General features: G+C 38.0%; 1 protein-coding gene across 1 annotated transcript; it reads left to right on the top strand.

The window, feature by feature from the left end:
• The first annotated feature begins 43,650 nt into the window (after positions 1-43,650).
• On the top strand, positions 43,651-120,207 carry CSRNP3 (cysteine and serine rich nuclear protein 3). Its single transcript, XM_047082501.1, has 4 exons — positions 43,651-43,828; positions 101,744-102,003; positions 116,479-116,775; positions 119,146-120,207. Exons 1-4 carry the CDS (start codon positions 43,681-43,683, stop codon positions 120,205-120,207), a joined length of 1,767 nt encoding a protein of 588 aa, XP_046938457.1. The 5' UTR covers positions 43,651-43,680.
• Positions 120,208-144,179: the final 23,972 nt, after the last annotated feature.

Below are 144,179 nucleotides of genomic sequence, written 5' to 3'. Positions count from 1 at the left end.
CCTGTTCATGCTCTGTCTCTCTCTGTCTCAAAAATAAATAAACGTTAAAAAAATTTTTTTTTAAAAAGAAAGTTTAAGTCTCTAGGGGCACCTGGGTCACTCAGTTGAGCATCATGATGACTTTGGCTCAGGTCATGATCTCACAGTTCATGACAGCCTGTGTCAGGCTCTGTGCTGACAGCTCAGAGCTTGCAGCCTGCTTTGGATTCTGTGTCTCCCTCTCTTTCTGCCCCTCCCCTGCTTATGCTAGCTCTCTGTCTCTCTCCCAAAAATAAATAAGTGAACACTAAACAAAGAAAAAGAAAAAAATTACATCTCTAGTCCACTAATCCAAGTTAATAGCAATTGTTTGCTTATGAAACTAGGTGAATAGAGAACTTGACCTCTCTAACATAGATAGTGCTAGGGTTTAGTCAATTATTTGATTTCCTTAAGAAATACACCCTACTTACTTACTCAACCTTAATTAAAGCTTAAATGTGGTAGTTCTCAGTTACACATAACATTATTATTCTGAATGAGCTGTTACATTTTTCTTCTATGTTATTCCATTTAAATCTTCACAAAATTGCTGAAAGACACATCTCTTCACTAGCACTCAAATTGGGAAGAATCAAAGGGGTGGGGAGTGTGACACAATCTAGCATGACAACGAGATAGAGGCTACACATTAAAACCCCCTACAAGGCCACACAGGCTCTAGAGTACAATGAAGATTCATCATTATGGCCTCCTGAAGGAGGCCAGTTTTTCTGTAGTCCATATGGTACAGATGATGTATCTTTTCACATTTGTATTGATGTCTTCAGATAATCATCAAAATGACCTTGGAAATGTGCGGAGTAAAAAAATGATCAGCCCAGCCCATGGTTTTCCTGTAGTCTGTGGCTCCTCACTGAAGAATCCTAACATTTTAGAATGGGAAACATATCAAGTCTTTAGCAATTAAACTGTTATTACATGTAGAACCGTGAGCATTCTTAAGATCTGGCTCAATAACCTTAGCCTTGGCAAGGAATTCAACATGTAGTAAAATGATAAACATTCTTCCCAGACTATGCTGATCATTGTTCATGATTTGAGGGCAAAAACAAAGACATTAATAAAAAACCCACCAATCATTCAAACGTCACTGGCAACGCATGAACAAAAACAGAAAAGAGAAAGAAAGAAATGCATGCCAACTGAAAGAAGGCAAAATGTTACTTTGATATTATAGAATGTTATTATAAATAAGAGCCTATCTTGAAGAGCAATTTAATATATCAGTGAGCTTGTGGATGAATTATGATGTGGTCCTGTGGGACAAAGAAAATCAAGGGGAACAGAGTGGACAATTTATTTTGAATTGAGTGGGGATGGTATTAACAGCTCAATTAAGTGCCAACAGTTTAGAATTAGCTAAGAGCCATTGTCTTCCTGGGACAGATAAATTCTAGCCATTCTAACTTGCTTTATGTTTCACATAAATGTGAACTAAAATGTGCTTACATTGTTCCTGTTGACAACAGAACAAACCAAAAATGGCTTCATTTGCTGAGTACAAATGAAGATTCATCCATCCTCATTTTCTAGATCACTGTCAAGGCACACATTCTTTTAAGTTTCTCTATATACATTAATGTAGATACATTTTCACTGGAGAAACCTGGTCCAACCCATTCTGAATCGTCGCCATTCCTACCTGTCCTACTCTCTCCCTGTCCCCAGCACTCGTTCACTGACTGTCTTAGGACACCACCATCACTCTATAGGTAAAAAAGGTTTTCTCGTCAGTTGTTCTGCACTAGATTCGGGGCTCTGCCAAGAACAGCTGTTTGATAAAATGGGCAGTGGTCAGCTTTTCCTCAAACACAGGTTCTTTGCATTTTTGCTGTTATCACATAATCTTGCTATTTCCACCTCATCTCCTGAAAACAACTTATTTTCCTTTACCTCTCAAGTCACTCTTCCAGGTCTACTTTTCCTTACCATTTTCTGTCATTTGTTTTCAGAGCTAGAGAGCTTTTACAGGACCTTCCTGGGCTGCCATTCTTTGATTCCACATCTGCCTGAGCTTTAAACAGAATCCCAAGGACATTCCCACACGGAGTGTTAAAGCTATTGTTTCACACTTGCTAGATCAAGCTAATACCCCTCATCAGTCCATCTCCACTCAGAGCCTTAGGATAGACATACTGCTATGTGTTGTCCCCACCCAGTATAAACTCTGTAAAAGAATATTGAAACAGACATCTTCAAAGATCCCACCAAGAGAAAATGAAGTATCCTTCACACCTTATTTTCATAGTGCCTTAACATCTTAACGTAGTGCTTTAACGATTTCCCCAAACATCTTTTAGTCTCCTCCAGAATCGTGGAAACTCCTGCTGTTTGTCTGTCTGCCCCTCATCTTTTTCTTTCTCTGTGGTCCCTAAATACTAAATCACAAGAGGAAATGGAGAAATTACACATTAAAAATTCTCCTGTGTATCCAGCAATGGCAGAAGTCAGTTTCAAAAGCCCCTGCAGATCTTGATAATAACTATTTCTTTCTAATTCTAGCTGTTCATTGCTAAAATAGAAAGCTGGGAGCAGAACAAAATTGTATTTCCAGAGGAATCTAACTTGTAGCACTTCATAACAAAGTAAAAAATATGCTTACTAAAGTGCTGATTTATAAACTATGGCTATGTCATAAAGTACTGGGCTACCACTCTGGATCTGGTAGGAAAACAGGAATATTCAGAGAATTCCAAAAAGAACAGCTCAGAACTCCCTACAAGTTTAGGCTACAATGCCAACCTGTCTTCAAGTGAGCCAGATACACAGAGGGAAATCTTCAAGAGCACAGTAAGAGTCACTAAAAAATATGGAAATTCAATAAATACAAAAAAATGTGAAAAAGCAATCATGTTTATTTCTAATGAAGAGTCTAGCCTGTTAATTCTCATGGCATGATGACAAAAGAGAGCCCACATCCTTGGTTTATGAAGACTTTATGAAAAATACTGTCCTCTGAAGTATGGAAAAATCACTTTGCTGGGAAGGCCAGTGTTCTCACATAAAATTTCTGATCATTGGGCTTGCCCACATCTTTCATTTATAAGCATGTTGGGCAGGGTCACTCAAGGAAAATTTAATTAAAAGAGAAAAGGGCTATTAGTTTGCTGTAAGTGGGTAAATCATAATTACATGGACTTCCTTGTTAATTCAAGTATATTATATACTAAAATTGTCTCATCACAGGAATTTCACTTTGTGGTGCTCTCAAGCCCACCCCCTACTCCAGACCCCTGCAGCTGTCTTGATCAGTAATCTGGAGAGAAAACCAAACATCCATTGCAACACAAAGCTCATCCTGTCATTCAGTGTTAAGATGAGTCATGTTCTGGTATTGGCAGCGTAATTGTCAGCTATGGACACGGGAGGAGAGTAAAAGTGGGTACTTTTCACTATGGACTGGGTACTATGGACTGGGTACTCTGTTGGTCACTTTATTTATTTTTTAATGTTTATTTATTTGAGAGAGAGAGAGAAAGAGAGCACACACAAATGGGAGAGGGGCAAAGAGAGAGGGAGAGAGAGAATCCCAAGCAGGCCCCACACTGTCAGTGCAGAGCCCAACAATGTGGGGCTCGATCTCATGAACTGTGAGATTATGACCTGAGCTGAAATCAAGAGTTGAACGCTTACCCAGCTGAGCCACCCAGGTGCCCCCCTGTTAAGTCATTCTATATTCATATCTCCTTTAATCTGCAGTAACCTGAAAGGTACAAACTATCATTATCTTCCTACACAGTCATCCACAGGCCCTGTGTCACTCCTGCCTTCCCTGAGATTGTAGCACTTGTCTCTCACATCACACCTTCATAATTCTTGGTTATGTGAATATCCACCTAGATGATCTTTCCAGTAGTAGCTTTATGACTACCTTTTCCAGTAGTGTCATCTTTTACTTTCCTTCTGTGTACAAACCATACAACTTTTTATAACCAATAATCCCATTCCTTCCATGATCTCAATCTCAAGTAGCCCATTCTTCAACCACTAATTCCTATCTTTAGAGAAGCTCCTTACTTCTAGTGATCTGATTCTTGTAATTCTTCAGCCCTACTAAGACCTACCATGCATTGATCCCACCACCTTTCCACTCCTGTCTTCCTTTCCTCCTGAACTACAGTAGATTCCATGGTCCATCATTGTAACTCAACTCATTACCCTCAAGTCCCTTCGCCCACCTCTCTTGCTGGCATGACCCCAGTCCAAGTTCAATCTAACACTCTGCCGGTTTCATATTTATTTCCAGCTGAACATGACTAGAGAAAAAAATGAGCATGACTAGAAAAAAAAAGTGCAACTATTATGATTTATTCCTATTTAAATTCATAACTACTAATTTCACCTGAGCCTTGTTTGTAGCCACTAATCCTCTTATTTTCCAGGTCTATCTAGTCCCTACCTATCCAGATTCTCTCTTCTTCTTCTTCTTCTTTTTTTAAGGTTTATTTATTTTTGACAGAAAGAGAAAGACAGCAGGAGCAGGAGAGGGGCAGAGAGAGGAGAAGAATCCCAAGCAGGCACTCTGCTGTCAACACAGAGCCCAATGTAGGGCTCCATCCCACGAACCGTGAGATCATGACCTGAGCCAAAATCAAGAGTCAGATGCTTAACCAACTCAGCCACCGTACGGATTCTCTCTTCCTACGACAAAACGTTAATACCTCCCCCATGATCTTAAAGATCAGCTTATGATCTTGTTTTCTGTTTCACAGAAAAAATTGAAGCAGAAGAGAACTTTCATAGGTTCCCCCCCTACCATGGTTATCTCTACTTTCTATTTGTCAATTATGGATGACCTATTTATGTTTCTCTTCAAGAACAGAATTCTATTCTTAACTTAGCCACTAGATCTCATTCCTTATTGCTTACTGAAAGATATTTCTCTGTAGATACCCCTCTCTGATTTAATATATATATTATCAGTATCTTCTTCTACAATATCATCTCTATGAGCATATAAATAAAGTGAAAAGTCTCTTTTTCTTCTACATTTCCTTCTACCTACTGCCTCATTTCTATCCACCCACTTAGCAAAACTCTAATTTACACTTTTTGGTCAGGCATTGCCCCTACCACTTTATCAAAACTGCTTGTCAAGGTCACATTGCCCTCCATGTTTCTAAATCTAATTGTAAATTCTAAGTCTTTCATTTATTTTGCTCATCAGTAGCTTTTGAGAGAAGTGATCACTCCCTCCTGCACCTTGCCCTATTTTTTTTTTAATCTTCTTTATTTTGCTGCCAGGAAACCATACTTTCCTGGTTTCCTCTTACCAGCGTTGCTGGCTTTTGTCAGTTTCCTCTGCTGGTTCTTCCTCATTTCCTGATCACTAGACATTGAAGTGTGTGGGACTCAGTCCTCAGAATATGTCGTTTCTCTGTTTATAGTGTTTATAGTCTAGAGGCTTTAAATATTTGTTGAATGGAAAATTTTTATCTTTAGCTTAAAATCCTTCCATGACCTTTATCTCCGATAGATAGATAGATAGACCTACCCATTTGACAATTCCACCTGAATATATAATGGACATCTCAAAGTTAATTTGGCTGGACCTGAACTCCTGTTCTGCCCCATCCTTTGGAAAACTATTGCAGGCTTTCCCAGCACAAAGTGCTAACACCCTCCTTGAAACGATACAAGCAAGAATCCTTAGAGTCAAGGTGTCTCCTCTCTTTTCCCTCATTCAACATCCAGCAAATCCTTTTGACTCTACACTAAAATATATTCAGAATAAACCATCTTCACCTGATCCAAGCCACCACCATGCTTCATCCGGATAACAGCAGTGGTCTCCTAACTTGTCCATCCTTCAACCTTTACTCTGCTGCAGTATATTTTCAACACAGCAACCAGAGTCATCTTTAACCTTAATCAGGTCTTTCACTCCTCTGTTCAAGACCCTCCAGTGACTCTCTATTTCACACAGAGTGAAAATCAAAGTCTTAGAATGGGCTACAAATGATAGCACTGTCTCCTGCTGTTCTTATTCCCTGATCACCTTGCTCAAATCTCTGGTCTTATCCCCTCCACCTCCTCCCTCCCTTGCTTACTGTTCTCCAACATTTTGCTTCCATGTTACTCCTGGAGCATGCCAGAGCCTTTGCAGTTACTATTTCTTTCTGGTATTCTCTTCACCCCAACTATTCTCATGACTCACTTCCTCACTTCCTTCAGGTCTTTCCTCAAATATCACTTCTGAGTGAGGCTTTCTCTAATTGTTCCATTTAAAATTTGCCAACCACTTTCTACATTTCACTTTACTCCCCATCCCTTGTACACTTACCGCTATATAATATACTGTATATTTTATTTAGTCATTTTCTTTTTACTACTTACTTTCTTTGTCTCTTTTGTTACCTGCACTAATACAAGTGGGGCTTGAATTCACAAACCATGAGATCATGACCTGAGCCACAATCAGGAGTCGGATGCTTAACCAACTGAGTCACCCAGGCATTCCATATGTTGTTGGTTTGTTTGTTTTATTTTGTTTTGTTTTGAGAGATAGAGGGAGACAGAGAACCCTAAGCAGGCTCTACTCCCAGCAGGGAGCCCAATGTGGGGCTCAGTCCCACGACCATGAGATCATGACCTGAGCCTAAGTCAAGAGTCAGACACATAACTGACTGAGCCACCCAGGGACCCCCATAGTGTATGTTTAATAAGTATTTTTTTTCAAGAATGAATTCAGTTTCCAGTTTAAAGATGAGGCTTCAAAGTATAAGCTCAAAACCAAAGAGCAAGTACGCTTGCTCCTGGGATTGGAACCCAGGCAGTCTAACTCCCAGGGCTTGCCAAGTGTTCTTCACCTAGGCCTGATTACCAGATACTGGAGGAGAAGCTGGGGTGGTGATGACAAACCATACCTTGTTTACTCAATAATGGTGACGGTTACAGAAGAGAGAGGTTGTATTTCCAATACAATTTGGTAAGTGAAATGGAAACAATGAGGAAAGGTCTTAGACTAGTTTCACAAATTCAGAGGCTGAATCTTAATAGATGAGTGGGCATTATTAGGTAGATGAAGAAAAGAAGAGATATTTCAGGTGATAAGAATAGCACGTACAAAGACACGAGGTGTATAGTTGCATTTCTATGTTCAGTTACCTATTCCTAAGGGATAATAATTAACACACCCATACACACGCATGCACAGGTTTTGGTAGAAGATAAGACTGAGGCAGGAAGCAGAGTCCAGGTAATGGAGTCTTGGTGTCATGCTAAGAATCCTGACAGTGAGTCACTTAGGAGTTCATCAGGGGAGTTCTTTGATTACATTTGGTTTAGATTGCCCCCCTGGTGGCAGTGTGAAGGGGGGGACCAGTAACTAAACTAGTGAAATAGTCCTGTTCAGCAAAAAAGTCCTGACGTAGGACAGCAGCAATAGGGATGCTGCTGAAGAGGCAGAAGGATGATACATTTGGAGGGAAAGTCAGTTATTCTTAGTACCTAAATAAGTAGAACTAGGAGTGCGAGCAGGAAAGCATTGAGGATGATTCCAAGTTTCTTGACTTTAGCGGCAGGGGTGGTGTTACTGGGCTAAGACACAGGATGTAAGAGAAAGATGTCTGGTGGTAATGGTACAGGTTCATTGTTGGACACACTGCCTTTAAGACACCTGAGGAAAATCCAAGTGGTGAAATGAGTCTAACTATCCAGCGAGATGTCAAAATCAGAAATGTAGACATGAAGGTCACCTACATAAAAGCAGAAATCAAACCGTGAGAATGGGTCTGACTGTCAAGCCAAGAACAGGGTACAGGAAGCAGTGAGTCAGAAATGCTGGGGAATACTGCGTGGGAAGGATTGCAGGAGAGAGGGCTGGATGGAGGGGAACCTACCATGGCAGTCAAGAATCAAAAGTCAGATTGGTGGGGGGCACCTGGGTGGCTCAGTCAGTTAAGCATCTGACTTCGGCTCAAATCATGATCTCATCGTTCATGAGTTGGAGCCCTGCATCAGGTTTTCTGCTGTCAGTGAAGAACCTGCTTTGGATCCTCTGTCTCCTTCTCTCTGCCCCTCCCCTGATCTCTCTCTCTCTCTCTCTCACACACACACACACACACACACACACACACACACACGTCTCTCTCTCTCTCTCTCTCTCTCTCTCTATCTTTCACCCTCTCTCTCTCTCAAAAATAAAATAAACATAAAAATATTTTTTTAGGGGCACCTGGGTGGCTCAGTCGGTTGGTCGTCTGACTTTGTCTCAGGTCATGATCTCGCAGTCCGTGAGTTTGAGTCCCACGTAGGGCTCTGTGGCGGCAGCTTGGAGCCCGGAGCCTGCTTCAGATTCTGTGTCTCCCTCTCTCTCTCTCCTTCCCCTGCTCATACTCTCTCTCTCTCTCTCTCTCTCTCTCTCAAAAATAAATAAACATAAAAAAAACACCTCAAGTCAGAGAGGTGGCAGATAACTAGAGGAATTTAGTGCAAGTGGTGAAAATAGAGTATTTTTTAATGTTTATTTTTATATTGAGAAGTAGAGAGAGAGAGAGAGAGACACAGAATGTGAGTGGGGGAGGGGCAGAGAGAGAGGGAGACACAGAATCTGAAGCAGGCTCCAGGCTCTGAGCTGTCAGCACAGAGCCCAATGTGGGGCTTGAACTCACAAACGTGAGATCATGACATGAGCGGAAGTTAGAGGCTTAAGTGACTAAGCCACCCAGGTGCCCCGGAAATAGAGTATTTTTAAAAGGGGAAAAGATAAGGGGAAAGTTCTTCTAGAAAAGTCAGTTTTAAAGGAATGGTGGGAGCAGATGCCTTATTAACCACTAGATGAGAGATTTTAAATTAGAATAATTTTCAAAAATACTGGGTATAGAGAAGAGAGAAGTGGGGCAATATCAAGACAGCAGGGCAAGAAGAGTTTTGGGTTTTTCTTTGAATGAGATGAGAAGCCTATGATCTGGGCTGATATTTACACCAAGATTACCCACTAGTTTTTTATGGCTGGTCCCAGATCTGGATTGCTGGTTTGTCTATTCTGAGTGGTCAGAATCCAGAGTAGTCAGTGCCCAGAGTCCTGCTAAATATTTTTAATATTCTATTTTTAAATATTTTTAATATTCTCTCAGTTATAGGCTAAAGAGAAGAGAGTAGAAAAAAAGAATGGTGATCTGTTATAGCAGAGGTCAGCAAATTAAGGCTGAGAGCCAAATTTGGCCACTAGCTCTTTATATATGGCCCTCAAACAAAGAAGGGCTTTTTAGTGATTAAAAAAATAATGAGAAGAAGAACATTTCACAGCACATAACAATTTTATGAAATTCAGATTTTGATGTCCATATATAAAGTTTTATTGGAACACGGACGCATCCATTTGTTTGCATATTGTCTACAGCTGCTTTCCCATCACAACAACAGAGTTGAGTCATTGTGACAGCGACCATATGTCTGGCAAAAGCCTAAAATATTTACTATCTAGTCTATTACAGAGAAGACTTGTTGACTACTGATTTATAGTACAATTTCCGAGAAAAGAGAGGAAGTAGGGATCAAGGCACACATAGAGGTATTGGCCTCAAACAGGAGAAAAGATAACTTGATCCTAGGAAAGAGGGAAAGTGTGATAGAATTGTGCAAATATAAACAGGTTTGTAGCTATAGGAGAAAGAGGAGGGCGCCCCCCACCACATGCACCCACACACTCTAAGTTAAATGTTTTGGCTGCCATCGACCATGACATTCTGGAGGACAAAAACTGTGTCGTGTTCATCCGTCTCCCCCACGGCTTTCAGCACAGAGCCTTCCTTTCAGCCACTCTCACTAAATATTTAATTGAATCCCAGGTGAAACTCTATTATAAGCACATTCCTAGAAACCTCTGCCCTTAGGGCCTTGCATTTAATTCTCTTACTATCTGGGCCCACATTTATTAAAGTTTGATGTTATGTTTAGAGGTGTGAAGAGAATGGAAGCTGGCTTCTTATTTAGTTAATTTCCAGTTCGCTAAATGGAGGCAATATAGTCAGAGAGTTAATATTCTTATTAAAATTGTCCTGTTTTCCCCCTTTTTTTCAACCTGAAGAGTTCCATGTATCACTAAGGGGTTTTGAGAATAAAACTATACAAATAGTATTTATTAAGCTACTAATGGTCTTAAAAAAAAAAAAAAGAACTACAGGAGAGTTGAAAAGTTAAGGGAGAAAACTTATTACAGAGTAGAATATGTGGCAACCCTTATTTTATTTAGCCAGCACGCTGAGTTTTAAGAGTTTGAATTTTAACACCCTTGGCTATACACTACTCATTCAGTCTCACACCTGCTCATACAAATATATTGCCAGCCTGAACCTGAAAAGTACTTAAATTTGTAGTTGCTAATGAAGAGTTATCTGAAAACACAAAAGCAGTCCAGATGACCAACTTGAGGTTAAGTTTTATTATGACCTAAATATACATGTGCGTGCGTGCGTGCACACACACACACACACACACACATGCACACACGTTCACATGAATATACATATATTCACTCCAATCACCCAAACCACCAGATCTCTCTTGTTCACTTAAAAAATAACAGCATGACAGTGGTAATCATTGCAATATATAAATATATCAAACCAACACTCTTGTACACCTTAAACTTACACGATGTTATATGTCAATTACAACTTAATGGATTAATAACACCACATTAAAAAAATAACAGCATGTATGTGAAAGTCTCTGGTTTTGCCTATTAATCTATTGTGAATGCAGAAATTAATTTTTCAAGCACTCAGTTATCTAATGTTCTTTAGTCCCTTCAATAAATCTTTGCATCTCCAAAGGGAGTTATACATGTGGTGACCTATAATGCTATTCATCCTGCCATGATCGTCCTTATCATTAATCTTCTAGGAAGGCAGAAACTGCTGAAAGGAATACTCTGAAGTGACTGATGACAGCATTGTAGTGCTCAAAGACAGAAAATGTATCTATGCATGCAACCTAAGAGTAATGAGCGCATTTTCATACTCCCATACCACAGCCTGTGATCTACAAACTAACTCATCTATAGTATAACACCAACTTACAGGCATGCGATGTGTCAGAAGCTGTTAGGAGAGAGAATGAAGAAAATGTGTAAAGAAAAAGAAAGCAAAACATTTTGCCTGTTAGTTTATATGGGAATTGGAATACAGGAGTGTTAGTTTCTTCTTTCTAATTGCATTATTTTTCAAGATATGTGAACTTTTGCTTCTCTGCCACTTTCTTCAATAAATCACTCTGGTACCAGAAAAAATCAGTGCTTGGTCTGTGAAGGGGAGAGAAACAGCAATAAAAACACAGTCTGTCAACTGTTAGTTTCTACTGATAGAGGTGTACCATTAAGATCACTTGTTCTAAATAATATTAAACTCCTCATAGATAAAGGCCAGGAAAAACAGGAAATGGTCGTCAGTTGAACATGCTTTTTTCTAAGTATCTTATTTTAGGCTTTTTAGCTGAACAACATTTAAATGCATTAGACCCAGATAAATGCTGGAAAGCTGACTTTTTAAAAAAAAGGAACTAAACATAATTTATTAGTAGACTCTTCTTTGGAAAGTGTCCCAGAGTCATCCACGAGTAAATAAAAGGGATGTAAAATAGAACTGATAGTTGTACTAGTGAGGAAAATCAGGTTCTATTGCCACCATTTAGCTTTGACACAATAGAATTTAAGGGGATATAACTAAATTAAGATTTATGTAAGAACTAATAGGAATAATATTAAATTTGTGTTTTTAAGTCATCTTTCTACTGTCCTATTTGTCCTGTGTTATGGGACTACTCTGTATGTAAAAAATGAACAGACCAGTTTTTATTTATCCTTAATCTAAGGACTAAAGGTGACAGGTCCAATTATTTAGGAAGCTCACAAACCCTTTTATTATTTTACCTGGAAATTTCCCCCTTGTTAAATGGTGGAAGGAATGGAATTTTTTTCTGAAAATATTTTTTGAATAGTAATACCAAATTTAAATAGTATAGATATACTATTTCCAGAGACAGAGGAAATTGCTCAGTGACTGCTGTAAAGCCATTTTGAAAATAACCCATGGTCTTGAACCATGTAGTAAGAGTACTAGATAGTTACAGTCCCTTGTTAGCACCTCCTGAACCATACTTTTCATAAACACCTGTGAATGATGCTTATCTCTCCCTTTTCCTGTGTCCTCTTCTGTCATGTCACTCTATAGCCAAGCCGAGATTTATGCTATCTTTTCCCTCTACCCTTAAGCCATGTGGTTCTCACTGAGTGATTGTGACTGTGCTCCACTGCCTTCCCATCTCCGCTGACTGTCCACCAAACCAGCGGAAGCCTGACTGCAATATTGCCGCATTTACTACAAAACAGAGCTTGAGTTACTCAAGTCATTCTGTTTTTCACAGGAAAGAAAGCAATACAGTAATCAGGTGGTAAAGTACTGTCTAAAAGCAAAGTTCAAAATATTATGTATAATTTGACTAACTACTTGATCAGATATGAAATGCAGGTCTGTATGGTAAACCACATGTTGTCCCTTATGTACTTGGCTTGCAGATCTAGTCCCTTAGTGATCTGTCTTTAATCGCTAAACTGTTTCACTAGTGTTCATGATGTGGTTTGGTTCACTGTGGCTTAAACATTCAAGAGACCAAAAAGATGCCATTATGTGTGTGTGTGTGTGTGTGTGTGTGTGTGTGTGTATGGCTGTCCACTTTCACATAGTGTGTTTATGGCTAAGAAACATCCCTTTAAACACAATCCGTTCATCTAATATATATAAGGAAATACTTTAATTCCTTATATTAGTACTAAGGACTATCACTTGTCGAATACATTTCTGCAGTTAAATAATAAAAAGCCAGAGTACTTGAGTGAAAAAAAGCATTACTCTAAGCTAAGAAAATGGCCACTTGAAATATTTATGCCTTACTTTTCCTGTCAGTAAAAGGGGATAAAGTTACAAGTGATCTTTCTATTCTGCGTGGCTATTTAAGGACGAAAAAAACTGTTTAAAACATCTCAGGAGAAGATTCAAGTCCATAAAAAGGCTGAATAAATTCAAGTTAGGCAGCAAAAAACCCCTAAAAAGGCATATGAAATTGGACTTATAAAGAGAGAATGGTTGAGATCTTTCTTCTTCCTCTCCAAGAATAATTTCTTACTTTTCCAATTCAATAATAATTTTTCTGTTTGTTCTGTGTTCTTGATATTCTACAAAAAGCCATTTCAATTTTGGCAATATAGTCACTGAATCCAAAAATGGACTGTTCATTGGGATTTTATTTTCTCTGCAAATATTATAAAATTACATTTGCTCTCTCTTCTACAAATTTAATGCCAATGTTTATAAAATTGGTGCAATATAGGCCACATTAAAATCTCTTTTGTCCTGTGAAATTCTCCATAACTAAATTGAAATCTTACCATTTTCTACAGCACAGTACGTCCCTTGCCTGAAGAGGAAAGAATAGACAGCTGTGATAGACAAAAACTTAGTAAGGAATTTCTACTTTGTAAACCCTTTTTCTTTCTGGTCCATCTGTTGTAGGTTCGATGGGGGATAGGGAATTCTCATTATCAATCAATGTCTGAAGAAGTATTTCTTATGTTAATGACTATTGAAGTCCAGTGAAATTAATGCTGAATGAATATAAATTAAAAGCTCTTCTATATGTAATATTCACATATGGACATTTTAGTCTGTCTTATAGTTTTATTTAACACATGCCATCAATTGACAGAAAGACTCTGGACAGAAATAGTATTCTTAAAATGGCTTACGTTTGGCAGATGTGTTGATCCAAAATATGAAAATATTTGTGAAGGCCCATTAACAAAGCCGTAATATCTCTTGATGTCCACGTATCTGTACTCCAAAAGAAATCTACCTGACTTCAAAGAGACTATGTTAGGTAATTAAATGTGTGCAAAGTAAGTGTGAAGCACATCTTTTCATGTTTTAAGGAAAAAAGGAGAAGGGAGAAAAATTATTGGCAAAAGGAATAGTAATGATGATTGGCCTTTGAGAAAAAGGCTCAAGAAGTTTTATCAGTGGGAGAAATTTTTAACAAAGTTGAAAATGTGTTACCAGTTGTGGAATGGGCTACAAGAGGAGATAAAATGCAGGGTATCCTATCTGATCCAATTTTCCTAACTCTGTTGTACGGGGTGGGGGAGGAAAGGTGTGCAAGACCTCCAGCTTGTCATCTTTTTTTTTTTTTTAAGATAAGCTCCAAAAACACAAATTGCAAACTGATGTTAAACAATAATTCTGTCCTCTGAATAACAGCCTTCATGTTACCAGCACTATCAGACATTCTAAAGACAGCTTTCTAAAGGCCTGCATACACTTTATATTCTAAAAACAATTTCACAAAGACTTGTTCAACAACACTGAACATCTCTAACGTGAAAGGCTTGCAGTAGGCTCTACGGATATAAATAGGAGTATGACAGAGCCTTTAACTTTTAGATCCCAGCTTATTGGTATCTTTCTAGAATGCAAACAACATTAATAATAGTATGGTGTTATAAAATGTATAGGAGAGTAATAAACATGGAAGAGAGACAGAAAGGAACGGCCTCTTTCTCCACCATGTGCAAAGAATATGGAGGTAGGCTTAAAAGGATGGCACTTTTGAGCTGAGTCTCTAAGAGGGACTCAGAGTTCACCCGATGAAGGGAAGAGGAAAGTGTAAAATCCAGACTCTCCCATTTATAGCCAAAGATTTATTGATCAATACAGAATGAAAGTAGTCCCTCACATGGTTGCCTGGGAAACACTCTCAGTCTGTATTATGGCTGGTTCCTTCCAATGTACAATTAATAACTCTACCAAAATTCACTGACAATGTGTTTTAGGTTCAGATGTCTCAGTATCACTCGTCTCCGGGAGAGCAACAAAGCAGGAGTTCAGTTGCTTGACTTTCGCATTGCAGGCACTCTCCAAACATAAGGAAGGCTTAGTAGGAAGACACTAATATTTTCCCAATTCAGTGTTTCACTGAAGGCCTTCCGCTTTTTCTATTGCTAAATTTCTACTGGAACTACATAGTGCCCAGCTATAGATTTTTTTTTTAACTCTCAAAATCTTTCTCTATTTTAAATATGTATCACATCCCTCTAGCGCCCTTACTGTTTTTGTTAAAATATAATCTCTCTCGGGGTGCCTGGGTGGCTCAGTCAGTTAGGCGTCCAACTTCAGCTCAGGTCATGATCTCACAGCTCGTGAGTTCGAGCCCCGCGTCGGGCTCTGTGCTGACAGCTCGGAGCCTGGAGCCTGCTTCTGATTCTGTGTTCCCCTCTCTCTCTGCCCCTCCCCCACTCATACTCTGTCTCTCTCTGTCTCAGAAATAAACAAACATTAAAAAAAATTAAATATAATCTCTCTCCTCTGGGCAAGTAAAATAATTCACCATAATGTGGGGCTCAGCAGTTGAGTCAGAAGTAGGGTTACTCACCGACACTTTATTGCACCACCTGCAGTCACCCCTTGGGTCCATTGCCACTTAGAAAGAGAGTGGGAGTAGACAGGTGAACTTGCTGGTAGTGCCTCAGCAGTGAATTCAGAAAAACAACATATTGTGTGGTTGCTTAAAGAAAGTGTTGGGAAGATATTTGTTCTTCATTCAAAAGCAATCATGTCTTTAAGGGAACCTTGTAGTCAGGATGCCATCATGTGCCAAATTCAGCCTGAGGTTAGAATACGGAGACAGAGTTCAATTTCCCTGATATCTAAAAGCTTACACTTACAGCAGGTGAAATCATTTGAACAGTCTTCTTATTTTTAAATGTTTTTCTTATTATTAAATGAATTCTAGCACAATTAATTTCAGTATAATAACAATTGTAATAGTATTGAATTTTACATTGTATTATTAGCAACAGGGAGAAGAATAATTGTGAAATATTTAGAAAGTCAAAATTGAAAATCAGAATCACCTATTACCTAAAGCCCAAGAGAGAACTATTTTTATGATTTTGATTCTATTTTTCTAATTACTTTATGCTTGTATATTTAAAATATTGAGATCAACGTGTATGTATTGCTTTACAGTCATGCATACTCTTAAGACCTTTAATTCCTGAGGTACCTGAGTGGCTCAGTCAGTTGAGTGTTTGACTCTTGATTTCAGCTCAAGTCATAATCTCACGGTTTGTGAGTTCTAGCCCCTCATCGGGCTCTTCACACTGACCGTGCAGAGCCTGCTTGGGATTCTCTGTCTCTCCCTCTCTCTCTGCTCCTCTCCTGCTTGTGCTCTCTCTCGCTTTCTCAAAAGAAAGAAACTTAAAAAAAAAAGACGATTAATTCCTCTCTAGTCTTCTTTCATGCATATTAGTCATAATAATGTTTGTTAGTATTTCTGGTAAATTTTTTCATAAACTACTATTTTATAAACATTTTTGTTGTTTTTATACAGTCATAATGATTCTGATTTTAATGGCTGTCTCATATAACACTCTATTAATAATCATATATTAAGCATATTTAAATGATTTCAAGTTTTAATCATTCTAAGTGTGGTCTCTTGAAATATCTTTGTATTTAAAAGCCTTATTCTCTTTGTAGTGCATTAAACCATAAATTTATGGCTGCTACCTGTTTCCATAGTGGCCACAGAACATAGTAAATTAGAGTAATGGAGAAATGGAGTAACGTAGCCATCAGCTTCCTAGGTCAAAGAAACACTGTATAAATACAATGTATCAAACATATACAGACAAGGTTAAAGTCACCTCACTGTGAGCAGCAGGAAAACAGTAGCAATATGATGCTCAGGTTTTTTTCTCAGCCATCATAATTGCATGTTCCATAGATAACCATCAGTAATTAAAGAGGCAAAGATCCCAGTCATGCTATGGCCTCTGAAGAGTGGCAATTGCTGCAGTATCCATGGTTGTCAGCTAAAGTTATCAGGGATTCTAATATTCAAATAAAATGTGTCTACACTTTTCTCTATTCTTAATCCCACATGGTTTGCTATTCACATGAGAAACTCTTAGAATATCTAGGTAGAGTTTATTGAGACTGGGATCAAAACTTGTTTTTACTCGTTTATTTACAAGGCCAGTGGCTTTTTTTTCCTGCAACATGTTGATATTCGACACTAAAATAGGTGTGAAAAAAAAATGTCTGTCCTTTAGCCTGACCACCCAAATTAAATAGCACCACTTTCTAATACGAAGGAACATGTATGTACTAAGACCCCATATGTACACACCGATCATATATACCAGTATAATAAGAGTGTATAATTTTCTTCCCTCCACAGATAAAAATTAGAGCCAAACATGCTTGGATCATGGTTTCATGTACTCGTGCTCTTTGATAAAAATAGACATGAATAATGAATACTAAATAAGAAGCTGACTATATGAACAAGAAAGAAAATGCATGCCTCATTTCAAAGAAGCCAGTCACTAGCATTAATAGCAAGCCACGGGATTAAGCTCATTAAAACATTTGCCTAAAGGAGAAATCTAATTTATTTCTTGTATTTCTTCATGTTGTATGATTAATAGAAAGCATGGAGGTGGACTTTGTGATCTGGATCATGATTTTAATCTGTGCAGAACACTTTTTTATAGCTTTTTTATATACATGAGCACCACAATTAAGTTCAATCGTTGGTATTTCAGATTTGAAATTTTATTGTGGAAAAGTCACTCTTTGTTCTTTTTTAAACCTTTAATCAGGCCACTGAGAGAAATTCTATAGTCTTACAAGTTATCTGTGATGGAGGGAAATGTGTATCCGGGTAACAGATTTTGTCTGTGAGCAACTCTACCAGGCATTGAGCACAGAAGGGCCAAATTGGCATCTTTGTATCCTTAAAACCTTATACTCTTGGCCTGGTGTGTGGTAGGCCTTCCATGTTCACTATTAAATGGTTCCACATCTAAGCTTTTTCTGTTATTTCTAACTGTGGCTACTGGTGTCCTCATCCATGCTGTCTCCTAAATTAAAATTCCCAGATTCAGGGTTCTCCCTCACTTCCAGGCTAAATATCTGTTGATTTACTTCCTCAATAGCTTTCCTCTCAGTTCCCAGGGATGTAACTCAGAGCTTTGTAACTTTTTTCTGGGATATTTCAGCAGTCTCATTGGGTCTCCCCTCTTCTAGGCCCTCTCTCTAATTCATTCTCCAGTGTTACCTAATAAATCACAATCAAGCCACTTAAACCTCTCCTGTGAGTACAAACTGACTCCAAGATGAGTTCCAAATATCCCCGCATCCCAAATGCACAGTCCCATGAAGATCAAATAACCTTACCATTCTCACAATGAAATTTTCAGTTTCTTTCATACATGTATTAGTTATGCCTCAGAATCTACATATTCTAGCTCTTCTGCCTAGAATATACTTCTCCTTTTCCACAAAAGGACTCCTACTCGTCCCTTAAGATTTATTTCCCATGTCACCCCTTCTGTGCAGACCACATGACTACTACCTTAGGTAACATGTTCTCAGTGGAGCCCCACAGCATTAAAGCCATACTGCCTGGGTTTGCATACTGATCACCACATTGGCAAGTCACTTAGCCAGTCTCATCTCAGTTGTCTCATCTATGAAATTGAGATGTCTCAATAGAGATGGTAAAAGTGGAAATTTCATAGGCTTTTGCAATGGTTATATGAGTTAATTAATACGTATATAGTAAAGCACTTCAGTCTTAGTAAGTCTTGATAACTATTCGTTATTTTTATATAGTATTATTCACTCTCGTCTTGATGTTCTTATATATTCTTCATTTATAGAACTTATCCCATTATGCTATAACTCGTTATATCTGTTTCTACCTCTAGATGGAGAGCCACTTTGTATACTGTGACTTATTCATCTCTTTAACCTATCAGAGCAGTGAACCAAGTTCTGAGCAAATAGTACTCAGTGAATGTGAAATGAAAAAATGTATGAGTGAGTGAATGAGTGAATGAACAAATGAACAAACGAACACGGGTAAAAAATATGCCAAAGCTGTTTCTTAGACAAGCCAAAGTAGATTGAGTCTATTAACCAAGTATTTATAGACTTGCATTGATGAAATAAAATATAAGAAACTTTTCGGGGGGCCTTGACCCCCAAATAGCCCTTTTAGCTATGATGCAACCTTTTCATTGACTTGGAAAAGGCACTGATCCTATTAAATTATTCTTTTTTTCTTTTTTTACCCGCTCAGCTCATGTCTGATTTTTGCATATGCTGTTTGACTCCATATTTTTTGTCCCAGGTTAGACATCTAATTCAGCATAAGAAGAAATCATTGTAATTAACTTTGATGGTTACTAAGAAATAAATGTATTCTTTGTGTTCTCAGGGAGGAGGTTTGCTTCATTTACCCTTTTCTCTTGATAGATGCTCTTTTTTAATGCCTTTGTGGTGATAAAAAGACTGAAGGTTAGGGGGAAATCTGGATACTTTCTTCTCTGGGTCACTTTGCATAAAGACTTCTTTGCAGCTGTGTTCCAATGATTTATGTGCATATTGTATGTGCAGGAGCAGCAATTATAGAACTATTCCTACCATTTAACCTGCATCATTCTGAGTGGCCATTCACTGGCCACTTAACATCTGCTACTCTGGTAGTCTAATAGCCAGATAGAATGAAGATTCAAAAATATAGAACTCCCAACAGGCTTGTCTACTTTGATAGGTAATATGGTGTGTGTGTGTGTGTGTGTGTGTGTGTGCGCGCGCGCGTGTGCGTGTGGTGTTTTAGTTTACGTTATCCAAAATTACCTTTTTTTTTTTTTTATCTTTACAGAACTAGGACATCTTTATCTTTTCCTGACATTGTTTTCCTAACTTAGGAATCAGACAACAGGAAGAAATATAAGTGCTATCCTCTACGTACTTTATTTAGGGAAGGTCCTGTTTTTTCAGTCTTTTGCAGCCCCTCAAACACAACATTAATAATATTTGATATGAACAATTTCTTTTCAACATCTGAAAGTTGACAAACTGAGGCCAACAAGTTAAAATACCTATGAAATTACTAAATCTGCCTGACAAAACTAGTTTAATGCTCTCTACTTGTCATATATAATTGGTAACTGATTCATAGAAACATTGACTTTTAAAGCTAGAAAAGATCAGACTGGTTCATCCAATCAATTTTAAAGTCCTTCTTTCTTTTTGATGAATTCCTTTCTGCTCATCTCACCCAATCCCTTTAGTTCAGATGCTCATCATTTCTTCTATCTCCTCTTCATCAAGCTCCCTGTTGTGGCCTCAGGGCCCCATGGTCTAGCCACTCCCGAACTGTCAGAGTTGCCTTCTTTATCACTTTGACCATACCTCTCTTTTTATGCCTTGGTGACTTCTCAGCATCAATGTTGCAAAAATCTCCTCATTTCAAGCTTCAGAGCACTCCAAGAAAGATCATTAGATTTCCTTTTTCTCTTGCAACCTCCCGTCACTTGCCTGTCATCCAAATTTCTTCAGAGTTCCTCTCATAGTTAGTAAAGCTTTAGCTCTTGTTTCTGGGCTTTTCCCAAAGTACCCTTTTGCAAATGGGAATTCCTTTTCTCTTGGCCAGTTAAGCACTTTCTTTCCTATCAGTTCAGAAACCCCCTTCCTGCAGTACAATCTTCTCAGATATCTCCGTCTTTCTTTGCTTTGAACACTGCTTGAATGTTTTTGCTTCTCTTTTTCCACCCTCCCAAGTTGTATTTCCTTTTAATATACCCATTAACTGCATTCATTTTATTGAATGAAATTCATTGATTTCACTGAATATGTGTATCAGATTATAGTTTCGTGTACTTTTAGGTTTATTGTGTTGTCTCTGTCATCCACATCAATATGTTCCACTTAGTAATTGGCAAATAACTACCACAACACTTAGTGGCGTAAAACAGCAGCAATTTTATTGTATCATATGCATTCCACAGGACAAGAATTTGTGAAAAGCTCAGCTAAGTGATTCTTTTCCATATACTGGCAGCTAGGATCACTTTTTGGTGTCCAGTTGGTGGATGGATAGGTTTTGTTGGTCTAAGACTGCACGTTATACATGTGTCAGGTATCAGGAATGGCTAAATGCTGGGCTCAGTTGGGATTGTTGACCTATATGTGGCTTCACCATGGTGGTCTTATGGTAGTCAATCCTCTTATGTGGCAGTCAAGGCTCCTAGAGAGAGTGTTCCAAGAGGCTCAAGTATAAATGACAACAATTCTTAGGCACCTAACCTTGGACATTCCAAAACACCAATTTGGTAGCCTCTATTGTTTAAGCAAATGATTAAGACTAGCTTAGAATAAAGATGAGGGAAATTAGATTCAACCTCTTGATGAGAATTATAGCATAGACTTTGTAGCCTGTGTGTGTGTGTGTGTGTGTGTGTGCGTGTATTTGATAAATGGCTTTTAATTACAGTAATGATTTTCTGATTTTAGGAAACAATACTGAAAATACAGAAATTGTACTGATTGTACATAAAATGCATGCTAAGTGAATAAAATATTCAAACCTTAAAAAACATGTCTCTACTACCCTCCCATAACTTGGTCAGTAATTTATTTTATTTTTTTATTTATTTACTTATTTATTTATTAGCTAGAGAGACTACAATCTACTGGGGAACAGTGTATATTTCATTTTTTATATCCTTAACAACTGTTTCAAAGCTTGGTACATGGTAACCTCTCAATAAATGTTTGTTGAATTGAATTGAATTAGTCCTGGATTTTGAGGCTGACATGGATAACTTATTGACTTCTCTGACTTCTCTGAATGTGTTGTAAAAGAGGATGAAATGTAGCAAGAAAATCCAGCCTGATCAAGGATAAATCCAACAGAAGGTGCTGGTATATATGCCAATTAATACAGTTCCAGGAGAAACAGGTGATGGTATAAGTAACTCTCCTCTATCTTCCTCTGTGCAGTAGAATGTTCAAACGATCATCCATTTAGCATGAGCTGGATAGCACATATTTTGACTTACTTTGATAAGCTTTGGTTATTTTGTAGAAAAGCGGGGAGGGCAAACAAAATAATTCTATGATGCTTCTTTCTCATTATAGAAAAACCAAGCTTTTAAGAGTCAGTAGTAAGAATCAAAACGTCTTTTTTAATTCAGTTTTTAGCATAACAAAGCAAGTTAAAACATCTTTTGAATCTTGGATGGAATTTTCTTCTTTAAGTCGTGATCTTGTGTTTCTCTGCTAATTTCAAATTTTAAGAATTCTTGGCTGGTGAAACTGTCCTATAAGCAGAGGCACCATTGTTCATTGTGTAATGTGAGAATTCAAATGCTCTGCTGCAATTCTCTTGTTATGTTACAGACAAGAGAGTTCCAGAATTTTGATTGGAAATATGGGTATATTTTGTAATTTGTTTTCATCCTGAGACAATTTTATAAGTATTGTTTCATATCAGCTACTAAATTTATTTCTATTTTTTTTCTGCATGTATTAGAAAAAAAAATCACCTCGTGCTTCCAACAGTCCTGTTTGTCCCTGCTTTTTAACAGTCATTAAGATTTTACATCATCTTTTTTTCATTTTACTAATACTAGTTGACACTGCTTGGTTAAAACCAATTTAGAGAATTGAACTATAAAAATATTGCTATATATCTCCATGACATGCTTTCCAAAGACTCTTCTGTTCCTCTTTTGCACACTTAAAAACTAAAGCATAAGATGTTAGAATATTTCACCAAATGACCAACGTCATTTAAGGCAGTAGCAGACTTGGAAAGATAATTACTATTTCATGATCATTCTGTCCTTTTCTAGATCTTTCTAGCTCTGTTGTCTACCTTTAAAGATCATTTTTAATATTAATAGATTTAATAGGCTTTTACATTTAATGTATTAAGTTTATAGTCTTTCCATGGGAGACTCATTATTTTACTGGTATTTGTTTTAATTACTAGCTATTTCTATATTCCTTGTATTTATTTATTTATTTATTTATTTATTTATTTATTTATTTATTTTGCTTATTGTAAATTATTTCTTTACATACACTCAGACAAACTTCACATACATGTAGTTTTTATTTCCAATTTCACATCCCTTGCCCTCCCTCTCCCAAGATTTGGAAGTAATTTAGTTTTCTGCTGATTCTTTCCTTCCATTTGGCAACCATTTTATTTCACTGTTTTTGAAGTGATGCAGTAAAAGAAAAATGGCTGCCTTTTGTTTATTTCCTTGTACATTAACATGATGACATCATCAAAGATATTAGCTACAATGAATATATATTTAAATACCTAGAGGTACACTGTAATACAAGAACACTCTGTTTCCCTTTTTTTTTTTAATGCCCCAAGGTTTTGTAGCTTTAGCATAGATCTTGTGTGCAGAGGAAAAAATGAACATGAGCATTTTGGAACAAATGCATTAAAATGGTGGCATTTAAAACATATCTGAATATTTTTCAGTGTTAAGAAAAGCCCACCAAAAGGCATTTATTTAAGACCTAAAACATTCTAAATCAGTGCTAACCCAACAAAAAAATATTGTAAAGAATGATGTTAGGTCATTGTATTTAAGGACTAGACTATTTAGCTATACTTACTATTCTGGCTTAAAATTAGTTTTAAAGAATTCAGTTGACACAAAAAATTTTAAGTTATAATTGTTTCCAGAAAACAATTTCTTATTGGTGGAAGGCTTGAGCAGATACATACGTTTGTAATTTTTAAGATTACTGTTTTATTTACAAACACTTTTAAAATGTACCGTATGTCTAACTATACAGAAAATTTATTTTCTGGTCTTCATTTATGGTGCTTCTGACTTTTCCTTCTGTGCTCTTTGTTGCACTTTGCATGTATTTGTCATAAAATTTCAACTGAGATTAACAAGTGACAAGCTTTCAATTATCAATTCAATTTAGACAGATTATTAAAGAGATAAGAAATCAATTTTTTTCATCAAGTTCCAATAATTAAATAGCTCTTTCATTTGGAAATCCACAATCCATTTTCACATGTTAAGAAATAATTTTAGGTAATTATTTCATTATTTAAAAAACATTTTTAGAAAGGTGTTCTATATATGTGTATGTACATGTGTGTCTATATACATACACATATTTATGTTAATATATATTAATCGAATATCTATACAGCAGAAAATTCCTGTAAATATTGAGTAGTTAGCTCTGAAACTACTTGTTAACACTGAAATCAGATAAGGTAAACCATATGCTTTATTGAGGTTAGCTGTCTAAAATAAGTTACTGCGATTTTAAGAATTAATATGAACCACATGTCCTTTAGATCTTTAAATTGAAATCTTCATTGTTCTTTTAAGTCAGCTGTTCTAAGAATGTGTCATCTTTTGAGAAGATAAATTAATCACCTACTTCATTTATATACATCAATAACAGACTCACCCTCTTATCTACTTTATCAAAAGTAATTAGAATACTCTATTTTTATTCATATATAGTATCTATTAGTGATTGAGATTTTCATTGAGGACATTTTGGGGGAAACAGCCACTCATCCTTTTTGAAAATAACCACCTCCAAGAAAAGAAACACCAGCAACTGAAAGGTTAAAACAGACTGTCAAATCATTCAGTTGAGCAAGGCTCTTTAATAACATTTGTACAAAAGTACTTTCAGAAAGCAGAAGGTAGAAAACTGCTTTTTTCTAGTTCCTTTTCCTTAAATTATTATTCAGCCTCTTATTAAAATAAAACCTAGTTAACTTCTTTTGAATGCCTGCTCAAACGTTTTCCATAATAATAATAAAAAAAAATCTTGTGAAAGGATTTCCATAAGTCGGGCTGCATTAATGACTTAGAGCAGCTTCATAATCTGTTATTCCTTCCTCCTAGCAGACCTCAGCTGATAAAAATATCCATAGACACAGTGAAGTCAGTGGCATGCCTGGCTTTCTCAGACAAAACTCCCATGTGATCACATATAGGCAGCCTCAGTGAGGCTGATGCCGTGCAGCAAGCAGTAGGTAATGAGTCTTTGTGCAGAGTGAAGCTCTTGTCGCTGAACAATAAAGCATACGGTACCAGCAATAAAACACAGGGCTGGCAAATTTAAGAAGATTCCACTGAACCAGGAAGAACAGTGCCTTCGGTGATGCTGACACATATTATAAAATGATAATCAATTTATTTTGGATTCTAATGAATAAAGAGTGCAAGGACTAAGACTACATACAGCTATTTGAACAGGTCAGTGATTTTATAAATTACTCCCAACACTTCCTTGTGTTTGATTGGATTTAAATTAGGATGGGCTAATGCGTGTTTTCCCTTAAACAAAAACTTTGCAAGATATTTGCAGTGTGTAATATGAAGGATGCACTTGAATTGACCCAATGTGATTAAATCGTTGCTGTAGTCAGATGTGATAGAGAAATGTTCCTATGATTATAGTAAACTGAAAAGTTATTTATCCTATTTAAAAATTTATGGGTAAGAAAAAATGCATCCAATAATTTCTAATCTTCTATATATGCAGAAATAATATAAACCAGAGTACTACTAATAAATAGCTCAAATAAAAAGCTTCAAATTTATTTGTCCAGTGTTAAAAAAAATCCTGCACTGCAACAGTTTACATGTCTTATAAATTAATGATATATCATTCAGATTTTATGGATGTCTTTCTGTACACTGAAAGAGGAAGGTTTGGCATATTTAATTATTTAAATGAAAATTTTCTAAATAAGGAAATTTTGAAGTGTTAAGAATGCTACTACTAGAACAATGCATTTTATATTTAACTATAGTAATATATATTTATATTAATCTGTTGTGTGCCTTTTATTTTTCATTTTATATTTCTTTTGGTAGATGGAAAATACTTCATAAAACCTTTTATTTTCTAGATATTATTCACTCCCTAATGGACAAAAACAAATTAGCTTAATTTTCAAAAGAAGAATGGATTAATTTTGTGATGATGCATATTTCCATTTATTCACCATTTAGGAAAGAACATGTACCCTCATGTATATTTATAAAAATATGTACACACATGACCTTCTGTATCTAGAAAATAACCACTTCTTAGGCTTATGAGCAATAGAGAAGTTTATGTTTTAAAGAGAGAGATTGCTGTGTGTAGGCAGACAAGGGAAGAAATAACTCTAGCAAATAATAGCACAACACTGAACATCTTTGCCAAAGACAGACAAGCATTACTGCTACATGAATCCTTGAATTTAAACACATAGTTTAACTTTGCTCTACATTTTTACTGCTGTATTGTTTTAAAAGCATCTTGGGACCTAAATTCTTAACAATTAATTTCTTGGACACCACTTAGGATGATCGTCTTTAAGACACTAGGGCTCATGTTAACATTTTATAGAATTACTACAGTGACTTCATATATCTGTATAGTAACTAAAATATATTTATGCTTGTAAAATGCTGTTTAAACCACCACCACAACAACACAAAATACCCTATGTCCCTGATTATGCATGCGATATGTATGCCGATGGGGGAAAAAAATAGCTATGTTTCAAAAACAAGAGAAGTTAATGAAATTTTTAAATTGGTTTTCCACATGTATTTAAATGAAGTATTTGACTATTTGGGTTTCCTTGGTTACCATAGTTGCTGCTGACAGCTCCCTTTGGTGGGGTGGGGGAGAAAGCAGGACGCTAAAACAAAGAGTTAAAAACACTTATCCATTAATAGACACGGGGTCGGTGATGCTGGCAGCCCAGAGAAGTCCGTGCCCACTCCCCATCGCCTGTTCCGTCCCTCCGGTGATTCAGGTATTCTGGCGGAGCTGCAGTTCCACACTTCCTTACCCAGCATTCCGTTCCAGTTGCTGGAGGGCTGCCTGAGCCTTATGCAAATGAGACCAGCTCTGAGGCTTTGACTGCAGAAGCGAGGGGGCGGGGGGTGCAGAAGGGAGTTCAAAGGTCACGGGGCTGGTGGAAAGCTGGATCAGTTGGCCGAAAAAAAAAAAAATGCACTGGGCTTCTCTGCAGCAGTGTTTTGCAGCAGTTAAATGAAGTGTGCTTTATTTCTCAGAGTGAAGATGTTACAGCGTGTGTGCCGTAGTCCTTTAAAGTGCACGCAGGTACGGTGACAGATTTCGTGATGCGCCTAATTTTATTTCTATAAAAGACACTGAGGAGGACTGGCTATTTTAGTCATTGTGGAAATTGGCAGGGTGTTCTTGGTTTTCAGCTTCTCTTAACTAGTTTATGAAATCTTCTAGTGGTTTTTTTTTTTTTTTTCAATTTGAAACATGGGTGTTTTGTTCCAATGGAATAATTTCACATAAGGAAAAAATTGAATTGGGGATTCTAAATAATTGTTTTGTTTTGGAAAGTTTTTGATAGAGAGATATCTGGGCTGAAACATCTAGGTAAATAAATATCAGGACTTAAAACTTTTGCAGCATTTTCACGTTTTTCAAAAAATTGTATTTTAAATTAGAACTGGGTTCATAGCCTAAGATTCTTGTGAGGTATCTGTAATTAAATGATGGAATTCTTTGTTCATATCCCACAAAACGTCATAAGGACAGTTTTAATAAGTTGTATTTCATCTCATTATACAGAGGGTTTCAGTGTTAATCATCTTCATTCTATATTTTATTGCTAAGCACTGTATCAAAGAAAGAATTTCTTATTTAGGGGTTATAGTTTGGAAATGCTTCTTTCATTTTTCTAGTTATTACTCATTTTCTTTGGGACTTTTTAGACAACGCTATTTTGAACTCAGCATGTTCAACTTCCTATGACTTTGTCTTTCAGTTAAGTCTGGGTTGTAAAGTGATTCTTATAAATGTCATAGGCAGGACAAAAGTCTCCTTTTTCCATGCACTAAATATCACACTCTTGTAGAATGTGTGATTACATCATAGTAAAGTCTGACCTGTACCAAACAAATGTGTACTCACTTATATTGCTCATATTGCTTTTTTATTCCCAAAATGTATTTTTAAATAAACTTAATTAAAGCAGCATGATCAGACTATGTTTATCCACATCATTAAAAATTTTAAATGTATCAATTCGGCAGTTAAAATGTTGATAGGGAAAAATGTTATTCTAATTTGCATCAAGTGTGCATCTGTCTATATTACAGGTTGTATGTGTATGAAAATTTATGTTGGAAAGATGAAGAGACAAAATAATGTTTAGTCATGAAATTACTGCTTTATGCTTTTTTATTTGCATAAGATTTTAAAATGAATTCTATGAAGCTTACATACAAAGAGCTAATACATATTTAGATAAACTTAATTACTTTCTTTGCACTGAAAAGAGGGCGTTCATTTTATTATAATGATTAAGGCTTAGTAGTTTGGCAACAATATCTTTTATTTTAAAACAGAGAGTGGGGTGGGTAGAGGGTGGACCAGAACAGGAGGATAGCCATTTAAAACAGTAGAGGACACTTCAAATATTTATGAAGTCACCTTGTGTTAGTCATTTAAAGCCAGATTCCCACCCTTTATCACTTTGTGGGGACATTATGACATTTATCCTGGATCCTGACATTAATTTAGGAGATGGAATTCATGTCTTGTGTGAGTTTTTTAAAAATGCAAAAACTGCCATTTTCTTCTAAACTCCTTCTCTTTTGAAACTTTCAGTAATGACTGCAGCTAAAGGGGATATCTTTTAAATAATCACCTTCTTATGTCAAATGGAATATGCTGTCCTCTGGTACAAACAGCACATTTGTAGACTTTTGTTTTACACACACACGCGCGCACGCGCACGCACACACACACACACACACACACATATATGTATATATATAAAATTACATATTATGAAGTAGATATGTATAGATACATTTTACATATGTCACATATCACATCTATGATATATATTACCTAGTTATACAGCCAAATAAAATTTTTCTTGTGGTCAATCATATTTAATCCAACAATTTTGAAACAAAAATTTTTTATTTTCCTTTTACCTCACTCAGATCATGTCCATAATTTGTTATCTACTAACCTATGTGTGTTTAGACAGCGCACAGTGAGGAGGAAAGAACCCAGCTGAAGATTCATTTAGGCAGTCCGATACAGGTAACTTTTCAATGCAACCATTGCCAGTTAGCACATTCTGAATATAGAAATAAAAATGCTGTGGGCCAAAAAGGAGACCCTATGAAGGTTGGAGAAAACCTGGTAATAGATAAATGTGAAATAAAGAGAATTGTGCTTCCGTAAGCCACCAGAGAGCTATATATGTCCTGCAGCAAATTTATGGCTTTGAATATCCTGGATAATTTATGTCTCTATGCAAATTCAGTCAAAACTTTGAAGTCTTTTTTGCATTAGCTGGAACCACACTACTTCCATACAAATCTCAGCAGCATGTACACAGTAAGTTCATGGACTGGATATTTAAATATATATGGAAAAAATGTATTCATGTAAATACAGCTCAAATTGAATTTGTAAAGTGAAAGAGTAAATAGAGCGATGTAAAACCCAATCATTGGAGGATATGCAGTTGGTGTACTTGAAGAAGCGGTGTTATATCAAGTTTCAAAGGAATCTTTAATGATTTTTCAAAAATTAATTTCCTGCATTCTGATTACCAGTCTGTCTTTGTCATCACTCAAAACTAGAGACCATATTGTAAGCTTGGAAAAGATTTTAGGGCAAATATGCTTTACTCAGTCTAGCAGTATGGAACATAGTCTAAAATCTACAAATAACTGTTGTGATCTCAAAATCACATGTCTAGGTTTTAAGTTGTATTATCACCGTATATGTCCTTCTCCTGAACTTCCGGTGCCTGTAAAATAGAAACAAGAACAAAATGACTTATAACATATAGAAGGAGAATGCTCAAAATAAATGCGTATTCAAAACAATCACATTTCTTTCTATATTTTAACTGGCATTTCTTAGGAAACAATCAAAATGATTGCACTTTTAGTGACCTATTCTGGAATTTAAATAGAATTGTATTAATTTTACTGAAAAGTATAATAAGGTTGTGAAGTGATTTTAAAGACTTATTTTTATTCTATATTACTAGAAACATAGCAATGCTATAGTTACTTTGTCTAGAACAGTTGAGAAATAATCTGTCCTAAATAAACCAATTTTCCAAATAAGTGAAGTTTATAACTTTAATAGCCAGTTATCTTAAAAATAGTCATTGCTTTCATGGAAGCAAAATATAGTACATATCATTCTGCTTTGTTGAACAAAGTGGAAACCAGTTTAGATTTTCTTCATGGTATAAGAATCATTATTCCCTCATTATATTGGACTTTAAAACTGCTCCCCAACTATCCCCCAACACCAAATGGCATTGCCATCATATGCTTTTGGTATACAATTGTATATCCTTTTTATAAATTTTATATGCTTTTTATAATTTTACTCTTTTCCCATGTTACTACTTATTATTTTTTAATATAGTTAGTAATTGCTCTTTATCTGACAACAATTTAAAAATCAAGTTTATGAACTTGGTTTTACATTAAATCCTAAATCTTTTGGACTTTGGTGGGCAAAGAGAGGGAGATTAACATCACTCCGTACTTTTCCTATGTATTGAACTTCTGATACCTGTGCATACACAGTATAGTAAGTATAGGAACATAAAAAATAAATAACATTTATCTTAATTTTTCTTATCTTCAGGATATTGAAAATCATGTTTGAACTCCAGGTCTTGTTGCTACCATGAGAATCTGGCATGTTATACCATTAGCAAGAATTTGAAATACTTTGCCTAATAGGGAAATGAGGAATCTCCAACAGATATACCAAAGGAAACACACAGACCAATTTTTTTGTGTGGCATTTGACTAAAAATTGTTGTCCTATACCTATTCTTGCCAATTTTGGAGGTTATGGTCTATTTCATTCTCAGATCCTGGGGCTCTGAGATTCACCACCTCCCACCACCATGCTAGCTAGGAAGAGTTGCTACTTGAACAATCTTTTATCTCCATGCAAGCTTATGAATCCACGTATTGGTGCAGAAATGCGTTTAGTTGTGTGTGCGTGCGTGACACACATACTTTACATTTTCCCCAGTAACATACGAAAAAAGTTAACACAACTGAGCCATCAATCTTCATGTCTTTGAAAATTCACTAATACAATGTATATGTTAAGATAACAAGGAAGCTAGTACCATGCTCCCAGGCCAGGGTTCTTAGTTTACAAGTTTATTATAAAAAAAAACACTGCAGTGCTCTTGTGCTGTGACATCCTTTTACAGGAGAAGGAAAAACAGTTCTATTCAAGACAACTCATCAGGTTCTGACTGTAACAAAGAACAACTGTGGCTGAGACTTGAGGAGAAATCTTACAATTAAATGATATCCCTGAAAATAAACAATGATTTCAAAATGAACAAGTAGAAGTGAGACCTTGGTACTTATTTTTAAAAATGTTCATTAAGCTCCAATAGTTGCTGCTATCTTTATCTGTAGTCATGCTGAGTAAAGCTATAGCTAAATGGAAGTTCAAGTGGATTCACGAGGTATTAGTATTTACATCTTATTATCTGCAGTCTCTCAGAGAAAGCAAAATAACTACAAATAGCACTATGCTAGAAACTGGTTTCTTGACCGACAATGTTGGCACGCAAGACATTCATTCATTCTAAAGTGGCCACAGCTGTTGATGACAAGAAGCTTTGTATTTTTATATAGTATATCTTTCAGTCCATGTGAAACAAGTTTTTTTGAATGTTAACTATTCTCAGGCACTTTGGAGTTACTTATTTCGATTAGATCAATAGGTGTTCTCATACACTCTGAAGAGCTTTGATGATGTGAAGGAATGTTGGTTCCATAAACTTAGTGTCAAAAGATACCCTGTAAGAATAAGAACTAGTACAAAGTATTGGGGGAAAGCTTCATATTCTGGTCTTCTTTTGAAGAATACCATTAGTATTTCAAAGAACCTGAGAAGTACTTCAACAAACCTGGGTAATTTTGTTTAATATAATAATGCCTTATAAATTTAGGGCAATTTAGGAACAACTAAACAGCCAGGAAAATATTCTGTTGTTTTCTTGATAGGTAAATGCCTTTATTATATAGTTTCTTGGGTATGTGAGTTCAAAGTATGTCGTGGAATGCGAAGAAGCTGAACAGGATAGTGGTTGGGAAGTAAGGTTTAAATTCCAACCCTGTGTCACTTCCAGGACATGGTCTGTCAATTACAATCCATGTGGCCTTGGATATGACACTTGAAATCTGTAAGCCTCATCTTCATCTGCAACGTGGGATGATCATCTCTGTGGTTTTTATGGGAATGAAATTGCACAATGCATGCCCAGCACATAATAACATTATAAATGTTAGCTAATATTATGATTTTTCAACCCATAGGAATTGATTCCCTGGTGCCGATAAGACAAGTTCAGCTCAAACCTGTAGTTACAGAGACTCTTGGTGAAACATCTTAGATTTCAGCAGATGAGGGAAAGACGTGTTTTCCAAAAATAGAAACCCATGAGGAATTTATTGAAAGTCATACCTCCTTCGTACCTTCTTCTATTGAGATGTGGCAAGTAGAGAAGGCAGTCACCATAGCCATCAAAGTTCAAACTATATGTGGCTTCATAGATACCTTGAATTTTTCCAACTGGAAGCACAGTCTCCACAAAGATCCTCACATATGTTGTGACAGTATGTACTTTTATAAGCTCTCATTTTATATCCTTTATTGCTTTAAAAATTTTCATCAATGTGCCTTTGCTCTACTTTTTCCCATTCCCATGTTGACTTTATATGACCAAGGTATTAGTTATTCATCTCTGCTCCATCCAGAGTTCCTGTCTCATCCATAGACTATGAACTTTTCAATTATAGAGGGAGCCTGGCACACAGTAGATGCCCAAGAAATGTTTGCAGATCCAATGCTGTTTTCCAGCATAGTCTGATTCCAACTCATGTGGTAAAGATGCTATTTCTCTGAATCATGAAACAATCTCTGTGTCACAGATTTGCTGTTTTAAAGTTCCTCTGTATCATAATGATGTTTAGAAATACTATATTCTGACTCTTGATTTTGGCTCAGGTCATGATCTCCTGGTTTGTGAGATCAAGCTCCACATTGGGCTCTGTGCTGACAGTGTGGAGCTTGCTTGGGATTTTCTGTCTCACTGTCTCTCAGCCCCTCCCCAATCACGTGCACGCACGCGCACTTTTTCTCCTCTCTTTCTCACAAAAATAAATCTTAAAAAAAAGAAATACTGTGTCAACTGATATAGTCACAAGAATTTTTCAAAAGAAACTTAAAAAATATATCGACACTTTTTACTTAAAATTATTTTAATAGTTGGGGCAACCTGGTGGCTCAGTTGGTTGAGTGTCCAACTCTTGATTTCGGCTCAGGTCATGATCACAGGGTCGTGATATCGAGTCCCAAGTCAGGCTCCGCACTGAATGTGGAGTCTCGTTGGGATTCCCTCTGTCTCTCCATCTCCTCCTCCCTCTCTTTCTCTCTTGGACATGTGCATTCTCTCTTTAAAAAATAAAATTTAAATTTAAAAAAATTTAATTAAAAAAAGTTATTTTAATAGTAGCACACCCAGAAGTGCTTTTTGATAAATATACATTGATAACAAATGTTGGATAATTGATGGGAAGGAGTATCATGACTCTGCTTTTGTCAAACTTGTTTGAATGGTGAAACTTCTCTAAATAGTGAGTTTCCAAATTTTAGAAGATTGTATGAATTTGATGTGACTTATTTCCATTTTGAACCAGTTTTCATCTGTGCCAGTAGAACCTTCACTGAGACTTGAAAACCCAGGTATTTAATCTTACAGTCTATATTATTTTTACTAATTGCTCTATAATGCAGTGTGCGCTGGAGGCTGAATAACTCGTTCTCTACCTCAGGTAGTAAAATCTATATCTTGCCTTAAGGTGGTGATTCATTTTAAAGCATGTCCAAAGTACTTTTTTCCACTTATTCTAATTTTAAAAATCTCCTCTATTTTTTGCACAGTGTCTTTGGCAGGATCCCAGTGCTTAGATGGGTATGGTCTCAAAGCTTGGCCATATTTTACTCTGATGTCCACTTTAGAGTACTTTATGGGGAAAATGTTTTCAAAGTTCCTTTCCCTTTGGACTATTCTTATGATTCTTCTGGAAGAAAAGGATATCATATCCCTTAAATACCCTTTGATCTACACTCACTAGTCTACTTTATTATTTAATCAGAAGCTTTCTAAAAGACTGAAGAGAAACTTCTTAAGTGCTAAGGAGGAAAAAAAATGTTATCTCTCAGCGTTGCAGTAATAATTCTAAATTCTTCTAAGTATGTGAGGTCTTTTTTTCCCTGAATGCGTAAGTATTGCTATTCGCCAAAGGAATTAGGCTAAGTACTGTTCTTTAGCCTTAATAGCAAGCACATAAAATAAATTTTTTATTGGCACTTTTGTTAGAGTAAGAAAAATAGGCTTACAATGGGCACTTGATCAGTTTTCAACAGTTTTAAAAGCCTTATCATGTTCTTGGTTAGTTTTGTCTGCTCTTGCTAACTAAAAGAACATCCTGGAGGAAAGGACTTTTGGCTTCTAGTTCACATGTATTCTAGTATGCCATGTTGCCAAATACCAACTAATGAACAATGCTTAGGGTTAAGAGGGGTTAAAAACCAAGTTCTGTCTTTCTTATATGGATGGTAACTAATCTCAATGGCAGGTAACATGGAAAACTTCTTGGGGCCCCCCTGCCAGATAGAGTCATATGACCAAGCTTTTATGGCTTTTATGACCAGATAGTGGGGAATGCATTGCATTAGAGCCATTCTCACTAGTTATGTCTGCCCCTTATTTTGACAGAAGTGGAAATTGAGACCCAAGGAGGTAATCCTCTTACTTAAAATTAGGCCACTCGTTAGTAGCTCATCCAGGATTAGACTCCAAATTGATGGCCATTCATTTACTGAGCAAGCACTGGAGTACGTCTTCAATCCATGAGGAACCTTACAGTCAAGTGTGAGAAAATGGCAGGCAAGCCAGCAATTATGATAAAGAGTGATAAGCACTGGGAGCTGTGAAATACAGAGAGATCACTTAACCCAGTGGGGTGCTGGTCAGGGAATATTTTTAAGGGAAAGTTTGGGTGAGGTCTTTTGGGAAAATGATCTAGATTTCTGAAAGCTTGCTTTCTTTTGTTAAAATAACCTTGGAGGATTGGGAAAAAGATTACAGAGTATAGGTACAAAGAGCCTAGCCCATGGTCGGTGCTCACTAAAAGCTGACCAGTATTATAAATGGATCAAGGCACTCCAACTACCTTTTAGGAAAGACAGACACTGTTTTGGGGAGAGTGTACTGCAACCCAGAATCATCCACCAAGACACAGAGTTATAGAGGAGGTCAGTTTGGGGTAGTCGTTTTAGAGTAGTAGGTGGTAGCCAAGAAAACAGTGAAGGAACCCCTAAAATTGTTATGGAATGTCTCCCTGAGAGTAGAAGACACCAAAGAAGTTGGAAAGATCCCTGCTCTAGGAAGTGGATGACCCTGGTGGTAAAAGGAACAAGAGACAACAGATTCTTAAGCTTCTTTGATACTTTGAACTAATGTGTCCATAAGAAATCATTTCTCCAGGTTCTGAATATCCACCCAAGCTGAGGAAGTGGGATAAATCACCAGAGTGGAGGCTCTTGACCAGGGAGTCCATGGATAGATGGCATGCATTTGTACTTATTTGCCCTTTTTTCTGTGGAAAGCATTCATTTCTTTCATAAGATTCTCAAGCTGCAGATCAGCAAGCTGCAAAAATTTTGAGATCCAAAGCACATAAAGTAACTCAGACCTTTAACTCAAGGTCACAGGCAACTCTGGCACAAGGAACTCATACATAATTGGGGAACCCTGCAATCATTTCTCCAACAAAAATATTCATTAGACAGGAGTGCCCCCAGGGTTCTTGGCTTAAACAGGCACCTGGGCAAGAGGTGTATTTGGCCAACTTGCGCTTGTCACATTGGCAAGCCACCAGCAGCATTTTTCACATTGGTGGTGCCCCGTGGAAACACCTTGCAGGATTTTACCTTGCGAAATCCTTGCCAAATCCTTATCCTCTTGGAGGCGGATATGTCAGTTTCTTGCCAAATGGGTTAAAGCAGAAATGGCCCTAGTATTGTGGAAAAAGATATCCCCTCTTTTCTTTTTTAATAAGAGAAATGCATAAGCTTTCTGAGAACGTGTGGAGTGATGAGTGTTTAAAGGCATAGCATCTGATGCCAACTTCTTCAAATAATGATTATCTCATTTAGCAGAGACTTTAGTGTATAGTCTGTGCTTGATTAACAGAATAGTGTCAGGGCAGTAGTAATGTCAGTGTTAGGGCCAAACATAACAAATTACTCAAAATCATGGTTTAAAAAAATAATTGGGGATGAAAAGGATTTAATACAAACTAAGTTGATTAAAATTGTATCCCAATAGTTAGGAACACATCTGGATAATTAAAGATATTGCACCCAAGGATTCAAAATAACACAGTATGTTTTTTTTTTTTTTTAGCTAAGCTTTGCTTTCTTAAATATTGGAATAAGACCTATACGCCATCAATTGAGCAACTGTCCTCTTCATCCTCTATCTGGCCCAGTAACAATCTGGCTGATAAAGTGTGACATTGTGAATAATCTTGCTTTTGCCAGCTAGGCTTTTCCCACCTGCTATCACAGATGAGCCACACACCAGTATTTTCGTCAACCTGTTTGCAGTGCTGCTCAGCTCATCATTTGAATTTGGTGAAGCTACCAGAAGAAGCATCAAAATTGCTTTCCATTCTGAGTGAAAGTAAAGAAAAGTAAGCTTTTCTTTCCATGCAACTTAATCCTGACACTGGTGTTTCCTGGGCCTGAGGCCCACTGCTGATGGAAGCAAGCAGCCTCGTCTTATCAAAGTCCTTGGAGTAGAATTTTATCATAGTTTCTTAGCTTTTTGTGCTTGTTGGAAGAATTTGATGAGGTCATAAAATAAATTATTTTGTTCTTTAAGAAGTCATGGAGAGATGTCCTCCATGGCATGTAATGCAGGGGAATGTGATGTATGTCACGTCACCAAGGTGAAAGTGTCTTTGTTAATGACCCTTGCAGTTAAAGAGGACTCTCACTTTGCTTAACTACAAAACTAGCAAGGCAGCAATGCAAAGGACAAACCCAGGCCCCCACAAGAAAGTGAACAGAGGGGTTCCAGATGTATCCTTTTTTTCCTAAGGGAGTACCATGGAAGGCTTCTGGTCTCAGCAGTCTCCATGGAATAAAGAATTACCAGGTCAGATGAACCACGAACTCACAGCTCATCTTTTTTTTTTTCCACCAAGCCAGGGAGGAGATAGCATTTCACTAAAAAGATCTCCTCATTCTCATAGAAGGAGATTCTTGCCATGCCAGAATTACTTCCTTTTAAATTCACTTCTTCCCGCACCAGTGATAGGTCTGGCCTGCCCTTAATCTATTAACCAGTACTCACCCCCTCACCTTTCTTTAATTATTTGATAAACTCATGATTCACCCTAATTACCTTTCAGGTTTTATTTATTCAGTTTCATCTGTTTGGTAAAGGACAGGAATATTCAGGTAATGTAGCTCCAGGTGGTAGGTGGTATTTCTTTCTTTCTTCTTTTTTTTTTTTTTTAAGGCTTACACCCAATGTGGGACATGAACTCATGACCCTGAGATCAAGAGTTGCATGCTCTTCAACTCTTGACCTCTGCTCAGGTCATGATCTCACGCTTCATGGAAGCGAGCCCCACATTGGGCTCTGTGGCCTGTTTGGGATTCTTTGTCTCCCTCGTTCTGCCCCTCTCCTGCTTTCTCTCTCTCTCTCTCTCTCTCTCTCTCTTTCTCTCTCTCTCTCTTTCTCTCTCTCTCTCTGTCTCTCTCAAAATAAATAAATAAACTTTAAAGAAAAAAAAAAGAGCTGCATGCTCTACCTACAGAGCCATCCAGGTGCCCCAGTAGGTGGCATTTCGTATGTAGATGTTTTTGTTACATTCTAGTCATTCTTTCTCCTCCAGAACTGAGAACACCCCTTAGGGTTGTCAGAAGAAATTGTGGATACTCAATTAAATTTACATTTCAGATAAACTACAAATAATAAATACAAATATATCTTGAAGGTGATTTCATCTTTTATCTAAAATTCAAATTTAACTGGGTGTCCTAGATTTTTATTTGCTGAATCTGGCAACCCCAAAGTGGTTCTGCAAATCAGATAACTTGCTCCTCAGAATTTGGGATTGATGATATTCTTAAGGCATATTTTCTGTGGTAATTTCCTCACAGCACATAACAAAGCATTATGAAATAAGGACAGAATGAAAAAAGAAAACAGGGTTAAACATTAGGTGAATAGAAGTGGGATAGTAAGAACTCAACAAGTTACCTATGAAAGCTACGAAATTTTTACGTTGTCAGAAGAGAGTGATATGAACATAATTCCAGCAAATACCCAAAGTTAGCTTCAGTCATTCTTCCAAATGCATTAAAATGTACATTTTCGTCCAGCGTCTTGATTTGGCATTCTTAGTGAAGCTCTCCCACTTACTTCAGTCTACATCCTTCTGTCTTCTGATATTTTTCCAGAAATACATTAAACAAAAGAATTGCGCTTGTAACCATAGAACATCTAGTGTAGTTCATCAGTATTTGTGTGTGTGTGTGTGTGTGTGTGTGTGTGTAGAGATTTGAAAACATTTGTACTCTCTACTACTTTTTCATTAAATGTGCTCCAACACTTCTGAACAATGGTTATATCTAATAAAAAGTTGAGAGCAATAGTATATGTTAGTGAAGAATAGCAGAGATCCAAGATCACAAGATGCTTATTGGAGTTTTATAATGAAGTGGTTATTAATTTGGCAATAGAAAAGGCACGAAGGTGCAGAGAAAGGGGAAGCTGTCCAAGTGGTGAATTCATGGACTCTATTAATGAATGAAAAAATTAGGATAAATCAGTGTTAGACAAGAAGAAAATATTGGCTTTGAAGTACAATTGAACTTATTGAGGCCTCTGAGTAAGATTCTCTGGAGTAGTACCTAATTGGGTGGCTCTTTGGCTTCCGGCCATGTAGTTGAGTGATCAAAGGGCTGACCCCTCACCCAAGATGGGCGAAAACATTAGTCACTCCTTGGAACACTAAACTTGAACTGTGAGACATAGAGAGAAGTTGCTGGACTTAAACCTGGTAACAGTGGTGCTCTAGAAAAAAGATAAGGAATTTCTACAGTCATAACCTTAGAAGCTGTCCTTACTCCTGCATTCCTTTAATTTTGGATTTCAGCTCTATCTTAGATTGCATGAACTAGTTCAGTATTTTTCCAACAGATGTCTTTGTGCTTAAGTTAGCTAGAATTTGCTTTTGGGCTGCTTGCAAGAAAAAAAAATGTATGACGTTTTGAGGTCAATTTCATCTTTCATTTTGATTCTCATCCAATCAAAAATGCCAGATATTTTGTTAGTGAGGAAAGAGAGAGTGGTGAATGAGATGAACTTGATTTCTGCTTCATGGAGCTTTCAGTCTAGCAGAGAAAACAGACACTGATAAGTGATTAAAGTATAGAAATGGAAGGGTTCTATGCATTCATCAACAAATATTTATTGAGCATCTATAATATATAAGACACTGTTCTAAACCATTGGTACTCAGTAAAGAAAACAAAGATCCTTGCCCTTGTATCTTGTAGCAGGGGATGAAAGCGATAGATAATAAACATCGAAATATATAAATAAATAACATGGATTTAGAAGATGGTAATTGCTATGGGAAAAGAATTAAAAAGGGGATCAGAAGGAACAATATATCAAAAGGCCTGGAAGCCAGAGAGAAATGGCAGGTTGGAGAAACTGAAAGATTATTAGAGCTAAAATACTGGCAACAAGGCAATGGCTCAAAATGAAGATGAAGAGGTTAGGTAAAGTAGATTGTTAAGGACTTTATAAGCCATCTTGAGGATTTTGAACTCATCCTAAGGCAATCCAAAGCCACTTAAGAGTTTTAAGCTATAGACTCACATGATCAGATTTGCATTTTAGATTTATCATTCTGCCTGCAACCTGGAAAACACATCTAAAGCAAACAGTAGTGGATGGGAGAGAGTAATTAGGAGGCTCTTGTCCTAGTCCAAATGAGAAATGGTGATGCTCTTGACTAGCATATGTTTCATGAATTGGAAAACAGTAGCTGTGTTAAAATGGCTGTTATTGAGGCTTAGATTTTCAGCTTCTCACATTTAGAACAGATTAATGCCTGTCCAGATTTATCTTCTGTTCTTTGGGCTTTGATGCTATATAAAGCCAATTTGAAATGTTGACCACTTTTTCATTGGCTTCACATCCATGAAGTTTAATTATGCCTCATCTTTAGGAACAAAAATATGATAAGTGGATATTTAAGGAACTGTGGCAGCCGTAAGACAGGCATTCGTTGTACTCCCTATAGCATCTGTACCTAACTAGCCACATATTGTCCTCCTCAAATTCTGAATCAATACAGGACACAAGCAAACCAGGTATATACAACTTCTCTATTAACAGGGCCTTCCCTCTAAATTCTCATATTCTTCTCTTCCCCAGTGAGATAGTGTAGACGATGTAGAAGAAAACCACATGATCTTTTTACCACTCCACTGTTGGGTTTAAATGAAGGGTTACATTCCTTTAAGCGATGGGTCATTTGGCCTCATGATTTGTCATGACCTCTTATTACACTCACATAATATTTTTTAAAGGCAGTGCAACTAGACAAGTATTATGCTTGTTTGCTGCACAAGCAATCAGCACTTAACCAGTATCATATGTATATGTTAAGGTTATGCACTTCTGTAATAATTTGAATTTTTTTAAGTTTATTTCTTTATTTTGTGAGAGACAGGTGGGTGAGAGGCAGAGAGAGAGAATCTCAAGCAGGCTCCGCAATGCCAGCACAGAGCCTGAAGTTGGCCTCGAACTCATGACCTAGGGATTGTGACCTGAGCTAAAATCAAGAGCCGGACACTTAACTGACTGAGCCATCCGGGTGCCCCTGTAATTATTTGAATTTTTAATTTCTAGCTTATATACTAACCCCAACCTAAAGGGTCAGTTCCTTCTTTCCTTTGAGCTGGGTCTAGCTCAGGTTCTTTCAGCCTTAAAGATGTAGACAGAAATTGTATCTAACCTTCAACTCCATTGCTTGCCAGTCCCAAAATATAATAACAAAAAGAAAAAGAGACTTTTCAATTTCCTTGTCATCCTTCCAAAAAGTTCCCCTCTTCTTCTTGAGGAAGCAAACAAGGAAGAGTACCAAGTACCACTTTACCATATTGAAACATTGTTGTCTGTGGTGCAATTGAATGTCTTCGGTTCTTGAGAAATCTGCCTTTCCTAAGGAAGCTGGGAGCGGAGGGAACTTACGGATATGGTTTGTAACTGTTCCCATTGCACTATCTTATTATAAGAACGTACTTTTTAAACATGGGTTTCCATCTTATATTACTTTGTGTCTTGGAGGCTCTCCCTCATGAATTACTTTGCATCTTGTTTGAAGTGAACCATTTTAAAATTTATATCCTGTCCTACTTTTATTTCAAGAACTTTACTTAAAATATCTTTTGTTCTCTTGCCCTGCTCAGATCTGCAATATGCATGCACATTTTATGCATTTCACACTCTTTAAGATAGAGAAAATAATATGCTAATTTGAATAGTGGTAAAATCAGAGTCAGGATAGAGATTTTATTCTCAGAAGAGTGGACAGTGCAATATCTTCTTATGGCGTCTGTTCTCTCCATTGTTAATATAAGTCATGTAAAAGACGTGGTTTAGTAAAACAAGGCAGTAGAACATGAATTTGGGAGTACTCTCAATTTGATGGAGACGCATAGTGGTTGTTTGCTCCTTGTGGGCAGGGAACATGTTCTCCTCCCTTTTGTGTCACCTGCTCCACCCAAGGAGTCAACCATATACATACCAGTAACTCAACATGTACTCAGATGAATGGAAAATATTGAAATTAATGATAAATCCTTATGAGACATTTAATACTATATTTAATTTTACTAGAAAACACACAAAGATGGCCAAAGAAGAGATTTTGACTAGGTTTTTTTTTTTTTTTTAATTTTTTTTTTCAACGTTTATTTATTTTTGGGACAGAGAGAGACAGAGCATGAACGGGGGAGGGGCAGAGAGAGAGGGAGACACAGAATCGGAAACAGGCTCCAGGCTCTGAGCCATCAGCCCAGAGCCCGACGCGGGGCTCGAACTCACGGACCGCGAGATCGTGACCTGGCTGAAGTCGGACGCTTAACCGACTGCGCCACCCAGGCGCCCCTTGACTAGGTTTTAAGTACTGGGTTTTGTCACTCTCTAGGACTAGGAAGTGGACACCCCCAAGGAAGGGAGCTGCTGGAGAGCAGACTAGAAATTAGACAAGTGGTCCTCCGATATGAGTACACAGAGTGCCAGGCACTACCTCCTGGAAGTGTCTGATTCAGTAGATCTGAAGTGGGGCCAGTGGCCCTCCCCAGTGATGCTGATTCTGCTAATCCAAGTAACCCACTTTAAAAACTACAGAATTAGACTTTTCGAGAGAGCTGACTCAGCTGAGGGGACCTGGGCGTGCTGCCTTGCTGTGTGATCTTCACAGAGAAGGGGTGACTTCAGAGATGTCTGAGGGCAGTATCTAGAATAGTTTCAAGGGTCTTGCTTTCTCTTGATCAACAGGACTGATGGCTTCACCCTGGCAGAAAAAGGAGATAACGGTTTCACGAACTCAAATGAGACTTAAAATTAGCTGACGTAAATGAGATAGAAGTTGGAATGCATGGAATCAACTTAGTAATACTTTTAGCTAAGTTAACCTAATTTAGCAATGGAAGACCATGTACATACATATCTAAGCTAATTTATATATAGGTTATTCCCCGAAATATCCTTACACTGCAAGGAAAGTTTATGCTCTTTAGCTGACTGTGCATATGTCAAGGTAAATGGGGAAGGTGGAGAAAGGGCAGCCCAAGGAGAGAGGAAAGCCCATTCATCCTAGAGAAAGCATTTAGGAGAAACTACCCCCACCTTTCCCCCTGCCCACTAAAAGCTGTTTCCCAGGTAAATAGCCTTAGGAAGTTTCTGAAACAGTGGAAACAGCTTTGGTAACCAGGTATCATGGGAACACATTTCATCTAATTGCAGTATTGAAATGGAAACTACCTAAAATTTAGAACCAATTTCATATGCTTTGTTGTGTTCAGCTAATTAGGCTCTTGCATTTTAAAACTTGAGTATGAGGTTTTTACATACTTATCTGTGTTTCTTCTGGATGAATTTTATGTAAGGCAGTAATCATTTAAGACTTTGGGGGATATTGACACTTTTTTCATTACAGGATTTCATGGACTCAGGTAGATTTTCTCAATTTGCCAACAAAAAGGAATAGAGAAATTATATTAAAATAAGCTGTGTCTTTAAAAAAAGGTACATGTTGGTAACCAAATGGTCAATTGCTCGTATTTAATTTTAATTTTAATTTTTGTTAATTTGAATTTGTTAATTCAATTTTGTTAATTTTAATTTTAATTTTTGTTAATTTGAAAATATTTAAAAAAAACTGCTTAGTGATCCTTTCAAGGAAAGACTCAGCTCATGTATAAAAAAAAAAAAAACACACATAAAAATGACTCTGGAGACCTTGGCTACACATCTAGCGGTCAAATATTTCAATGCTTCATTGCTCCCGTTCCTGTTACAGGTACATGTGACAGCGCTGCAGCTATGAGTGGAATTTTAAAGAGGAAGTTTGAAGAAGTTGACGGCTCTTCACCCTGCTCCTCTGTGCGGGAATCAGATGATGAAGTTTCCAGCAGCGAGAGTGCTGACAGTGGGGACAGTGTCAATCCATCCACTTCTAATCATTTTCCCCGTGAGTACGGAAACCATACCTGAAGCTAATTGTCTGGCTCTGAAGTGAAAATAATTGTATCATCTTGGTCATTGTTTTGAACCTTTATTACTAGTTTTGTTTTGTCCTTGTAATTGATTTAAAAGCAAAACATGATTGAGTAAAAAAAGAAGCATTTTTGAGGTATCAGTAGATTCTTTTATTTGCATTGCTTTTGGGAGTGGATTATTTTGATAGTGTTAACCAACTGATTCAATGAAAAAATGGTATTTTTTTCAATGTTTTAAATGTTTGTTTATTTTTGAGAGAGAATGAGAGAGGGAGAGAGCAGGGGTGGGGCAGAGAGAGAGGGAGGCAGAGGATCTGCGCTGACAGCGCAGAGCCCAATGTGGGACTCAAACCCACGAACCCTGAGATCGTGACCTGAGCCGAGGACAGCCGCCTAACGGAGCCACCCAGGCGCCCGCAAAATTGTATTTCATTATTATTAATTTTAAAAGGGAGCACCCTACTGAGAATATTTGGGGAAAGACAAGTCCAGACACAGAAATTTATCCTCCCAAAGCTGAAATGATATTCGGGGGCGGGAAAAAATAGATGTATTTGGGAGTGGGAAGTCTAAGTTATAATGAGAAAGAACGTGCCACCCTGCAATAAGAGGCAAGAAGGGTACAAAACTCTCCCAAGTGTGTAAGTGCATGCGGTTTATACTTCTTTCTACTCATTCCTTTATTCTTTATCCCCAAGAATAATATTTAAAGCCCACAAAGAAAAAATAGAGATGTATGCCTTCTCATTGATTCCTCTTTCTGTCACACTGTGTGTTAGCCAAAGCAGGCTTCAGGTTCTGAGCTGTCAGCACAGAGCCCCATGCGGGGCTTGAACTCACGAGCTATGAGATCACGACCTGAGCCGAAGTTAGACACTTAACCGACAGAGACACTCAGGCTCAGAGCCCCCAGAAAATTCTTAATACAATCTGCAAGCTAAAAGAAACTGGCTAGTAATACCTAAATGATCTTCTTAAAGTTATTTTCCAACAGGAAGATTTTACTATATCATGATACCATGAGAGATAACTAGTCTTAGTTTTTCCATTTTTCAGTTAAGTGGCTGATTTTATTAATATGCAATCCTATAACATGGAATATAATTTGGAAATGTGAAAACCCAGAAAACCAAAAGAATAAACAATAATTTTAAAGGGAATAAAGATCTCAATAAAACTGTTGAGCATGAAACAAACTAAAATCAAAAGCATTCCTTTAAACAAGCAAAACTAATAGAAAATATAAAGAAAGGGCAATTATAATTATCACAACAAAAAAATCATAAAGTATTCAGGGACAAGGTAATTGTGTAATATAAATAATCTACAAATACATTTATATATGTCATGATGATATGAAATGAGCTTGTGTTTTTGATTTAAAAGAAGATACATGTGTACGTATTAGGTCTTAGTATTAACAGTGGTAATAGCATCATTAACATCATCCAGTAGAGTTTTGTGAAGATCAACAGAACAAGTGAGATAATACACATGAAAGAACTTTGTAAAATCTTATTACTAAGCACATTTTATATTGAAAATTATGATCATAGCTAATATTTATTGGGTATATAAATGCTTTAATAGCTTTGGAGCTATACAGCTCCAATGTAGGGATATACATTATCCCTACTCTTTCCATCCATTCTAGAAGTACCACTACCTTCAGTTTATAGAGGAAATATGTAAGGCTCAGAGAGGCTAAACATCTTGCCCAAGGTCACACAGGATTTGAGCCTAGATATATATGTGTGTATGTGTGTACCTCACTCCATAGTCTTCATTTTTTCCATTATCTCATACTGCCCTTTAATTATATAGTATTGGACATATCTTTAAAATATTGTTTATTGTGGGGCGCTTGGGTGGCTCAGTTGTTTGAGCATCTGACTCTTGACATCGGGACATTGGCTCAGGTCATGATCCTAGGGTTGTGGGATCGAACCCTAAGTCAAGCTCCATGCTGAGCATGAAGACTGCTTGAGATTCTCTCTCTCTCTTTTTCCCTTTTCCCTGCTCCCCTGCTTGCATGCACTCTCTTTCTATAAAATAAAGAATAAAAAATAAATGTTGTTTATTTTGAATTAGTAAAGAGGTAGGTTATGTTTCCAGATATAAAGATAAATAAAGTTATTAAAGCTTTCCATATTAATTTATAAATATTAGTATAGTCTCAAAAGCCTCAATTGGATTTTCTTAGAAGGTGATAGAATGATAAAAATCTATTTGGGAAAATAAGCTAATGAGAATAAAGGTATATTTTTAAAAAGACAGTATAAATGTTGAAAAGCCATTCCAGATATCAAATCATAGTAGAAAATTATTAATTTAACTTTTTTGTTACTGTGCTAGATCTAGGAAAGTATAGAAAGTCTCAGCATGTTATATATAAGAGTTTAATGTGTAAGAATACAGTTTTACAGGGGTGCCTGGGTGACTCAGTCAACTGAGTGTCCAACTCTTGATTTGGGCTCAGGTCATGATCTCTCACTGTGAGATTGAGACCCACGTCAGGTTCTATGCAGACAACACAGAGCCTGCTTGGGATTCTCCCTCTCCCTCTCTCTCTCTCCCTCCCCCCCATCTCAAAAGTATATGCTCTGTCTCTCTCAAAATAAGTAAAAACATTAAAAAAAAAAAAGAATAGAGCCTTATAGAGCAATGGGAAAGGGAAGAAGTATGTAATAAATGGTGATGGTGTTAGAGTTTGAAATAGAAGTAATTTAGATACACATCTCACAACACACGCCAAAATACATTACAGGTGGATTAAATAGATAAAAAAAAAATCAAATTTTGGGGATATTGTTTATTTGTCAGACATGGGATCATTACCCGAGTTTTGAAGTAACAAAAAAAGTCACATTGCAAAATACTGATATTAAATATATTATTTATTATATTTAATTAAAAAACACATATGAATCTTTTAGATAACCTCCAGAGGCAATCCACACAATAGGAAATATGAGTAGCAAAATTTTAAAGCATGTTACAATAGTAATAATAATGCAGATTAAAATAATACTAATGAGATTCTGTAAGTATGAAATCACAGAAATTTTATCTCCATGAGATTAGCACTCCTCTCCAGTAAAAACTGCTGATACCTAAGTGCTGGTGAGAGTCACTGTATAAATGTACATCATAGGTACATACATTGCTACTGATGGTAGTGAAATTTATTTATTTATTTATTTATTTATTTATTTGAATATATGAAATTTATTGTCAAATTGGTTTCCATACAATACCCAGTGCTCATCCCAAAAGATGCCCTCTTCAATACCCATCACCTCCCCTTCCCTCCCTCCCACCCCCCATCAACCCTCAGTTTGTTCTAAGTTTTTAAGAGTCTCTTATGCTTTGGCTCTCTCCCACTCTAACCTCTTTGTTTTTTGGGTTTTTTTTCCCTTCCCCTCCCCGATGGGTCTCTGTTAAGTTTCTCAGGATCCACATAAGAGTGAAAGCATATGGTATCTGTCTTTCTCTGTATGGCTTATTTCACTTAGTATCACACTCTCCAGTTCCATCCACGTTGCTACAAAGGGCCATATTTCATTCTTTCTCATTGCCACGTAGTACTCCATTGTGTATATAAACCACAATTTCTTTATCCATTCATCAGTTGATGGACATTTAGGCTCTTTCCATAATTTGGCTATTGTTGAGAGTGCTGCTATAAACATTGGGATACAAGTGCCGCTATGCATCTGTGCTCCTGTATCCCTTGGGTAAATTCCTAGCAGTGCTATTCCTGGGTCATAGGGTAGATCTATTTTTAATTTTTTGAGGAACCTCCACACTGTTTTCCAGAGTGGCTGCACCAGTTTGCATTCCCACCAACAGTGCAAGAGGGTTCCCGTTTCTCCACATCCTCTCCAGCATCTATAGTCTCCTGATTTGTTCATTTTGGCCTCTCTGACTGGTGTGAGGTGATATCTGAGTGTGGTTTTGATTTGTATTTCCTTGATGAGGAGCGATGTTGAGCATCTTTTCATGTGCCTGTTGGCCATCTGGTTGTCTGCTTTAGAGAAGTGTCTATTCATATTTTCTGCCCATTTTCTTCCCTGGATTATTTGTTTTTTGGGTGTGGAGTTTGGTGAGCTCTTTATAGATTTTGGATACCAGCCCTTTGTCCGATATATCATTTGCAAATATTTTTTCCCATTCCGTTGGTTGCCTTTTAGTTTTGTTGATTGTTTCCTTTGCTGTGCAGAAGCTTTTTATCTTGATGGTAGTGAAATTTAGAAAGCACTTGGGAAATATAAGAGCCATAATAATATTCATATCTATGAGTCTGTACTTCAGATAATTTACCTGAAGGGAGAAACATCAAAAATGAGGGGAAAACTACATCAATGAAAATGTTGGTGGTTAGTGGTAGTATCGAAAAATGGGAGTAGGAGGTAGGGAAGAGAAAAATAACATGTCTAAGAGCAGGGAAATGATCCATTAAATTATGGTGACTTACACAATTATTTTCATAATAGTTGTGAAGATCTTCTGACAGTATATAAAATGCTCATGAGATAAAATTAAGAAAAACATGGGTGCCTGAGTGGCTCAGTCTGTTAAGCATCTGACTTCAGCTCAGGTCATGATCTCACAGTTCGTGAGTAAGCCCCGCATCGGGTGAGCTCGAGCCTTGCTTCGGGTGAGCCCCACTTCTCTCTGTCTCTCTCTGCCTCTCGTGGGATTCTCTCTCTCTCTCTCTCCCTCCCTCTCTCTCTCTCTCTCTCTGCCCCTAGCTCACTTGAACCCTCTCTCAAGAAAGAAAGAGAGAAAGAAAGAAACCAGAACACAAAATTTTACTTCTATTGTCATAAAGGCAAGAAATGGTATGGCACCTTAGCACTGAAAATGATTTGATTTTTTGAGGTATTAAAAAGATGAATGAATTTTTGTATTTATTAATTTTCATTTCTGTTGATATTTTATGTCTCCCTCAACAAATAAATCTTAAACTTAACCTAAAATGATGACTGTCATTCAAATTGTGTTTATGTATGTGGACAGCAGATTGATTGAAATGGCGTGATCCGCTAAATCATCCAGTTTCTTCGCTAACTTGTAAAGGCTTTAATAAGTTATGTGTAATCGAAGTGATTTTTCTATTGAAGAAAATAGACATATTTTATGATGCCCAAAAACTTATCAAAATGTTTATTATCAGCTCATTGTTTATTATCAGTGGTGGCTGACAATGTGTTTGTTTACTAAATTGATGATTTAACTGTATTAAATGAAACCTGGCAGAGATTGTTCACAATTTTTAGAAATTTAATTGATTTAATTAAAAAAATGCCCTTGTCATTTAGTAGTCTGCTTAGTTTACCATATTTTTATTATGGAGAGGGAGAAGAATAGGAGGAAAAGCAAAGAATCAAGAGATAAAAATTCTGCCTAGAATATTTACTGTATGAAAGACCTGGGCATATTAACTAATGTGAAAGGGGTAGTTAAAAGGGTTTCTTGTTTCTAGAAATGTATTTCAGATTATTCACTAGTCCTAAAATTGATATGCAAATTTTTAAAATATGTTTTATTTCTTTTTTCATCTAGATTAAAATATGTACTTATCAGCAGTGGTCTTATCTGCATGTAAATCTGTGGATCTAAACTTTTAGGAATATTATTAGTGGTGAATCCTGTTTCTTTAATATATGTCTCTACTTTCAGAAAAAAACCTGTCTTAGAGTAAAGAATGATTTTTGATGACTATCAAATTTGTGTGGCATTAGGAAACCAAATTTAGTTTCACATTGAGATTTTTTGTAATGTGGTTATTTAAATCTCACCATCATGAGCTCATCTTTCAAATTAAAAATATCCCATGTACTCAGTACTTTGCAGGGATTAACATATTGTGTAACAACATTTTGTTATCATTACAAATACAGGCATTGATAAGATTGGTATGTGTCAGCAGCTATAGTAGTAAAAAATTCCATGCTATTCTAAGCTTTCTTAGATATTCAATTTGTAGCACATCACATTATAACAATAAAAGCTTCGAAATATAAATCAATAAGGAAATTAGGCCTCTTTTCATGGACTTCTGAGTTTTGCTAGGCAACTAGCATGCTTACCAGCGATCAACCAAGGTCACATCGTGTACTTCCCTTGAGATAGAAGCATCTGGATTCTGTATTGCTGTGGAACGCTTTGTTTCATCAAATCCCTGTGGCTCCATAGCCAATCAGCCTGTACTTGAGCACTGTTGAAAGGAAAGCTGCAGAGAAGCTAGGGAGGAATGATTTTTTTCCTGCCCTTTCAAGGTTCTTGGCACTTCACACGAGTAATGAGAAGCTATGTGATGAAACATCCTCCCGAAAGGAACACATTATTTTTCCCGAAACAGTGTTTCTACAAATACATGTACAGTATTTAGGAAGTGAAAATATCAAGAGGTAAAAGGATAGATCTTCTAAGCTACATATGAAAGCAGGTAGTAGACGTTTTACATAGGGTTGCGATTTTCTCATTTAAAAAACACTTTCACATTCTTGAGTTCATTTCTATCCAAGAATTGTTGTCTGATTAGAAGCTATTATTGTAACTATATTCTAAAAGTAGAAATCACCATTCAGAGATGTATTCCTAATTTACCCAAGGGCTGAGATTATAATCTGTTTCCCTCCCTCCCTCTTTCTTTTCTTACTTGTCTCCCTTTTCTCTCTGAATACACAGGACATACATATGCTACCGTGTGCACCCAAGTCAGCCTGTTTCTCCAGTGTCTCTTCCCTCCCACTGACTGCACATTTCTTAAAGAGGTGTGAGATGAAGAATCCACAGAAAACAGATTTTGACATGAAACTTTGTACTAGAAGTAACCTATTCTCTTAACCTAGCAGTTAAAATGCATTGAAAATTTAGTTTCAGTTTCAACAAATAGAGTATATCTTATGTTACAGGCTCTGAGTTAAGTGCTTTCAGACATGACAAAATAATAGACTACAAGTAGTAAATACAACTCACGATACAGGAGCAGATCATGTCTATCCAGCACTGTGGTTTACTTTGAGAACTTACTATCCCATAGATAAATGTAGCAATCTATCCCTGAATCTTTGATTTTTCAAACAATAGAGGAGTGTTCAGGCAGAAACCTAACACAGGTGTAACAAGGGAAGTCTTTGATTAAGCAGGAGGTAGGGTCACGTGACCCTCAAAATCTCCTGTCTACTCTGTGATAATATGATTCGAAGAACAAGGATCAAAATAGCATCTTAAGTTAGAGCTGAGACCAAGTAAGAAAAAATAAGCAGCATAGGTCAAGACACCTCTGCAAAGCTACTGTTAAAATAAGAGATCTCCAGACCCTCTGCATCCCCTTATGTTGAAGAAGAACCTTTTAGCATGCCCTTGGAAGATCAGACCTGAAACCAGTTGCAGATGTGCTTATACGAGGTCAGTGTCCCCATCCAAACACCAGACATAGAGCAGTTGAATCTGTAGGTATTTAGTTGGTTGGGGATATGACAGCTAAGTAGTTGGGAGAATTTGGAGTGTAGGAAGATAGATATGAGTTAGTGGTCCATTTAGAAAATATTCATAGGAATGCACTGTAAAGTCCAATTCCAATACAATGGAGTTGTTTTCAGATCATTTCATCTGAGAGATCCAGTGTGATGAATCAGAGATAGTTAACCATTGCTGCCTCCTCTGGCATTTAGACAATCCTTCAGGCTGAAATGTCTTCTCTGCCTCCCAATCTCTATGAAGTTCTATACCTGCTTTAATGTTCACATCAAATACTTCTTCCTCCGTGAAAACTTTACCACGTCTCTCATTTTACCCTGCTCTTTACTAAGTCTTTTGGTATTTCACCAACATTCAAAACTTTGGCAGTGGTTTTCTATCTTCTTTCCATCCCAGTATTTCCCCCCAAACCATGATGTCAGTAGGCATATGATGGCTCACTGAACCATTAGCCTCATATTTCCTTGACCACCTCTATTCTGAAGTCTTTATTTCTATTCTATTTATGTCCTTTACCTCCATTTCAGTCAGCTGTTTATGTCCACAGCCTCATCCAGAATATTGTTACAAATTAGAACAGCTCTACCACCAATCAAATTTCAGTGTTCCACACTCAGCCCACAACCCCTTTTCCTTCCATGTCCTTCCTCCCCAACTCCTTTTTTTTTTTACCTCATCCTCTTGTTTTCCCCAGTAAAGCACCCACCTCTTGTTTTTACATATCTTTCTACCCTTTACCATTTACTTCATTATTTGTTTTTTTTTGTTTTTTGTTTTTGTTTTTTTTTTTAATTTGGAGGCCAGGACTTTTAACCATTTTCCTCCCATATTCTTCACTCCATATTTCCTTTTTATTCAAATACATGAAAACTTATTTATTTATTTATTTTTAAAATTTTTAAGTGTTTATTTATGAGAGAGAGAGACAGAGTGAGAGCAGGGGAGAGGCAGAGAGAGAGAGAGAGAGAGAGGTAGACACAGAACCTGAAGCAGGCTCCAGGCTCTGAGCTGTCAGCACAGAACCCGACACGGGGTTCAAACCCAGAAACTTCAAGATCATGAACTGAGCTGAAGCCGGAAGGTTAACTGACTGAGCCACCCAGGTGCCCCCAAATATGTAAACTTTAAAGAAGTTTTAAAGAAAATGACAAACACTGTGTTTTCAGATTCAGCTGCTCATTATTGCCCTACTACCATCCTGCTCGGTGCCCCCAGTTTTCTCTCCCATTTCACAGCACTGAGTGTGTCAGACTGAAGTCACGCCACCTTCTCCCTCATACACAGCAGCTCCTTCTTGTCACTGAGGACCCTGCCTCCATATATATCCTTCTCCCTTCAAGCGGGGCACTCAAAATGAGTTTGGAAGGAATGAGTGTAAGCTCATCAAAGTCAGGAACAGGTCTCTGTACGCCTAACTTCCAGTAAGCACTTAATAAATATTTAGATAAATGGATGAATGAATAGACACTTATTAAGCATGTACTCTTTGCTATTCATTGCACTAGTCCTAGGAGCCAGAAATATAAAAGTAAATGAGACATGATTCAGCTTCTGTAGAAACTCATAGTCTAATAACACTAAAGCATGTCTCCAACACTGACTGTATTCTGTCTTACATTGTAGTTATTTGTACACACACCTTATCTTTTCTGGAGATTTACAGAGCTGAAACGTGTGTTCTTCTTAGGACTTATACTCGTGCAGGTACAATTACTGTTACATACTTGATAAATGACAGTTAGCTTTGTAAAGCGTTGTCTTGTTCTAGTACAACTAAACCATACAAACAAAAAAAGAATGCATTTATTGTAGGACTTTATAAGGGCATGGACATCGGTGGAAATACAGACAGATTTACAAGCTAACTGTGTAATTTATGATTTTGATGGGTATCATTGTGATATATCAGGATTCTGATATAACAGTTATTATGTCCAAATACATCTAATGGCGAGCTGTGTTTTAAATAGGGCCCCACTGTAATTCTGTATTCCCAGCATGTACCTTTCTGGTTTCATTTGCTTATATATAGCTTTCCTAGGCAGAAACATCGCTGTTTAATTGGATGCTGTGCAGCTATTTATGCAGTAGCTGTACAGCACACTTGAGGGAATCCAAGTTGCTTTCACCTTCACCATCCTTTGAATCAACTAAGCAAAAAAGGGATTACCAAGTCAGACCACTAACATTATATAAATACAGTTCATTTAGTTTGGTTTGGTTTGCTTTAAATTCAGCATCAGGACCTCAGGTTTAGCAATAATAAATGGTACCATTAAGCGTAGCTCTTTATTCCAACGTATTGAGAATTCTGGTTTTGTTTCCTTATTTGCTTTTCCTAGCACAGTCATGTGTTCTATAAACGTGTCTCAAATCTGTCCACTTACCTCCATTTGTGTTGACAGCCAAGGACATCTGTCTTTCATCTCTCTCCTGGACCCCTGCAGGAGCCCTCCAGCTGTTTTCTGCCTCCTCTCTTGTTGGGGCCTCAGTCTTATCTCTGTGCAGGAGTATATTGGATCTCCACTTTCCTTAAATCCTTAAGTTGCTTTCAGATGTACTCATTACTATGGCCTCCAAAACCCTGTACAGCTCCGTGATTGAGCCTTTGCCCTCCTCCCCGACCTCCCCTCTCCTTCTTCCCTCCATCTCAAAAATTCAGCCACATCAATCTTGACTCAGTTTTCTTTTTTTAAGTTTTTATTTAAATTCCTGTTAGTTAACATGCAGTGTAATATTAGTGTCAGGTGTAACATAACAAACCTTTCTTGCCCTAAGATCATGTCTGGAACAGTCTGTGCATGATTGATTGACTCTTTAGATTTCAGGTTCAGCTTAAATGCCAGCGCTTTTCTGGAACTGTCCCTGATCACTCATCCAACATATGCAGGCCCAAAGTCCTCATCTCTTAGAGATGTATGTGGACGTTTTACAGGAAAAATAATAGATATCTTGGAGTTACTTTCAAATAACGCAGCAAAAAGAGAAAGAAAGACAGAAAATGAGGCTGAAAAATATATATATTATTCTGTATTTTATAAAATTAAAAATTTACATAATGCATTTTAAAACTATTCAGCTTATCCTAAAACTTCTGTGGAAGGGTCAGGGCTAAAAAAATTTTGAAAAAGAATAAGGAAAAGGGAAGGCATGCTTACCATTACAGATTTCAATACTTCAAATGCTAAAATAGTTAAAACACATAAAATTAGCTCAGACAGACGACACATGGAATAAAAGAGAGCTTAGAAACAGACTCATATTTAATGGCAACTTGGTATGTGACAGAGGAGACTGAGTTGGAAAAGGAGGGACTGTTCTAATAATGACCTTTTAACAACTGGCCAGCCACATTAAAAAGATAAAATTAGGTCCCTACCTCATACCATACATGAAAATTAATTCCCAGTGAACTAAGTATGTAAATGTAAAAAAAAAAAAATCAGAACTATAAAACTTGAAGAAAAAATATAGGAAAATATCTTTATGTCAGATATGATGCAAAAAAGACAAAGCATAAGAAAATACATTTGGGTACATTAAACTTGTTTATATGATCAAATACAGCATCAAGAAAGTGAAAAGATGAGCTGCATACTAGAAAAAATATTTGCAATTAATTAACTGACAAGAAAATAGTATTTGAATATAAAAAGAACTCTTACAAAAATAAAGAGCCAATGTAATAAAAAAGTTATAGAATGTGAACAGATAATACACAGAGAAAAGGCTGATACAAATATGAACAGATGTTCAACTCTGTTAGTAAGTAGGGAAATTAAAATTGCAAAAAGACACCATTTCACATGTATCATATCATCAGATTGGCAAAATTTTAAATTTTAAAAAATATTTATTTATTTTTGAGACAGAGACAGTGTGAACAGGGGAGGGACAGAGAGAGGGAGACACAGAATCTGAAACAGGCTCCAGGCTCTGAGCTGTCAGCACGGAGCCCGATGCGGGGCTCAAACTCACGAACCATAAGATCATGACCTGAGCCGAAATCAGATGCTTAACCGACTGAAACACCCAGCAGCCCCAGATTGGCAAAATTTTAAAGTTTGACAACATCATGTATTGACAAACCTGTGCTGAAGCAGGAACCCTCATAATGCCACTGTGAGTGTCAGATGACTCAATTACCTAGAAAACCCAGTATTGAAAGTTAAAAGAAAGATTAACTGTGGGCCAGTATAGGATTGGATAACTGTAGTTTGCTCATGTGATGATAAAATGGATAACAGATTGAACTGAATAGTCAAGTTTACATGTATGCACTGTTGAGTGAAATACACAAATTGCAAAGCTCTATATGATACACGTATGTAATTAAAACACATCGAACGACACTGTATTTTATTGAAGTAAAAATATACATAGGAAAGGATGATACATGACATTGTGAAGATACCTGTAGAGATGAAGAGTAGAAGAATGGGTGGTGGGGGCTTACTGTACTTTCTCACTTTGCTTATATTGTAAAAGTAACAAGCTGAAGTCAATATGGTAAAATATTAACATCCATTAAATATGGATAGTAAATACATATTATTTTTGGAAGTTTGAAGTATTTTATAATTTTTAGCAAGTTTTACATATTTTTCACTTGAGATAAAAGTCCCTGGATTACCCCACTATTCTCTTCCCCTTTATTTTCTTTCTCAGTACCCTTTTTTTTTCCTCAGTATGTATCACAATTTGGATCTATTTTATAGTGGATTTGTATATACTTGTATGTTTTTGTATTTGTTTATATTTGGGAATCTGTTTTGTTTAACATTGTATTCCTTATAGAAAAAGGCAGAATGGGGGCACCTGAGTGGCTCAATTGGTTAAGTGTCCAACTTCAGCTCAGGTCATGATCTCAGGGTTTGTGAGTTTGAACCCCACATCAGGCTCTGTGCCCGGAACCTAGAGCCTGCTTTGGATTTTGTGTCTCCCTCTCTCTCTGCCCCTCCCCCATTCATGTTCTGTGTCTCTCTTAAAAATAAATAAACATTAAAAAAAAAAGGCAGAAGATCCCCTAGCACATTAAAAACTTCCAGGCCAAATTTGTTCATTAACTAGAACTAAATTTAATCTGTTCATTGAGATTCTTCATCTTGTCCACAATGATCGCCAAGTGATATTGCCAAATATTCTTCTGAAATCCTTTCATACACATTCAGTGCCCAAGTCCTAAAATGTAGGGAGCAGCATCTTCCCCAGATGTTGGGCTCTAGGATGCACAGTGATGTTTACAAAAATCACCATTGGAAACTGCTTCTTGCGCTTTTAACATTCACTGTAAACTGTTGCAGGATATACAGTACATCCCACAAGACCTTTCTTCCCACTATGGTGTTAAGGTAGAATATTGTCTCTTTAGTTGATCATCGGTGAAGTAGTTGCTTGTGTTTGGGAGCCATTGTGAAAGAGAAATATTTAAGTTTGCTATGATTTCTTTTCCCTAGTACTTCAGTTGAATTTGTGAAAATGGGACTGTATTGCAAATTTCTCCAGTGTGTTTTAAGTGGAAAAGCCACAATCAAGGAGCTATAAGATCTTCAGTGTAGTTTTAGTTCTATTACAAGTAACTCTGACTGTGGTTTAACCATTTAACCTGTTTCTTCATTTGGAAAATGTGAGAATAGATTGATATTCAAAGTATGGTAATTTGCATAAATTCCATCCAAATATAACATGCTACTGATAGTCCTCCTTGCTTGAGTTATTTATATTATATTTGAGGATATCTGTGTGTTTTCAGTGTTTATGCTTGTGTCCATTAGAATATATATATATATATATATATATACACATACATGCACACACATATACACAATAGAATATTCCATTTGGTGATTTTAGCTTGTAGTTTCCACATAAGGAAATGAAAGTCGTGAGTTATTTTAATCGGTTTTGTTTGGGGGTGTCTTGATTAAGTAGATAATATACTTAAAGTATAGTGTATTAAAACTACTTGTTGAACAGGCAGATTTTTGATTAATAATAATAGGACTGTTGGTTAAACGTCCAACTCTTGATTTCAGCTTAGGTCATGATTTCACAGTTTATGAGTTTGAGCCCTGTGTTGGGCTCTGTGCTGACAGTGCAGAGCCTGCTTGGGATTCTCTCTCTCTCTCTCTCTCTCTCTCTCTCTCTCTCTCTCCCCCCCACTTGCATAAGCACATGCTCATGTGCTCTCTCGCTCTCTCTCTCTCTCTCAAAATAAATAAATAAAACTTAAAAAACAACAATATAAGACTGAGTGAAAATAAATGATGATATTTAGAGTAAGATGTTGTAAATGTTGGTCTATTGACAGAGAAATATTGGAGAAATAAATAGAATATTCACATACCTAATGATTTTTAAAACTTATTTTCAAAGCTGTACTTAGCTGAAATGTATAAGTGCACACTTTGGAATGTCTCATTACTATAAAAGAATAATGTAACTGAAAATTTCTGAAGAAATTCACAAAAGGATGAAGCATTAGCAGCAATGATTTATCTGGAATATTTTTTAAATGCATAGTCATTTGATATCATGAAATGTTATTTATAACTGAATATCCACATTTGTCTCATTTATGTGCTAATTGTGTTTTAAAAATTGGTGAGGTCAACCTTACTTGTCAAGCATAAGGCAGTATATTTTGAGAGGAATTTCTGTCCTAAAATATCTTCTACCATATGACTGAAAATTTTGTCATTAATGTAATACCATTGGGATGACTATTAAATCTACATATATGTGGTCTATCTAGTAGTTTAAAATGTAATGTCTGGACTGAAACTGCCTAGATTCTCATCAAAGATTCTCTACTCAGAGGCAGGTAATGTATTATCTCTGATATTTGACTTCCTCATCTATAAATAGCAATAGAAAAAAATACTACCCTATTGTAAACTTGATGGTGACTGAAATGAGTGAATATAGGCAAATTGCTTTATACTGTACTTGATATTTAGTAAATGCCCAAAAGTATTAGCTATGGTGATGATGTTTCCAGTGAGGGACAACACAAATTTTATTAATAATTATTCTGGTAGGGCCGCCTGGCTGGTTCAGTTGGTAGAGCATGTGACTCTTGATCTTGGGGTTGTGAGTTCAAGCCCCCGTTGGGTATAGAGATTACTTAAAAATTTTTAAAAATCATAAAAAAAATAGTTATTCTGGAAGACTACCTGTAGAGAGAGTAGGTCTCCAGAGGAAAGAGACATATTACAGTTATGTTTTTGATAGAGTGGGAGAGAAGACTGGAAAGATCCAGATTACAGATGCAAATCCAAATATCTTCAGATCCAGTCAAGCCCTAGAACTCTGAGAAAGCAGCCAAGTGTATGACAATAGGGCATGGTGGACCTAGAGTATCCCTTCCTAAAAGGTTTTATATTTAATAATAGTAATAATAATAATAATAATAATAAACCTATCTAATCCAGTGAAATTCTTCTTAAAGTTACATTCAGTTTACTACCTGTTTGCTACCCCTCGTCCAGGTAGTGGAACATTATTCAAGTGACATGAGATTTTATCATAGCTGCTGCAGAAGGTAGAATTTTCAGAGTATACTCACCATTCTTGGCAGCATGAGTCTTAAAAAATTGTAAGAATTCAGAATAATAATCATAGCAGTAATAACTGGCATTTATTGAACTTTCTTTACACATTCCATGCTAGGAATTGCACTTACATTTTATGTGTGTTCTCTTAATTAGCACAACCTATGAAGCATCCGTCACTGATTTTAAGTAGGTACCCAGAATCACAAAGCTAATAAGCTTTTCATCTTTGCATCATTTTGACTCTGAATCCTGTAATTTATACTATTGTTTCCTATAATTAATGTTGAAAACAGCATTATCAATCTTTCTCATTCTTGCATCACTTTTCAGACTTCTGAAAACATCTCCTATCAGTTTGCATCTAATTCAGAAAATACAGTAAAGTCCTCTGCTAATTAATCAAATAGCACATAGATTCCATTTTAAATGAGAGAATCTCAATAAATAGTGCATGGGTTGAGCTCAAAGATAATACGCTGTATTTGCTTACTAACTCTTTCCTGCATACGGCTTTTTGCACTGGTATCATAAATCTTTGTATTCAAATGCCTTGGTTGATAGAGCTTTGTCCTCTTAGAATTTTCTGAAGTTGAACCACTTAGTTTCTGAGTGAAGGAGCATGGATGAAGAGGTGCTGACATTGTTATGACTGAGGGGGTAAGACAGGCCTTGTGGCACCTCCCAGCCAGGCCACTTTCCTGGGAAGTGCTTTGCAGCTGCAGAGGAGGGGATGTCTTGGCAGCCGCCTCCCCTTTGATTGACCACATCAGGTTTTAAAAACATCTATGGGCTCATTAGCATCAGCCATTTGCAGAGCTCTTCTGTAGACCATCCTAATGGAAACATGTGAGAGCTTTTATGAGTGTACTCCGGGGTAAGATTTATGGGAAATAGTCACAGCAAGTGTTCGATGTCTTTTGGACTTATCCTCCTAAACTCTGGGCACCATCGGAACATCAATAAAGCATGAGTTTTGCGTAAATATTAGGACAGAGAAATAAGTGTTGGCACAGGTATTTCTGGAAAATTTTCTATAACAGTTATCCAGGAGAATTTACTAGAAGAAACGAGTAGTAACTTGAGACTTAAAAGTCAAGTAGAGGGAAGAAAGGAAGGGGGGAGGAAGGGAGAGGGAGAGAAGATAATGTGGTCAATTGGATTGAAGATGTGTACTTATATACTCAGAAAACAGGATTAGGGAGGGGAAAGGGTACTCAACAGAAAGAGGATTGTGGGGGACGAGGGCTGTGCTTGCTGAAGCACACAGCATAGTTAGCAAGTACATGGCTGGTAAATAAACATATGCATTGTAATACCAATTGTTTCGTTCCAATTAGCATCTCTCAAAGTTTTCAGTTAAGACACCAAATCTGTTGCAAACTCCTAAGAAGGGTGGGTTTCTTTTCAAATGGTAAAAGAAATGTGAGGTTTAAAAAATATTTATTACTACACTTTACCTGCATTAACACATGTAATTGCCACAGCAATCCTAGGAAATGGGTATTATTATTTTTTAATTTTTTAATGTTTATTTTTGAGAGAGGGAGAGAGACACAGCGTGAGTGGGGGAGGGGCAGAGAGAGAGAGAGAGAGAGAGAGAGAGACTGAATCCAAAGCAGGCTCCAGGCTCCAAACTGTCAGCACAGAGCCCCATATGGGGTCGAACTCAGAACCTCGAGATTATGACGTGAGCCAAAGTCGGACAACTTTGCCACCCAGGTGCCCCTGAAATAGGTATTACTTTTAATCCTAATTTTACAGATGATAACATGGGAGTTCAGAGAAGGTTAGTGACTTTTCTAAGATCTTACTGTTAGTAAGGGGTGGAACCAGATTCAGACCATGGCCAGCTTCACTCTGGTGTTGGAACTCTTAAAAACACCTCCTTATGGAAGTCTCAAAGGACCTAGTCAATGAAAACTTTTAATCTCTGGTATGAAGTTCTTAATTGCTTTTAGAAATTTGTGGTTTAACGCTTGTAGAAACCTATGTGGGTGTGGTTTAATTTTCTAAGTATAAAATAAAATCATTCAAATTATTTAATTAAAAAGTCTTTGTGGTACAGCTTTTATGTGTTGCCTGAAAGTAAAAACTTCCATAATTTAACGTGTTTGCTCTTGCCTTTAACTCTTTATTTGTTCTTGCCTTTAACTCTTTTAGATAACAATCACCTCTATATTGTCTAGGAAATATTTGTAAAACCACAAGATGCTTTCCAAATTATTAAATGCTATTTGCATTTCTTAAAAACATTATTTTTGCTGTTATTCTTGGTAATCAATTAGTTCTCCAATTTTTCAAAGTTGTGTTTTGTATAGAGTAGCAAAATTAATTATCTTAGAATTTCTGAATGAAAGAACTATGCATATGTAAGGAAGAATAAGAGTACTATATGACCTGCATTCTTTTCTTCAAAGGTTTAAGGATATATACGTGAAAATATCAGTTATAACCATCAAAGCAATTTTTTTTTATTCCAAAAAGGTTATTTTACATAATCAAATAGCTTTTTTGCTTTTGTCGGTATGTATTTTGTACTTTGAGTCATTTCCATAAAAATTATATTAACATAAAATTATATTAATTTAATTTTTCAGCCATGGTACGGGTATTTGCACCATGGAAATTGGTGAACACCACACATCAGAATGATCAATTTATTGTTTTGTAGATTGTGTAGAATTAAGAAAGCAATGAGAAAAAATGTTAGTACAAATTAAAATTATGTCATTTTTATAGCTTTTGCACTGTACGTAGCATAAAGAGATGAAAACATATTCTTTAAAAAATTTTTTTTAATGTTTATTTATTTTTGAGAGAAAAAAAGAGTGCAAGCAGGGGAGGGGCAGAGAGAAGGGGAGACACAGACTCTAAAGCAGGCTCCAGGCTCTGAGCTGTCAGTACAGAGCCTGACATAGGGCTTGAACTCCTGAACTGTGAGATCATGACCTGAGCTGAAGTTGGACGTTTAACTGACCGAGCCACCCAGGTGTCCCCAAAATATTCTTCTAATAGTCAAAAATTATCTCACCTAGCAAAGAAGTCATTCATGTTATTAATGAATGAATTATTTTAATATGCCTTCAATGCTTTGTTTTCCTTTCACTCATTTACTTAAATGAAAATGTCAACCAATATTTATATCTAAACTACACATATCTGTCAATTGCCACAAGAGGTTGGTGATGGATACATAAATTAAGCAAAAATCAATTGACATTTGATTCCATGAGAACCAAAATATTAAATAGAATTATAATAAAGAATATTTATATTTTATTATTATTTGTGAATCATGAGCTATGCATTCTTTATGTAAGAAAAATTTATAATAAATATGTGCATTTTGTGGGGAGCCAGTTGATTTACTGGAATACCACTGGGTTCACTTTGATCATATGTGAACCCACGAGAATTTTTGTGTTTTTAAATTTTTCTGCACCTTTATTCTTTTGAATACTCTAGGTATATAATTTTGGTGTTTTTTAACTGATAAAATGATATTTTGTCAACTTTTATAAATATTAACTCATTAAAAATTCTTAAAACTATAAGAATTTGGGAGAAAAATAATTACATGCTATTCATTACAGTGAAATGAAAAAAAGAATTTGGGTGATAGTTCATAGATATTTTCCATTTAAGTATTTTTTTTTAATTCCAACTTCTCTTTTATGTTTCTGTTTCCAGGCCTCTTTTGCGATAAGCATTTGTCTGATTTGTGGTCAGTTAGCTCAGTTAGTTAGAATTTGAATGTTAATATCAAGCTTAATCCCAGACTGACCACTGGATCAGCTTCATTCTCTTCCACTGTGGAGGTTAAACCCTAATTATGATCAGATAGCTACAATGTCTATTCTTCAATACTATAGAAACTGGCTAGAGGATAAATAAGTAGATGAAAATGTATCAGAGTAACAGAAAAAAAACAGTACAAAATGTGTGGTGCTCCATGATCTTTGTATACAGACCACAGTCACAAAGGATATACCAACAAATATATTCCATCTATGACTTTTCAACACAGATGTGACTGGTCTTTTTGCTGTGCTGTCTTCCAGCAGTTGCTTGAAAAACTATGAGAGTCTTTTATTCTTTCTTGGAAATTGAAGTGTATTTTTTTAATATTAAATTTATTGTCAAATTGGTTTCCATACAATACCCAGTGCTCATCCCAACAGGTTGAAGTGTCTTATTTTATTAACATAGCTTTCATTGTCATGACCATTAGCTAACATTAACTAACACCCAAATGGTTCTGTCATTAATTGGACTCTATGAAATTCACAAAGTTAGGCACCTTTGCTATTGAGAAACAATAGCAGCAGGAAGACAGTATGAACCAAAACCAAATAAATTGCCATTTACACCGAGTATACCATTTTTATAATGGTGTACCTGAAATATTTGACATCCATTCACATCTTTCCCCTGTCCATACAGAGCAAATAATATATGTGGAAGGATTATGGAGTGCCAGAAATAACAGCCATCACAGGGATGTGAAATCCTCTGAGGTTAATTATAAAGGGGAAACAAATCTTGAGTTGGGCCTAAAGAATGATGTGGTAATGTATTACAAATTGGAAAAAGAAGTGTATAGCAGGATTATCCTTATGAATATTGTTATTTATATGGTGTGAGGTTGGGAGGCTATTCAAAAGTGCTATTACATGTTAGGAACGCATCCCTTGTCATTTAGACCCACTTTTCCCTTTCTTTCTTTTGGGATCGTTAACATTAGGGCGTTACAGTCACAAAGCTATCAATCACACCCAAGGTAGCAAGAGTGACTTTGTTTTTAATAGAAGGTGTATGGGGTCCCGGTAGTATTCTGTGTATCTGAATTATAGAAGAACTACAATAAAGTCAAGAAAAATAACAATAAAAAAAAACTAAAGCCAAATCTCTTCTAATTTATAATTTTACCTGAGATTGTTCCTAGGAGAATACAGAGTAGGTGAGAGATTTATTAGGAAAATCCCCTCTTTGATCTCCTAATTTTCTATTTATTGAGTTGTGAAATTAAAAATCCCATGATATCTTTTTCTTCTTATCTAAACTTCTTTTGATTCAAATTGTAATCTGAAGATTACCAGTATGGGATCACATTCACTCTTTTTTACTAACACAGTAATTTCATTACATTAGTAGTGACCCTAGCGAGCTAACAGTGCTTCTTGGTGAGTTGGGTTGTTGGTGGCTGCATGTGATCCCCCCACCCATATGGTACCTCAGAGCCGCTAGGAAAATCAAGAAAGCATCAGAAATATCAAGAGAACATACTAGAGAGAGAGAGAGAGAGGACACATTATCTTTTTAAATCAGTTATAAAGTTCTGCACTCGCAATGCGCAAAGCATCATCAAAAAGAAAAGAGTTGGAGGCTCAGAAATTCTTGCCTTATAGCCTAGAATTTATTTGTTGGCTTGTCCTACTATAGGTAATTTTGACCTAGGGTATTTCCCCACTAGCTCAATCTGATAAAGACACTGAATTGTTATACAACCACCTAAGTTAGGAGGATTCAGATTCCAAAGATAAAGAGTTTAAAGAGTTCTTTTAAACTTAATAGGGAAATCATTCATTTAATTATTAATTAGGCTAAACTTACTACTCTGGTTGGATGAAGAGCCTATAAGAGTAAGGATTGAAAATCAAAGAAAATTCTCAAATGAAAGGCATATATCTGAAGGGGGCACCCAAAGGAGATCCAAACTTTTTTCCTCTCCTATTTCTAGAAATTTTATACAGTTGACCCTTGAACAATATGAAGGTTAAGGGTTTGACCCCTTGTCAGTCAAAACTCACATGTAACTGTTGACTCCCCCAAAACTTAATTACTGATAGCCTACTGTTGACTGAAAGCTTTACTAATAACATATAGTTGATTAACATGTATTTTCTGTTATATATATTATATTCAGTATTATTACAATAAAATAAACTAGAGAAATAAGTTATTAAAACCATAAAAGAAAATATATTTAAAGCACTGTATTTATTTTTAAAAAATCAATGTGTAAGTGGACCTGTGCAGTTCCACTGTTGTTTAAGGGTCAACTGTAAATCACATAAGCAAAAATATTTTACTGCAAAAAATTTTTAAAAGTCAAAGGCACCTTTATGGTTAAAAATTACTAATAATATGGTTTTCTATAAATGTTACAGGATAAAGCATTTAAACAATTTATATTTGTACAGTTTTTCTTTTTGATCAATTTGATCCAGACAGAGTTTATGCCTATATAAACCTTCTAAAACTTATCTAAGGTATCTGATCATCTACTGTTCAAAAAAAGAAAAAAATGAAACATCTGTAAAGTGAATAAATATTTTTAATTTTGTAATTTTTTTTGGAAATCTATGCAGATGCTATTACATATAGTTAAATAAAACATTCAGTTACAATAATTACAAGTCCAAAGTGGCTTTTCTTTTCATGTATTTCTCTATTAAAAGAGAATGGGGCAATTGTGATTTTGATACTAAAAGGGAGCCTCAGTCTTGAAAAATTGAAAAACCACTGCTCTAGATATTAAAGCATGATTTATTCAGAAGTAAGGATATGTCCAATGGAGTTCATAAAGTAGACCATTCAACACTTACTAGTATCTCATAGATGTCTCTGTCACTTCCTATAAAATTACTTTGTTCAGATTAACATTACATAGATGTTTATTTTAAGAATCATCTAGGTTAATAAAGCAGAAAAGCTTTTAACTATTACCATAGAATTTGTGAAAAATTGTAAGCATGCCCTTGATAAATTGCAACTGATTTTCCTTCGTATTCTGTAATATAAGCCCATCATGGGTAGTGTGAGTATTGAAATCCCATAATTGCAGTGGCTGAAATCTCACATTTGGTTTTTATAAGGTGCATCCTCACTCAGCGGATGCTTCCATATTTTCATGGAAGGAACCTACCTGAAGGATACTGCAGGGGCTCCTGGGGGCTCAGTCGGTTAAGTATCCGGCTCTTGATTTTGGCTCAGGTCATGATCTCACGGTTCATTAGGTTGAGCCCCATATAAGGCTCTGCACTGACAGCACGGAGCCTGCTTGGGATTCTCTCTCTCCTTCCCTCTCTAACCCTCCCCCTCACATTCTCTCTCTCTCAAAATAAATAAATAAACTTTTTTTTTAAATGAAGGATATTACATTTTAATTCCTTTCTACAACTGAAATGTCAATACTGCCTATGGATTGAAGGGTCTCAAATTTTGTTTACCATACCCCATGTTTGTGTATGTGAGATAGGATTATATATGATAATAAACACATATTACTTATTATGATTAATATACTTAATATAATAAAATATTGTGTGTGTGTGTGTATATATATATATATATATATATATGTGCTCTTCTTCAAATTTACACTTATAAGAGGAATGGCCACCGCATAGTCACCTCGCTTTTCTTAACCTTATTTTAATTTCTTTCCTCATTGTAAAAGAACATAAAGGTAGGGTCACATTATGATACATCTTAGGCTGGAAATCAGAAGCCAAAGTAAAGAAATACTAGTTCTTGGTAAGCGGTCTTGGGTCACTATAGTCCTCCTGGGTGTTAGGCCAAGTCTTGTCCGACCACAGGTGTTCTTGGCAGCTTCTACTGCAGGCGTCCTACCAAAATATTATTTTTTGTGTCCTCCTTGCCTCCCTCAGTCCTGTTTTTGAAATACCCTTGATGCCAACTCCGGCTTTCTTGTCTGGCTTTTCATCTCACTGTCCTCCCAGCAGGCACCATCTTCTGCCGGTATCCTTCCATTTTATGAGAATGGAAGACACAAAGGGACAAAACATGGCCTGGCCCTTAAGGAACTCCTAGTTTCACTGATGGGAAAGGAAGTGCAAACAGTTTTCAGTAGAGCATAAAATGAGTCTGTGGAAATAAGGGCAAGTCTGTGAAGCAGCACTGAAGCAGAGTGTTACTGTTGAAAAGGGATATGGACCAAGAAGGTGTAACAGATGAGGGGATGTTTGACCCTATTGTCTCATTTAATTACAAATCGTATTATTTCTGTATGAATGTGAATTCAGTACAAGTTCTCATCATTGTCCCTCTCTGTCTTTTCTTGTTGAAAACAAATCATGGGGTGTGGGGTAGCGATGAACCATAGGGATTCTACCCTCAAAACCAAGAGCGCTACTTTTAGCTACTGTACAAACTGTATGTTAGCCAATTTGACAATAAATTATATTTTAAAAAAAAGAAGAAAAAAATTAATCTATCTTAAACGGTCTCTCTATATTTGCTCTACTTACCTGTGTGTGTACATACACACACACCTCACACACATTGTCTTGCTTCCCCTATTTTGGCCCCATCTATTCTTTGCTTTCCCACTTGATATTCTGACTTCCCACTTGATATTTCTATTTATGTGTGATATTGAATGTGTCTACAGATGAGAATGTTTATTTTGTCCATCAGAACCTTTGGCTCTACTACTTAGAGAATTTTCTTCAGATCATTGAACATGTTCCCCTACTCTTACAAATCCTAAAAGGAAGGCAGAACTTCCCTCTTTGTGCTGGTGTTTTATTCTCTTTTGAAATGTGTCCCCTTTTTTTTTTTTAATTTAAATTCAAGTTGTTTAACATATAGTATAGTATTAGTTTCAGGAGTAGAATTTAGTGATTCATCACTCACATATAACACACCCAGTGCTCATCCCAAAAGTGCCCTCCTTAATGCCCATCACCCATTTAGCCCATCCCCCCATCCACTTCCCCTCTAGCAACCCTCAGTTTGTCCTCTGTATTTAAGAGGCTCTTACGGTTTACCCCTCTTTCTGTTTTTATCTTATTTTATTTTTCCTTCCTTTCCCCTATGTTCATCTGGTTTTGTTTCTTTCTTTCCTTTCTAATAAACATCCTACTATATTTCTGCTGTATTTTCCACCTTAAAAAAATGACTTACGAAGTTACTGTGGCACTCAGAAAAGAGAATGTCTGTAATTGAATTTTAAAAGTTCTTCCTTGGGGCGCCTGGGTGGCGCAGTCGGTTAAGCGTCCGACTTCAGCCAGGTCACGATCTCGCAGTCTGTGAGTTCGAGCCCCGCGTCAGGCTCTGGGCTGATGGCTCAGAGCCTGGAGCCTGTTTCCGATTCTGTGTCTCCCTCTCTCTCTGCCCCTCCCCCATTCATGCTCTGTCTCTCTCTGTCCCAAAAATAAATAAAAACGTTGAAAAAAAAATTTAAAAAAAAAAAAAAAAAAAAGTTCTTCCTTGCAAATGACTACTTTAAATTCTAGCAGCCCATTTCCCTCCTTTTACGTGTGTATTTCTTCCACCATGTTATTGTCCAGCAAATCCTCCTTAATTCTTATTTGGCTTTAAAGATCTCTAGAGGGATTAGTTCTGGGTCTGTACTTTTTTTTGTAAGAGTCAAAATATGTACTTAAAAAAATAATATATTAAAGAGAGACCTATATTTAAATGGCTTTTTCTTTGGTATCTATGTATTATTTGTTTGGCTGCTGTAACAAAATTATAGTCATTTTAGCTACATTGTAGAATATAGCTTGTGCTCAAGCTTATTATGTCCCTTAAACAAAATGGAAGTTTATTTCTCTCAAAACATAAGGGTCTAATCATAGACAGCCTACTGCCATATGGCAGCTCCCTGGTTTTGGGCACTCAGGTTACTTCTATCCTATTGATTTACCATACTTAATGCACAGTTTCCATCTTGTGTTTAAGGTTGCTATTTGGTCACCTGCTACCATGTTCATTTTCCTGCCGGTGAGGAGAGGGTAAGGAAAAAGCTGGGGGAACAAACACTTCCTTTAGAACAAGACCCAGAAGTTACTCATGGATATGGGTCACAATCTAGTCACTTCATGACCCCACTTATGTGCCAGGGAAGCTGGGTGACTAGCTTAAAATGGTGTGACTAAAGAAGAAGTCAAGATATTAGAGAAAGACCTACCAGTGCCAGGGTATACTCGGACATTCTACTTTCTTCTCCAGCTCAGACCTCCTGTCTTTAAATCCATTGGTGTTCCACCTCCCTGAAGATCCCCATGCCTTTTGATATAATCAGGCCCTTTACTACCTTTACACTTATTGGTGCTTGGATGTGTTTCTACTGCAGAGACTTCAGCCCTCAGGTATTTTGAGGGTGTGCAGTCACTCATGGGCTCTTTCCCTCCCTCCTGAATTCCCACTTCTGACGCTTGGATTCCACTTCTAGATGGCTGTTGTCTTAAGTTTTTTGTCCCCTGCCATTACTTTTTCTGATGCCCTCCTCTTCCCTTTTAGAGCACTCTCAAGTGGGGTGACTCGTGTGTGTCTCCTTCTCTCCACAAAAGCAGCTGTCTCCTTGCCTGGCTTCTTCTGGCTCATCTTGCCCCAGTGGCTCAGGAAGTCTGTCAGCTTCATTTTTCTCTGGACTTTCCTCTTGCTGCCCCAGCCTGTACACACAGTAACAACAGAGTCCCAGCTACCCTGTCCTGTTAGTCCTGCTCACTTACTTTGTGTCTTCTTTCATCGTGGATCCTAACGAAGATCCAGGAAAACCATCTGGCATTTTTGTGGGGGAAAGAAGGACTGTAGTCCTTAATTTACATAATTTTAATAAAAGACTTTTTAATAGAGGAATCTTAATTTTATTTCAACTTTTTCATGTATATTCGGAAGCTAAAGGGTAAAATAATCTCTATCAAAACACAGGCCCAGGTTTGGATTCTGAATATGTACGCCCTACCCTGGTGCCATGGGGCCTCCTGGGGGAAGGAACAAAGGCCTCAGTGCCTGCTGTATAGAATCACCACAGAGGGCTTCCATTAGGCTGGCCCTTTTTTCTTACTAAAACCTTCTCCAAAGTCAGTCTTTTTTTTTTCCTTTGATGTGAGCTTACAATTTCCTCACTTTCAGGGATTTAAATTACTACAAATGTTCTGTGGGTTCATCCACTTTTTTCTCCTTGAATTTTTTCCTTTGAGGTGAAACACAAAAAATCAACATTTTGACAGTGTACAATTCAATATATATATTTCAAAGAATATTTTTTTTAATTAGGCTTGATTTTCTTCATTTACCATGAAGGATCACGAAATGTGTTTGATGACTATTTTTTTTTAATAAAAAATGTATACATTTGAAGTATATAATGATGACTAGGTCAAGCTAATTAACATTCATCTCCACGTTGTTATCGTTTGTGTGGGGTTGGGTGAGAGTGCCTGAAATCTACTCTCTTAGTAAATTTCCAGTTTATGATACAGTGTTATTGACTAGAATCATCATGCTGTCCATTAGCTCTCTGGACTTACTCATCCTACCTAAGTACAACTTTGTAAGTGTTCCTCCATTTAGAGGTACCATGGTATCTACAGAGTCTCTTGCTGGCCAACTACTCTCATCCATTGTTAAACTGGCACCTCATAAATTTCTGCCTAGATGTCCTTTCTCTTCACAAAAGCTGCCTAGGTTTTCTTCTCTTAACTAAGAAGCCTTCTGTTCATCCTACAGCCCCGAGGAAAGCCAAATATACTTTAGAAAGCCAAAGTTCTCACCTTTCCTTCCCCTGCCTCTCCATATTTCCTCCTTTTCCCTAACACCTCATTCCTTTATTTATTCTGTCCACTCCAGTGGTCTCACCTACCATTCACTAGGATTCTCTTAGGTGCCAGATGTTATACTTGTTAATCTCCACAACCCGGTGGGGGGAATATTCTCATTTTACAAAGAGGAAACAGGCAGAGAGCAGTTATGAAGTCTCAAGAAGGTGGGAAAACAAATAGTGGCTAAGCCAGGATCGAAATCCCATTGTGACTGTGAAGCCAACACTATGTTACACTGCCCTTCAGACACATTTGTCTGTTGTTTTTTTTAGTTTTCTTTTAAATGTTTTTATTTTTCAAGGAGAGAGAGAGAGAGAGAGAGAGAGAGCATGAGCAGGGGAGGAGCAGTGAGAGAGGGAGACAGAATCTGAAGCAGGCTCCAGGCTCTGAGCTGTCAGCACAGAGCCCGACACGGGGCTCGAAGTCATGAACTGTGAGATCATGACCTGAGCCAAAGCTGGACGTTCCACGGGCTGAGCCACCCAGGCGTCCCACATTTGTCTGTTTTTAGAGAGATCATGCAGAATAATTAAAACAATGTGACAGTCCAAAAGATCCGATTTCAAATCCTGACCCCATCATTTTGGTTGTATCCTAGGCAAATCATGAAACTTCTGAGTTCGTTTTCTCACCTGTAAAATGGGATCAGTGATCCATTCTTTCGTTCAATAAATATTTACTGAGCACCTCTTTCGTGCCAGCTACTGTTTTAGGCATTTAGAGTATGGCAGTGAATAAGACCAATGCTACTCCGTTCTCAAAGAACCAAGGTGTTAGTGGAGAGACATAATAAGTATATGTATCACGTAGTTTTAAGTTCTCTAAAGAAAAATAAGACAAGGAAAGAAAGGATAAGTAAAGGCTTCTCCAAGAAGGTGAAACTTGAGCAGAAATGCAAAGTAAGGGGGTAGCCGCATGGACATCTGGGATAAGAATATTCTAGGCAAAAGGAAAAGTGCAAAATCCTAAAGGCTGAATTTAATAGTAACTGACTCAAAAGCTTGTAACAATTAAGTGACTCCTCACAGTACATAGATTGGTATATTTCAGGCACATGAATGTCTTCTTTCTCCCTTCAAAGTTTCAATGTATTACTAACCCTTAATATTTCCTTGCCCAAAGCACATTTGAGAGCTGAACACATTTAAAAACCTATTGTTTTGGGGCTCTTGGGTGGCTCAGTTGGTTAAACATCTCTTGACTTGGCTCAGATCTCACAGTTTGTGAGATCCAGCCCCACATTGGGCTCTATGCTGATATCTCCTAGCCTGCTTGAGATTCTCTCTCCCTCTTTCTGTGCCCCTACCTGCTTGTTCTCTCTCTCTCTTTCTCTCTCTCTCAAAACAAATAAATAAAACATTAAAAAAAACCCTACTGTTTTGCCTCATTGCTATGACATGCAGGGTCTTTTACCACCCTTCAAACAAGTTAGCCCAAGGTGCCTGCTGCTGCCACTTATGTTCTGGCAACTTCCATCCTGCTGCTGTCTCTTCTTTATACCCAGTGGCCAAGTGGCTTCACCAGAGTGTGCACCATTCTCTCCCACAGGTAAATTTACTTATAATAGTCTCCAACCAAAGAAAATCCCCACTCCACACCCTCAATTCCATCCCGTTTCCCACCAATGCAATGAACAGATTCTTTTTCCCTTCTGTAGTTGCACTTCCTTCACCATCATGCAGCCTTGTCACTGGCCTCCTCCGTCCTTGTGAGATACATGTGTTTCTTTTTTTTTTTTTTTTTTTTTGTGGCTTTATGCTTTCATGCACTTTAGAGGAGGTTATTTCTTTAGGGCTTCCTTTGAACTCCTTCACCTCCTATCTCACTGTTCTCTTTTAGCTCCTGCTGGTTACCCCAGCTCTTCTGTTAATCAGTCTTCTTCGGGCCCAATATTCGATGGCACTGAGATCTTGAGGGAACCATTTAACTGGGTTTGATGTCCCCCCTTGATATTCTCCCTCTACTCCAGGCCTGAGAAGACCTTCACCTCTGATGCAAGCCCACCAATCTCCTCTCTTCAGCAGGTGCAATAATTTTCCTTGCATTTTCTTGATTTCCCCATTGTGTATATTGAGCTAGTTTGTTTTTCTTCCCATCACCTGAAATCCTTTGCCATTTCTCCTGCAAACCCTTTTGCACTAGCTGCTTTTCCCAGTATAGCCACAAGTAGTGTTCTTGAGTTCTGTTCTCTTTCATTCTGGCCCCTTGAAGTAGGCATAGCCTAGCCTTATTGAGAAGTGATTTGTGGCAATCTCTTTGAAATAGCTTTCTCTGCCTCCTTTTTTTAAAAAATATTTTTCTAATGTTAGTTTATTTTTGAGAGAGAGAGAGAGAGAGAGCGAGAGAGAGAGAGAGTGTTAGTGGGGGAGGGGCAGAGAGAGGGGTAGACACAGAATCCTACACAGGCTGCAGGCTCCAGGCTCTGAGCTGTCAGCACAGAACCCGACACGGGGCTCAAACTTATGAGCCATGAGATCATGACCTGAGCCAAAGTTGGCCGCTTAACTGATTGAACAACCCAGGTGCCCCTCTCTGCCTCCTTTAAAAATGAATGCACTGATATTCTCTTTGAAACCCCTCTTCTCCCTTCACATTGCAGTGATTATTGGAACCACACACAAACTTTGTTTTTGGTGCCCTCCTTTATTAGTTATAACTACTTTCCACCTAAAAGGAAACTTTCCAGGGGTGCCTGGGTGGCTCAGTCGGTTGAGCGTCCAACTTCGGCTCAGATCATGATCCCACTGTCTGCGAGTTCAAACCCCACATCGGGCTCTGTGCTGACAGCTCGGAGCCTAGAGCCTGTTTCAGATTCTTTCTCTCTCTCTGCCCTTCCCCCACTCGTGCTCTGTCTCTCTCTCTCTCTCTCTATCTCTCTCTCTCTCTGTGTCAAAAATAAATAAACATTAAAAAATTTTTTCCTGTAAGTAACACTTTCTTCCTCTTGTCACATGACCTTCCTTAGTTTTCACAAATATTGACCCTCCCATGAGTAAATGCAATTGAATACAGTATCTTTATTTGATCCTCACCACCCAGGGACATGGTCAGGGAATGATACTTGTTCCTCCTTGGATGCAAAACTACGATCTGAGAGGCTGTGAAATTCCACCCCCTCCCCATCAAGTACACAGCCAATAAACAGCTGCTACTTGGACCCCATCTTCTGTAGACCTGTCTCCACTGCCCTATTACACATGCCCCAGCAAATTGCACTAGAACCTGATGCCTTACAATGCTTGCTAAAGCCAACTAACTGAGTTACAGATCCTCTTGGAGCCATTGTTGAATTCCTAAATAATTCTCCTAAAGAGAATGGGTAGTTTTTAACCTCAGCCTATTCAATGGAATTGCTTCAAAATTTCCCGCAACTCTATTCTGGTATCATTTATTAGTGAGCCCTACCCTGGATCTCCTGGCGGTTACTCCCATTCTTGGGTAGTAGACTCGCATTACCAATCAGTCCAGGGGGCTATGCTCTAGATATGTCCCCACTCCCAACCACAAACGTACTCTTCTTTCAGACCTCCTTTATTCTTGAGACACCATTATATGCCCTTCACCCCCTACTCTACTTCTCTTGTCCTCTTGGCTTAGCAGTGTGCCACCACTTTTCAATGTCTTTCTGTACTTACTATCTCCTGATTCATGCATCTCATTCACACACATTAAGAAAGCTCCCATGATGTTCTCTTCAAAAAGCTATGAATTCCGGAGTGCACATGTGATCTCCGCATCTCTGTGAAGCGGCCAAAGCACCGCAGATATGTGACTTGTCCAAGGTCGTTGGGTGGCCTGTCAAGTCAGGAGAGAGGCTAGAATCAGATGCAGAGTGTCATGTTCTCCCTTTGGCATTCCTCATGAAATATTCAACCAAGTGACAAATGAAGATATCTCTGGATGTGTTTGTTTCAGATTAGTGAACAGTAAACTCCAGAACCATCAAATTACGGTTTGTGAAAACCTAAAGCAGCACCCCAGCATTAGTTGTATTCTACCACCCTCTTTTATCCCCCTTTAAAAGTTTTCATCTTTATTTATCTTCATTTTGCATTCTACCTTTCATTGATTTCCTCTTTTATCCCTGGATGCCCTGCCTGCAGCATTCAGCAAACCATTCCTTCTCTCAGATCTAGAGGACCCCAAGCTGATTTCCTGTGGTTCAGTTCTCAACCACTTAAAAGAAAGGTTGCAGCGTTTGCTTTTGTAGTCAGGTGAATTTGATTGTTTAAAACAAGCTCGCTTTCAAAGAATCTCAACAGACTCTACAAAAGCTTAATCATCGTTTCTGTATGTAGACTAAAATAAGACCTAGGGCACACCACCCAAGGGTGCCTATTCTTTGATATTTGAAGAAATAAAAAAAGCTCCTTTTTGTCTCCTTTTCTGCCTGAAAAATTAAATTCTACTATTCTTAGTGAACAATGCATTAATCCTAAAAGCATGCATATATATTTTGAATTGGTCTTTTCATTTTCTAAGACAGCATTTATAATTGTGATTCTTATTTCTTCTACACCTAAATCTGACTTCCTTCCTCCAACTGTTTATTCACCCTCCTTTATTGCCTTTCCCACCTTCTCCTTCATCATTTTGAAATCCACCATATTTTTTCCTGTCTGTTACCCCATCCCAACCCCCCAACCTCCACAGGGCATTAACTCTAGTGAGTGGTGGATACATTTTAGGTACCCATGAGAGCCTATCCTGGAACTTTACTCCTCCCAGCTGGACACCAATAACTCTCCAGCCTGGATCTCCAGGGTCTCTCATTGCATCTCCTTCTTTCCCAGATAACAGATGACAGACAAAATAGACATTTAATATTTACTCTGTACGTGAATATATCTCTCACTCATCGTGAACCTTAACACCATTTGAGGAAATGCTGACCTTGTATAGCTATCCATCATGGGGATTTTATCAGAAATCTTTTTTATTTCTTTTTATTTCTCATATCATAAAATTGCTTATATTCAACATGTTCAAAATCAGCCCTTCAGTTCTTCAGAGCTGGTGGAGCAAAGACCTTATTGCATGCATTCACTCAACAAACATTTATTAAAAGCCTACCCAGGGATATACAGAGATATATGAATGCCCCAGGGAGGCTAATTATTTGTTCAACATTTTCTTATTAGGGCCAGGGTTTTCAATTATTTGTGTACCTTTTTCATTATGTTCAAAATGAAAGATTTATTACCTGCACTAAACATTATGTAACATTATAACTTAATTGTAATTGCCTTGCTATTGCAATTTTCTGAACCAGATAACTTCTGAGGAGGCACATAAGAGGGTTTTAAATTTAAATGATAAAATAAATCACACGTTCCTGGTAAACAGCAGTTATGCCATGCATCTTGCACTTTCAGAATTTCAGTTTCCAGTGACTGCGACTTGAGGCACCTGACTCAGGCTGGGGGCAGTATCTGTGCAGGAACGTGATTCTGCCTGCCGTGCAAGGAGCGGCTGGTGCCCGTGCCATGTGTATCCTCAACAGAGATTAGTGATGCCAGTGAAGTCTTTTTATGTTCTCACTCGCGGGAGCTGTTAACTTTGGTGGGAACAAGACCAATTTATAAGTTGCTAGCATTCTGTGGAAATCCACTTTTACTGGCACATGTCTTTTATTTATTCCAGTGATATTTCTGTAACCCATGATGGATGGCCCCTCTAGAAGCCCTTTGCCACTGCCCAGCTATCCTGCCCTTAATGTATTAGGGATATGGAAGAAAAGCAAGAGGGACTCCATGCCCCAAAAGACCTCAGTCTAGCAGAAGAGGAAACAGATGAAGTACACAAATCAGTTATTAGACAACCAGAGTATGTCATTGTGTTTAAGTGATATTTTTAGAGAAATGAACTGTTTCATAAATTAAAGTTCAGTAAGACTACAATCCTTGCAAACCAAACCCATCCTGTCCTCATGCTTTATAAGTAAAGTTGTATTAGAATACAACTATGCTCATTCATGTACATATTGCATATTGTCTCTGGCTGGTCTTGCACTATAATGGCAGAGTTGAATAGTTACAAGAGACTGAAGGGCCCACAAAACCAAAATGTTTACTATCTGGCTCTTTACAGAATAAGTTTGTTAACACCTGCAATAAAATGTGTATGAACCTGTTTCAAAAGGATGAGTTCAACTACTATTGGCATTTAAAGTGTTGACTCAAGGGGCACCTGGGTGGCTCAGTCGGTTAAGTGTTTGACTTCAGTTCAGGTCATGATCTCTTGGTTCATGAGTTCAAGCCCCACACTGGGCTCTCAGCTGACAGCTCAGAGCCTGGAGCCTGCTTTGGATTCTGTGTCTCCCTCTCTCTCTCTGCCTCTCCCCAATTCACGCTCTCTCTCTCAAAAATAAATAAATATTAAAATTTTTTTTTTTAATTTAAAGCATTCACTCAAGACTTGTTTGTAGTATTTTCACAATTTCTGTGCTAAGTAGCCAGGCCCAGAAACAAAATGAAATATGACCATCATTGCACTAATGGTAATAGAAAACCATAAAACATTTAATGAGTGCTTAGAATACAGCGTAGGTATTCTGAATTTAGTGAAGAAATGTTCTTTTTTTATTTTCTTATCAATGTCACAAATCTGTCACCCTTTTAAGAAAAAAAAAGTAAAAGAAATCAAATGTTCTCTCTCCCTTCATGAACAGTCTATCCCTGCATTAGGACTTTAGAGCCTTACATCTACATTTTAAAAATCTATATCAGAGGCACCTGAGTGTCTTGGTTGGTTGAGCATCTGACTTTGACTCCTCAGGTCATGATCTCATAGTTCGTGAGTTTGAGCCCTGCATTGGGCTGTTGTCAGTGCAGAGCCCGCTTGGGATTCTCTATCCCCCCCACCCCTCTCTGCCTCTCTCTCTCTCTTTCTCTCTCTCTCTCTCAAAAATAAATAAAACATTTAAAAATAAAAATAATAAAACTCAAGAAATCTAAATCATTTTTTTTAAGTTTATTTATTTATTTTGTGTGAGAGAGAAAGAGAATGGAGGAACGGCAGAAAGAGAAGGAAAGAGAATCCCATGCAGGTTCCACAGTGCAGAGACTGAAGCAGGGCTTGAACTCACAAACCATGAGATCATGACCTGAGCCAAAATCAAGAGCTGGACACTTAACTGAGCCTCCCAGGCACCCCTAAATCATTTATAGTTTAATAAATTCTTCATCAGAATATCTCATTTTGATTCATAAAGAAAAGCCTTGGATTAAATGAATATTTTTTCCTGGAATATTTCCAACACATACAATTAGGACACACCCCATGATTCACCCACATCTTTATTTTGCTACTGTTTTTATCAGAACTTTGCATTCTCAGGATTGATTGAACAACAACTAAGCTAAGTGACTTACCAGCTGTCAATTTCCACTTCCTATCTGCAAAATCCTTTATCTCATTTGTAGGGCTGCACCAAGAATAAATGAGATAAAACTTGAAAAATGCTTTGCACTGTGGTAGACATGTGAAAAATGTTAGTGTCCTTCCCTTTTTTGATATATTTTGTAATATTTGAACATTTTTCTGTCATATTTAATGTTAATGTTCCTATCACCTTAAACTTAGGAAAAGGGCCACCTGAGTGAGCCAGATGCTGATTACTGTGGTTCAGCTTGTTTAATGTCTCTTAAAGCATTCATCCCAGTCAGTTAACCATCAAGTGACTTAAACCTAGGGATGCCCTACTTCAGAGGACCTATAATGCAATAGTATCCTTCAATGGAAGGCAGCCAGGACTGTCCTTTATTGTTTCCTTCTGTCATTTAAATCACCTGTAACTGTTGGAAAAGGAGTACTAACATCCTAGAGCCAGCAGATTCTGAGACTCTGTCTTTAAGAGAGAATGCAATGGCCTATCATAAAGCCTCAAATTCTGCCATTAATAATATTTTGATCTTACTATTTTTCTAGGATTTCTTATGAATCTGCATGGGAAATATTCAGTATTTTTAATTAAAAAAGAAAGAAAGAAAGAAAGCAATCCCTTCTGAGATTTGTAGCTCTCTCAGTCTTGCTTTATTCAACATTCACATGCCTTTGTTTTCCACATAATCACTTCAATCCCCTAGCTCACAAGCTTTCCAAGCCTCCCCACTGAGTACAGAATAAAATACCAGTCTCCTGGTAACAAGACTTAAATTTAAAACCAGACTGGCCTGTTCACCTATTTTCTCTTGAATACCCGGTCTTGTGTTTTACTCCTTTGTTCATTTCCTCAGTGCTGAGAATAATGCCTGACACATAGTAGGTACTCAGTAAATATCTGTTCATTTAACTAGTAACCAAAGTATAAACAGACCCTCTTCAGCAAACCACCCACCAAAGATAACAGTGGTAAGACTGACAAAGACCTCATCCCAGCAAAGCGTATATATTGATGGTCAAGATGGATAGTTGACAGATACATAACATCAAACAGGGATATGGACTGACAAAAAAGTAAAAAGAAGGAAAGGAAATGAATGAGTGGAAGGAATGGAGGAAAGGATGGGTAGACGGCTCTCCTCCCCAGGGAAGTTAAAGAAGGCCTCTGTGAGTAAAGACATAGATTTCATGAGGAAGTATGCTAGGTCTTGTGCTAGGTGCTGAGAACATAAAGGCTAGTGGAGCATACTCCTAGCTCACAACAGGAGCATGCTACCTGTTAGGTGACAATGATTGCATTCTAGGGTGTGGAAAGGTAACACAACCTGTGGACAAAAGCCATTCTAACACCTTTTATGGTTGCCTTGCTGTGCTTCTGTGTTCCTTATGGTAATCTCATCCAGAGCTGTGTCTTGTTCATCTTGGTTTGCCCCGAGTGCTTACAGTCCCCATGTGTTCTAGGCCCAGCAGGCTTTTGAATTCAGCCCCTGCATCCTGAAGAGAGCTGTCCAGGCACTTAAGCTGGAGCTGTGGGAGGAGCCGCCTGGAGGTACTGTCTCCGGGTTCTCAGCAGAGCGAGCTGACTGCTCTCCCCCTGTGAGTTACTATACACACCCAGAAGCCATGTGGCAGCACATGGGATCAGTGAGAGCTGCCAGAGCAGTGCGGCCAGGCGGGGCCCCTGGGGCGCCTGTGAAGTCATCCTCTTCTTTTCTGTTTGAAAGTCTCACTGTGATCATAGTGGAGAGGAGTGGGCAGAACCTGGAGAAACTCATTCTTTTCTCTTCGTGAATATCAAAAACGTACCCCAACGCCACACGGGACATCTTGGTTGACAAAAGCTTGCCTCTGTTTTCCTCCCAGGAAAAGAGGGAATTTTTAAGTGGAAACTTTAAATTCCAGAGTGTTCAGAAACTCGCTCTCAGAGGCACATTTGAGACTTTGCTCCCTGGGATAATCGGCTGCTTTAATAAGGGAGTTGGTGTTTGGTGAGGCAAAAAGAAAGAGAGCAAGTGAGAAAGGGCAAGTGAGTAATTTGTGCTCAGGTAAGAACATGGCATCATAGACTGTTCGTACACACAGGACAAATACCTATTTTAAATACCTAATCTTATTTGTATGTAATTTACACATGAGACAATATTGTCTTGTTTACACACAGTATCTTACCTAACTGTAAGACTAGTCTGCGCGGGTCTAGATTTTATGTTAGATGATGTAATCATCTAGGTGTTGTGGTCATGGCCCAGTGCAGCTAACCAGGATCGCAGACCAGAATTAACGTGATTCTGTAGAATCCTTCCTCCACCTCCCTGACACTGCTCTTCCTCACTCCATATCCATTCTGTTTTCCCTCCCAAATTGCTACCCTGAGAGCTACAAGTCACCTACTTCCATTAGGCAAAGCAGTTTCTCCCCCTACAGCTTCTGCTCCCAAACTCACATAGCCAAACACAACATGGCAAATAGCAGACTTAAGGGTAAAATAAAAAAAAAAAAACTTGTGTTTTGTTTTATTCTGTTTTCTGAATCTATGTAAACATATGATATTGTTTTAATAGAATTGCTGTTAACATGGAGAGAAACAATGTCTTCTGTTGGGTCAGGTGAACTTACTTGTTCTTATCAGCTGTGGCCAGTGACAAGCTCATATGTAAGCTGATTGACAATTTATGCAGAAGCCACCTAGGAATTGCTTCGGTTATAGGCACTTAATAGATATTTATTCAGTGAATGGCTAAATATGAATGCATACATGCATAATTGGATGCATAAATTGGAAGTGTAAAGGTGAGGAACTCTTTGAAAGTGTAAATAACATAGGAAGGTAATCTGTGTGTTTTTAGAGATCTGTGTATGAGGAAAATTATTCTAATTCATTTGATAAGACACGTGTCTTAAGATGCTTTCCCAGTAATGTTGATGTTTTTGTGTTATTCAAATACGTCTCTCCCATTAAGTTTTCATAACTAATAGCACTGATGTGCAAGACAGGCAGGTGACCACTATCATCATGTATAACCTTGGCTTCACTACAACCAAGTTAGCAAATCAACCAGATATACTTATCATAAATGGATATATCCCTGTAAGACATAAATATGTGATATCTGTATATGTAAATCACATGCCTAGTTAAATTCTAGGAAACTTAGACTCTGTGGCTATTTTCCCACCCATTCTCAAATTCCATCATGCTAATACTGCTACACTTTTACTAGTTTTTTAAAAAGTAGGACATTAGGGGCGTCTGGGTGGCGCAGTCGGTTAAGCGTCCGACTTCAGCCAGGTCACGATCTCGCGGTCCGTGAGTTCGAGCCCCGCGTGAGGCTCGGGGCTGATGGCTCAGAGCCTGGAGCCTGTTTCCGATTCTGTGTCTCCCTCTCTCTCTGCCCCTCCCCCGTTCATGCTCTGTCTCTCTCTGTCCCAAAAAAAATAAATAAACGTTGAAAAAAAATTTTTTTTAAAGTAGGACATTAAGCATTAGCTAACTCATTAGCCTAAAATGCTTTTGGCTTTTATCAGTGCTGGAGCAGAGCACACAGAGATATCGGTGGATAGGGACTGAGAGCAGTCACTGGGCAGTAGGGTTGACCCCCATGTAAGACAACTGGCAATCCTATTCACAATACCACAGGTATTATGGCATATTCAGTTCTGATCTAGGCAAATTTTCTGTTTGTTTGTTTGTTTTTTAATCGTTAGAGAAAATGTCTGATATGGTGGAAAGAAGTATGACAGAGAGTATTGCTGGATCAAAGAACTAGGCAGTTCACAAAGCTATGATTTTAGGATGATTTGATAAAGCTATAGCAGGAACTCATAAGATAGCTTGGAATTAAAGAACAAGACCAAGTGTTGAGTAGGAGGAAAGAGGTAAAAGAGACTAGGGCTCTTGGCTCTTGCCCTCTTCAAACTGTCTGGGTCTTTATATACACATTTGGCAGAAATGCCACTATCCGATCAATGTGAGTGTGCCTTGAGAAAAAGAACAGACTAATTAGTATACCTGGTATGGTAATGGTAATGGGGATGGAGCTAATAATGTATTTCCAGGCTCATTCTCATTGGCTCAGAATTACTACTTACAGTTGGTCATGATGCGACAGGCAAGGAATGACACACAATGGTTCATAACCATTATAGAGTGGTTTAGGCTCCTGAACACATTTATGGAATTCTGTATATCAGGACTTGTACCTATGTTTAATGAAATTTTGAAAATGGAAAACATATGGTCATAAGTGCTAGGGTATAAGATGCATCATTTTTAGTATTACCATTTCATGGATGTATTAAACAATTTCATTGTCTTATGTTCAGAAAGCTATAGAAGTGTTTCTCAAAATACAAAATGGAAAAAAAATTATCTGCTCTTTGTCATGTTAATTTTATAAAAGTTGGAAAATTAAAAACGATATAAAGAAGGAGATTTAAAAATACATGTATAGCACTGCAAAGGAAACAATCAACAAAACTAAAAGGCAACTGATGGAATGGGAAAAGATATTTGCAAATGGTATATTGGACAAAGGGCTAGTATCCAAAATCTATAAAGAACTCACCAAACTCCACACCCAAAAAACAAATAATCCAGTGAAGAAATGGGCAGAAAATATGAATAGACACTTCTCTAAAGAAGACATCCAGATGGCCAACAGGCACATGAAAAGATGCTCAATGTCACTCATCATCAGGGAAATATAAATCAAAACCACACTCAGATATCACCTCACGCCGGTCAGAGTGGCCAAAATGAACAAATCAGGAGACTATAGATGCTGGAGAGGATGTGGAGAAACGGGAACCCTCTTGCACTGTTGGTGGGAATGCAAACTGGTGCAGCCGCTCCAGAAAACAGTGTGGAGGTCCCTCAAAAAATTAAAAATAGATCTACCCTATGACCCAGCAATAGCACTGCTAAGAATTTACCCAAGGGATACAGGAGTGCTGATGCATAGGGGCACTTGTACCCCAATGTTTATAGCAGCACTTTCAACAATAGCCAAATTATGGAAAGAGCCTAAATGTCCATCAACTGATGAATGGATAAAGAAATTGTGGTTTATATACACAATGGAATACTACTTGACAATGAGAAAGAATGAAATCTGGCCTTTTGTAGCAATGTGGATGGAACTGGAGAGTGTATGCTAAGTGAAATAAGTCGTACAGAGAAAGACAGATACCATATGTTTTCACTCTTGTGTGGATCTTGAGAAACTTAACAGAAGACCATGGGGGAGGGGAAGGAAAAACAAAAAAGAGAGGGAGGGAGCCAAACCATAAGAGACTCTTAAAAACTGAGAGCAAACTGAGGGTTGATGGGGGGTGGGAGGGAGAGGAGGGTGGGTGATGGGTATTGAGGAGGGCACCTGTTGGGATGAGCACTGGGTGTTGTATGGAAACCAATTTGACAATAAATTTCATATTAAGAAAATAAAAATAAAAATAATGTATAATCCTATCACTCTGAAACAACCAGTATTGCATTTTGGTATACTGCCCTAATATTTCCTTTGTGTATTATATAGTGGCTACATATTGTTCAGCATTTTTTTCTAATCTATTTTTTTACTAGACATGATAGCAAGCATCGTCTAGTATTGTTAAAAAATATCTGCAAAATCTTATTACTTTTATTGGCTATAAAAATATGTCTTCATATAGATAGAGCCTCATCTTACTCAACCATTTCTACAATGTCAGGCATCTAGATGGTTTTCAGGTTGTCATTATTATTATAACTTAGTGATGGACATGCTTGGATATATATAATTTTCTAAAGCACTGATTATATCCTTTTTTTTTTTAATGTTTTATTTATTTTTGAGAGAGAGAGAGCATGAGCAGGGGAAGGGCAGAGAGAGAGAGAGGGAGACACAGAATCTGAAACAGGCTCCAGGCTCCGAGCTATCAGCACAGAGCCCGACATGGGGCTTGAACCCACAAATGGTGAGATCATGACCTGAGCCGAAGTCTGCCGCTTAACCAACTGAGCCACCCAGGCGCCCCAGCACTAATTATATCCTCTTTTTTAAAGGTTCCAGTATTTTTCCCCAATCTTCTTTTTTTTAATGTATATTTATTTTTGAGAGAGAGCATGAGTGAGCAGAGGAGGGACAGAGAAAGAGGAGGACAGAGGATCCCAAGCAGGCTCTGCACTGATAGCAGTGAGCCTGATGTGGGGCTTTAACCCACAAACCCTGAGATCATGACCTGAGCTGATGTCAGACGCTTAACTGACTGAGCCACCCAGGCACTCCAGTACTGATTATATCCTTAAGGCTTGTTCCTAGATTCAGAATTATTTGTATTCAAAAAAGATGAAGATTTTCTAAGGTTCTTAGCATACATTGAGAAATTGCTTTCTGAAAATGTTGTATAATGGTATAAAAAAGTACTCATCTCTTTGTACTATTACCACAATTTAACATGGTTATAATTTTGTATTATTTACTAATTAGATGGGAGAAACTTGAATGTTGTTATTGTTTTTATTTTTATTTTTTGATTATTAGTGTAGCTGAGCACTTTACATTTTTTAAGCACTTGGATATCATTTTATGTCACCTTTCTGTTTATTGACTTGACTCATCAATCAATCGTTAGAAAAATGGCTTATGAGGAGAGAAAAAGTACATACAGCTGATTCTTACTATTCATGGTACTTATGTTCTGTAAGTTTGCAGTGAACCCAAAATTACTAAATACTGAACCACTGCTCCTAGGAGGAATATAGGGTCAGGTTTCTGGGAGCTTCTGGTCATAATGTTTTCACCCACTGATCAATACATACTTTGTTTAGTGTATTTCTTTCTTGAAGGCACCTTATTTAATATATATTGCTGATTGATTAGCGTTATTATACTCATGCCGAAAGCGCTGTGACTCATGCTTGAACAAAGCTTATCTAACATAACACATCTGTTTTCTCAGTAAGACACATCACAACCTTCCCACACTTGAGAACACTAAGCAGCACATCAGTACTACACTTTGGGTCCATTTTAAAACAGCAAAATGACCAATAAAAGCCCAAAAGTGCAAATAATGTGACAGTAAACATACTGCATAAAGGATGCTTTTTATGCCAGGAGAGCTAAAACAAGAAGGCAGGTAGTCACTTTGTTTGGCCTCAGCTGGGAATGTGAGGCTAAATTTTTCACTGTTCTGGGCATGTCCGTGAATGACCAGGAAAGTGCTGCGAATATTGATCTGGGGGTTATTTAACAAATCAGTTTTAGCAGGTAGGCAAATGTACAAATATGGAGTCCATGAACAGTGAGGATTGCCTGTATCTTTAGATCTTAGTAGTCTGGCCACAAGTAAATGGTGACAAACATGGGGTGAGTAAAGAAATGAATGAATGGACTGATAAATATAAATCAATTCATTGTAAAGGGAACAAGTAAAAGGAAGTGTCCTTTAAATCCTGTAATTTTGAAATAAGGCAGGAATTGCTATACCCACAGCAAGGAAAGTGCAAAACGGAGACTGGGAAAGTCAACATGCTGACAACTGAGGAGAAATAGCCCACGGGGAAATGGAAAGGGCAGGAACATGAAAGCAGGTGAAGGCAGACAGAGACGAATATGAGTCTCACCAGCTTGTGACCTTGGTGAGAACCACTCCCAGCCTCCATTTTCTTCTCCACAAAATCAATATTAACATATCCTCCTCAGGCTAACTGTCTCTTAGGGGTACATGTTATCCCTTATTCACGGTTATAACCTTAGGATTTTCAAAAAGTCCCTATATGTGTATGTCAATTATCTATCAGATACATATGTTGGATACTCAATACCCAAAATGTACCAAAAATGAATGCAAGGACACCCCCCAAAAAAGTTGTTAAAGTCCAGAATGTTGTACATTTATTTATTTATTAAAAAAAATTTTTTTAATGTTTTTATTTATTTTTGAGACAAAGAGAGACAGAGCATGAGCAGGGGAGGGACAGAGAGAGAGGGAGACACAGAATCCAAAGCTCTGAGCTGTCAGCACAGTCTGACACGGGGCTCGAACTCACGGAGTGTGAGATCATGACCTGAGCCAAAGTCGGATGCTTAACCAACTGAGCCACCCAGGCGCCCCAGAATGTTGTACATTTAAAGTACAGAATAAAACATTTTTATTGTAAAGCCTCTTATTGTAAAGCCTTTCATGTGGGACTAGTCTCTGCCAATAAATAGTTTACACATATTGATCGTTCTGTTTCAGACACTCTACTGCTTTATATAAATGATTTATGTGAATTCAAATTATGTGAATGATTTATTGATTTCTTTATTTTTAATTAACAAACACTTATAGAGTACTATCCACCAAGCATTAACACTTTATAAATATTAATTTATAATTCTTGTAACAACACTGTGTAGTAGGTATTATTACTAAAACCATTTTAAAAAAATTTTTAACGTTTATTTATTATTGAGACAGAGAGAGACAGAGCATGAACAGGGGAGGGGCAGAGAGAGAAGGATACACAGAACTGGAAGCAGGCTCCAGGCTCTGAGCCATCAGCCCAGAGCCCGACGCGGGGCTCGAACTCACGGTCCGTGAGATCATGACCTGAGCTGAAGTCGGACGCTTAACCGACTGAGCCACCCAGGCACCCCCTAAAACCATTTTATAACATGAGGCATAGAAAGAGTAAATAACTTGTCCAAGGTCACACAACAAGTAAATGGCAGACCCAGGTTTGAACTAAATGCTTTGGCAGCAAAGTTCATGTTTATAAACTCAATTTCTTCACAATAGTCCTAGGAGATTCCAGACAAGGAGACAGGGGTTAAGCAACTGACCTAAAGTGGCAGTGAACCTACTGGTGTGTCTGATTCCAAAGCCTGTGTCTTTAGGATTTATGGCTCCAGGTCACTAGCACTCTGGTAATAAAACGACAGACGCTCACAATGGTTTACTGCTTATGCTGCTTCCAACTGCTTCTAAGGCATGGGCGACTTGCTTTCTCTTTTCCTGTTCTCTTAATAATGCAGCTAGATTTTCATTGCTATAATTCTAGATTTTTGTCTGGGTTCTGGGAGCAGGTGTTCATGAGATACAAGAAATAAGAATATTATTAGTCCATTCTAGAACTAAGAAAGGGAGGCAGTATATCGTCAAGATTAACAACTTGAGCTATGTATGGACTGACACCGTCTGCATTCAAATCAGGCTGCTCTGCTACCAGCTGTGGAGTTTTGGGAGCTGACTTCACCTCTCTGGACCTCAGTTTCATTTATAAAGTTGGTACAGTTCTACCCATTCAAACTGTGATTGCATTGATTTGAGGATTCAGTGAATTATTACTTACAAAGGAATGAGAAAAATGTTTGGCACATGACAAACATACAAATAAAATTTCACAGATAGATGCAATACTTTAAAAGTATCCACTTTTGTCTCTTAGACAGTTTCACCTCTTGTGCATTAGTAGTTTTCCAAACTTTTGTGGTCACACAGTTCTATCAGTTCAATTGACGTGTATACCAACATCCTTATTTTATGTATACATTATGAAAATTACATTGCTATAGTAATGAATTTCATGCAGTTTTAAACTAGACCGCAGATTCCCCAAGTCCTCTTTTATCTTTTCCCAGTACCCCTGAGCTGCCCTGGGGCACCCCTGGATTGCTGCACCTCCCCTCCCCAAAGAATTCTTTGTTCAAAGCCACCTACGGCCTCCTCCGGTCTTTCTCAATTCCAGTGACTTACTAAAGAAAAAAGGGTAGCTGTTGAGGAAATTAATTATATCCATTACCATCTGGGAATAATAGTAGTTCCTTAACTCTCCCAAGATTATTCACACACTCAAAAAACATCCTGTGTTATCCTTACTGAATCCTTCATCAAAGGCCGAAGTCTGGGGGCCAAGGCAGGGTCTGACTTCAATTGATTCTGCTTCTCACTTTTTCCAACTCGAAACTCCAGGTGCCCCTTTGGTGAGTGCACTGGTCTCTGGCGGGGTCAGTGATGACTATTTTGCTGGTGTTAGTCACTTAAATATTGGACTCAGAGGCAATGAAGACCGTATGTACATGAGAACAAGGTCCGAGGAACTGGTTAGTGGAGAATGCTAAGGACCAAGTTTTGGAATTTGAGTTTGTTCCAGATGATAAAACAAATAAATCATTGAGAAGTAATGCCCTGTAAAGGTAGAAGAGGTTGAATCCTGCCTTTATAAAATGCAGTATGCTCATGACTCTGTTCATTTATTTTTCTTCCATCCCAAGAAATACAAACTCTTAAAATGTAGAGGGAGAAGAAACCTCTTTATTTTTTCCTTCTTTATATAGTCCAAACCCAAGATTACATTGACTTTGGAAAAAAAAAAATACTTCTTGTAACAAATAGCCCATGTGTCACAAAAGTAGCAAAGAAAAGGACAACATAGATCCTTTGGGACTGCTATGCATCCAGGAGATAGCTAAGAATGTATATATTTCCCTACAAGCCACATAGGCGTGATAGTAACGTTGTAGCTGATACCACTCCTGGAAGCTGCCAAAATCCTTCTAAAGATCTTTGGACTGATTCTCTCCTTTGGCAAGAGGTTTGCAAAGGGAAGTATCTGTGAGCTATGAAGAGATCTAGAGGGAAAATGCTATACTTCATAAGAATCGAAATACCTCATTTAGCATTCTTTAGGAAAGTCTTTAGTTCATAGACACTTTGCAGGGAAGATTGTTTCTTGATGTGTTATACATATGCTTTCCCATACTAAGTGATAGTTACAATATACATGCCTGTGAAATGATCATCTCACAAGAATTACAGTGTTTAATAAGAGTAGAAGCCTATCAATAAGTCCCACTCATTCATTAAACAGCTTGGTGTTGAATATCTACTGTATGCCAGACCCTATTCCAGGTGTTTGAGATATATGAATAAGCAAAATAAATGCAAATTCTGTTCAGAGACACTCCTCCATAGGATTTTGCATTCCTACTTGTCTTTCTGAGGATGCCAAGAATGCACTGCTCTTTACATGGGCTATTTCTCAATGTTTGTAGGAAGCAACCTTGAGGGGTGGGGTTATGTCTCCTCCTGGGACAAAGAACAAGATTGCTTACTGAATGCTAAAAACCAGTGGGTTCCCAAGCTCAATAGGCCTTTGGTACAATGCAGACCTACTATGTGTGGCATTTCTGTGATCCCTGTGTATTGCTCCTGGGGACAACTTGGGGGACACAGAACACCAACAGAAACATGATGCTTATGTTGTTTGTTGTGCTGTGAACAGTAAAGTGTATTTCAGACCCAATAGTCTCGTGTCTTTTGTCCCCCATCTGTGAAACATCAACAGGATAACTTTTTAGCTTTCGGGTAAAATCAGTCCCACACATGAAAAATCTATACCCTCATTCCACTTCTGTTCTAGCGTGCCTGGCTTCAGTTCTGTCTTGCTCTTACATTTTAATAAAATTTTAGAATTCTTCTTGCTTATTTCTGCTCCTTGTCTCAGGAAGCCATCAACTGGGCCTTTTTTAGCTTTTGTCTCATCACCACTACCACCAAAAAGAGAAAAATTATCTGTCTTACAACATGCCAATATATTATAAAATTTCATAGGAATTTAATAAATCTTGAGCAACATGACTTTATTTTTATAGGACAGTCACTGCTCTAAGGCAAAGATGACAATTTAAATACTAAGAGATAGAATCATTTTGTAGATCTGTCACTGATGGACTGCTAAAGGCAGGAATTTCAGTCACATTTTTGCTGGAGGTCAATACTAATTAGTATTTTATCAGCAGGATTTCTCTTTCAAAATCATTTTATAATATTCAGGTAACTCTTCCCCCTACCAGCTACTTGCTTTTTAGAATTGGACTTACAAGCTCATTCTTGATGGATTGTTTAGAAGTTTATTATGATGCCAGGGTTGGTTTGTTAGGTTAGATCTTCTGATATGTAAAATATAGCATATTTCAAATGGTTTCTAATACAAAAGTTATGTGTACCCTCAAGTTATAAGGGCAATGTGTCCTCTTTGCAATACATAAATTTTTTCACTGAAAAGTACCCTGAGAAAATAAAGTGACTAGCAGGAAGGGAGGGAGGGAAGGAGGGAGGGAGGAAGGAAGGGAGGAAAAGAGGGAGGAATATGTATTGACCCTGAAGCTTCAGGGGAAAGCTGTTAAATGTCATCTTACCATTTAAAATTAAGGAAAATATATTTAAGAAATGTAAATACTTACTTAGCCTAGAGTTCAGTTATTCATCCATCTAATTTGTTAAACAAACACTTATCAACTAAGTCCTAGGTCTAGGTGCCCAGCTGTGTGTTGTGTACTGAGAGTTCCCCAGGGAGTAAGATATGGTCCTTGTATCCTAGATGCTAAGCTGGTAATGAAGTAGAAACCCACACTCATGGTATCAGTACCAAGGCAGGGATGACCTGGAGATGTGTAGACAGAGCACTCACCTCCTCAACCTCATTCTAGAGGGTCTATGAAAGGCTATCTGGAGTAGACATTTTTATTTTTCTTTTTTTTTTTTTTTTTAAATTTTTTTTTCAACGTTTATTTATTTTTGGGACAGAGAGAGACAGAGCATGAACGGGGGAGGGGCAGAGAGAGAGGGAGACACAGAATCGGAAACAGGCTCCAGGTTCTGAGCCATCAGCCCAGAGCCTGACGCGGGGCTCGAACTCACAGACCGCGAGATCGTGACCTGGCTGAAGTCGGACGCTTAACCGACTGCGCCACCCAGGCGCCCCCATTTTTATTTTTCTATTAGATATTGGGTAGTAATTCTATGTCAGACATTGTGCAGAATTCATAGTTTTAAAAAAAATGTTAAAACAATAAGGGCAATATTTAAAAAAGCATATTCTCAATCAAAAAATATGTACATTTATAGGGGTGCCTGGGTGGCTCAGTTGATTAAGTGTCCGACTCTTGGTTTTGGCTCAGGTTGTGATCTCCTGGTTTTGTGGTTTCGAGCCCCACGTCAGACTCTGCACTGACGGTATAGAACCTGCTTGGGATTCTCGGTCTCCCTCTCTCTCTGCCCCTCCCCCACTCATGCTGTCTCTGTCTCAAAAAATAAATAAATGAACTTTACAATTATTTTTAAAGGTACATTTATAGAAAAAATCATAGTTAAAAGTTTTTTGGGTTTTTTTGTTTTGTTTTGCTTTGTTTTTTGATATTTACCAGCCATCTCAAATCACTCACTGACTTTCAAGAAACAGAAGGCACCTCAGTAACCCCAGCTGCCTCCTCCCACTGCCTTCCCAACCTCATCTTTCATCCCAATTCTAAAGTCCTACATCTCTTTTTTGAACTTAGATTTCTGACATATGGAGCCAGTAATACAGCACTGATGAATTTCTTCCTTTTATGTTTCTCAATGATTTGGATTTCTATTTGAGATAAATATAGTAAAGGCTTTTTAGAGTAACATATATTTTTTTTAAATGCTTCCAGATTTTATCCTTCCTGGCAGAGGTCAAAGTTCAGTGTATAATCTTTGATCCAGTGTTGCTCTCCAGAATGACTGGATCTTAGAAAAGTTTTGTTGCTCTTATTTTTGACGGCTCTGTTTTGTTTTTTGTTATTGTTAAGTGATGTTCTGACCTGGATTACCATCATATATTAGGCTTTATAGGACTATATTATTTGACCAGATGAAATACTGTGTGGGAAAGTCACTGAGCAGGTGGAAAGTGCCGTTTAATTCTTCCAACAGGAGAGGCTCATGGTCGTTTTGAAAAAACGTAAAGAGCAGAGAAACAGGTTAGCAGAGCTAAAGAACAGTAAATGTCTCCTCTGTCATTGTGTGAGAATTTTACTCAAATGGCCTGCCTCATGCAGCTTTATTTTGCATTGAGATATTCCATGTCCCCAAAATATTTCTCCGATGGTGGTAATGAATTGCATTGCCCTCTCCGTTGTAAGAGTACGGGTATTCTGCAGAGCCATATGGTTCCCATTTATTTTAATGTGTCTCTGACATCAGGAGAATTGCTGAGACAGCAGAGGAAAGTGCTTACATCTTGGACTGCAGCCAGAACTACGATTATTTATGTGTAGTAACGAGTACCTTTTTTCCCAATAAGAAACAGTTTGGTCTTAAGATGGTATCCATGTTGAGATTTTAATGAAATGGGAGTGTAAATTTATATATTTTGGAAATGACTGTTACTTTAGTAGTAGTGAAATGTGTTTCTTAAGCATGAAGTTTTAGGGTTTAATTGCACGTATGAGAAATTAAGGAAACAAGCTGGGAAGTAGGCAGTCCTTATTTTCTCACTGATAATAAAGGAACATGCTTTTTATTTGGTTTAACAGCATCACCAAGATAGTACCCTGCATATGTAATGTTTTCCATCTGTGATTCTTAAGGCTTTTTACAAAGGTAATTATTCCTGGTAATATTCCTATGAGGGAGATAACATAATTCTGAAAATATTAATGGAACTGAGACGCTCATGGATATAATATGTACAATGGATTTTAGCAATTATTAGAATACATATTTTTAATTGATTACTTTATTTAAAAATTTTTTTCTTAAATATTATTTTCCAGGTCCAGGGACAGGATAATCATGTTTTCTGTAATTCATTAGTAACATAATATGCTTACAATAAAGAAATACTCTTTAAAAAGAAGACAAATGAATACCTGAGTAACAATATATGTTCCACATTCTCCATGTGTGAATGTTAACATTGACTCTGTAGAAATCTTCAAGATTCCTTGGAAAATGTTAATATTATCTAAAGAAAAGTACATAGGATGAAAAGAGAAAAGATTTAATTTGATGAAAATTCTATAAAAAATAGTTCTTACCAGTAATGTCAGATGACTAAATGAGTTTCTGGACCAGGGGGAAAAATATTCCCAATTTCCAATCTGCTTTGGGCAAAACTGAGCAGAATACAGGGCCTAGATTTAGCAAACACTTTCATATCCCATTGTGTTTCACATATGTTATGCGTGGATTTGAATTCATAAATTTTATTTAAGTGATGTACTCCATAACAACAAAGTTGAACCAGAAGAAAAACTGTTTGTCCAACAGAGAATTGAAACAACAAAATTCATGATATGAGTTACTGTAAATTTGAGGGATTAACTTGATGAAAAAGGAAAATTAGAATGAAAATCAGTCTATCACTCAGTGGTATTTTTTTTAATTTAATTTTATTTCTTTTAATTTACATCCAAATTAGCATGTAGTGCAGCAATGATTTCAGGAGTAGATTCCTTAGTGCCCCTTACCCATTTAGCCCATCCCCCTCCCACAACCCCTCCATTAACCCTGTTTGTTCTCCATATTTATGAGTCTCTTATGCTTTGTCCCCCTCCCTGTTTTTATATTATTTTCATTTCCCTTCCCTTATGTTCATCTGTTTTGTCTCTTAAAGTCCTCATATGAGTAAAGTCATATGATATTCGTCTTTCTCTGACTGACTAATTTCACTTAGCACAATACCCTCCAGTTCCACCGACGTAGTTGCAAATGGCAAGATTCATTCTTTTTGATTGTGTGTGTGTGTGTGTATATACACACATACATACCACATGTATGTATGTGGTATATATACATACCATATATATACTATATATATGTATATATGTGTATATATGTATATATACATACCATATATATACATACATACCACATGTATGTATGTGGTATATATACATACCACATCTTCTTTATCCACTCATCCATCGACGGACATTTGGGCTCTTTCCATACTTTGGCTATTGTTGATAGTGCTGCTATAAACAGGGGGGTGCATATGTCCCTTCGAAACAGCACACCTGTGGATATCCCATGGATAAATGCCAAGTAGTGCAATTCCTGGGTCATAGGGTAGTTCTATTTTTCGTTTTTTGAGGAACCTCCATACTGTTTTCCAGAGTGGCTGCACCAGCTTGCATTCCCCATTAAGTGGTATTATTTAATCTCTAGTTTAATCTAAATATGTTCTAATTTGGCAACTCACCATCCCCCATATCAGTCGTGCTTTCTGTTGATGGCTGGGGCACTCTGCAGTCATAGCACATTTGCAGTAGAATGTCAAATTAATGCAAGGGGGGGCGTTAAGTCAACTATATATTAAGATTATATATAAAAGAGGGGCACCTGGGTGGCTCAGTCGGTTAAGCCTCTGACTTCAGCTAGGTCATGGTCTCCCAGTTTGTGGGTTCAAGCCCCACATTGGGCTCTGTGCTGACAGGTTGGAGCCTGGAGCCTGCTTCAGATTTTGTGTGTGTCTCTCTCTCTACCCTCCTCTGCTTGTTCTCTCTCTCTTTCTCTCTCTCTCTCAAAAATAAATAGAACATAAAAAAAGATTATATATAAAAGAGAACATGATTTCTTTTTAAAATTTTTGACCCTTCAATTTTTCAATTTCAATTTTATAACTTTAAAGTATAGTATTTATTCCTTATATCCAACATATATTAGAACAAATGATTTCTTCCTTTTTTTTATTCAGAAGAATTAGGGGGAAAGCATAGGGGATATCTTTAATAAAATGGAAATGTGTGCATAAAAAATAGCTAGTTCTGAAAAATGATCACTCTTTGTTAGTTAATCATTTTAATTATCAATGACATCAAAGCTGGGAGGTCAAAGTTTATACCCAGACACAGTTTTCATATGCGGCATCCTAAATTCACATTAGAATCTTGGGTGGTAAATCTTACATTTTTTCTATGCTGAGAATTGCAAATGGATGATTATGCTGTTAAAGCACCTCTGTAATGTCAAAGCCAGCTTGCAGCGTCTCAGCAGCCTGGGTTGTAGCTGTCTGGAGAGGTTCAGGAGAAAGCTTGTCCCCTCTGTGCAGCTCTCTCGTTTGCTTGTGTGGACGTAGCTGACAGACTGAATGGACGACGACGTGACATGCATGTTCATGATCCAAAACAAAGCTTTAGTCATCCAGCCCCAAGGGTCATCTTTTTATATTATTTCTATTTTTGCTGATTTTTTTATTTGTTTAAATGCATATGCAGTATTTGGATAAATCTTGACAGAATACTTAACTTCTTACAGTCTTATATGAGAGGGTTTTTGGTTTTGTTTTGTTTTTGCAAACTGGTGACTTAAACAAAAGGGTGTCATCTTGAATTTTTTAACTTAGAAGCTGCAATTCACAAAAGACATTATTAGTCTCGAGGGCAATGCACTGCGAATATTTCCAACTTAATATTAGAATGGAAAATTTGTGCAGCTAAATGATTAAACTACCTAATCTTGCCTAAGAATTTTAAAGCTTTTCCTTCTCTACAGAAGGACTGAAATCAGAATGATGACTGATTTTTATGTATGTCTATCATATTTTATATGGTGTGGTCTCCTTGTCCCTTTATTAGCACATGGATTGTTTGGTTGGTTTGCGATGGGGAAGAGTGACATTTAGAGCCTAAGGAGAGAGATGTGCTATAATTTGAAAGGCATTTAGAGCTATCATCCACTCTGTAGGGAGCCAGATACAAACTTGGATTTGACATCACAAGCATCACTGTAAGTGGGAGCTATTTTTCCTTGATTTTTGTGTTTGAATGCTATTTCATAGTAAAAGGGCAGTAATAAAACGGGGAGGAAAAAAACCATGATTTGCTGTCTCTTTGGAGAATTCTGATATTTTCTTACATTTCCTGACTCTGTCTCAGTTCTGATTACTTCTTTGGAAATGCAAAGCACTTCAGTTCCAAAATATTGGGTGTATCCCAGTATTGTCTGTCCAGTGTTTGGGAGAGTCTCTCTATTTTGTTTATAACTGTGTGTGTGTGTGTGTGTGTGTGTGTGTGTTATATCCTTCAAAACTGAATATAAAATAACGTACTGAATATACAATAATGTAACACTGATTTGGCCGTAGATAATAGATCACTTTACATCCCATACTTGAGGTAATTTGGATTCTGTTCATGGTTGGAAAGAAAATATCCCCAATTAGTCTTTACTTTCATTTTGCCTCTCATTCACTCATGCCACACGGTATTTCCTTATTATCAATCTTTTGGAGTTTCTCCCACTTGAATGATTTACTACTGCCCTAAATACATTACTTGAGCAAAAAATTGAAAGATATGGGGCACCTGAGTGGCTCAGTCAGTTAAGGTCTGACTTCAGCTCAGGTCATGATCTCATGGTTCGTGGGTTCAAGCCCCTTTCAGGCTCTGTGCTGACAGCTCAGAACCTGGATGCTGCTTCAGATTCTGTGTCTCCCCCTCTCTCTGCCCCTCCCCTGCCCACTCTCTGTCTCTCTCTAAAATAAATAAACATTTTAAAAAGTTTTTTTTAATGATGAAAGATATGACTAAGGCAAGTATATTCAGAAAACTTGAGGATGTAACTTAAAAGAATAAAAGGGTAGAATTAGAAGAAGGAAGGATTGCTTTTAATAGCAAAACAGGCTTCACTTTCAAAGAAACTACTCCTATATTCCTTGGCTGTTGGATTCATTTTCACTCTTGTGGTTTAGGGTCTGAGAACATGTGGTTGACACCTGATCAAGAAAGGCCAACCTGGACAATCATGTCAAGCTGTAAAGTACAGGAGAATATGATCACAGAACATTTACAGAAGTCACTTGTAAAGGTTAAGGACATATTTTTTGTAATCTTAATAACTTTAACCATTGGAAATTGATTTAATATCTAAGCTATTAGGATAATTTTTTATATAAAATATTTCTGATGAGACCGGATTTTTCTGTTTGTAAGCTAGGTTTCATGACTTCATAACTGATTTGATCTTGATTTGTTCCTCAAGAGGTAAGAAGCAATATGCATACTTTCAGAATCCCTGATTAGTTTGCTGTGTATGTTTCTAAAAACAGGAGTTTTTCTTGCCCAGGACTTACCAGCTAAACAAGTTAATTTCAGTAATCTCATTTTGCTTAGACTAAATTCCCCCCAAATAAATGAAAAATAAACACAATATATAGACTTACAGATCATCTGGTATTTTCCTTCTGAGAATAGTGCATAGGAGAGAGAAGTATATTATTGAATTTAGACCCAAATGGTAGAATTAATATTTTTCACAGACTGGACCACAAACTCTCAACTTCTGTGTACTAAATTTAGTGCCAGAAAATATAATTCTGTTTATTGCTGTCTGCATTTCTGGCTATACCAGGGCTTTGCTGATAGTTGTTGACACTACAAAGAACAAGTGCCTTGTGAGGGTAACTAGTTTGCTGTTCAAACATTAGTTCCACGGGTGCCTGGGTGGCTCAGTCATTTAAGCATCCAACTTCAGCTCAGGTCATGATCTCGCAGTTGGTGAGTTCAGCCCTGTGTCGGGCTCTGCGCTGACAGCTCAGAGCCTGGAGCCTTCATCAGATTCTGTTGTCTCCCTCTTTCTCTGCCCCTCCCCTGCTCATACTCTGTCTCTCTCTGTCTCTCTCTCTCTCTCTCTCAAAAATAAATAAACATTTTAAAAAATTAACAAAAAACAAACAAACATTAGTTCCAGAGTGGCTGCCCAATAGTGGAATCAGTAGTCTAAGATCTGGTCTTCAATTTTTCAGGCCCAGACACGTGATGATTTCTTGCATGCATAGAAGGCAATCTCAGATGGAATAACACATCTAACCACATTCAGAAATGACTGACTTATAAATCTGAAACAAATTTGATTATTTTCAGCAAGAAATAAAATTAATGAGTCAACTAGATACTCTTGTTGATCTGAAGGTGTATTCCAATTTGTATGAACAGGTTCATTTATAAGTGTGGAAATGAAGCAAATTCAGTTGAATTTTCTTAGAGCTTAATTTGATTCAGTTGTGATACCTTGATATATTGATCAAAACTTATTAGTTTTGGCTTCCATTTTTAATGCACTCTGTTCATGGACTCTTTATATGATTTATGGTACAGATTATTTTATTTTACCTACTTACATTCTCATCCTGGAATTGTGAATTAGGCAATTCTCCAATTCTCTTCTCCATTCATTTCCAAAGCATTACTTTAGGAAAGATAGCTTCTGCAGATAGCTAACATCAGTCACTCTGTGCTGTTTATTCCTTTAGTTTACCAAGATCAATATCATCTCCATTATATGTGATCATTGTACAGTAACCAGCATACCCTGATGGGAACCATAGTGGTGTTCTCAGGAGCTGGGTCTTGTGCAGCACACAGAGTACTGTTGCATTTAGACGCTGAGCTTCAGGGTGGTAACTGTGAACAGGATAAAAGGAAACAAGTTTAAAGACACCAAAAAAATTAGTGTGTATGAAAATAGACTAATTATTTTTCAAAGCAGTAATGAAAGACACCTTCTCCCTTTTTTTATTCACTCTTGACCTCACAGTGGTAAAGTAAATTCTGGACTCTGTAGAGACACAAAGTAGAGTTCAGTCATTCTGCAAAGGGCACAAATTACTAGGTAGGCATATGAGGGAGGTTTCAGATTCCCTAAGGCAGATGTGCTGAGTGAATTTGGCCTGTTTGTCCCAGGCTTGAAGAACACACACTCTTTTTTTTATGACTTCATTTTGTGATGTTAGTCAAATTGGAGCCTGGAGGCAGGAGATAGCCCATAAAGGCCCATTCTAGTGCTCCAATTCAATCATCAGAAGAGAGACGTGGGTGGCTCCTATATCCAGGAAAGCTACATTTAAAATATCTCCCAGGAGGCTGATCTTATAGTATTTCAAAACCTTTCTTTTAAATATATCCATAGGCGTTTCGATCATTATTTTTACGGTGCTATTTATAATATGCAAATTCTAGAAAAAGGATAAGCACAGGTTTGAATTATAAACCCCCATGGATAGGAACTGACACCAATCCAATCCTAACACACTTTGACAATGTTAGCAAAGCCAAGAGCCCAGGTGAAGGGACTCTACAACCTGCCACTATTGTTATCCTGGAAGCCTTAGAAAATTGTCTTTTTGGAAAAAAGTAATCTGGCTTTTTAGGAAATGGTAGATTCATATCACAATAGATCCATCCAGAAGACTGGAGAATCCTTATAATCTAAAAGTCTAAATAAATGTTAAAAATGAAATTTGTCTAGACTACCATGAATTATATTTTAAAGATTAGTAATAAAATCACCAGAGATGTTTATAATAATTATTTTAAAGAGTTCATTAAGGGGCGCCTGGGTGGCGCAGTCGGTTAAGCGTCCGACTTCAGCCAGGTCACGATCTCGCGGTCCGTGAGTTCGAGCCCCGCGTCGGGCTCTGGGCTGATGGCTCAGAGCCTGGAGCCTGTTTCCGATTCTGTGTCTCCCTCTCTCTCTGCCCCTCCCCTGTTCATGCTCTGTCTCTCTCTGTCCCAAAAATAAATAAACGTTGAAAAAAAAAAATTAAAAAAAAAAAAAAGAGTTCATTAAAACCTTTTTTTTTTTAATCTGTAAATTCATGGCCTTGAAAGATAATGTCTCAGGGCATCATTTAATAATAACAAAAGTGAAAAAGGTTAAAGGCTATCACCCAAAACCAGAGGCTCTTGCCTGCTGTAAGGTGGTGACAGATGAGCCTGTCAGATAGGGTGGCAGATTACTAGTCAGGTTGCTGAATTTTTCTTTCTAGGGTAATCTTTTACATTTTGACAAATTCTTCCCTGTTTTGAGATGATTTAAACATACCGTTATGAAGCAGATCAGAGCTTCTAAATCAAAGTTGAAAATTGTCTCTGCTGGCAGGAGTACAAATATGTGCAGTGAACATGTACATACATAAATGGGAAAATTGTGTACACGTTTGAAAGTATTTGCTTTCTGGCGGTCTCCTGTGGAGAAGTAGAACAGTAGAGAAGAGGGGGAAGTTGGGAAGATGAAATTCTTGCCCAGATGTCATTATTTCTCTTACTCTATAAACTTCTCAGTCTGTTATTCTGTCTGAGTTTCTCATCACTGGAAATGGAAGTTCCGTGTGGGCAGGAATCACCATGTGGGTTTTTTTCACCAATATATCCAATCATCTGGAAAGTGCCTGGCACGTAGTAGGCCCTTTGTTTATATTTATTGAATAAGTCAATTCGTGAAATGTGATTAATCATAACAGCCTCTCTGCATTTGGTTTGAATGTTTTAAGGGGGGGGGGAGGGTATGAGGCAAAGGAACTTGAACCCTTTTGGAAGAAGATTCTTAAACAAATGCAAAGTGATATTGTAGTGCCTTTTCTTTCATTGCTTATGCAACCTTCCAAATCAAAATCATCTTTGAAAGCAGCAGCAGTTGACATCTACCAGAAGTAGTATGACACCAAGACTCAGCCTTGTTCAACTCCCTGGACCTTGGAATAATAAATTCCAGCTTCACTTCTCCTTATATGACTTTGGCAATGTTATTAACCCTTTGGTGACTTGGTTTCCTCAAATGGAGACACAGGTAATATCAACCCAAGGAGTTGTAAGGATAAAATGAGATAATTCATGGGAAGCACTCCATAAATGTTAGCTTATATTACTGGTGGCTATCCAAGGATTTTTGCTCAGTGCATTGTTTCTGTCTATTTGTCTACCTGAGCATGCATATTAGTTTCCTAAGGCTGCTGAAACAAAGTTCCGCTAACTCAGTGGCTTAGGACAACAGAAATTTCTTGTCTCACCATTCTGGAGACTAGATTGAAATCAGTGTGTTAGCAGAACCATGCTCTCTCTGAAAACTGTAGCTTTCCTTGCATTTCCAGCTTCTGGTAGCCCAAGGCATCTCGGCTTTTTGCAGTATACTCCTAATCTTTGTATCCACCTTCACATGGACTTCTCCCTGTCTCTTTACATCATCCCTCCATGTATGTGTGTTTAAATTCTCCCTTTTTATATGGACACCAGTTATACTGCATTGACACCCCCCCTAATGACCTTACCTCAACTCGATCACCTGTGTAAAAATCACCTGTGTAACCCTAATAAGGTTACATCCTGGGGTGCTGAGCGTTAGAACTTCAACATATTGGTAGGGAAGTAGCTGAAATGATCCATAAGAGCATGATTCTATATTTTTCTCCTCAATTCAGTGTACTTTTCTTTCTGCGATGGAGAAATATCATATAATATGGCACCAGATTGGGGAATTGCTGGTTTAAGTTTACCTTTTCCACTAACTACCTACATTGAAAAAAACTCAAATTCTGCAAGTCTGGGTTACTTTATAAAATAGAAAGACGGGGTGGGATGATGTCTAGCATGTCTTCTAACTCTAAAAAGCTCATGTTTATAATGTGTGCCTCTCTTTTTCTCAACTATGGTATATATCTCAAACTTGCATGATGCTTAATGCATCTTGATGTCCCCAACTAATAATAAAGATTCTAATGTATTTCATAGCCATTTTCAATTGCCTCAATGTACACTTATATTAAAATCCTACTGTCTGTAATGCTAGTTAGTAGGGTTCTTATCAGATGAAAACTTTGTTAAATTTAGGTTGTGAAAATGTCTTAATAGTGCCAGTAAACCTTTTTTGTAAGGTTTTTATTGCTTTTTAAAATTTTCTAAAATTCATAGACATTTTTTTGCCAAGTGCCCTCAATATCAAAATAATATCCAAAATATAGGAGTTTGTAGTATGTCTTTTCTGATTATAGTATGATGCAACTCATGTGAAGAACCACAAAATCCAAACTTAAGATGCTAGGGGAAATAAATTAAATTCTGCCACTGACTCACAGACTATTGGCAACTTTCCAAAGTTTGCTTAGACTACCATTATAGAGGACTTAAAAGTCTACTCCACTATAGCTGGAGGAAAATTTAAGAAAGGAAATAGAAATCTGTGCCAGCTCTCAGATAGAACATTTTTAGTGTCTCCCAGCCAGAAAGGGTTGACAATAGATTCAATAGCATCAAATGGCATTTTTTAATTCTTCACCTCATCTGAAGACTGCTGCCCTAGGTGTTCACTGAACTGTTTCTTTCTCTTTCAGCTTCCTCCATCCTCAAAAGGGAGAAGCGGCTAAGGACAAAGAATGTGCATTTTAGCTGTGTCACCGTGTACTACTTCACCAGGAGGCAAGGCTTCACGAGCGTGCCCAGTCAAGGGGGTAGCACCCTGGGCATGTCCAGCCGCCATAACAGTGTGCGCCAGTACACTCTTGGTGAATTTGCAAGAGAACAGGAGAGGCTCCACCGGGAGATGTTGAGAGAACACCTCAGGGAGGAAAAACTGAACTCTTTGAAACTAAAGGTAAAAAAAATCATTAGGAACTCACTTTTTGCAAAACCTTATAACCTTACCTTGATTTGGTTGAATTAACCATTTTCATATTTATATTCATTGACCAAACTGGACATTTTACACAACAGACTGCCTGCTAAGGCTTTTTTTTTTCCTTTTATGCAAAAAACAGTAAAGTGTCTTCACTGCAAACAATGTGGAAAACTTACCTGACATCATTTATTTATTCATTCAATAAATATTTGTTATTGTGTGCTACTAGGTCATGCACCCTCTACTGGGGTTGGGGCCAAATGGTCTCAAAAATAGATGTGGTCCCTTATCTCCTGGAACTTCCATATTAATAGGAAAGAAAAACATCAATCATGTAAACAAAATAAAGTCACAGCTTCATTAAGAGCTGTAAAGGAGAGTTGCAAGGGGTTCTGAAAGTAGTAACAGGGAACTGATATGGTCCAGAGGTCAAGGAAGGTTTCTTCAAGAAAGTGACGACTGAACTGAAATCTGAACAGATAACTAGGCCAAAGGGTTGGCAAGAGTGGTCCAGGCAGCAGGAAGAGCCAGAACTGCCTTGTGCCAGACGAAGCACAGTGAGCACACAAAGGCTAGTGTGGCTGGAGCAGAGACAAAAACAATAGATTTTTCATGAAGTAGATTATACATGAAGAAGGCAGGACAGGGCCTTGTAGATCATGCTAAGGCATTTTTTTTTTTCTCTTCATACTAAGAACATCAAAAGTCATCCAAGAGTTTTAAGCGTGGGTCAGGGTACAGAGTGGTAGAATAATAAGATCTGGTTCGTGCTGTGATGTGAGTATAGTTTGGGGTTAAGGGTTGCCATGTTGGTAGGGGAACATACAGAGTTAGACAGTTAACAGGCTATCACAGTAGTTCAGGAGAGATGTTGATAGATTAGCTAGACTGATGGTGGGAAAGATGAAGAGAAATGGACAGAGGGAGAAATTTGGGGAGTAAAATCAACAGTTCCTGATGACAGACTGGATTTGAAAGGAAAAGAGGGGTATAGTCAAGAATGATTCCTAAATTTCTGGCTTACAAAACTGAACAGGTTGTGGGTAATAGTACCTTTCTCTATGACGAGGGTATGGCAAGGAATCCGGGAAGTGGAGCAGGTTGGGGCTGGGATCAGAAGGGAAGAGGTAGATAATGAGATTATTTTGGGACATACTGATTTTTGAGAGGCTTTTGGGTCATTAAAGAGATGTCAAAGAGGTGTCCAGGCCACATTAGAGATGAAGTGGAGAGAAACATAGCTCAGAAACTGTCTTTCATCAACCAAGACAATCTTTAAATATGTGCTGATCCATCAGCCTATCAATATATAGGAAATGCTCTCTCATCATTATCTAATGACAAAGGAAATCTTTTTTAGGTACTCCAGGATACTTAACATAAAGAGCCTCTTGTTAAATAGCTGAAGACCATAAGCACACCTGCGTTACCTGTACCTTTAGCTTCCAGGCGCAGAGGTGTGCTGTGTGTTTTAAAATACCTTGTTTGGGGCGCCTGGGTGGCGCAGTCGGTTAAGCGTCCGACTTCAGCCAGGTCACGATCTCGCGGTCCGTGAGTTCGAGCCCCGCGTCAGGCTCTGGGCTGATGGCTCGGAGCCTGGAGCCTGTTTCCGATTCTGTGTCTCCCTCTCTCTCTGCCCCTCCCCCGTTCATGCTCTGTCTCTCTCTGTCAAAAATAAATAAACGTTGAAAAAAAAATTTTTTTTTTAAATAAAATACCTTGTTTTTATGTATTCTGCAATTTGTATATCTGCCTTGTTCCCAATTGTATAAGAAGGCAGTTGTTCAAATTAACCTAGACACAACCCTAGCCTAGAGTATGTCTCTATTTCCTTTGATGGTATTTTTGACAAGTTTCACTGAAAGTCCCTTAGGATCTTTTTTGGTAGCAATCTGCTATTATTGTTGTTTTTCATGATCGCTTTGCATATAGCTTAATTTAATAATAATTCTAAATTTTCTTCTGAAATCCACCCTCTGCCTTTCTAACCTACTGCAAACCAACTCTACACCCTCCTCAAAGAACAAAGTCATTCTCTAAACTCAAACAATACTAATGGCTGCCATTCATTAAGTGATTTTTATTTCCCAGGCATTCTATAAACATTATTTAATTTAATCTTAACAAAGACCCAGCGGGATAGGTAAATTATGAGGCCATGTGTACTGAAGAAAAAGAAGCACAATAATGTTAAACACTGACTCACTCAATAGAAAATCGGTTATATTATCCTGTTACTTCCTATTCTAAAATTAATTGATCACCCCCTCTAGGCATTGGGAAAGACAATCTCTGTACCTATAGGGAGTCATACCTTTCTAGAGTTTGGTACTGTGTGAAGTGGTTTTTAACAGCTGGGAGACTATAATTCTGAGAACCAAAAGATTTATTATGGTGAACTTTGAGGCACATTATACCTGTGATGAATGTTAGGAAGAGCCACACACCCACAGGAACCTTCCATATAAGGCAGTAATTTATTCTGATATTGTAATTTATATTCAGCTGCTTTTATGCTGTTTTCTTTACTAAGCTGAAGAAGAAAAGAAGAAGAAAAAGCATCCCACTATTTATTCATTTTTAAAATTTTTTTTTAAGTTTATTTATTTTTTTTGAGAGAGAGACAGAGCAAGGGTGGGACCAAGAGAGAGAGTGAGAAAGAAAGAATCCTAAACAGGCTCCACACTGCCAGTGTGGAGCCCAGTGCAGGGCTTGAACCCACAAACCATGAGATCATGACCTGACCCAAAATCAAGAGTCAGGCACTTAACTGACTGAGCACCCAGGCACCCCCATATTTCTTTTTTATTGTTCTTAGTGTTGGAAGTTGGAGAGGCAGTCATTCGAGTGGGTGTTATGGCAAGCCAAGGTTTGTCATTGGTAAGTGAAAACATGCAGATTTCCCTTTTGGTGAAGATATAAAAAGAAGATATTTGGATGTCATTGCTCCTTTCAGATGAATACCAAGCAAAAAGATAATGGGATTCTAAGGCGATCTCATCGTAGCTTCATTGTACTGAAAATATTTAGAAACTCAGAACCATACCACATGAACCTAATAAAAGACTATAGTAATGTGGACTAGTTTGCTAAAAAAAATCTGAGAAGAAACAGTTGTATACTTTAATTATAATTCCTCTAGTATATTAAGTTTTATGATTTTTAAAATATCATCAACTATATTTACCTAAGGTTTGGCTATCCCAAATCTAAAATTAGCTATCCAAAAACATTAACTATCCAAAAATTTCACTTTGGTACTTGGAATTTCACTTCTAATGTATCATTTTGTCTTGAAATATTAATATCTCTAAGGTAAGTAACAAAATAAGTGTAGCTAAATTGATTCCATTATTTTGACTGGGGCAGCAGGAAGGTCCCTGGCACAGAGAAGGACTGAAAAAGGAAAGTAAGGATTGTTAAAGACAAACTTCAACTCTGGCTTTGACTGGAGGTGGTTCTCTGTGAGGAGCAGCAAGCTGGCTATTGAGTGAGGACAGAAAAGGCCCATCTGACAAGATAAACATTTCCCAAGGTCCTCTCCATGGAGACCAGATAAAACACCACAGGAAACTCATTGGACCTGGAACTGGGTAGTATCCCTTTTCCTTATTTGAGAACCAACAGCCTAGAACAGTAATGAGAAGTTCTCCCTCCACTGTGCCTCATGTCTTTACAGGGTGTTTCTCTAGGTTCCAGAGAACCCACTAATGCAATGACACCTCTTCCAATGGGGCCTTAATAGTGAAAGATCAGTAAACAGAAACACTCACTACATACTTCTTGATGTTCTCTTATAATAAATATTTTGGAAGCAGAATAAGAATAGGAATTTAGTTTTTCCTTGTAAAACTGATTCTTATTTAGTAATCCATCTCTTAATCAAATTATAAATTAGACACGTTGGGAAATAATATATGCAATTAGATTTGTAGAACACATCCAATTCTGTTTGGGGGTTCAAGCGTCTTTTTTGGTGGTGGTGGTGGTGCTCAAAACATTGTCAAAAAACCATCAATACACAAAGCTGATTGAATAAAATGGTTGTTCCTAGAAGAAATAACTAGTTTGAGATTTCTGCATTGCAGAGAATAGTCCGTCTTCCCTGTCAAGCCCATTCAAACATGTCATACTCTTCACAGTAATCAAGGCAGTCATGTTAATACTGTACTCTTCCAAATTAAGTGCTTATATTTCATCATCTGCACCACATTGTTGAACAATTACATTAGCCTTTATTCCCATTTCACATGTATCTGTAAAATGCATTAGGCAGCCATTTATGTTTCAAAGAGTCTTGGCATTCCAATTGCCTCTGGGTTATATCTTACTGGATTCTACTACCTTGTTCTAGGAAATTTAATTTAGCTTTCACAGCTTTGACTGGCTTCTCTTTCTCAATGTTTTTCCAACCTTGTTCTTTTTTTCCTTTCTAAGATCAAAGGCCTATCACCACTCTGGTACCATTTCCAGTTACTTCCAGGGGTTATATACTTTTCTCAATTTTTCAGTCATGTGTTCCTTGAGTAATGCTTGGTTGTATGCTCTCTTTCTTAAAAAAGAAAAAAAAAGTTGCCAGTTGATAACTTCCTTTAATAATCAACCTTTTAAAACTATTTAAATTTTCTTCATCCCAAATCTCATATTTAAGGCTGTGCTTTATTCACTTAGTGACTTACCCATGCAACATAATTCTCCCCCCTTCACCTCCAGCCTTGTTCCTCATATCCCTTCAACAGTCTCATGATTTACTAACCTCTAGGTAAATATCCTACATGCTCTGGAAGATGTAAAGGATTGGGGGGTTGTAAGAAATGGTTGACATAGGCTATTATCTCAAGTCTATAGTTTCTAAATTTTTGGATATGTCTTTAACCGCATCCTGGTTCTATAGTTCTCTATTAGATGAGTCAGGGTCTGCTGGCCATGGTATATTTTAACTCCATTTATCCTTATGGAACTTCACTGTTAGACTCCATAGAACTTGCTCAAGAGCATACTTAGTGCCAGTGCTTCCAGAATGTATCCTTAAATGGAGCCCTGCTCCAACACCAAATGAAAAACTTTGATACCTGCCAAACACCTGTTGTGTCATGTGCACAACCTATTTTAACAAGTACAGAAAAAATATACCTAATCAAAGTGATGGAGACTGACAGACTGGGCTTCAGCTCTGGGCAAATGCAATACATTAAAGAATATGTTCTTTTAAAATACTGATATTTTAACTTTAATGGAACAATTAAGCATATGTAATCAAATCTTTATATTCTTCTTGTGCAATACACATTGATCCTCTGGTTCAGGAGTAATCGATTTAACAGATTCTCCTTATCAAACTATGGAATGCATCCAGTGGTGTGCTAGAGCCACAAAAGTTTCTCACTGAGGTGTATTGTGCATACATCTTCCCAATAGTAGTTTAAAATCAGCCATGATGAGACTATTTACACCATGGGACTTGACAATCACAACATATTAGAACTTTTTTTTTTTCCCAGAGACATCATTGTTAAATATCTACCAGCACACTGCTGGATTCATTTGGCTTAATAGCCACCACTAGAAGAAGCAATGTTGATCTAAACCAGAAAGGGGGATAATGGAACATATGAAAGTTTATGTGTCTTGTATGTTGATATTATCCTCCTTTCTGGTGATTTTTGTGGTGGTACATAAGCCACAGACACATTGTGAATCCAGGTTGTTGAATTTCTTATAGGCTGAGACAATAATCAAATCTTCCTGGTTCTTTGAGGGCATAATTAAATTGGTTCCAATTTGCCACCTGCTGTTAGCAACTAATGAGCAGAAGAATTATACTATAGGATTTGACTGAATATCAAAATAACATGAATATTTCTCTTTAGTTTGCCAGAGAATTAGTGACTACGTTGTCTATCCAACTCATACCGCAAAACCAAAATTCTTTCTATCAAATATATGTCCAGTACAAAGCCACTTACTCCACATCTTTGATGCCCAGAGCACACTGCTTTTTGAGATAACCAATTCTATTTATCCAGCTATAATTGTTAGAAAGTTCTTCTTTACATTGACTAGTATGCTCCCATCTAATTCTATCTTTTGACCCTAATTCTGCCCTCCAGGCACACAGAATAAATCCTGTCCCTGTTCTCTAAACTCCAAGTGTTTGAAAGCAGTAGTGATGAATATGCAAATGTTTGACAGTAGGCTATGTGGGCTCCTTGTGTTTCAGTTCTATAGGATTAAACATCCTTCGTTCTTTCTACTAATCCTCCTAGGGCATGGATTTCAGAACTTTTATGAGCTCGGTTAAGTTCTCCTGGATATAATGCTGTTTGTTAATGTCTACCTCAAAATATGGTACTTGATCTGGACATTGTACTCCAGATGGGATCTATCTGGTGTATAGGAATATGTTATAATATCCTCTCCCAAGTTAGGGATGCCCTATCCCTGAGAATACACTAAAAGATACAGTAGCTTTTTAGACCTTGATCAATTTGTTTGTTCATATTAAACTGATAGTAAATAAAAGAGCAACAAAAAGCAAGAAAACAAACAAAGCCCAGGTAAATCAATTCCGCTTCATCCTGTAAATCAAAACTTTATACATCTCCAGGGCAAGAATTCTCTTTACTGCTGAACATGACCTGTGATCAATGAAGTTTGTTCTTTAATTTGAATAAACTTCATCTTGTCATACTCAAATGTGATAAGCCTACCCCTTAGTCTTCATTCAAGATATGACTTAATGGGAATGCAAACTCGTGCAGCCACTCTGGAAAACAGTATGGAGGTTCCTCAAAAAACTAAAAATAGAACTACCCTATAACCCAGCAATTGCACTACTAGGCATCCAAAGGTGTGCCGTTTCAAAGGGACATATGCACCCCCCTGTTTATAGCAGCACTATCAACAATAGCCAAAGTATGGAAAGAGCCCAAATACCCATCGATGGATGAGTGGATAAAGAAGATGTGGTATATATATACAATGGAGTATTGGCAATCAAAAAGAATGAAATCTTGCCATTTGCAACTACGTGGGTGGAACTGGAGGGTATTGTGCTAAGTGAAATTAGTCAGTCAGAGAAAGACGAATATCATATGACTTCACTTGATGAACATAAGGGAAGGGAAACAAAAATAATATAAAAACAGGGAGGGGGACAAAGCATAAGAGACTCATAAATATGGAGAACAAACTGAGGGTTACGGGAGGAGTTGTGGGAGGCAGCATAGGCTAAATGGGTAAAGGGCATTAAGGAATCTACTCCTGAAATCATTGTTTCACTATATGCTAACTAATTTGGATGTAAATTTTAAAAAATAAAAAATAAAATTTAAAAAAAGATATGACTTAAAAATTATATTTAACAAGACAAAGCCCAGTTCAGGGTATTCTCTCAGAGTAGTGATCCTCAAGAGGAAAGGAGGGAGTTTCCCCTTCATGCCACAATGACCTCCACCTGAAACGTGGTATATGTGGCACATCCCTCATTCCCAGCCTCACTGGTGTCCAAAAGAGCTAAGCATCACTGTTATTAGAGACATTTTCAACTTCTCAGATAACTAAAAATTCATGTATCTAACCATTATTAATGAGTTCACCTCTTATTAATGAGTTCACATTTTGTCCTTCCATGTATAAAACATAAAAAACTTTGTCCAAGAAACCCAAAACGAGATCAGTGGTTTTCCAGCTGGGTTCTATGGGGTCAGGATTCTGTATCTCACTCCAGCTTTCATCTATTTTATAGCTTCAGATTTTGAATGGAGTTTAATTTGACAAATGGACATTCTCTCGTTAGTGAACCCAAGCGATGACCCTGGTAGTCACTGCACTGCTCTCTTTCTTCAGATGTACAGAAACCATCTGTTTAAATAATCCTTTCTAGAATATTATCTAGAATTAGCTTTTTTTTTTTTTAACAATTCACTCCCATTTTGATCATCTTTTGTTTCCTTTCCCCATAGCTCTTCACACATATTAGACTGAGCAACCATAGCTTTAAGCTTTTTCATTGCTCCATAGCATGAATGGCCTGGACCTGGGCATGCTTACATAAAACAGCTGAGTACTATCTCACTGTCTCCCCTTCTTTTATTTTATTTTATTTTATTTTATTTTATTTTATTTTAGAGAGAGGGAGAAAGCATGAGCAGAGGAGAAGGGCAGAGGAAGAGAGAGAATCTTAAGCAGGTTCCATTCTCAGCAGAGAGCCCTATGTGGGGCTCGATCCCACAACCCTGGGATCATGACCTGAGCTGAAAACCAAGATTCAGACACTCAACCAACTGAGCCACCCAGGAGCCCCCCATCTCTTTTTTATATGTTAAATCCTTGCTAACATATCTGATCTCCCTTCTGGTTTGAAGGTTTTCTCCTTGATAGAGACTATGGAATCAGAATAGGAGCTAAATAATTCTTCTTTGTGCCTTTGTATCTACCCTTCCTTTTCATTTGTCTATCATTTCCTCCTCCCTGCTACTTCTGTAACTTGCACATGTATTTTGTTGCCCTTCCCACACTGTATCTTATTTATTGCATGATCATCTCTCCACCAGGCTGGAAGCTCTAGATGGCAGAACTCTCATACATCTGTAAATCCTGACACCTAGTACAATGGCTGGCAGTGTAGCATAATGATTAAGCATTCATTCATTCATTCATTCATTCAAAAATATTTCTTTATCAATTACCGTGGAACTGCAGTTAACAAAGTGCTTGGGGTACAGTGGTGAACAAGACAGACTTGGTCTCTCTTCTCATTGTGTGCACATTGTGATGGGGGAGATACACATGAAACTAATCACCAAAAATAATATATTAATACAAAATTGGGCAGCATACTATGCTGATTAAATTCAGGCCAGAGTTAATGAATTAAAAGTCAGCTGAGATAATCAAGACTGGTATGTTAGCTGCTTCTGCTGGCATTTCCATTAGAAAGTCTACCACTAGGGGGCAGGGGCTGGTTAGCTCAGTTGGTTAAGCATCTGACTCGGTTTGGGTTCAGGTCATGATCTCACATTTCATGAGTTCAAGCCCTGTGTCAGGCTCCGTGCTGGCAGTGTGGAGCCTGCTTGGGATTCTCCCTCTCCCTCTCTCTCTTTCCCTCTCCTGCTTGCTCTGTCTCTCTCGAAATGAATAAATAAACTTGAAAAAAGTAAAGAAAGTCCACCACCACATGCTCACAAAATAGGTACCCAAAAGAAATGCCATAGTTTCAGCTTGTTTCCTGTTTTCTTCTTTTCTGAGCTCTTATTCTCTGTGTCTGAATCATATTTTTCATTGCTGAATGAGCTAAATCTAAGGAAGCTTGTACTGCTCTTTCGTCTGCTATGCCACAGCACTGAGATCGGCTCTTGGAACGTGGCTGCAACCATATCTTTTTTTCCCTTCTGTATAAGATTTCACTATTCCTCGAAGAATGTTTAAACTGTCTTGAAAGCCTGGCTTTTCCTTTGAGGTCAAATAGACCTGAGTTTGATTCTCAATACAATCACTAATAAGCTAGACTCTGTCAAATTACCTTCTCAAGGCTTCAGCTTTCTCAACTATTTAAAAAAAATACTTCATAAAATTGTTGTACAAATTAGGTGAGATAACCTATATAAAGTATGGAGCCCAATGACTGGTTTTCATTATATGGTTGTGTTGGTCATACTCAACATCATTATCATCACTATAATAGGCAGTAATCAGTGTTTACGGAATTGAATTTTTTTTCACCTTATTTCTTTCCACTGTCATTTTTACATGTGTTAATAACTTTGTAATAACTCTTTCTTACTAAAAGTACCTTTTAACTGCTAAAAGGAAGTGTTTTCATTTTTGTGGGGTTTTGTTTTGTTTTGTTTTTAGCATTTTAGTCAATCCACATTTTCAGTACTATTTCCCTCTCCATATTCACTTTGCGTTGAATTAGTTTTTTCAGGAACTTAATCCACCCAAAATTTCATCTCACTGGAATTTATGGTGGAATTCATTCACTACATGGCATGACAAAAAAAAAAAGGTAGGGAATTGAATGCTGACTTTCACTTGAGCCCCCCTTTTCCTGTACTTGACCTAAAGCAGTCTGAGAATCATTCCACTAATTCTGACAGTTATGTATCCCATCCTGTATGTGTATTTAGATGGCCAAGGGTTTTACTCTACTGGGCTTTGGGAACTATTTGTTCATATTTATCAGTACAAATCAGACAGCTTTGTAAAATGATATGTTTAAATTCTGTCTCTTTAAAGAAAGTTATAGTCCTTACAACTGTAGAATGAGTCTGGACAAGTTACATGGTGACTCAAGATTTAAGTCTCATTTTAATTATCATTCTTGGAACAAAGCAAGCAAACACACACTCACACACCCAAGTCCTTGGCCTTGAGATTCTTCTAATATCATACAAAGAAATGCACACAAATGTAGGATAAATCTAAAATAAGGTAAAGATCATTTAATCAAATCATGAGTTAAGTCTTACTTATCACCTCTAAAGTGACAAAGCCAGGAGAATACAGGAGCTATTCTCTAGATGCCTACAGTTTATTTACTTTTTTTCTTTGCTTATGGACCAAGATAGGAAGTGATCCTGTACAAATTCACTCATCTGGATAATTTGCAGGCCAATAAAAGGACCATGCTCTGTCCCATTTCACACCTTTGAAGCTATTGTTGTTCAATAGTTTCAATGAACAATGCTGTTCAACCAGCATTAACTGATATTTCCATCATATCACATAATTACCATTTCTTTTTCATCATGGGAACATTTCAAATGTACTCTCAGCAACTTTCAAGTGTGTAGCACAGTTTTGTGAGCCACAGTCATCATGCTGTACATTATATCTCCAGAACTTATTCGGTTTTTTTTTAAGTTTATTTATTCATTTTGAGAGAGAGAGTGAGTGAGCAAGCACGAGTGGGGGAGGGACAGAGAGAGAGGAAGAGAGAGAATCCCAAGCAGGCTCTGTGCTGCTCACATGCGCCCAACATGGGGCCCAACCTCACTAACCATGACATCATGCCCTGAGCTGAAATCAAGAGTCAGTCACTTAACTGTTGAGCCACCCTAGTGCCACTGTAATATATGAATTTTAAAGAGCATTTAAACTCAGTAGGTTTGGCCTGGGTTTTAAAGGAGCAAATGAATAAGAGTGCAAGAGGGGCTGGGGAAGCAGAGTATCTCTCAATGACTACACACCATACCAGAAACTGTGAGGAAGGGGAGAGAAGGCAACTGACTAGGATGAACTTGAGTATTTCCAATCTTCATTAGAAATGGCAGAGATGGGCACCTGGCTGGCTCAGTTGGTTAAGCATCCAAGTTTGGCCCAGGTCATGATCTTACAGTTTGTGAGTTCGAGCCCCACATTGGGCTCTGTGCTGACAGCTCAGAACCTGGAGCCTGCTTCAGATTCTGTGTCTCCCTCTCTCTCTGCCCGTCCCCCACTCACACTCTGTCTCTCTTCCTCTCTCTCTCAAAAATAAATAAACATTAAAAATTTTGGAAAGAAATGGCAGAGATGATAGTGGGAAGGTGAGGAGAAAACCTTGCCAGATCACTTCAACATTAAAATGATATTTTGAGGGACGCCTGGGTGGCTCAGTCAAACGTCTGGCTTTGACTCAGGTCATGATCTCACGGTCCTTGAGTTCGAGCCCCGCGTCCAGCTCTGTGCTGACAGCTCGGAGCCTGGAGCCCACTTCGGATTCTGTGTCTCCCTCTCTCTCTGCCCCTCCCCTGCTCATACTTTGTCTTTCTCTCTCTTAAAAGTAAATAAACATTAAGAAAAAAATTTTTAATAAAAAAAATGATATTTTGAAATCTGGATTAGGGCCCCTGTGGGTTCCTCAACAAAAGTGAAAACAGTATGTAGCTCTATGTGAAGAGGTTTTAGATTCTTAATTGAATTTTTATCTTGAAATGAAATTCTTTATTGTAGTTTAAATATATAGGAATAAGAGACACAGATCATATTTCTAAGAGCGCTTCTATTTGGAATAATCATCATCTATAGTTTGATTTTTAAAAATTTTTAGATTCCAACTGGTAATTCATGTTCCCTGAACAGTTTTCATTGATATGTTAGCAGCCATTTATATCTTTAAAAAATCAAACTCTGTTGATATAAAATGAAAGTGTTTTCATTATTTTTTGATGTTAACCACTTACACAAGGGAGCATAATTTAAGAACACAGAGATTAAATAGGAAGGAAATATTAAATGAGTCACGTTAACCAAGTCCTGGGTGTTCTCCATGGGCTGTGGAGTCAAATCTTGATAAGTTTCACATAGGCCAAGAATTAGTGAAAACAAATCTAAATGACACAAAGGTGACAAGATGGGAAAAGTAATGCCTCCTGTTTGTTAATACAGCTTTGCCTAACACAGAAGATTGAGTATGTGCTAGGTAATTACGCATTTGAATCTCCCAGAAAATCAGATCTTCACAGAAGAAAGCTGTTTCTGTTAGCAAATAAGAATTAACAAAAATGATAATAGCAATCAATCAGAGTAGCATCCTAGTACAGGACATTACAGAAACATGGAAACAGCTTAACCAAGACATACATAAAGAAATGCCAACAAAGGAAATGCATTGCAGATCACACTGAGAAACAAAACCCAATAAAGGGGGAGGCCCATCTTTGCAAGAACACAGATTTAAGCTCTGAATTATTCAGAAAAATATAATTAGTGGCTTTTGAAAACGCAGTTTAGAGACCCACTGTAATAGACTTTAATACATACTTGCTACTGGGGTGTTTCCTCTTCTTGAGGGCAAAGACCAGTCTTCTACCTGTTTTAGAGTAACTTGTTCTACAAATGTTGTGCAAGACGAGCAGACATTTTTAATAAATCTTAACTTGATGAATGAGGCATGTCTTGCAATACGAATAGTACGTGACGCTGAACATCACATGACCACACCTGAGCCAATGGTTCTTGAAGTTCGCTTTGTTATCAGGTGCTTTGTATTATAAGCATGTTTCCGGAATGAATTATGCTCATAAACCAATGTTTTATTGTATTCAGAGTTTTCCGGTTTGTGATTTTTGGTCAATAATAAATATTTTTATCTAAACGTTGGACTTTTTCCTATGAAGACAAAAGAATGATGTCTGATGTCACCAGAGTATTTTAACTGTGTAATAAATGAACTGTTGTTAAGATAAAGAATAGCATGGTGATGATTACAATTAATGAAGTTTATGAAGTAACAAATTTAAAAATTAAAGAATCAAAATAGCCTCTATATTTAGAATAAGCCCTTACAGAACTTCTACATTTATTCCTGTGCTGCTTCTCAGGATATGTTTCTTGCTCCTATTCAGAGAAAAACGTCTCTAAGTGCTTCTTTATGAAGGAATCTCAGTGTGCTGATATAACAGTGAGAAGTGAAATACTGATTCAGGGTTTACTGATGGATGAAATTCATTTAGAACGGACATATTAATAGAAGCAGAATAGTTATGGGTATAGGAGACATAGCTGTCCACATGAGCTATGATGCAGAAGGTATTGCTTTGGGCATGGGTTCACATGAACTCCTTTGAGGGCCAAGTTTATTGTTTCAGTTGCCCGTTGGCGAGAGCCTGCCGGCACTGCCCTCCTCTCCTTGTCTTTTGGATAGCATGCTGACCTGACTGATGACTTCATATCAAGTCCTCATTCTTGGAATGTTCTGTAGAGTGACCATGTTTGGAATCCCAATAGCACAGTGCAGCACAGTGTTATTTCCTAGTTCATGGTTTTGCTGGCGCCCAAAAGACAGAGTCGTTATTTCAAGGACACGTTTGCTGATTTAGGTGGCAGTGGCTTCCACTAAGATGCTATCACCTCTGAACAAGGACACATTTATTCCACCATCAGAGCTGTCCATCACGAACCGAGTCTAAAGATAGCTTTCACTGATGAGCCTCTGTAACCTTTGGTCTTTTTCACATCGCACTGGCTAAAAACTCTAACAACTATAGCTCCTTACATTAGGAGGTTAAGAGTTCCAATTAAGTCTTCTGTTACCAGTACATTTAAAAGCCTATCATTTGGATGTCTTCCTTTTTCTTTCCTGTGACTTCTCTAAAGAGAAAAATAAAAGGAAATAATATGACCCACAAACATTTATGGATTATGGGGACATGATGTTTTATACTAGTTTTATTCTTGGGGCACCTGGGTGGCTCGGTCGGTTAAGCGTCCGACTTCGGCTCAGGTCATGATCTCATGGTGCGTGGGCTTGAACCCTGCCTCGGGCTCTGTGCTGACAGCTCAGAGCCTGGAGCCTGCTTCTTATTCTGTGTCTCCCTCTCTCTCTGCCCCTTCTGCTGCTCGCACTCTTTGTCTCTCAAAAATAAGTAAACATTAAAAGAATTATAATAGTTTTATTCTTATCAAGTGTAAAAGTAGGGAGTTGAGCCCCTGCCGATGCTAAGTCTATTTGCTGCTTTGTATTTCTAGATGACCAAGAATGGCACAGTGGAATCTGAAGAAGCTAGCACTCTTACAGTGGATGACATTTCTGATGATGATATTGATTTAGACAACACGGAGGTAGATGAGTACTTCTTTCTACAACCCCTGCCAACAAAAAAACGGAGAGCACTGCTGCGGGCCTCTGGGGTGAAAAAGATTGATGTGGAAGAAAAGCATGAGCTGCGCGCCATCCGTCTATCGAGGGAGGACTGTGGCTGTGACTGCCGAGTGTTCTGTGATCCAGAAACGTGTACCTGCAGCCTGGCAGGCATTAAGTGCCAGGTAAGGACTTGGATTTCAAGGACTCCAAAGATGGGACATTATACACCACCCCCCATGTGACAGACAATGAAGTTTCTCACATATAGAAAAAAACTTTGCGACAAGGCAAGACATATGGTTCAAGGGAGAAAAACTAATTCAGGGACATTTATGGGTATACATAAGATGCTGACACGTATAAAATACAATGTGAGATCGACCGTAGCTAAGTCGATCAGAATTATTTCCTCCTGGATTCATTTATTGCACTAAGCTTATTGTGGGTTTTCACAAGCACTCAGATCGTGACATGTCTGACATTTGAGTTTGTATTTTCTGATCCAACTATGGGGTATCAAATGGTGGTAGGTGAGAGGCGGCGTATATTGGTGGAAAAATTACAAGACTGGGACTTAAGAAAACGGAGTTCTACTCCTGGCTCTGCTTTTTGCCAGCTTTGTGAAATTGCCAAGTCAGGTAAACTTTCTGGGCTCGGTTTCCTCGTCTCAAGTGAAAGGACTGGACTAGATCAGAGTTTGGCAAACTATAGTTCACAGGCCAAATCGGGCCTGCCACACCTGTTTGTATAAGTAACATTTTAGTGAAGCCTGGTCACTTTGTGTTTCTTTGTTTGTTTTGGTGTTGTCCATGACTGTTTTCATGTTTTTACAGCAACAGTGAATAGTTGCCAGAGACACTTTATGGCCCACAAAGCCTAAGATAATTTATTCTCGCCCTTTATTAAAAAGGGGGAAGAGAAAGAAAGAAAGAGGGAGAGAGAGAGAAAGAAAGAGAAGAAAGAAAGAAGAAAGAAAGGAAGGAAGGAAGGAAAGAAAGAAAGAAAGAAAGAGAAAGAAAAGAATGGAAGGAAGGGGGAAAGAATGGGAGAGAGAGGAAGGAAGGAAGGAAAGAAGGAAAGAGGGAGGGAGGAAAGAAGGAAGGAAGGAGACAAGAAAGGAAAAAAGGAAAGGAAGAAAGGAGGGAAAGAGGAAGGGAAGGGAGGGAAGGAAGGAAAGGAAAGGAGAGGAGAGGAAAGGAAAGGAAAAGGGAAAGGAAAGGAAAGAAAAAAGAAAAGAAGAGAAAAGAAAAGATGTAAAAGAAGACTTTACCAACCCCTGGACTAGATTCTCAAGTTCCCATACATCTATACCATTGATGCCCCATGATTAGTTAGTTGTCTTTATTTTACGAGGAAACTTGGCTTTTTTGATAAGAACAGCCACTCTGGCAGGCAAAAAGAGAGGATAGTTGTCATCAGCTAAACAGTTGCTTAAGGTGGATTAATAGAGAAGAAATTCATGAGTAAGAAAAAGCTATAGAATCTGGCTCTGACCTCTGCCTCTAGTTTTTACTGAATCCAGGATGACTGCTGGAGCCTGCCTTCTCCTCTGTAGTAAAGGAGATTCCCTGCCCCTGGAGAAGGGGCAAGCAGGGCAAATTCTTCTGGGTGCCTGTGCTCTGATATGCATGTAGGTTAATTGGTAATATCTTGGGAGTGCCCTTGGATTGCTGATAACTCCGCCTATCACGTGACTGAGGAGTTCGGTCCAGTGACGCTCGCTGAACGCAAACACTTAGGCGGCAGAGTCCAGTGTCTCTCATTCTGGGATATTGATTACATGAATATCCCTTTCCCTCAAGAAGCTTATAGTCTACTGGAGTGGGGAGGAGTGGGGGAAATACAGGACCTAAATGCATGGGTCCACTAGTCACAGTCATAAATGTGCGTGACTGTCACAGCCCTGCAGTACACATTCGTGCACCATGTACCAAGGATCCAAACAAATGAGAAGAAAAACCAATGAGAACGAATTATCAGGCTGCGTGATACTAAGTGGTGTCAATCTGGACACCGCAGGCAAAAGAGTTCATTTTATAATAAGCAAAACGGGGGGGGGGGGGTGGCTAGTATGGAAAATGTCATATAATTTAGATGATTAAAAATAGCAGATGGGGATGCAGGGGGGTAAGTTTGTGTAGTTTAAACTGGGCATGTGAGCCGGCATGCAGTAGAAGTGAAGGGAGCTTGGGGGAAAGAATGGACTTGGAAAAAATGGGAGCAAAAATAATAGGATGGAGAGAAGGGAGGGGAGGAGGGGAGGGGAGAATGGAAAAAGAAGGAAGCACGGGCTGGGTCAATGAACTAAAACTCCACACTTAAACAACCATAGCACATTTGTATGTTGAATATAGGTTTTAAAGCTATAGGTTAACTGTTACGTTTGAAGTCTTCACTTCCCCTTTGCAAAGTCTCTTTGCAGTCTCATTGTCATTGGTTCCGGCACAAGTGGGATTAAGCAATCCCAGATTCGAAGGGGTTGCCCGGAGGTACCGGATTTTTATTTGGCTTGTAAGAGTTCCGTGGGGCTAATCTGTGTTCTTCCTTCCAAGGTGGATCGAATGTCTTTCCCATGTGGCTGCACTAAAGAAGGATGTAGTAACACAGCAGGTAGAATTGAATTTAATCCTATCCGTGTCCGGACTCACTTTTTGCACACAATAATGAAACTTGAACTGGAGAAAAACCGAGAGCAGCAAATCCCCGCGCTGAACGGCTGCCACGGTGAGATAAGCGCTCCCAGTAGCTCCATGGGCCCCGTCGCGCACTCCGTAGAGTATTCCATCGCGGACAACTTTGAGATTGAAACCGAGCCCCAGGCCGCAGTGCTGCACCTGCAGTCGGCCGAGGAACTAGACTGCCAGGGAGAGGAGGAGGAGGAGGAGGAGGACGGCAGCAGCTTCTGCAGCGGCGTCACCGACTCCAGCACACAGAGCTTGGCCCCCAGCGAGTCAGACGAGGAGGAGGAGGAGGAGGAGGAAGAGGAGGAGGACGACGACGACGACGACGATGACGACGAGAAAGGGGACAGCTTCGTGGAAGGCTTGGGGACCCATGCGGAAGTCGTGCCTCTTCCTTCCGTCCTCTGCTATTCCGACGGCACGGCGGTTCACGAGAGCCACGCGAAAAACGCTTCTTTTTATGCCAACTCGTCGACCCTGTATTACCAAATAGACAGCCACATTCCAGGAACTCCTAACCAGATCTCCGACAGCTATGCCGAAAGAGATCCTGTTAAGAACGGTACCCTGTCGCTGGTGCCTTACACCATGACCCCGGAGCAATTTGTGGACTATGCCCGGCAAGCGGAAGAGGCTTACGGCCCCTCCCACTACCCCGCCACCAACCCCTCGGTCATCGTGTGCTGCTCGTCTGCGGAGAGTGACGGCGGCGTGCCCTGCAGTAGCTTGTATCCCGAGCACAGGTCCAGTCATCCCCAGGTGGAATTTCACTCGTACTTGAAAGGCCCCTCCCAGGAAGGGTTTGTCTCTACACTGAATGGTGACAGTCACATTGCCGAGCACCCCGCTGAAAGTTCTTTGAGCCTGGCGGAGAAAAGCAGATTGCACGAAGAGTGCATCAAATCACCCGTGGTGGAGACCGTCCCTGTTTAGTAGCGTAAATTATTCTAGGACCAACTCTTCTCTTATTTAAAAGCACTGTATTTAATTGGATTTCCTGGGCCCATGGTTGTTTAAACTGAGGACCAAGAAAACCTGGACTGTGGTGAATCTTCCAGACTGTATTTTGTTTTCTCCTTTCCGGCCACACGACTGTGGCGTTGCACAAATGCAGTCTCTATGAGGATTTTAAAAGATTTCAGACTGTTTTGATAGAAAATGCTAATTAAAAAAAAAAAAAAAGCATATCTCACAGTTGCCTACCTGTCAAACTGTGTGAAACCTGCCAAGCTGTGTAGATCAGAGCTTCAAGTTCTGGATTATCGGGCCTGTGCAAGATTGTTGACTAAGACTGGGAAATAATAAGATTTAGAGTCCTAATTTTCGATAAATCTGAAGATGACGGTGACTTTTTAATGTAAAAGTAATTACTGTAAGAAAAAGAGTTAATCGTTCCATGTGTATTTTATTTATGGTAGTTAGGAGTCATGTTTTGATGAAACTGAACAGCAGCATGTTCTTTTAAGCTGAAGATGCATAGTTAGCACCACTGAGCATGCCCACATGGATTGCATCTGGAATCCATTCACGTTTTTATGATCATGACTGATCAGATTTGCAAATACTTTCTTAAGGGTGAAATAGGCCTATTTTTGCTATTTTGGACAAATAAATGAGTCTATATGTGCAGGTCCTTACACAGTTTTCTCTAAAGTTAAGAGTTAGGACAATCCTCTGGTGAGGGTCTAGTTCACTGCCCTCCCTCAGTTGACTCCAGAGATGGAGGTAGAAGGAATTGCCTTTCTTTTTAAAACAGCATCATCTTGGTTCTTAGCTTGGACACAGCACCTTTAAACTCTACTCCCCTACATCAAAATGCACTTTAGTGCCCCTTCATGGTACCTTGTGAGGGGTGGGGACTGAGAACTCTTTGAGATGAAAAATTTAGAAAAAAATTTTTTTAATCTGTAACTATTATAAGGTTCATAGAATTAATATAGAGGAATCATCCAATGATAACTTTATGAAGGGAAAATGACCTATTTTCCTTCGCCACTCTGAAGACCTAACTCGGTAAAAGCAGAGGAGGCAGAGGAAACATGGAAGAGACACATCCTCAGCAACCAGCCTTTTCTACAGCGTGATCAATCCATCTCTACAAAATGAGTATGTAAGGAGATTTCCTTTTAGTGACTAGCCGATTGAAGGGGGGGCCTCGACCCAAATACTCAACTAGGCCTTACTTTTCTGAAGCATTTTGATTTCTCTTGCCTGGGACAATTAGCAGAACAGTCCAGAATGCATTGAATACTTCCTAATTACCTCACGTTCTCTTATTAAAGGGGACAGATAGAAATAAAACATGCACTCCCCACCTTTAGGTTATCTGCACTTGGTTCGTCGGAGGACTTCTAAGATCCCGTTTTCCTGTACATTAATTTAGGTAACTAAATAGTGTGTTCTACCTTTTTTTTTCCCAATGCAATATGACTATGCTATATCTGTTTCATATTTTTGACCTTCTGTTGTTACACCGTTTCACATTTTCTGCCTCTTTGAAATGTGGACATGCCTTGCTATTCAGTGACTGCATCGCTAATTCTTACGTCTTTTAGATTTAGATGTTTAGAAATAGGGATATAAATATATTGTAGATCTCGATTCCTTAAAAATTACTATTTTATTTAATTGAACTTAAAAATGTTTGATCTAGAGAAAGTCCTCCAATGGAAAAGTTTCTACTAAAACTTGATTTGGGGAAAACATGTTTACTTGGTAGCTCTTCCAATGTGCAGTTGGCTCCTGCCCTTTCTCTCCCCCACCACAGGGCCAAATTTATAACCGTTCATACTAACATTAAAAGAACTTTGGGTTTGTCCCTACGGAAGTAGCAGTAATGAGGGCAGGGATGTTCCTTTTCAATGATAAGCCCTTTGGGCTAATCAGTTTGAGTTTAGCTCGGATCTCGGTAGTGTATCTCATGTTGTCTACAAAGTTACACTTTTTAGTGCTTGATTTCCAAAATTGTTTCCTTTACCAATACAATCTAAAGAGCACCGGCCCAAAGAAAAATGACAAAAGGCTATTGTTCTTCATGTAGGCATGTGAAAAAAAAATCACACGTGCTGTATTTGCTGGACCCTACAAGCCCTCGAAGGATTTACCCGTGAAGCAGTCAGCTTCTTGGAACACAGACTGTGGCAGAATGGGGAAAAAGTGACTCTGGGTGGGGCAAAGGTGAAGGGTAGAATGTCAATCCAGTTTCTGAAAGGATAGATATTTAATTTAGTCCAGCTTTATATTCACTGGAAGGTCGACGCCTACTTGCTTATGTTTGGCTAGGTCTCTGTTTTGTAGCTTCATTTCCAAAAGGATGCTTAACATTGAAACGGACAAATAAAAAAATCAGAGCTCTCTCCCTATTTTTTCCAATTGAGGTTGAAAGTAACTGTGCACAGAAGGATTAACCTTCCAAGCATGAATTCCATTCCAGATTCACATATATGTATAACCTAACCCCTAAACATCTCCCACAAACTACATACACAAATTACCCATTAAAACACTCCCTTATAACACAAATGCACACGCACACACGCACATACACACACTCACACAAACACACACTAGATGTATATCACACACTGGAGAATGAGAGATTTTAGGCAATGGCCAGTAATGAATACTGTATGTTTTTCCCACCCTAGAATCTGATTGGGTTTTATATCTAAAAATAAGGTCTAGAAAAGAGGATGATTTGTAAAGCTATAGTTTGAAAATGTTGGGTCAAAGTTGCGTATAATACTAATGATGGAATCGTTTCATTGTTACTTCCTTTCCCAGAAAAGCTGAGAGAGCACAGTGTTCCATCTGACTTTTTTTTTCCATTAATAGCCCTTCTATTCAACAAAAACTGCCCACATGCCAGGAGAGCGCTGCCGTTTTTTCTAAGCTTTTTAAAATGGGGATCAAGCTAGATGCAGCCAGTTGGGATACTTAAGATCTTTATACTAAGACACAATGACACCTGACCTTCAGCTGTTGTATTTCCCCTGTAGTATATCTAACCAAATTATTGTCTTTTTTTTTTTTGACACACAGCTTTTTAGTTGTTCCCTGCCAATGGCAAAGCTTCGTGCTTTGGTCCCGTTGTTTTAGCATCAGCCCTATACTTTTTATTAGGGCTTAAATCCCAGTTATAATCCTGGCCAGATTGATGTGCAAATCAAGTGGCTGGAGCAGCTTGCATTTCCTTTGTCATCCTAGGTTTCCTTTGGGAGAAAGAATCACTGAAAGAGATTAACCTAAATTCCCCACCCCCCATCCCTTAGTCCTTGATTATTAAGACATAAGTAAAATTTGTTCGTGTCTTTTGTTAGTTGGGTAATATAGATACTTTTCAAAAATTAGTCTTTTCTTTGTGATAAAACTGTATTTTCCCAGTGCTCCAGCCACATATGAAATGTGAAATTAATATTTATTAGAGTCATATGATCTTCACAAACATATATGGCCCAGCAATAACCCTTCCCCCCCCCAAAAAAAAACTAGGAGTTATAGAAACATTGGCCACAAAACAATCAAGAAGCAAAGAGATGATAAGTGGTTCTTTATATTTTTGCACTCTAACAGGTGACTTGTAGGCAAAATTCTGGTTGGGTTATCATTAAACAGGAAAATACATCATGATTTATTCCCTATAAGTTTGATACATCATTGGCTCTTTGATTAAACTTCTGATATTGCACAAATTTATAATCCTTTGGTCTTAATACTTAGAATTTACTAAGTATCAACTCTGTCTTTCAACAAATATTTATAGAATGCTGACTGTTAGAAGAAGTGTTCTAAGTGGTAAAAAGAGGAGGTAAAACACTCCACATTCTAAGAGATCATGATGACAAAGAGGAGTGGCATGAAATAATCAAGCCTCACTGTAATTCTTTTAACGTGTGATAATGTGATCTTAGAAAAAGTGAAATCAATTCTTGTCTCATTGTGTGCAAACTGTAACTAAAAGGATACTTCTTTTTCCTAAATTAATGCAACTCACTGGATGATCTTTTTTTTCCTCTTCCCCTATCCGAAATTTCTGAATTAAATAGACTCAGCTAGAAGAACTGAATCGAATGAAAAAGAGATTTTCAGCTAATTGCTCCTTCAGTGTTAGGTCTCTATAAGTGAGGCTAAATTTATACTAGCAAACTCCTACCAGATAGTTTCAAGAGCTGGTTGACTCATACATAAACCAGGAAACATTTCAGGAAAACTTTGAGACAATGATGTGGAACACAATCACTTTTACTTCTATTTATATACAGCTTAAAAATTTAGCAAAACCATAGTTCCAAATTCCAAAGGCATTGCCTTATATAGCCTGTAGAAAAGAGAGGTCATTCAACCCACCTCACTTGTAGCTGGGGTTACAAAACCATCGCCAGCAGGTGGAAAGTGGACATTCTCAGAAGTCAGAGACTACTTTTCAAAAAGGTACCATGAAGCCGTCCATTTCTCCAAATATGACTAAAAACGACATCTGTTCCTTATTCTCTCACAGAAGAGTCATTACTGTAGTCAGTGTATAAAATACCAACCTTGAGTGGGAAGTACCTTCTTGCTTTCAAAGGCAAGACTTGACTGTAATTTGAAACCAGAACTATGTATTCTTACCACAACCAACATGGAAAGTTTAAAGCCTTAATCACTCTTAGTTCTAACACAAATTTGCAACTTCTGATTACATTATTCTTTCTGAGATCTGCTAACTTGTGCTCAAGTAACTCATATGCCTAAGCCAAATACCACAGCTTTGCACAAATACCACTGCTCAACAGATGTTTTCTGTACCATTAAAGAATTTAATTGACTTAATTTAACTGAATATCAGCAATTTAAAAGCCCACTAAAATTATGAAAGTGTCAGGGCGGGATGAGAATGGAATATAAGCATAATAAATAAGTGGTAGTGTCTCCCAGGAACCATAAAGTTTCAGCAAAGCTGAACAGCTAGAATTTTAACCAGAAAACTAGATGGCAGATGGCAGCCTGAAACCTAGAAGGGACAGTGACAATGTGGAAACTCAGAGGCCAGTTGGTGTTCATGTGGGCTGTCCACCAACCTCATCGATTACGTCTTCCTATCTAAAAATCATTTGATGCTTGCTTTAAAAAATAAAAGCACTGAGCTGTAATATGCTAAAGAAACTATTTTTAAGATTTAGACACATTTTATATTAAAATGACTGACAGACTATTGTCAAAAGTGATGAATATGGAAATAAAAGAGCTCTTTCATATTTTACCTGTCAAATCTGCATATTTAATGTGACTTTTTAAAATAGTCACTTCTAAGTTTCACTTCAACTGCTCTCAGCTTTCATACTAGACCATGAGACCCCCTTCCAACCAACCAGTGAAAGTGGGGGAGGGGGTTCGTTTGTTTTCTTTCCTATCAGAAATTCAAATTCAAAAGTTGGTATGACCTGGGTTTTGCCTGGTGAGTGGTCTTGGGGTCAGTCTATCTAACTTGGCGCTGCCTGACGGTGGTAATTCAGACAGAATAATTGCAAGCAGGAAGGTGAATACGATCAGATTCAAAGCCTAAAACAGTTCATTCTTTATATGCAATTACTGTAATCTAATTAACATATAGCCTGGAGTGTTAGTAAATACAGGTACATGTAGCTTTCATGGAAAATGAAGTAATTTCAAAAAATTAAGTCATATCGTTGACTACTTTCTTTCACTCGTGATAAATATATACAGGGTAAAATTGTTTCTTCTTTGATACTTTATACTTGCTTATAATTCAAGAAAAGCCAACTCTAGTGTATCATTTTATTTTATCTCATAAGTTTCTGGCAGAACTAAAGTTTCAAGAGAATATGACAGAATTTATTTTGGGCAATATTTGCGTTGAATGTGCTAATGATGTCATTCCTTTCTTTGGATTACTCACTACCATAGTGATAATCAAATCAGTTCAATAACTCTCATTTTAGTGACATGTATGAGGCCATTTAAATATTCTAAGATAATGTATATTGATTCAAAGGATTTAGGAAAAGACAAATTTATGGTAGAAATTTGCCTTGCCTGTGTCTAAGTTAATTTATGTGACCTGTTTGAATGCTTCTAGTTGTAATTTTGGAATAACTTTTTTGTTAGCTATCCCTTTCCTTCTGCTTTTGGCTTTCTCCTAATCTTTTTATCTGACTTGGGAGGATCTTAAAAGTTATTTATCAATGAGTATTTGGAAGGAAACTGATTTGGAAAATATCTCTTTAAAAATTATCCAGGAGCTTCTGTCACCAGAGATCTTTATCAAGTCTTACTGCCATGCTAGGTAAGACCACAAACACCCTTGTCAGGGATGTGGCCACCAAAAATGGTTTTGCTGTTGTCTCTACATGGGAAACCTATTAAAAACTAGGTAGAATTTTTCAACTTTAACATAATTTATCCAATTTTGTTTTGCTTCTCCTTTTTATGTCGGTCACCAAGCTTTTCTTCTTAGCTGCAAAGAAAGCCACCCATCTTTAAAACAAATTCAAAGATCTATATGCCACTTTGAAATTTTATTTAAATATAAAAGAAAAAGAAGGAATAAAATAAAATCAAAATCTGAATTCCCCTAAAGAGGGAAAACCTAAATATCAAAACCTAAGAAATGAATTGCCTGAGGTTATTATTTTTTTAATTAAGTGTTGATCCTCGGATGATGTAACGATACCCAAATAATATCTGAACTTGATAGATTTTACATTTTAGTAGTTGGCACAGTGAATTCGTTTGTACCATAATCAAATAGCCTCCACTGCCAAAGGTTATGGTCTGAATCTTGATTCATTAGGGACTAGCCATGCTAAATGGGTATCTTAAACTAGTTTAATCTTTTCAAGGATACTCACAATGGCCAACTGCGTCTGAATAATGAAAAGTTTGAGATTCTTGTGTATTCTTCAAATTTTATAGTCCTGAGACTAGAAGAGATCTCCTGAGGTCATCTGGCTCATCCATCTCTCTCCAGGGAGGACTGTCATTCAGGCATGCCCAACAGGATAGATACCCATCTATTCTTAACATCTCTAAGGAAAGCGGTTTCCTTGGCAACACAATCCAGTTCTCTTAGGTTTTTCTCACAATAAGAAAATATCTTGGCCAGTCTTTGTGGGCTAGGCACCTGGCAACAGTTGTGGTGATTTGGGCCATTGTACTGGCAGACTCAAAGGACATTGGGTTTCCCCTTACTTTGATGATTATTGTATTTGATGACTCCATAAGTCTCCTAAGAAATCAGATTTTTAAAAACTACACATATGAGTATTGAGACAATGCTCAATAATATAACCTGCCTCCAACAAATATGACAGTCATTGTTTTTTATTTTTATTTTATTTTTATTTTATCTGTGTTCACCATTGCTGTAATGTCAGGACGTAATGTCAAGAAAATGACTATTTCAGATCCCCAGTGACAGACATCAGAGTTAGGACCAAATGACTTGACTTGCTTAATTTTCTGAGAAGTTACAATTACATAAGTGAGCATTTTCTACCTTCTTGCTTCTAAATAAGTACCTTCTTGTTAATCTTTCTTTACCCTAAAATGACAAATGAGAATCTCAAGCTTTTCCACTCCTTCTGGGGAAGATGTGACTAGTTTTGGAGAGTCTGCTGTGGAATAAAATGCCTCCAGAGAATTACTCAGCCACCATTTGATCCCAGCCTTTGTCCCCGTGCTATTTAAACAATAGTTGCCTGCCTTCTCAGGGATCAGCAGAATTCTGAATTAAAAATTTGTCACCTTGACAAGGCCTGAAATCGAAGGGAGGAGTCTGGGAGGAGGGTGTTTGTTTTTTTTCCTGATTACATCACTTGACCCAAGCACCCAAGCACTGCAGCTTTCAGAGCATCTTCTGTTTGCTCAGAGTTGTTTCCAACTCAGAGTCAGAACTAACTGGAAGATGAGGAGCACTCCTGAAACCAATGTTTCTTTTCTCCATGGGATTTTTTTCAATCCAGATACAGCTGCTTATCTCCCCAACTCGGATGCTCTTGTGAAATGACAGCCACATCAGTGTGGTTGTTCCCCACAAATACTACTAGGGGAAATAACCCTTTTTGCTTTAAAAAAAAAAAGCTATAGAATGTTTATGTAAAGAATGTTGAATAATTTGGCCCATGTTTTAATTGACTCTAGACACCTCTATGGAAATAAGTCTGAGGCGTAGTTTGTGAAACATGTTTCAAAAGTGTTTGATGTAAAATAAATGCTAGACATTTACAGTACAGACATAGTTTAAAAAATTAAAAACCTGTAGATTACAACTCTGTTCCTAAGAACCTCAGCCTTTATTGTGTCTTAGTAAAGTTGATCTGCTTTCATTTTAGTTTATTGCATTTCTGGTGTAATAGCCTCTTAAGATAGAACTATTAATACATATGTACTGGTTAATGCCTGTTAATGCAGAAAATGGCACTTTGTTATTTCAATGTGTTTCCCTCAGTGTCACAGGGTATATCAATTTGATAGGAAAAGGTCATTTGACATTGGTCAAAAATGCATTTTCCCCATTTAAAATATATATGTATGATTGGTTGCGTAGACAAATGGCACCTTTTGCAGTATCTTGATCTTGATCATAGTCGTAGATGTCAACTGTGTCTCCACTTTCCAGCTGCCATGGAAATTTGGAACATTTGCAAATTCTGGTGAAATCAAGTGAGCTGAATGTAATGGTAGATCAAATAATCCAAAGGACTTGAGTGTTATCCTTCAGTCTGTGTTGAACCATTCGGACATTGGGAATGGTCTTTACACAAGGGAAGTCTTTTGAGAGTGTTTTTTGGTTTGGTTTGTTTTTTTGTTTTTTTTTTTTTTTGCTGACAAAAAAACAATTTAAAAACTCAGTGAGGTAAACTCACTGTAACATATTTTTTGACATTGTGATTGGTTTTATCTTTTAGTTGATTTCTGTTACGACTTTTACTCAACTTCAACAGTATTTCAATAGACATTTTATTACTGTTATGTCCAATTTAATCACTTAGAAAGGTTGAAAGGGAAAAAAATCAAACAACAGTTCATACATACAATCACTTTACACTAAAACGTCATATTGTGTGTCACACAGTTTCTAGATTGATTTCTCTTGTGTATAAGTTATAACATCAAAGATGCCAAAGGGTATATTAAATAAGCTACAATAATATTCAACAGAACTTAACCTGGACCTTATGTTGTAATAATTTATTCATATTAGATGTAGTCTTCTGTATTTATATTTTCAGTATTTATTATGAATGACATGGAAATTCGTGTATTTATTGTGGCTTTTTATTGCAGTGTGTATATATATATATATATCACAAATAAGCATTTTTAAGTCTTATCCTTAAGTTTCTTTTATTAGTGGCACTTGTATTATGCTGTACTTTTTATTATATATTGTACAATATCTTGTCCATTTGTTTGCAGCAGAGTAAAACCGGTTTCTAAGTTGTATCTACCGTTGCATTCTTTTACATGTCATGTAAGCCCTTTGTTCTTTCATACTGAGCTGTCACAAAACACATAATACCTCCCTCTGTGTAACAGATACAGTCTTGAAGGTTGTGTGAAACCAGTTCCTGTGAATGGCCTATTACATTATTATCATCTCAAAGATGTGTTAACTTTTTATTTGATTGATCCCTAAGTGGAGACACACAACATTTTTCCTCCTCAACTGTTCAGCTTCTTCATCAAGTAATGATGTGTAAACAAATGAAATTTGGGAGGATGTTTTGACATAGACAAACCCAGTCTCCTGTAAGTAGTATCCTGTAATATACCTGTTTGTAGTAGTTTTGTTTCACTTTGCTTAAAGCAGAATCTGTCTGATTTGGTGTTTAGGCTATTTGTGTACACATAGGTGCATATAAATGCTACCTGTTTGGTAATGCTGAATTAAGGTAACCTTCTATTGGCAATAGAACGAAGAGAAAATGGGACCTTCCTTGTCTATTGTATGCAAGTCACAGTCCTCAAACAACTTGTTTTCTTACTTTTGGACACTAGATTTATATTTTTGGAAGTGAAATAATAATACGTGATTGTATGAACATCATACAAGCTCAAATTTGATCGTGTTGCTCCCTTACTTAAAGTATCTCCTGTGACCGTCCTTCCTCACTGCCACCAGATAAAATCCAAACTCTCTGTGAACACAAGGTCGCCTGAAATCTGGGTACAACAAGCATTTCCACCCTTTTTGCTCATCAAATTCTCTCTCTCTTTATTGTCTGTTCATTTATTTTGAGAGAGAGAGAACAAAAAAGAAAACATGAGCAGGGGAGGGGCAGAGAGAGAGAGAGGAGAGAGGATCCTGAGCAGTCTCCGCACTAACAGTGCGGGGCTTGAGCTCATGACCTGGGCCGAAATCGGGTTGGCTGCTTAACTGACTGAGCCACCAGGTACCCCCATCAAACTCTCTTTGCTTCTCAACCCTTCCTCTGCCCACAAGACAGACTGCTTAGACCTTGTCTGCTACTCCATTTTTCACCACTGCCTCTGTTCAGCACGCCCTTTTTGTCCAGAACATACACCCCACAGCCCTATCCTGACAGCATAATTCTAATGACCGTCTGCTTGTTTTTCAAGAGAAAACTCAAATATGTCTTCCTTTCTGTTGATTCTGAGACTGGATTACCTGCTATTTTATACCCAATGCAGACATTTCCTTTCAAGTCCCACTGCACTCATTTATGTACCTACTCCCTCTACAGGACTCCTTGAGAACAGAAAATTTGTCTCTACTCGCCATATCTTTGGCTTTCAGTTTAGTGCCTGGAACATAATAGATACTTAAAATGTTTCCTGATATATTTGCAGTACAAGAATGAAGGGTGCATTTATAAGAGTTCGGATGAGGGGAAGATGGCTGGCTGAAAGAGAGGAGAAGGAGTTAGATTCAAGGGGAGGGAAGATTTAAGCTGGTAAGAGACATTCCAGAGTCTACTTTATGGTTCAGTCTGAGTCAGGACCAAGTCACCCCCTTCTGTGCAGAGCAGAGGGACATTGCTAAGAACATTGTACCTTTGGAACAAATGAGCAATCAGATGAGAATCAATTCAGATACTGCAAAGCTCTAAGGACCAGTCCAAAGAATCTGACTTGTATCCTTAGGGAAATAAGAAAATCTAAAAACATCATGGAATCAGAGTGGTTGCAGTACATAGTTGGTTTGGGAAGATGGGAATGCCAGAGTAAAAATCTCTGTAGTGATTGCAGTTACTATTCTTCAAAAAATAGTTGTTGAGGACCTACTCTGTCTAGAACCCAGTGCTAGAGAATGAGGGGGCAATGGTGCACAAGACAGACAGGGTCCCTCTAGACAAACGAGTATAGAAGTTTGGTGATTATGGCGAAGAAAAGGTCAGTTATTTCAAAGCCTATTTAGGTGTGAGAGAGTAAGAGTAACAACAAAATTATGAGTTTAAATACTGTAGGTGAAGTAAGAGAAAAGATTTAAGAGCATAGATATATCATTTACAGAAGTTAGCAAGAAGGAAGACATGTTCATCTTGGACGTTGCATTGATCCTGGAATACTTAATGAACATAACAAATGACAGAAGGAAATAGGAGTCCAGAGCTTAAATAAAGATATAAGATTGGTGAATAAGTGTTTGTTTAGAGGAGAATACAGGTTGCCCCTGCTATCTGAAAGTACAGCATTACCATGAAACCTTTCATAAGCTGGAATGGCAGGACATGAAGAAGTAATTGCCATTTCATAAAATCAAATACCTCTTCAGAGTTCTCTTGGTTATCAAAAACAGATACTAGTATAGGTCTTTCACAGAAATGACGTAGAACTTTCAGAGAGTGGGGGAAACCTGTATATATAGAGAAAAAAGAGTATGATGGAGAGGACGGAACATTTCAGAGGTGTTGCAGGTTGTGTTCTCCAGAAATGGATGCTGAGATGGAGGTTAGCAAGCCATGTGTTTATTAGGGAGCAATACTTGTGGAAGCTAGGGGCAGGAAGCAGATCAGGAAGAGGGAGAAATCAAGCTATGATGCAGACCCGACAAAGCCCCAGCCCGGCTACCCTCACTGGGTTGCTACAGAGCATAAGTGGTTCCTATGAGCCTGGTGGGCTGAAAATGACTGGACTGTTACAGAGAGTTGCAATCAGTCACTGGGTATAGTCCACCCCAGAAAGGGTGTGCTCTGGGGTGACTTGGCACTCTATAGTAGAGGAGCACTCTCAGAAGCTGGGAAAGTCCTTCTTTGAAGAGAAACCCTTGAAGCTGGCATAGCTCTATGTCTTCCACATTCCACCCTTCAGATCCACTGCTTCATTTAAACTTCAGTAAGCAGGTCTTCCAGGATTCTGGAAAACTTAGAAGAGTTTGGTTAGTGGAATAAACTACAGGCCCTGCCACTCTAGCTGGTCTTAGAACCAGAACTGATACTCATCATCTCCATCTTTCACTATAAATTCTACATTCTCTTCAGCTCCAGCAACCACTTCTTCTGGTCTCGGTGGCTTACCTAGTGGTATGACCCAGACCCAAGAGGCATCTAAATGGTTATTCCTTCTGGTTCCCATTGTAGAACATCTTCCCTACCTCCTCCTGATGATCAAGGTCAGTTACCTCTACCAAGATGGTGATTCTTCTCCCTGTCCAAAATGCCCAGGCAGCAACAGGAGCTTAAGTACTATGGGAATCTTTAGCCCCCTAATAGAAGTGTGCCCTGAGAACAGGATCTTCAATCTGGCAGACCCTATAGAATGGTAGGGTAGAAAGCGCAGTTTTCCCCAACGGGTCATGTTAAATGGGTCCACTTCCACTTTCACCCTGTGGAAGGAAGCTATGCCTTGATATAAACTGAAAAGATCCCCTGTTGGTTGCCCATCTACTTTGTAGCTATACCAATTTCTATTAACTGTTTCCATAACTCTCTGTGGGTCAGGATTCCTCGGCTGCTAGTCTAACTCTGTTGCTCATTATGATAATTGCATCCTCCTTGCTTTTAGCACTTATCTGTCACCACCTATCCTCTATTGTTTTACATTCTATCATCCCCATTGGCCTACTACTTTAGGTCAGGAAATGTCTATGCTCCATATACCATCAGTTAAGGAATCCACATTACCAGCCAAGGGGTAAGTGCAACTCCAAAACTCCATGTTATTAACTGATTTTTTGGACCATTCCTGGTACCAAATGTCAGATTGAGTTTTCTAGAAGCTGACTCTAAAATGGAGATTGACATGCAGGATATTTATTAGGTATGAACACCTGTGGGAGCAAGGATGAAAAGCAATTGAACAGAGGGATATGTTGAATGGTGACGCAGGTCTGACAAAGCCTCAGCCCAACTCACAGGGAGCTCCAGAACCAATATCACTCACTGGAGTTGTTCTGTAATGAGCCCAAAATGTTAGATCTTTATGTCCCTGCCATGATCAGTCATTGGATGTGAGTACCTCAGGTAGGGCGTGCTTTTGAGCAAGGCATCTCTCTGCAGCTAAGGTCATCCCCAAAAGAGAGATAAGTCAGCCCTGATATGACTTTGGGTGGTAAATCTCCATGCCCATCATATAGAAGAAGAAGAAGAAGAAGAAGAAGAAGAAGGAAAAGAAGACATGTAGCAGTTAAGAGATCAATGTAAAATCTGAACTTAGATTTAAAAAACGAACACATAAGGGAGCCTGGGTAGCTCAGTGTGTTAAGCATCCAACTCTTGGTTTCAGCTCAGGGTGTGATCTCAGTTTCCTGAGTTTGAGCCTCGCTTCCAGCTGCTTGGGATTCTCTCTCTCCATTTCTCTCTGCCTCTCCCCCACTTGTGCTGTCTCTATCTCTCTTAAAATAAATAAACTTAAAAAAAATGAATACATATATTTACCATCCCTACAGTTAGGAGCTATCTTTGTTGGAATTTCCCAAGAAAATCTCCAGTAATGTACTTTCTCATAGATGTTTTCTATGCCCAAGTTCCCTATGATTACCACCACCCTGTCAGTACCCTGCTTCTTTGTCAAGTTCTCACTGGTAAAGCAAAGCAGCAAGCCAATTACTGAGATCATTCAGATGAAAATTTTACTTTTGCCTGAATTAGCCAGAGAATTGAAGCATAAATAGACCTTTTCACTTGACTGATTGAGATAATTGCCTCACTTTTCTAGGGGAGACCTATAGCTGGGAGGCTGTGTTTGGTCACCAAAACATGTTTGTAATACGCATTATTGACTTTTCTTGAAACAACTATGCTTGGCTAGGTGCCACACTCAAACGCTTGCCCTCATGTCTTTAGGTGTCTGAAACAATACTCAGCAATACCATACCATGGGGAACTCAATGCTCGAATTCTTTCATTTTGGGCAAGCCCCCAAACACACCAGCTCAGACCTCCAGAAGGGGTAAAATGACATCTAGGGGGGTCTGGGAGGAGGCGGCCGGGCAGAGGGTTGGTTCAGTGGATAAGATGCAGGAAGTGAGAATTAGCTCCAGGTGCATGGGAACAAATGGCTTTTCCTGAAAGGAGTGGGTAGGTGGACTTGAAAGAAACATGTAATTTCCATTTATTATTGGAGGGGTGAGAGGAGTTAATAAAGAGACCTGAGCAGGGGCAGACATTAGAGCATCAGCAGGACTCAGATCACAGCCTTTGGCCTGGATCCTATGTAATAGAAGCTTTTTCTAACAGCATGGGACCTGGGGAAAGAGAGATTCCAAAGAAACAGCACAGCATCTGAGCTTTTCTGCGGCGTTGGTGGCCTGCCGCTTCGCCAGCATGGTCAGTGATGACCTAGAAAATTCACTGACGAGCAAGATACGCATTCGAAAAAAACCCTCACAAACTTGAATTCTAGGAGAAATGGTTGGCATGTGTCTGTAATTACTTTGTGATGGCTCCCCTTACTGGCCAACTAGCAGAACGTCTTAGATTCGGAAGATGAGTGGAAGGACATACCGCATGGACGCATCCTGCTTAACTTCTAAGTTGCCTGCATTAAAAAAATAATAATAATAAAACATTTTTTAAATGCTGCTAAAGTAGATTTTATTTTCTGAGTATCAAGGTAAATGAAAGGAAATCTCAGCCACGGAATTTATATTTATTTATCTTCAGTGGGTGTTTAAAAAGTTCAGTATTAGGATTTATGATTATAAAATAATATGACTGCTTTAAACCTTTTAATTTGTTAAACTTCTGTACCACATCTAAGTTTTAAAACTATTTTGAGGTGATAGATGAGATATACACACAAGCACACTCATATACACACACACACACACACACACACACATCAGAATTGATATATCTAAGTGAGCTGCTTTCCTGGGGAGACACAATAAGGAGGCTGGCATTGTTCAAGCTGTCTTGAATTTCATTGTTAAAAAACTTGTTTGGCATAGAGCTTTAATTGTGACAAATTTTAAATCTTTAAAAATCTATTGGGCTTTTTTTTTTTTAACATCCATGTCATTCAGAATCAATTATGATGAAACACTGATGAGCTAACTAGTAAAGTTAAACACCAGTGTCTGTAACATAACAAAAATAAAATATATGTCTTCCAAATTGTTCCCCAGGATTCCCCCCCTCCCCGGAGTAATATTCAAAATGTCAGATAATATACTAAATATATATCCCCTACCTTTCCCATAGTTTATGCATGTGGCTATTAGGTTAAATAAAAGAACAAATATTTAATTAAAATTTTTAAAAACAACCTTATATATAGGTATCACCAAATGTTTTTATGTGCATTTGGCATTAAGAAGTTTGAGAAAACCAATTCAGTCACTAGTCCAGGGCTAATTTTTTGCATTGATCTAAGCCAAGACGAATAAATCTTGCTTGCAAGACAAAAGATACTGGTATGAAGGAAAGAAAAAAAAAAAAACACCATTAAACTGATTATTTTATTTAAACTGATCCTACAATAGATGAAGACATCCTAAAATTAAGTTTACATTGAGTTGTTCATTCTCATCAGATTATCCACTCTTTCAGTTTTACTTTTCTTTATTTTTACTTTAGTACGTCCATTGTATTAGTTAAAGGATTTTACGTGATGCTGTGTTGAGAGCAAATAAACCTCTAAATCTCAACGGTTTAAAACCTGGTCTCACTTCAGGTCCATCTGAAACGGGCGAGGTGCTCCGGTCCAAGTTGTCCTCGCTCTGGCGTGGAGACTGGTGAAGATTTCACCATCTGAAACATTGCCTGTTCGGGGAGGAACTGTAGCTGACCACACTCTGCTTCTTGAAGGTTTCTAGCTAGAAGTCACACACGTCACTTCCATTACCATTGCACTGGTCAAAATAAATCTAACGGACAGAACCTAGAATTGCATTTTACTTCCTGTTGTCTCACCTGATTCCCAACAAAGATGCGTTAATTATAAAAAAATTAAAAAAAAAAGGCGGCGGGGAGGGGTTGGATAATGCCTCCTACTACGTGCTGGGAAGAACAGAAATTGGTGAACAGCACCGATAACCAATAACTACCAATAACATCACTAAACAAGGAACTTTATATTTTGATTTTTTTTCCTCTTTTTTTGGTTAACAGCAAGAGGCCTAACGTGGTATTTGCTGATTAGGTTTAATATCTGAATTTCTTTCTGAGTCTTACTTTTTACTGCAATAAATTGTGCTTACATAGAGCTCTCTGGGGATTTCGCAGTGATTAATTAGACTGTGGTTAGGGCCACTCAGGATGGGTGTGGGGAGTGGGGCTACTGCGTGAGAGCAGCCGTTTGAGGGCTCCCACCTCAATCTTGAGCGTTACCATGGTGACAGCTGCCGCGGGAACCCACTGGGAGCCCAGTAGGCACGCTGGCTGCCAGACCTTTGTGTCAGACAGTGCACTATCCCCAGCCTTTCAGAATCAGTATAATGAACTCTTTGGCCAGGGTGTTTCTGCTCACTAACCTAGGGGACACTTTATTCTTGCTCGAACTGTCACTTGCCAGATGTCAGTTTAGAAAGACAAACTATTTTCCCCTTCTTCCTGTGCTCTTCCTCTCAGCTTATTTTCACATCACACCGCCATCATTTTTTTCTCACTTTATTGCTCTGAAAGTAACAGTTATTAATAGGGAAACTCATAAATTCAGATACAGTGGAAAATCCAAAGAAACAAATCGGGCCTCGGACACAGCACTGACCAATAGAACTTTCTGTGATGAAGGAAATGTTCCGCATCCATGCTGTTCAGTGCGGTAGCCACTGGTCACATACAGCTAGTGAGCATTGTAAGCGTGGACAGTTCAACTGAGTACATTTTTAGATTTACTTAATCTAATTCCTTTTCGTTTTAATTTAAATAGCTACATGCGGCTAGGACTGTTTTATTGAACAATACAGTTCTAGAATCATATTTAAGCCCGGTGAGCCGTCTGGCCAGGGAGGAACCATCCTCAGCAGGTTCCTCTCGTTTGAACTAGCATGTTTATTATCTGCTCTAAAGCATATTATTGTTATTGCCACATAAGGTATGCCTTGGCCTGCACTAACCGCCTCTTGTAAATTTAATTATACGGCTAAAGAAAGAGGAGCGAAAGGAGACATGATGGTTTGGGCCATTACAGGTAATCATCATCTAGAAGCAACCCTTAAGGGGAAAGATGTTACTGTTTCTAAATAACATATTGGCCACATTACTGTGATTCTGCAAAAGAACCAGATTCTAACTAGAAGTCATCGGTTCTAGCCCCAGATTTTATGCTAGTTGACTGTATTACTTAGAAAATACACACAGCAGGGGCGCCTGGGTGGCTCGTGTCGGTTAAGCATCCGACTTCCACTCAGGTCACGATCTCGTGGTTTGTGAGTTCGAGCCCCGAACTCACTGTCGGGCTCTGTGCTGACGGCTCCAAGCCTGGAGCCTGCCTCAGATTCTGTGACTCCCTCTCTCTCTGCCCCTCTCCTCCCCCCCGCCCCGTGTCTCTCAAAAAATGAATAAATGTTAAAAAAAATTAATCGTTAAAGAAAAGACACACAGCAAAGGGTTTTGGGCCTAAAAAATCCTTCTCTGTATGAAAAAGAAGACAATAATATTTACTGTGTGTTTAATAATATGACAGAGGCTTTAAGTCTCCTTTATTCCTTTAAACAAATTCATAAATTAGGAATTATGTACATTATACAGCAGAGGAAATTGAAGCTTAGGAGGGTTAAGTGATTTACATTTCCTTGTTAGTAATTGAAAGAACCAAAAGTCATTCAAACCCGAGTCTGTCTGTCTCCAAAGCCCAACATCTTCCTACAAAATCTCATTAGAATAGGTCTAACATCCCTTTTAATTCTTATCATTGAGGTAAGTGCCATGTATTTAACATATTGAGTGAACTTCGAATATAATGAAATGTAGAATTTTTGTCTGTACTCCTTTTTTAAAAACCTGATAATGACTAATTTTTCAGACACTTCCTAACCTGGACTCATCTATGATGCCCTTATCCAGTGGCTTTCAAACCTGGCCTCACATTAGAACTATTTGGAGAGTTTTAAAAGATACTGATGCCAGGGATCCTTCTCAAACCAATTAAATCAGAATCTCCAGGAGGAATAGGTCCCAAGGGTAATTTGTTTCAAGAAGCTCAAATGGTTCCAATGTGCGGGTGAGGCTTGGAACTGATGTGTCAGATGTGGACTCGGCAGAAACCTGGCTCTCTTGAGCCACCTGCTAGATCTTCATGCACCTGCCTCCAGGAGAAAGCCCTTGGTATCTTGGTGGATATGTTTCGTTTTGTGGACTCAACGCTGGAGGAAACGATCGAGTTAAGATGGGAAACACATCTCACGCAAACAAGCTTCTTCTGACCACTGACTACCCATGAAGCGAGGACTTTTTCATTCTCAGCCTTGAGGCTCAGAAGCCTCTGTCACATGCAAAATGGGAAGGAAAGTAGTGGAAAGAAAGTAATTACCTGATGGAAGAAGGAAGGACATACCAGCTTTGTTCTGAATTCCTTTCCGTGTGCCTGGTGCTGTAGCAGTGCATGTCTATTTTCAGTTTGCTGCAGGGTTTGAAAGGCTTCCCAGCTGGCAGGTAATGCCATAGGAATGCAGGTACTCTGAAGCAGGATTCTCTCAAGGAGCCAAGGAGTTTAATAACTAGGGTAGCTCATAGACTAGAAAAGCAGGCTTGCCCATACTATCACACCTAAACCAACTGCCTTTTGTTTTTCTTTGACCCAAGCTCTATGCAATTTACACACACACACACACACACACACACACAAAGCAACTGTACACAAACATTCAGTAGCCCTACACACAACTCTCACATGACTTTAAAGAGCTCAAAGTTTATATTAAAATGCTGTTTTACTGATTTCACTCTCCTACTATCCTCAAAACTCCTCAGTGACATGGATTTCTCACAGCAGTGATTCATAAACTTGGAGAGTCTTGTTCAAAATGCATATTCCTGGGCCCCACTCCTGGAGGTGTAGAAAGGAGCCCATTTGAAATCTGTGTATTTTAGAGATTCTGGTAAACTGTTACAGGTGATCATGATAGGTTCAATAATGGTCCTCCAGAGATGTCCCTATTGTAATCCTCAGAACCTGCAAATAAATTAGCTTAAATGACAAAAGGATCTTTGCAGATGTAATGAGGTTAAGGATCTTTAGGTGGGAAGATAATCCTGGTTATCCACGTGGCACCAATGTCATCCAAAGGCCCTAATCAGAGGGATGCAGGAGAATCAAAGCCAAAAAAGGAGGTGTGACAGTGAGACCAGTGGTTGCAGTGATGTCCTTTGACGATGGAAGAAGGAGCCATGAGCCTTAGAATATGGACAGCCTCTAGAAGCTGGAAAGGCAAGGGAACAGATCTCAGATCATCTCTTGAAGACTCCAGGAGAAATGCTGCTCTGCCAGCATCTTGATTTTAGACTTCTGATCTCTAGGACTGTAAAATAATAAATTTTTGTTGCTGTAAGCCGCTAAGTCTATGGTAATTTGATACAGCGGTAATAGGAAACTAATACATGAAATACAACATTAACCCAAATAAAACACTTTCTAGATAAATCAACTTCAATGCCTCTTTTCCTATAATGAAAAGGAACCTAGAACACCAAGAGTGCAGTAAATTACCCAACTTCACTCAGGCATTTAGGGAAAGTCCAGGATAAAAGTGGAATTCTCTTAGTTTGGTTCTACTTTGTCCTAGCATTCAGGGTGTCCTCAATCTAGCCCACATATTCCTATTATTCCTCTATCCTTACCCCTATGGACGAGCAAACTAGTAGACACATTTTTCCCCCTGAATAAGCAGCATAATTTGAGTTTTACTCCCTGTATATTTAGACTTCCCTCTTCCTTAAGTCCTTGCATTCTTAAACATTAAGGTTCATTCAGCATCAGTCCTGCGTCTCCCGAGCTATCCCCGAGCATCAGATGAGCACTGACCTTTAACCTCTTTGGTGTAGTTGCAGCTGCTCTTTAGAGAACAGGATGAAGAATCCCCAGTTCATCTATTTATTCTGCAGGGTGATGATCTGATTGACTCTGGGCTTGCAGATACTCCCTTAAGTAACAGTGCGGCAGGAATGGTTGACTAAAGACCTTTAATCCAAGTCGAGCACCTCGATTTTCAAGTTCCACTTTTTTATGAATTATATTTAACTGACTCAATGGCTTTTTAATAAATAATAAATAATAACAAATAATAATAAATAACAAACTTGAATTACTTGTTTTTTTAGTGGAAATAGACATCTTCCTTGTTCAACAACTACAGTCTTCCCAGTTACTTGAATTTATAGATGGCAACCTCAACTTTTACCTACCAGGGGAGTAACACAGCCTTTCTAAATATACATCTTATTGAGACATAATTCACATACCATAAACTTCACCATTTCAAAGTCGTTTCTAATATATTTACAGAGTTGTACAACCATCACCACTCCTTCCGGGACATTTTCATTACCCCCAAAAGATGAATAGACAATTTAACCATGAAAAGACATTCCCCATTCTCCTTGCTTCCCAGCCCTTCCCCAGCCCCTGACAACCACTAATCGATTTTATCTCTCTATGGATTTGCCTAGTTCATGTAAATTAAATCAGCCAATAAGAGGTCTTTGCAGCTGGCTTGCTTTACTAAGCTTACTGTTTTTAAGGTCCATCCATAAATATATCAGAATATCATTTCTTGTTATGACTGAATAATATTCTCCTATATGGATATACCACATTTTTTTCAATCCATTCGTCAGCTGATGGATATTTGGGTTGCCTCCACTTATTAGGTAATATGAATAATGTTACTATAATGTTACTATTTTTAGTGTGTGAAAATATGTTTTCAATTCTATTGGGTATATACGTAGAAGTAGAATTGTTGGATCATATGAAAATATATGTATAACTTTTTGAGGTATTGCCAAACCATTTCATACTGCTTTGGTGACCACACCATTTTACATTCTCACCAGCAATATATAAAGATTCCAATTTCTCCGCATCTTTTCCAACCCTTGTTATTTTCCTTTTTTATTTTAATTGCAGCCTTTCTGGTGGGTAGGCAGTGGTATCTTATTGTGGGTTTTTTTTTTTTTAATGTTTACTTATTTTTGACAGAGAGAAAGAGACAGAGCATGAACAGGGGAGGGGCAGAGAGAGAGGGAAACACAGAATCCGAAGCAGGCTCCAGGCTCTGAGCTGTCAGCACAGGGCCCGACCCGGGGCTCCAACTCACAGACCGCGACATCATGACCTGAGCCGAAGTCGGACGCTTAACTGACTGAGCCACCCAGGAGCCCCTCATTGTGGTTCTGATTGGCATTTCCCTAATAGATAATGATGCTGAAACTTTTTACTTGTGCTTTATTGCCCATTTGTATATCTTTAGAGAAATGTCTGTTGAATTTTTTTGCCTATTTTTAGTTGGGTTATCTTTTTAATTTTTTTTAAGTTTATTTTTGAGAGAGTGTGAGCAAGGGAGAGGCAGAGAGACAGAGAGAGGGACAGATGATCAGAAGCAGGCTCTACGCTGACAGCAGAGAGCCTGATGATGCAGGGCTTGAACTCAAGAACTGTGAGATCATGACCTGAGCTGAAGTTGGACACTTAACCCACTGAGCCACCCAGGCATCCCTTTGTCTTTTTCATTGTGGAGAACAGAGTCTCTTAGAGTAATACAAGAGTCTAGAATTTGGACTCCACCTCCCAGGCACTAGCCAGCATCCTTCTACTTTTCATAGATTCATCTGTGTGTTTCAGGTCACCAGTCCCACTACAGCCATCCCCTCCCTCACAGTAATCTAAATTAGCACCAAGAAATAAGTGGAGAAAACATCCTCCTAGCTCCAAAGAAGTTTGGAGGGATGGTTGAATGGCTACCTCCTTCTTGCCATTCAGATCTTTGAGAGTCCTTGTCTGACCATTTGATCCATGGCACGCACTTTCTAATTGCATTACTCTGTACCTTTGTTTCATATTTTTCAGGAACTTTCCAGAGGGATTGTTAGGTCCCCCAATATCAGTATTTAGATGGCTTTTCTTAAAATTATTTTTTATTTAAATCCAAATTAGTTAACATGTAGTGTAATAATGATTTTAGGAGTAGAATTTAGATTCATCACTTACATACAACACCCAGTGCTCATCCCAACAAGTGCCCTCCTTAATGTCCATCATTCTTTTAGCCCATCCTGCCACCCATCACCCCTCTAGCAACCCTCAGTTTGTTCTCTAAAGAGTCTCTTATGGTTTGCCTCCCTCTCTGTTTTACCTGGATGGCTTCCTTATTTTATTCTGTTTTCTGTTTTTGAGAAAATCTAGCAAACTACAAACATGCTCAATAGTAATTATCAGAACTAATTCCACATTCTAGAAACTAATTTAACTCAATGAATGTAGTGAACTACACTTTAAAGTTAACCAGGAAAAAAAAAGTTAGATGTCTTCATTCTTCCTGCTCTGGTATATAAAGCATAGTGAATATTTCATGTTTAGTTCTTACATAATTTCAAGCTTATCATATGCTTTTGTTTCATTGCTACCACAGAGAGAGAAGATAGGGTGTGGATGTATAACGCTCCCTAGAAAACAGAAGTGTAGCAGCATTTCCAGCAGTCACATTCATCTAAATTCAAATCCTAGCTCACCATCAGAAGAACTTTGGGCAAGATGATCTGAGCTTATCTGAGATCTGAACTTATCTGAGCCCTTTCCCATTGTTGGCAAAATGGGGATAATAATACAATCTTATAGAAGAGTTTTGAGGATTGAAAACAATATTTCATCTAGCACTGCAATTCTTACAATAGGTGATCAGTAAATGTTACCTGCTTTCCTCTCTTTAAATGTTTGTTTCATCTACAACTTTGTTATGGTAGGTTGGAGGGAGAGAAATTAGGTAAAAGGTTATTGAAAGAAAGGACATTAGGAAAACAAAATATGGTTCATCATGTATTTGGATAGCAGCCAGTGAAGGTCTACTCCAGACCTTCAGGTAGGGACCTGATGATCTATGCCTTAACAAGCTCCTCAAGGATCCTGGTGATTGGTTGAGATAGAAAAGTGATTCTAGCGGGGCACCTGGGTGTGGCTCAGTCAGTTAAGCATCTGACTTTGATTCAGGTCATGATCTCATGGTTCATGAGTTCAAGCCCCATGTTGGGCTCTGTGCTGACAGCTCAGAGCCTGGAACCTACTTTGGATTCTGTGTCTCCTTCTTTCTCTGCTCCTGCCCTGCTCACACTCTGCCTCTCTCTCTCTCTCTCTCCAAAATAAATAAATGTAAAAAAAAAAAAAGAAATAAAATTGATTCTATGGATGCCTGCGTGGCTTAGTTGGTTAAACATCCAACTTCAGCTCAGGTCATGATCTTCCAGTTTGTGAGTTCAGGTCCCTCACTGGGCTCTGTGCTGACAACTCAGAGCCTGGAGCCTGCTTCAGATTCTGTGTCTTCCTCTCTCTCTGCCCCTCCTCCACTA

The sequence above is a fragment of the Lynx rufus genome, unplaced genomic scaffold (genome assembly GCF_022079265.1).
Source record: "Lynx rufus isolate CCGP_SWC_20201006 ecotype Redwood Valley unplaced genomic scaffold, mLynRuf1.p SCAF_2, whole genome shotgun sequence".
Lineage (NCBI taxonomy): Eukaryota > Metazoa > Chordata > Mammalia > Carnivora > Felidae > Lynx > Lynx rufus.
Note: the sequence above shows the minus strand (reverse complement) of the source record. Positions and strands in the feature narration are given on the sequence as shown.

Bases quoted from the DNA above. Each gene is read 5' to 3' on its own strand.
- CSRNP3 (XM_047082501.1), top strand. From the start codon at position 43,681: ATGAGTGGAATTTTAAAGAGGAAGTTTGAAGAAGTTGACGGCTCTTCA. The intron at 43,829-101,743 runs GTGAGTACGGAA...TTTCTCTTTCAG, and splicing joins CACTTCTAATCATTTTCCCC to CTTCCTCCATCCTCAAAAGG. The intron at 102,004-116,478 runs GTAAAAAAAATC...TTGTATTTCTAG, and splicing joins TGAACTCTTTGAAACTAAAG to ATGACCAAGAATGGCACAGT.